Raw genomic sequence first — 144,179 nt, 5'->3', positions numbered from 1 at the left:
ACCGAAATATATATTTGTAGTTTCCCATCTAGAAAGCCTCCAGAAACTCCCACTGTCAAGGACAGAACAGAAATTGAGGTATTCCTCTGCCGCCTTAGCTTTGGATGCATGTGACTCCCAAAGAGGGAACACAGAGATCCTGAGACAGTCTCCTTCTTACAGATCTGATCCATTTTTCTTGCTGTCACAGCAGCCACAGACAGCTTGCTTGGACAGCATGGTGGGAGATGAGTCAGACCCCTCTATGCATCGGGAAGTTTCCTCATGTCGAACACTTCTGAAGATTGAATGATGCCGATAAAATAGTTTGTACCAGAGGACTTACCATTTTGTGACACAAAACTATGGAGATAGATAGCTTTCGAAGGAAAAAAATGTTTCTACCATAGTGCAGTGTGGATGGAATTGCTGTCAGCAATGTATCTACAATGTCAGACCCTCCTGCGTGTGAGATCTCAAGCCTGAATTCAAACTTGACCACTTAGTGAAGAAATATCTTGAATCAGAAATGCCTGAATCTTTTTCTTGACTGGAAAGTTCAGGACAATCTTTCCTTAGACACCTTCTGACAATTACTAAAGTAGAATCCTAATTTAGACAATCATAAAGAGTGTTAAAATTTTCCATGTTATTCATAGTATAAAATACAAATTCATCTAAAGCTTATATATAGTATGTTTGCTGTCTGCCTAATATTTATTCAAAACCCTTTTTCACTGCAGCTGGGAATGCTGTTTCTAACCGCCGAAGACGAGTGCAGAACACTGGGGATTTAGAACAATTGGCATTGTTATAGGTAACAGGGAGAGCTTTCATCCAAAACATACTACGTATCCCACAGATGCTGGTGTAGCTCCCAGTGCTGGTAGTGATAAATGATGTACAAAATGAGTGAAGGCTGAGACACAGCCACACATAGAAAAGGGAATCTACGAGGAATTCCTTGACAGCAAGAGACAACTGATTTTATGAAGAGAGCAGGTATGGCATTTATTTTTCCCTTGCACATCTGTCTTCCTACTGTCTAAACTTTGGGACTTGTTTTTGATTCCCTCAGGGTGCTCTGTTCCAAGACAGAGTCTTGGTCACGACAGCAGCAAACCCCTAATTTCCTCATGTCTAGGATGGGGTTATATAAGTATAGATGTAACGGTACTCTTGTAAAGGTGTCCTGCACTTTCGAGACAGTGCTGTCCACATTCAGAAGGTAGGCATGATAATCAGAAGGGATCTGCGGTTCGCTGTGCCTTACTGTTACTCGTAATAGCTAGCATATTCCTAGTTTTCCTCCTTTCATCTCTTCATGTATATTTTCCCCAGTTTCAAATTGTCTAAGTTGTCCTAAAGAGCATCTCCGTTGTTTGAAAGGGTGTGTGGGTTTCCCAGACTAACCTGTTTCATATATTGAACTGTGTAAAGAACATTTGCAAGTAATTGAAAACATGCATACACTTCACAGATGAATGCCTCAGTCATTATCTTTCAATTACGAATCTTGTCTCCCTCTGTTCTTCGATACCTGGTTTTGAAACCACCTTCAAACCCTGGCTGAGAAGCTCAGTAGTTTGTGTAAGATCTGGAAGATGAAGAACACTTTGAATTTTGGCTCTGAATTATGTCAGACCTTAATTATGGGGAAAAATAAATATTATAGTCTACATTGACTAAAGTATGGCAAACATTTAATGAGAATAAACATAATCGCTTCAGAAGCACCAGGGTGTAAATGCAGGAATCAAAAAGTTTGCAATACCTTGTACCAGGCTCTGATCTAGCCACAGCAAAAATAGGAAAGTTTCTAAGGGAAATCATAAACCTTTATCAACCCTGTTCTTAGGTTCTGAACGACACAGTGCCAAGTATTAAAGTGACACTCACTGACATTGATCCAGGAGTCACTGAGGGCATTTTAAACTCTTTTCAATACAGATTATCGTCGATCCACTATAAGTCAGAAGTGGTAGCCTTCAGCAAGCATGAGAATATACAGATTACAAAACCTTCAAAAATTGCTTGTATTAAAACTCTTACTATCAGTGTTCAAGTGTTTTTCTTTAAAAAAGTGCTTCTGTTTATACAATTGCTAACAACTATCTGGGAATTTTTTAATGAAAACTTTTTTTCTTGGGTGGGGGGAAGTTTTGCTGAAAGCAATACGAATAGATGGAGAAGTGTAAGTAAATTTGACTTAAACAGGAAGAAAAAAAAGACTTTTATATTATTAAAGTATTATGCTTTGACATTTTCAGATTTTAGTTACTTGTTCAAGTTTTAGTTATTTGATTGAAATGATCTTCCATTTCAGAATTTATTTAATTTTAGGGAAAAAAAAGATACAAATTTTAAAATTATGAATTGACTAGATAAAAAACATTCGAGATATTACCAACTCATGAATTCTTTTTGTGTTTAATTTTTATTTTTGTAGAATTCAGGATTCTTCTGGGCCAGGGGAAAAAAAAAAATATATATATTTTAAAATGCTTTACAGCTAAGAATAGAAAAGTGAATAAATTAATCAAGACTTTGCCTATTTATTTTCATAGACTTTCTTTATTTCTCAGTTCAACTTTATAATATAAACACATAAAATGTTACAAGTCATGTTATGCCTCCCATGATCATTATCATTATGTTTGGTTTAAAAGAAGATTAAGTAAGTACAAACTGATCAAAAATTAATTTGGCTGGTCACTGGAAGAACAATACCAATCATCAGAAGATACAGTTTATTCTTTTACCCCTATTCATTCTCCCAGAATTAGTACCAGAGCTTAGAATTATTCTATGGCCAAGACAGTCCTGCTCTGAGCAACAAAATCAATTAACCCAATTTATCATTGACCCGTTTGATCAATGAAAGGCGTGATATAACAGCAGACTATGGTACTCAATGATTCATGTATTTTTTGCTCAGTCCTGAGAAACTGGAAATAGGAGTATGATTCTTCTGTTCAATTTCTACCTATAATTATAGTCTTCTGTGCAAAATGTCACACTACTTTTATCATAATTGACACTTTTTGCACTTCTAATGCTTGTTGAGAGGAAGAAGAGGCTTAAGTATTTACCCCTTCACTCCTTTCCCTTCAGTAGCAGTAAGGGCGACTAACCAAGGAAAGGCTTCCGCATGGTAGACATCCTAGTCCAATTACCTCTCCTATCCTGGCCTGCTGCAAGAAGGGAAATGTAAGGAGTAAAAAATCCTCTTAGTTCTTTTCCCCTGGAAAGGATCATGAAGACAACTGGGAAGACTATTCAGTATCCTTCTCTGCTCTTTCTCTTCCCTACTGTGGAATCACATTTATATCCTCGCATCATGCAAAGCTTACAGGTTTGCAGAATTTTGTAAGTCTAGGATGCATTTAAATCTGTCTTTCCACAATGGTGGTACAAAGTCCATCTCACCACAGTAATTGTTTATGATGTCCTAAAGAGAATTAAGCAAAAAAAATGGTTGAAATCTTTATGGCGTCTGTGAATTGTGAAGTATTTCTATGCAGACAGCTGTGGGGTGGGGAGGGCTGTTTGCATGTTTTCCTACGGACTACGTTATGAAATTGCAAATCGCACAGAATAAGCAACAAAAAATTGTGATTCCCACTCTAATCATTGGTTTCCCATAGCCTGAATCCAGTGTTATTCCTCTCATGGCAGCAAACTGAGTTGCATTTTCCTTTACAAAAGTGGTTTTCTTCACACTACCTGCCTAGCTGTGGTTAGTCTTCAGTTGGATTACTCAATTTGTTTGCTTATGAGATATATACTAGCCACAACTATTCTTTCTTTGCTTCCTTTCAGGGATGTGAAGAAAGATCCACACTCCACTTTTTACCAATTTTTTAAAGTACAGGATGGCTCAGTTGCACTTCTGTAAAGCTTATCTATCTAGAAGCTTTAGTACATTACTGTACACAAAAACTGTACAATTGATCCTACAAGGTGTTGTGGTTTAAACCCAGAAGAAAATTAACTCTATCCCAGTCAAAACCAGGACAAAGGACATTTATGAATAACATATTCAACAACAGTGCACATAGTGGATATGACATAATCCCACTCTTCCTACAGAAGCAAAATATAGCCATCAGCAGAGTTCAATCTGATGCCTGTGTATAGAAATCTGAACCCTTTGTCTGTTTTCCTAGCAACAGATTGATGTGAGACACCAAAAGAAATGGAAGTCATTGCCTTTCCAGCCCATCAGGCCAACGATCCACAAATAAAGAAGCATTCATGCCAAGAATTAGAATAGATTGGAGATCTGTTTCTTTTGTCACCAGCGTACTTGAAAAATGGAGCCCATTATGGAAATCTGTGTATGGATTGGGCTTCTTGTTTTGTTTTGGTTTGCTTTTTTCCTAGTAATAAATTCTTTTTTTTTTTTTTAATGTTCATAATTGCAAACACAAAATTAATATACCAGTGCAGAATTAATATACCAGTGCAGGATAACCAAATGAGGTTAAACAAGAGGAAAACTCTCAAGTAAGATAAGACTGTCTTTCATAAAGTTCAACTGTGGTTGTCATTCTGCTATGCAGTAACAGATCCAGACCACAAAAGTCAATTCCTAGTAGGAGAAGTCAGTAAAGTGAAGCCTGTTATTTTCTTAGTGTAATTTGCTACATTTAAAAACGTACATGAGTATATCAGTGGTAGATAACAAGGAATACAGATAATTTCTTGTTGGGGATTTTGACTGAAGTATTAATGATAACTCCTTCAGAACTGAATTATATAAAAAATTACTCAAACAGAAAAAAACTTTTCAGACCTTTGCTACAAGTCCACCAAAACATTTTCAATGCAATATTGTCCTCCTTCTATTCTTGCACAACTATAACGCTGCTTGTGTGCTGCAAAAGAGAAATGACAAAAATGTTTATACAAACACAGTCTGTAGGCCTTTTGTGACAATATCTTTTCACATTTAAACAAATACCACCTGATCATTGACCTTTTATACAATGACAACAAATTTTAACTGATAATACTTGCTATATTTAACTCTGTTAACTTCTAGGAGTCAATTTAAGCTTACCGTAAAATCTCATTACTGTATGTGACTTTCTTTGTGAGAAGAAAGTTTGCATATTCCCCTTCCTCATCTGTATCTTATTCAGACCTTGCTGCTTCATTCTTAACTCACATAGACTGTGGAAGTAATGTGACAGATCCAACAAAAAGCACAGAAGACCCAAATGAATTTGACGTAATAGAAATAAGTACCTTTTCCAAGGAAGCTAGCAGGCCTAGCAAAATACCAAATTTCTTAAAATATCTCCTTTATTGACTTGGAATACATATTGCTTAGTCAATGAACAGTATTTTCATTGTGTTATATGAAGTAATATTTAGGGAATATTGGTTTTGTTTTATTTTTCTAAACAATTAATGTAAATATATGTGAATGTGTGTACATACGTGGCTTACTTCTAGAAATATTTTACTCATACTCACACAGAGCAGTACTGTTTGGACTTGTGATGTTGCAGGGGAAAGAAAGGGCCTGTGGGACCTCTCCCAGTTGTTTGATTCTTTTAAGTTTTCATATTTGAGTCAACAATTTTGTCTAAGCATCTGTCTTATTAGGCTATAAGCAAAACAAATATAATCAACATGGGATTTGCTTTTTCATAAAATTAATGTAGTTTCTGTCAGAAAATACAAAATCAAAATCATGACTAAAAAGTGAGATGTCAACTCTCTGAATATCTAGCACAGGTATAGACAAAATGATAATGAATAAAGCAATTTGCAGTGAGAACTATTCCTTTTGAGCTTATCCAGATTCACCAGAGTGCTCACTGCAACCCTTCCAGATTCCAGGTTTCAAAGGTGCTCTTGGTTTGTGTTGTCTCTGCTACATTGGCTGGACAAATTGTCTCATCATGATGTAGTCACATGCCACTTACTTACCAAATCCAGGGAATAGAATAGTCTTGAGGATACTTATATTTAACTATTTCAATAATGAAAAGAGCTTCTTTATACTCCCAATGTCCTCTCCTTTTAAGTCCCACATATAAAAAGAATAACCAAAAGTGGTGACAGATGGAGTCCAAACATTCATGATGTTATTATTAAAGCTGTTAAAATCCAACTACAATTTCTTGTGAGTAGACAATAGCTAACCAACTTGTTCTTTCTGTGTTTAAGTCTTTGAAAAATTTAATATTCCTTTTAAAAACTTAACACCAATGAACCACAGAATATCTGATTGAATGCAAGGAGTATTACAGAAAGAGGAAAAAGTGGAGGAAAAAAGCTGGAGTGTGTAGGATAAATTGTCAATACTGTTTTATATGTGTGAAACACAGTGATCTTTATGGCAAAACCAGCATCAAGCTGCAGTAAAATAATGTTGATGACATGGCTTGGCTGTTGTAGGACATTTATTATCTGATTCCAAAGACTGTTGTGGTAGACTCACTGGGATCTTCAAATTAATTACTCCTATTTCAGATAAAATTGAGAGAAAAAAAGGGTTAGGAAATAATAAAAATATTGCACAGAAGCAATAAGCAATTATGAGGCTGATGTTCAATTTTAAATTGTACAATGCATTTTAAGTGAATTGTATTCAGTAGATTTTATCATGCTTTGAATGTTTCCGAATGTTTCTGGGTGGCTTTTTATACTAAAGATAACCAATATTATTTCATATGTGTGTGTGTGTACATAAACATATATATACATAAGAATAAAATATGCTTTATGAACTTGAGCTGCTTACCATAAGTAGAAGTTAACAAACTGGACTGCCAACTGTAACTGGAAGATATGGTCAGATCAAAGGTATAAATACAGTGCTTAAGTTACTATACAACTTCTAAAATTGTGGAATAATTCCACAGTATAAAAATTATATTTCATACACTTTTTGGGAGAAGCTTTTATAGCAAAATAATGCATCAGTCTTGTAACCTTTTAATATTTAATATTTGATTTTTATAACTGTATGAAAAATAAAGTTTTGACATCACTGCTGTGATGTAAACGAAGCCAAAGCCAACATACTTCTACTACAAATTTTATTTGGGTTCCCTATCGTCACTATTTATTCCTCTTTAATTGCTGTTATCTTCATTCTTGAAGAAGATCCCAAGCTTTTGTGAATTTAGAAATCAGACTTTCACACCTGTCCCTAACCAGTTCATTGACTGAAGAAAGGATATGAATTCAAATTTGAAACTTAGAGAGAGCGCTTTTGCAGCCGGAGAGAGGAGTGAGAAGATGTAAGAAACTCTGCAGACACCAAGGTCAGTGCAGAAGGAGGGGGAGGAGTCCTCCCCCTGAGGATGAAGAAGCGGCAGAAACACCGTGAGATGAACTGACCGTAACCCCCATTCCCCGTCCCCCTGTGCCGCTGAGGGGGGGAAGGTTGAAGCTGGGAGTGAAGTTGAGCCCGGGAAGATGGGAGGGGTAGGGGTAGGTGTTTTAAGACTTTATTTTCTCATTCCTCTACTCTGTTTTGCTTAGTAATAAATTAGATGAATTCCCTCTCTAAGTTTGGTCTGTTTTGCTCGTGACAACAATTAGTGAGTGATCTCTCCCTGTCCTTATCTCGACCCACAAGCATTTCGTTATGCCTTTTCTCCCCTGTTTAGTGAAGGAGGGGAGTGAGAGAGCGGCTCTGGTGGGCACCTGGCCTCCAGCCAGGGTCAACCCACCACAGCCATGATGCCACAAAGTCAGTGTGCAGGCAAGGACTGGGTTGGAATTTCAAACACTTGCTTTTGGAAAAGCACCTCTGTGTCTCTGGGACAATCTAGAAGACTATGCCCATCTTTTTAGGTGATAATTTTGTGGAAGCCTGTATTGTAATGAAGATATGAAAGCAGGACGTGTAATTATTATTTGTCTACTTTTCACTAGATAGCTTGAACATCAGATAAATTACCTAAACCAGCAAGCTCAGTGATAGCTATACAGGCCTCACAAGCAGAAACAGGTAGCTGTTTCCCAGGAATCTCAATGCTGTCAAAACTAAACTGCTGCCAAGCCATAGAGTTTAAAGTTAATTCTGATATATCTGCGTGACCCATATCACAGTATAAGATACAAATAATCATGAGCTACTGTGGTTATTTCTACTAATAGTATACTGATGCTAATTCATAGCTTGCTTGACTCAGGCTTTTTTATAAAGGTAGAAAAAGAAATAGAGGAAACAGAACAACTATGATAGAAGAGAAATATTTGCTTCATTGAAAACTTTGCCCAAATTTTGAATAAGGGCCTAGTTTATTATAGAAATCAAAACAAACTGTGCTGAGGTTTTAATTTAGTGTCATTTTACTTATTTGTTATGCATTTTTCTTTTTTGTTTAGAATACAAAAACCTGAAATGCTAGTATATAAAATGAGTATGGATGTATATATCTATGTTTTGTAAGTGAAAGAAACAAAACACTTTCCATAGCTAATATTCCTAAGCTTCCCATTGCATAATTTCAGTTTCATAAAAGGGAGATTTTGTTTACTAAGTTTGCTTTGACATTTGAGTTCAGTTATTGCCATGGCAGAAGACAAGCCGATTAGGTCATTTGCATCATCTAAATGGAATTCTGAGTAATGTCATCATTCAGTGGGTCATTGAGAACAGAAAAGTGATTGTATCCCATCAAACCAGGCTTTATAATAGGGTAAATAATACTTGGAATGCATCATTAGTCTGTACAGATAAAAAGTCTGATTGGGTGATATTCAGATAAGGAATATGGACTTTGAATTTGAAAAGGATACTTAAGAGGGGAAAAAAAAGGAAGACATAAAGAAGGAGGAGGAGAAAACCACCTCTCAAGTGAATCCACGTTTACAGCCGAACTTATTCACACTAGGCTGATTTGAGATCACCTTTAAATATTCTGTGATACAGCCAGTAGGCATTATAGTTGGTTTAATCTGATGGAGACAGTGCATTTTGTACCTTTGGCATATGTTTGAAAATTTAAAAAAACCCACACAAACACAAAAAAACCCAATCCAACCCAAACCCAAATCCCTCAAGCACCCCGATTTTGCACAAACTCTGAGCAGTTTTCTCCTTATCTAATTGAATTCATTTCATAACTCCTACAGCTATAGAATATTCCACATACTAAGTATCTCACCAAGTAAATAACACACCTCAGCAGATGTTGACTATTATTTCTATAGTGGATTATATATTTTCTGATGTAGGAATGTTCAAGACATCCATATTTCAAGAGGAGCAACAGGGTTCACTATCCAAACCAGCTTTAAACAAAACAGTACAGAAATATTTAACTTTGCCTGCCTGAAACACTTAACATTCAATCAGCCCCAAATGGCTCAAGTTAGTCCAAACTGTAAAACGCACTTTCATTTAAAATGTATAGCAGCACTGGAGATGTGTTGAATCACTTGCGTATTAAGTTAGCCTTTGTCAGCAGAACATCGCAGGGATTTAAACGTGTGTTAACAAATTACCTTCATTCAGAACACCAACTTGACCTGAATCTCCTGAGTTATAAAATTCAGCATGATCAAAAAAACAAAGGAGAGTGACAGTCTAGGTTAGACTCTTTTGGAATTGTAATGTCCTCGCTTTCAGTACAAATGGCAAGAGTTTTAAGAAACTGGAGAATTTCTTTTATTGAATAGAATATGAAGTAATCCTGAGAATAATACTGTATCTAACCTCTATACTGTTAAGAACATATATTCACACATCTCTGTATATCTTGCCTTAGGCCAGTGTCAAAGAAGAGAGGGAGTTCAATCCTGTAAGGTACTGAGTACTCTGGCTGTGATCCAGCAAAGCACTCAACTGCGAGTTTAAATTTAAGTACATGGATCATGCCAGTAACTTCAATGGGATTATACTTAAAGGTAAACTAACCTTAAATGCTTTGCTGGATCACAGCCACAGTGCTCAGCACTGGGTGAATGCAAATCCAACCTGAGAGGAGCATTTTCCTCTCTATGTTTCCAGGGAGAGCTCACAAAATACATACAAAGTTCCTTTCAGGAAAGAGACTTCACGTGATAGCCAGACTGAATAGGCTCGGAAGGGTGGGATAATTTATAAATCTCAGGATGCTTGTGTTCAGCAAGCAAGCAAGCAAGCAAACAAACAGGCAATGCTCTTTGACTTTCCCAGGTTCAGATATTCATTTATTCATTTAACATAATGACCAAGTCAGGACAGGGGTATAGATAAAGCAGAAGAAACCAAGTGAAAGAGTAGAGACACAGGCAAACAGTGTTCCCTATTTTCCTTTGCCAAATTTCTCTCTTGATTTTAGCTGTGGCCTTTGTTACTTCTGTAATTGAAAAGAACAAGAAGTCTCTAAGTTTAAGAGTGTATGAATACCCTCACAGAATACATGTCAATTGAAAACAGACAATATGGTCTATATAATTAGACATAAGTGACATTCTTACGGGCCTGCTGCTGTTCCAGCTGAAAACAACAGGAAAGTGAGCTTAGGAAACAAAGTATATTTCAAAAAGCAAAAGCAAGGTTGTGCTTTTCAGCATTCTATATTAAGATTACTAACTTGGTATGCAAATTTTGAACTTTCCTTGGCTCCCACCATTGTAGAGATGACCTGATTAGAGCACTGAGCTTGCTGAAGGAAGACAGAGGAACCATACTTGCCGTTCAAAAAGTGAAGGAAACAAGAAGAGAAAGAACAAATCATGTGTACACTTCCATCACTCACCTGTTCTTGATGGACAGCAAATAAGGTTTTGCACCAATTTTTCTTCTCAATTATTTTTAGGCCAGGTGGCCAACTCATTGGGCAAATCTGCAAGCTTTTCTTCAAACAGTAGCTGTCACAACAACTACACACAGATGGTGAAAATTACTGTGCAACACTGTTTTACCAGGGCGACAATATGACTCAAGCAGGTAATAGTTGATACATCCTGGACATCTTGACTGCCAAAATGAAAAAGAAGTCACATTAAGCTTCCTGTAAAAAGAAAAAGAGAAAATGTCCCCTAAATAGCATACGAAAACCTAGGTCTGCCTCAGCAAAACTTGGCCACATGGGGCTTTCTCGAAGGCTTGAATCTTATTTAAAAATAATACTCAATACACACAATAGGGCTCCATATTTCAAGGGAAATAATTAAAGAAAGCATCGCACTTTCTAGCTAACAGCTCTCATTGAAGCAATGGGCAGCTCTGGCAAAAGTCTGCCACAGTGCACCCTGCAGTACGATCAAATCAAACTGATAAAGAATTCTATCAGAGGTTAGTGAACATGAGACACTTTTGAAATACAAAGTGCCCAAGCAGCTCAGCATGTGTATTTTTTTTTTCCCTAGGTTTATCTTATTCCCACAATTCAACTTCTCACCTTTTCATCATATCCATCAATCTCTTCCTTGTTGAGAAACAATTGTATCCTAGGAATCTCTTGAACTCATTTATACTCTTCCCTTTATTCTTATTTCCTTGAACCTTGTTCTATAGCTTTATTATCTTTTGTATGAGCCATGCTCCAATTTTCTATTTACTCCTAGATCCTTAATGCTATAAAATGTTCTTCAGATTCAAAATCTGTCACCAACATGTATCAGTTCCTTTAATAAACTGGAAACCTTGATTTTGATTCACCTCTTGAAATTTGAAGAACGTTCTGTAGTCATGCAGGTACATTTTATATTTTCATCAAATATTCATAACAATATTTTAAAGCAGGAATGTGTTTTCTCAACTATAACCCCATAGATCTACCTTCCAAACTGCATAATCAAGTCAGTTAAAACCATAAACAGTCAACTGCCTGATATCCAGTTCCCATTGTACACAGATTTTTATCTTTCAACTTATCAAGCAAATAGAAAAGAGGCTACTAGTTGTATGTAACATAGGAACTCATTACCTAGTCTTTTGAAATGCATTTGCAGAATAAACCATGCTCTAAATATACTAACAATTTAAAACAAACAAACAAACAAAAAACCCCCAAACTCAATATTGTTTGATTGAAAATTCCACTTCGCTCCAATATGTGCAGTATTTTATCTGCAGTTCTTTGATCCCTGTCTAACTCAGATCAAGAGATACTTACACTTTTCAAAGTCCTGTATCTCCTCCATAACTCGTGTAAGATGACTGCAGTAGTTGTAACAGCTCATTTCCTGGGAGGCAAATTTCCATCAGGAAATCCATCACCAGAAAATTTTTTGGGAACTTCATCAAAGAGAGCGAGAATTAAATGCATTTGGAAAGACAGTTCTATTCTGGGGTTAGACTTCGGTCTGGATTAAGGCATTTTGGTGAAGTTCTCTACTGATTTTTGACTATTGCAACGCCCTGCTGAGGCCCACAGCAGCTGGTACAGTTTAGGGTGATCTCAAGGTTAGTCCTTCATCCAAGCTCTTGATTGGTCTTCACAGTGATATTAACTCAAGTTTTCAACACGTAAGCAAACTCCTTTGCAAGTCACTGCAGAGTGTTCCCACTAGCAGCACACAGCAACTGAGCTCTTGATTTCAAACCCAGAATATCACATGGGCCAGCTAGCTCAAACTGAAGGCACTCACTAACTTTAGTGAGAAGTCTCCAGCGGTGAATAGGCATGAAGTTAAGATAAAAATGGACGTTAAAGCCTGAGTTCACACTTCAGTAGAAAAAGAGGCACTCAAATTTTTGTTTCCATTTATCTTTTAGAGTCATGAGGGAAATGAACAAAACAAATCTCACACAGAGAATGGATGCATGTTTAGGCAGAGAAAAGTAGATTTTTTTCTATTTTATTTGTATATTAATATGTTTGCTACATATCTAGATAGATGCTTCTATCTGTGTCAGTCTTGGGTTAGGTATCTGTTACTGTGAAAGCAAGGGGTCAGCAAACCCGTTCAACTTGCCATAACAACACAAAATTACTTGCTTCTCTTTTTTTTTTTTTTTTCCTCCCTACAGATATAGTTTATTGAATTAATTTACTGCACAGACAATGATTGAGATGTCTCAAGGTTGGGCAAGTTTGTACAGGGAGAAATGTGGAAGCAGCATGGAAGCAGCAGAGTTAGGAGAGTAGAATGTTGCTATCTCCCTTTTGAAGGTAGCAAGCTATAAAGTCCTCTCTGTTTCCTGTATCACTGCACCACTAGGATATGATAGTCTGGAAAGGATAACAGGGAAATTTGATGTGGCGGCGCCACATACCAATCTAACTTAAATTCTAACTTTATACATCTACCTTAAGTGCCTGAAAATGGAGCCTTGCCTCTAAATATGTTAATAGATTTCTCAGAGGTCGATTTAAGTTTCAGCAAAGAACCTTAGAATTTGCTAACCTCTAAATCAGATACCCAAAGTCAAATGAGGTTAATACATGAATATTCATTCTAGCACAGCCCTGAAGGCCCAGTGCAGAAACAGGGATCTTGAAGTTTCTCACAGGGACCATGTTTTGTAGTCTATGAGGAAGCTGAAGGGATTATTTTTGACCTTGCAGAACAGACAGCTGCAGAGGTAGGAGTCTCTTACAGAGAATACTACGCCAACAGCCAACATGCTTTTGCTGAGACATGAACTCTTTTGCTGCAAACAAAATGTAACGCGGCCGGCTGGCTATCTGTACTCTGTGATAGTATAGGATTTTAATGGAGCTTTGCTGACACAAAACTGGAATAATGCAGTACAAATCAGTCCTGCACTGAAAATAAGGGTCAACTTATACTAACACACTGTCTTATATTATTCTCTACCCTCTCGTAATGGAATAGGAAAAAGATTAGCTTTTCTGACCACTTCTTTGCATCAAGAAACCAAGTTCAACATGCTCTCTGTGTTGATACATAGGTCTTTTTCCTGCTAGGTTAAAACTATTTCTAAATCTACTAATTTATATGGATTTGTTTTCTTCCTTGTTAGGTGCATCACATTGTTCCAGACTACAATGACCTGGCATGTCTCTTCATTTTTGTTTTCACATAGTCCCCCTGCCTTTCATTAACATGCATATCTGCTAAGCTCATGACACTTTCTTTGACCTCAACTTGCTCTTCTCAAATCTCCTAACTTTTTTTTTCTTCTCTGCTTCAGTTGTGAAGCACCTCAAAACCACTTCTGTCTTCTTTCCCCTATAGCAAAAAGAGAACCTCTCCATTCCCTTCAGCTTTGTTGGTGCAGTTGCTGGGTAGAGCTACTTGAGTTGCCTCTCAGCAGGGCCCTTTAAATTTTGTTTTGTGTAGTCTTACATTTCCTTTTCTACAGGTTTCCCACTGTGCATTATGTGTCAGACCACAGTCTTTACTTTTTTTTTTTTTTTAAACGGTCTTTACACTCTTACCACTTCTTACACTTGCTGTCTAAGGCCCAGTAGCACTACTATCATAAATGTTACATCCTGCAATTTCATCTACGAAGACAAGTCATTCTGGTATATATTTTGATACCGCATAATCTGAGGGTACGGCTGCATTAGCTCCAATTTGGAAATAGACTGGCGTTCACACTACCTTTTAAGAAGTAAATAGCTGTATTTCTTTGTAAGTAAAAACTCAGATATTTATGGTTTGAGGGTACACAGCAGTTGATCTCTAGCTTGATCTAAAGCCTCCTGAATCAATGAAAAGACTTCCACTGGCAGCAGCTAGCTTTGTATCAGGTCCCTTGTGCAGTATCTGTCCTCCACGGATGACAGATGCCTTGTCCTGTGACTCTCTCAGCAAAGAAAAGGAAAGAGCATCTTACTTAACAGCTGATATACGATGCATCTCTGCACTTCAGCAGATGTAAATGTATTTATAAAAGCAAGAGTAAAATTACAGACCTTTACAATTAATTTATCACTGTTTACAGTTTCCAGTCCATAGCAAAAGAAATAACAATAAATATTTAGCAAAAGAAAGCGAATCTGCATTTAGAGCATTTTAATAAATGTTTAAAAGAAAATCAGCATAGATCACTTGGCTCTGACTAACACTTTTTTTATCTTCCATCTGTCTGTCTTTGATGGATGTTGTTCATGCTCTTTAGTTTACAGTAACAAGCAGGTTTTTAATTTCTCTATCTTCCTTCTCTCTAGTGCCAGGCTGTGATGGATGATGTGACAAAAAGATTCATCGGTAAATTCTAAATCCTGAATACAAAATAAATTAGTAATATAAGAAGCAGATTTGCATTCTCCTTTGACAGCTTGGCAACTGCATCTGCTGCTCTCTCATTTATCCCTTTTACTTGTTTAATCTTGATAATAATACTAACTCAGCATAGGGATATCTTGCATTTTTTAAAGTACATGAGCGTACAGTATTGTCCTAATATACTTTGTTTCATTATTTGAGCTGCGGTGTTTGGAGTTTGTATTGAAGCAGCAGGAGCTGAATGATAGGCAACAATCTCAGAATCAAGAACTGGATTTCAAACCAACAGTGTTCCGCTCTCTGAGCAGCATTTCTCAAACATTGTGATACCGATTTGCCAAGTACCATGTTGTTCCTAAAGACTAACCATTTGTAACATATGGATGATGTATAGCCAATCATTTTTCTTTGACTCTCCTGAAGGGCAACATTCACCTTAACAATTATTTTTCTAAAGTGTAGGGATGTCTGAGGTCCTAAGTGTTCTGCTGCAGTTAAATGGTTGGCTGGAATCCTTCTGGGGTCCTTCATGGAGAGAAAAGCCAAGGTTCCCTTGCTGACAAAGTGAAGAGCAAAAGAGGTGATGGGGAGCTGAGTAAAATTTTGATCTTTTCTTCCATTGTAGAGGTATTTTCTCGTGCATACAATTTCACCTTTAGAAAGGAATTTCATAGTTAGTTACTCTTCCATGAAAACTCTGTTAGGTGTGCGCGCACACGTGCACGCGCACACACATACACAGAGACTGTGATGCCTTCCTGAAGGAAGGAGCAACTATTCAGGAACTTAAAAACTGATACTTATGGAAGTCAGGCAGGACTAAAATAAATTTATATAACCAAAAAAAAGTAACTAGCTAAAAAATCAATAGTAAGAAGAAAGCTGGATGAATTTAAAATGTTCCTTCTTACATATACCATATTTTCAGTAATGATATCTCAGCATTGCAGTTATTCACTCTTGCTGAAAAGCTACTTTAAGGTCAATCTCAGTAGCAGCTCAGATTCTTTCCAAATAAAGGCTTATTTTTATGATGTGGAGGGCCTCTTCTGCAGTCCCTTTTACAGCTCTTTTCAAAGGTAAGACTGACGAGGTTAAAAAGAGATGACAAGGCATCCTTATTCTGTAATCAATTTCCAGCCACTGGATTAGACTTTGGTCACTTAATCTAACCTTTTGAATAGCAAAGGTGACAGATTTTCTTCCATAATTCTTATATCTATCTTAAGGCTTTACATTGTTACTTAGTATTGTAGTATGTAAGCATAGATAACATCTGGTGGAGTTATAACATTTCCTTTAGAAAGGTTCTTAGTTTTAATTTAAAGACTTGCAGAAACAGAATTCAACAGCACACCGATTATAGGATTTCAGTGTTTAATTACTGTCAACATAAAAAATTAGATTCTAATTTCTAGCATACATTTTCTTCTTCTGGCTAGTGGATTTTGTGATAAGCAGGAAAATATTGAAACTCCCTTAAACAAAACAAATCTAGCTGCATAATTTGTACTTTGAATGTCCAGAGATGAGAAGTGCCAGGAGGGCATATTCTGAAACATTGAATTCCATGCAACCCGAACATCCAAGAGGATGAAGCACCCAGTGATCAAAACTTCAGCTCACCCCCTGGTCCCCAGCAAACTAAACAAAACCAATACACCAACACGGTTTATGAGGTCAGATACAGGCTCTGAAGTTCCATTCATTTTTTTTTTACCTCTTGTATCACTGAATATTTCAGCAAATGTGGAAGCTCTTGTTGGCAAAGAGAAGCTGAAACAAATCTTTCATGGGCCAGGAACAAAGAGATCACCATGCCTGTATTCTTATCAGGCAATGGTGATGCCCTTGGGAGTCAGTGTGCTCTCAGAGGGATTATTACAATATCTGTCTCAGCAGGAATATAACATTTGTGGGTCTAGAACTTGAGCAGTGAAAAATTGTAAGAGACAGAATGGCAAAAGCACATTACAGGGGAAATAAGACAAAATGGGTAAAATATGCAAACACACAAAGAAAGCTTTGTAAAGGAAAGGAAAATGATTGATTTCATGCGTTTGGGAAATCATGGTCTTGCAGTAGAGAGGAAGTAGAATGCTACTCTGGCTTAATTATAGGACCAGGCATGACAAGAGAAAGGGTACAAGTACAGAAGATATTTGATTTTACAGAACCCTTGAAATGCGGAAGATACATAAGAGTATGCTCCCAGAACACTTCAGAGCAATGAGACCACTAAGGCAGGGAAGGGTGTTTTGTCATTTATTGTTTTTGTGTGATACTTCTCATGTAGCCTGACAGCAATTTCCTTTCAAGTATGAGCAAAGTGCCCATATGTGTAATATTCATACCTACCACAAATTCTTGAAATCTTTTAATGTAAAGCTAAAATAATTTCATCTTCAGCCAGAGCTGCTGGAGATGCCTGGGGAAGGCGAACCTAATTTCCAACACCTAGTCAGTCTGGGCATTTTGGTGCCAAAGGATTATCAGAGTCACTGGGGGAAGGTCATATCTTATGTACCTCAGGTAAGGACAGAGAATATCCATTTACAGCACCAGAAATATCACGACTTATGGGAGGCAAAGTCTATAAAAGCTCTTATAGCAGTCCTGCAGTGTTCAAGCAAGGATGCTCAATTAAATCTATGGCATATTTTGTTTTCCTTCCTGTGGCAAGTTTATCACATTCACAACTGATAATTTAGCCTAATTTGAGCAAATCTTTTAGATAAAATGCATTCAAATCAAATTTATGTTCTGCTTGTAAATATAATTAAAACATATATATTTATTTTTTCACCGTATGTATCATACAGGTGTAAAAAGGAACACCTACATGTATCTGTCCTTTTTCACTTTCCTTGGAATCTAATCTTTTTCCCTCTGAGATACACCACAGGCATGATTCCACAACTTTAAGGAGTGTTTCTCAGTCCATAAAGAGAATTAGCAAAGTTTTTGCCTTCCACTCTATATGTTCATCCCTGATAGTGTCTAATATGAATGAGGAAACTGGGACATCATATCTGAAAACATACTTAGATGTTCTATTTCAGTGGAAAATAGCCAATGTTCCATGTAATATTTGAAAAAAACCCACAACCTTTTTTTTTCATAGTAGTTCCAGAGGCTTAGCATGAACTATTGCTATAAATAGCAGCAGTCACTGAAAATGCTGTGGATTATATTATAAATGTGTTTGAATTACTGTACCAGTGCTATGTAAAAGGCAATATGAATATGCAAAAACCATGCTGGATAATTAAAAGCAGAGGGAAACTTGTGGGATACAAAACAAGTTACAATCACCAGTTCACCCATCCATTTCTGCCCCTTGAAGTTCAGATGTTCTCATTGGGGTGAAGCTAAATAAATACTAGAAATGGAGAAGAGAGAAAAAACAAGCAGCATGCTAAAAGGAAAACTTACAAAGGAAAACCTAATGTGCTATGGAAGTTTACTTTTTCCTTTCTTTAACTGAAAGATAAGGAAAAAGGGAAGGGAGAGTACACAAAACTCTCAAACTAAGCCTTACAGGTTGCTCCTAAAAATCTGGGGAGGTAAAACATACCTGCTTATTAAGACTAATCTCAAATCTGTGTTAGGAATACATTTTAGATATCTCGTCATGGTTTCAGTTTTTCTTTGTCACCAAACCAGGTAGGAAACAATTTAGCTGTCACATGCTGGGACACAGTTCATTGCTAACTGTTCCTTGTTTTTACAGATTTAGCCAATGAAATTGCATTGGGAAGAAAATAATATCTATGAAATATTATTATAAATATGATACCCTTATCTGCTAAAAACAGAACTATTTTGGGAGGCTGAAGTTGTCCCTTAAAGGGGAGGCTGTCACACTTCAGGATTTTCCAGGTTCATTGGAATAGGCAGATTAAAAAAAACCAAACAAACTAAAGCAACCCAAAGCAAGCAAACAACCCCACAACACCACAAAGCTTTGAAGAAAAGCTTTATTAGGTTCCTCTTGGATCTCATACCCAATCTTGAAAAAGTTTGCATTGCCCTCCTTTTCATCATTTGAAATTTTCACTTTACCATTAGCTGTGTAAAACATACATTGTGCACTACTTCTCCACTCCTGACACGGGAAATTCAAACAGGTAAATGAATTTGCAAAGGATCATGATGGAAAAGGATTCTCCTTTTCCTTGAGAAGTCTTAACACACTACACATAGCGAGTAGCCAGCTGGATCCCAGCGATATCCATCAGAAGTTTCCCTTGGAGCCGTGAATCCAGCCAGGCAGTGCACAGCTCCTGGAGTTAGGGAGCGGTGAAAGAAGGGCTATGTGACACAGGAAAGAGGCAGTTTCTATCAGGTATCACATTTTAATACCGAGTACCTGAGTCCTTGGCTAGTGCTTTAACAGCTGGGAAATCCCACTTTTCATGTTACTTTTCTTGGAGTGAGGAAAGTAAGTTTCTTTCAGTAACACCCCCTGGTCAGGTCTGAGAAATGTGAGCTGTGTGACTCAGCACAGCATCCATGTTTGTGTGTTGTCAGGTGAGAACTAAAATTTTAGGGAGGTTCTTCATGGCTCCCAAGACCTTCACTACATTCACCTGAAATCCAAAGGCTAAACCTTGTTTAAAAGTAGTATGCCCTTGAACAGAGAAAATTAATTTGTCCGTCTTGAAGAAGATACCATATTTTTATCCCATTTGGCAAATGCATGGTATGTTGATTATGTCAGGTCTCAGAATTCCAATTTTTCATACTGAGGTTTAGCTAAGTACTTAAAGACACTGGTAATCTGTCGGTTGCAGGCAAGAGAGAGCTTCATATAAATATCGAATTTAGTCAAGAAGGTTTGTGTTCTGGATGTCAATGAAGGGCACAAGGGGGAAAGGACGGAGTGGAACAGCGAGCTCGCGTGAATGACTTCAAGCCTCTGGGTGAGCTCAGGGCAGACCCTGTGCCTATGAAATCATTTTCTATTGTTAGCCTGCACAAAATGTTTGGCTGTAAGCCCATAGCGAAACTAGGCTGTTTTTGTGCCAGACTACTGTTGTGAGGACAGCGTATGATTGCTACTCTGCACACACAGAACAAAGAATTACAGATTTTTTTTTTTTCTTTCTCTGTGAAATTCAGTTTAATAACCATTATCGTAATTTTCTACAACAAATCAGTAGAAAAACCTCATGTTCAGGCAGGTGTGTTTCTCATGCACTACAGAAGGGAAACCTTGACTGTCTGTGTCCTGAGGGTGAGAGGAGAGTTATTCCTACCTTTGCAAAGGTGACCTGCCCCTGAACATCTGAGCTGAGATTTTCTGCCTTGGCTTTCTAGAAGCCTTTACCTTTACCTGCACAATAATCCTGGCTATCCACCCTAGTGAATAAGAAAAATGTTTCTGCATGTGAAGGCAGCTTTGATTTTCCCTAAGAGAACCAATGTACTCTGAGTTTATAATGGAAAGGAAAAAAAAGGAAAAACACTTTATGAACATATCTAGTAATAAACAATGAGAGTAATTATATACCTGGAAATGTCCTATGATCCCATGTCTCACTAAACTTTGCAGTACAGTGTTCTAGTAAGAATGAGGGAATGAGTAGGAGATTAAAGTAAAAGTTCATTTAAAATAATTTTATTTTAATAAATTAAATTATTTCCTTTCAAACCCTGCATTTTATCATTAGCATCTGAATGATTCACCTGTTGAACTGTATTCCTGCTTTACTGGTTGTAATAACTACACAGGGTGGTAATCTTAGTTTTGGATATTGATGGACAGGCCATTTTGGTTTAGGTCCAGGTTACACTTTCTGCTCACTGTCTTTGGATCTGAAGGTGCAAGGCTATAAAAATAAAGAGTAGAAAGTACTTTTCACAGGTCATTTGATTCAGCTTTTGAGAAAAAAATTATTGTGATATTGATCATGTCAGGATCTCTTCCTCCGCTCTAACCAGACCAGTTTAACATTAATTACAGAACATTTAAAAGGCAGCCCTTTAAAGAGGAACAGCTAGGAGGAAGGTTAGATGAAAAAACTTAATAAAGTGCTATCTTGGTTGACACAAATTTTGAACAGTAAAGTGTGTTATCAACCTTGACTATGATTCACATTCTGTCAGCGGATTCAGGAAGTGGTAGGTTTCTTTGTAGCAAAAGTAAAATGAATGTCATTTTGAATATGAAATAAATACGCAAAACAAATATCCTAAACCATCATTTCTCTAAGAAGGAAGTTGTCACTGTCAAAAGTCATGAAATGATTTATCGCAAAGGAGACCCTAGATAGTTTTGCTCTTCTCCTCAGGGCTCACTGTCATTAATTATTTGCAGGAATCTGTATATTCCAATAAAACAATAAAGATGAGGAATATTGACTGTGAAATAAATAGTTCCATTAAGTAAATGCCTCTAGGTAAAAATATGTTCTGTGAAATGTAGATCTCTTAAAGTCCTCTATACACTTGTGCTGCCACTGATCCTAAACTGAGGTTACATGAGTGCTTCCAAAGACGTAAGATATATGTTAATAAATTAACATAGTATATTCACTATGTTAAGATGTTTTTTCGTAGAATGAGCTGACCATTAGAGGACGTAGCACTGACTTATAGATATCATTTGAAATTAAGACTTTTGGTTATTATAAACAAGTTATGATACAACTTGTACTAAATAACATGTAAACTCCTCAACTTGGTAACTGTTTTACCTAGCTGAAGTGATAGCTCCCTTTTAAAATCCATTAATCTATTGGTGCTTGACAAATTCTGAGTAAACAATATTCACAGACTTTTGTTGATAATTCAGGTGGTTCATCATACTAATCCCACACATGGCAAGGGCCAAATGCAGACATATATCAGCTTGTAAATTATTCTTGGTAGCATGACCCTTTACATTGGATGAATAGATAGAGCATATTTGGGTAAATTCATTTTTTTTTCTCTGTATTTGCAAGTGTACGCTCAGCCTGACTTTTTCTGGCAAGTAAATATTAGATTATACTTAATGGTGGAAGTCTTAGTTTATCTTTACTGCTATTATTCTTGTGAGAAAAGAAGTGATGCAATCTCTGTTAACTAGGTTTCACATATCTGCTCTTGCAGTTTTATGGATTAAAACCAAAAATAGTGGTATAAAATGGCTGGATTTTCAGTAAAATTCCACCAGAATAGACTTGTATTCATCCTTCTAGAGATTATGCCCAGCTACACAAAAAATAAACAGAACAAAAAAGTAGTTGCAGTGATTCAACGTGTAGGTTATACAAGCAATCTCTTCATAATGAGGTCTTAATCTTAAAGGGGTGTTTGAAGTTTTTTGGATAACCAGTAATGAAGGATTGTTTTTTTTTTCCTAACAATCTAGATGATGGGGAAGCATTTACCAGTCTCCCAACAGCTTTTAAAAAATGCTGTTGATCTGTTTGATGACTGATGTCCTTCAGTATCAAGGGTTGTGTTAGAGAAAACAGCATCATGTCTGCTTGCAGATGATGTAATGAGAAAACACTGGCAGATAAGAGCTAATACATAGCAGGGTGAAAACTTTGCACCATGCGCCTGTGAACTAAGTCAGTAATACATGTTATTTTCATGAGATTGCTATTCTGGAAAATTAAAAATTGCACTTGAGGATAATAAATAAAGAAAAAAAAGCCATCAAAAACAAAAACAAAAGGAGCTGCTATTATTGATAGAGTTAGGACAGTTACCTCATGATTAGTGATGGATTAATTTTACAGTGTCACTGGAACTCAAGTTTTAGGTCCTTCAATCCTACTCAATCTGCAGTAAGTGCAGTTCTTCCCTAGCAAATCATGAACAAATGGCTCATCTCTGTTTAAAGGGTACCTGTGGTATTCTTAAAGATCTGTTTTCAAGCGCTTATTTTTTGTATTATAAATCTATTCAGGAGCCCTCTATAAGTGTATAGTAGTCAGTCAAACAATATATAGCTTTGGAGAAACAGTGCAATGGATTTGAAGACCATGTAACTCAGCACTACAAGTGAAAGTCATCATGTGCCGGCCACCAGCCCCATAGCAAGGTGTCAGAGACGCATCAGAATAGGCTCTCAGGATGAAGGTGAGTTTTATTCTTGAAGGGGATATTTTTACAAATGCTGAGTTAACAGAGAGCAGCATAATGTCTGTGATATTAAGATGATATTTCCTATAAATGGAGCAAGGACCTTGGTATTACGCATACAATTCTGCTCAACCTCATCAAGACCCATTTTTCCTGCTTGAATGAAAGATCACAGCAAGGTATATTTTGTAAAGAAAGCTTATACAATCAAAATGAAAATTGAATTCTTATAGAGGAGTGATTTTAACAATAAAAGCTATAAAAGTCCCCTGAAAGTGAGATTCAGTCCAATTTGACACAATAAATTGTTTTAGCGTTGAACAGAGTCCCACTAACAAGTATAAATTACATGTGTAAGACTGGGTTTGCCTGCAGCTAATGTACCTAGAAGATGTATTAACTGTGCAGCTCTCCTGTTTGCAGGCAGTAGAAAGAATTTGGTTCTATTTAAGTATAGGAGGAAATGGAGAAGAATCTGAAAACTAAAGCTTAAAAATGGCCAAATATTCAAAAATGTTTAATATCGGTAACTGACTTAATGTTCCAGATATAGTCTAAGGAGGCTACACCTTTATCTATAAGTAAAATACGTGTTATTATTTACTGAAATACAGAATAAAAGGCAATTACATTGGCCACAGATATTAAAATGCCAGACGGGAGAAGGGGAGGCGTGCTATGTATTCTGCAGCGTGCCTCCTTGGAACCATTAGTGCTTCATGCTGTAACAGGCTGAAAATGAAGTGCAAACTCATCAGTGTAATTATTTCTTCTCTTCCTTTTGTGGAGGCTGTGCTGAAGGATGGACATCTTTAACTTAATCACTGATTACATTTGTTGCTGTATGAATCTGTAAAACAAGTGTAGCAAATCTATTGCTACGCTGAGTCGTCAGGAGCCCCAGTTCCTGTTCTCAAATTTGTAGCTCTGTTGTACGAAAAACAGAAAACCCACTTTCCCCTGCTGGTGGTTTGAATTGCTCTAATTTGTTCTGGTAATGGCGCCAGATGTCACAGTATAAAAGGAAGCCCGACCCGGCAAAAAAGATTGCCATTCTGACCTTCTATTGAATTCTAGAGCTCTTGCCCTTTTTTGTCTTCTGAACAAACCCAGCACTCACAAACATGCTGAATGGAGTGGAAAAAGCAGCTTGATCACTCTTGTGAAAGAAGTTACAAGCAGAGCTGAGATGGCCGCTTGCCACTTTCCCTGTCAGGGTGACATCTGCCATCGTTTGCTGAGCTGCTTTTTTTTGGGGGGGGGGAGAGGGGGGATGAATCTTCACCCCAGCAGGGCTAGCCCTCTCCCCCTGTCCCTGCACCTTTGTTGCTGCTTCTTTTTTTTCCAGAAATGTTTTTATTTTTCCTTCGGTCTTTGGAGTCTATCTTTAGGAGAAATGAAAGCTATATCTTATGGGGCTTCTACTTCTACAGCAAGATCCTGAAATAATTTCTTTTCTCATACAATGAGCATTTAGTTTATCATATTTACCACTCCATTTGTCTTGGTAAAATGGTTTTACATCTGTTAAAATGCCCAGCAGAGTAAATCAAAGTGAATGCAGCCAGATGCCTGCTTGCATTGATAACAGTCTACTTTTATGATAAAGGCAGTCAACTTCCATGTGATTCATGCGCCTTAGCCTGTAAACCATACTTTTGGTTAACTGATCATCGCCGTGTTCAAGATAATCTGTGTGAAATTCTGTTTTCCTGTTTGCAGGAAGGTGTAACAAAGCTTGACAGTATTGATTTTGGATGCAAACAGGAGTGCATATGCATATGTACATGGGTGTGTATTTGTGTATGTCTATACATTTCCAAGGTCTTGGCACTTATTTTATTTCCATAACTCTCATTTATGTAAGCCTAAACATGTCCCTGCCACAAACCTGAATACAGAGCAGGATGTAGTTGTAGCTCCCACAAGCAGAGAAAAGGTCATTAAAGAAAAATAAAAGATTCAAAACCTTCATCTGCTTGGTGAGTGTTTAAGTACTCTTGGCAACCCAGCGAAAGCATAGATTTTGATCTGTTCTCCTAACTGGCTCAGATGCACTATTCAGCATCCTCCAGGGCAGAGACATGCTGCTTGGCAGAGGGCATAATCCCCAGTGCTGTATGAGGAAAAGAAGGAATAACCACTAGAGAGAAGAGCAAGTGACAGTCAAAGATATAATGTGCATTCACCCATAAGAACATTTTAGAACCAGACTATAGCCCTTGCTCACACTAATTCGTACTTGCTCAGAGAAACCCAACAAGCATGTACAGTGCTTTATGATTATATTCAGCAAGCAGAATTACATGGATAGGTATTTTGTTCAATATAAAGTGTTGAAGTGGGAAGCTTTATGCTGAAATAAAGTATTCTTCTTGTGCATCATGTTCAAAAGAGTAAAAAGCAAGACACACATTGGAGACTAAAGTTAAAGTGGGCTGAAAATATAAAAGATTTTAGAATCTTAACATCAGAACCTGTCTTGGGCATTAAAATATGGTTTAGCAGTGACTTGAGTTCTTCTGATCTGCCCCGTAGGATTTCCTGTAGGTAAACATGGGAGGTCGAAATTCTCTACTACAGAAGAAATATGGAGTTTATTTTATATATTTATATAATCATTATATCATTTTTATATCTTTATCTTTAAATTTTATATCTATATTTATAACTTTATATCTATCTTCATATCTTTAATCTTTATGTCTATATCACTGCATCATTTTAACACATTTTATCATCATTTTATCATCTTCATTAAGCTGGATCACTCATTTTGGGGTTGCTTTCAATTTACACGGAAGCAGCAATTAAATATTCACATCTTGAGTTGTTCTTTGGTTGCTGTTCTGGTTTTAAAATGGAATGCAGATAAAAATTATGTCAGTTACAGGGTTTCTAGTTTGGATCAAAACCACAACTGATAGATTAGACAATGAAGAAATTTGGGACAAAGCTAGTTATTCACTCATCTCCCTGACAATATTGGAGTTCAAAAAAACCCGCAGTCTACTGAAAACCAGAATAAAACAGTTTGGCTATTTCATCTTGTATCTGATGTGATCTTTAGTTAATTAGCAAAGCAAGTTACCTTTTCTTTGCAGAGGATTGCTGTGCATTGCTAAGCTATTTCTCTGTTTGACTTCTGCATTAGAGACATTTAAGTGCTGAATTCATTATTCTTTCATCAGAATCATTCTTATTTTTACAATTTAGAAAGTATGGTAGGCTGTACTTAAATGTGAAATATAGTTTTTAGCATGAGAACAAAGCTTCATAAAATTGCACATACCCCCCCCCCCACCCAAACTCAGCAAATATGACACTTGCTGGGCCAACAGTCCTTCTCCAAGGATTCATACTGTATGGAGATTTCTATCCAATTGTCCTCCCTTTTTTCTCCCCTCCATTCTCTTCTGTTTATCATCAATCCACCTCCGCTTTTTATTCTTTACAGCAGTAACTGACACCCACCAGCAACAGCAAGTCGAGGTCACTAAGGCAAGTGCCTGTGTCCTGCTAGAATTGATCATTGATCTGCGAGTATGACACATATGACAGAGCAAGGTCACTCAACTTCTTTCCCTCCATTTTTCATTTCTATGCAGGTAGTTACCACTTCAAGGTCCTTCCTCCCAGCCTGTCATGTTGTTTCTTATTATACTACTGCATGAAAAATAGAGCATACTCCAACCTTTCTAAGATATTATCTCCTAAGCATTGCTCTGCTAACAGTTCAGAAACACACTCTCTAGTACAAAATGTCACTGAGGTACACTATTTTAAAAATATGATTTTATCTAGTAACAAGTGCTACTATGGGAAAAAACTGCAAAGAAAGAAAGAAGCCAACTAATTAGGAATAAACTATTAAATCTTAATGAAAATATGTGGTAGAGGAGTCATATATCTGCGGGGATGACATAAATAATAATCCAATGTGAAATAAAAATTCACTCAAATTCCTATGATAGTAACTTTTGTTGATGTAAAGCACTTTAGGATATTCCATAAGTGCCACTAGGCTATTTATCTTTGAGCAAAAAAAAGCATTTGGGAGTTGTGCAAGGTCTTTTATTTAAAATGGATAAACCTGCATATTAAAAATAAGCCTCATGCTCTGGCATCAGTACTCCATTCTCAAAGATTTAATGTAAAAAGACAGGTATTTATGTGAATATGTGAAACAAACTTCCTGGCTTATACTTTTGTTTGGTTGACTTGACATAGTTATTTAAAATCAAGGATTCATAGAATGGTTTGGGATGGAAGGGACCTCAAAGATCATCTAGTTTCAACTCCTCTGCCATGGGAAGGGACACCCTCCACTAGACCACATTGCCCAAAGCCTCATCCAGCCTGGCCTTGAACACTTCCAGGGAAGGAGCCTCTGCAACTGCTCTGGGAAACCTCTTGCAGTGTCTCACCACCATCACAGTAAAGAATTTCTTCCTAACATCTAATCTAAATCGACCCTCCTTCAGCTTAAACCCATTACCCCTTGTCCTGTCACTACACTCCCTGATAAGCAGTCCCTCACCATCTTTCCTGTAGGCCCCCTTCAGGTACTGGAAGGCTGCAATAAGGTCTCCCCCAAAGCCTTCTCTTCTCCAGGCTGAACAACCCCAACTCTCTCAGCCTGTCCTCATAGGAGAGGTGCTCCAGCCCTCTCATCAGCTTCGTGGCCCTCCTCTGGACTCGCTCCAACAGCTCCATATCCTACTTGTACTGGGGCCCCCAGAGCTGGACGCAGTACTCCAGGTGGGGTCTCACAAGAGCGGAGTAGAGGGGCAGGATCACCTCCCTCGACCTGCTGGTCACCCCTCTTTTGATGCAGCCCAGGACACAGTTGGCTTTCTGGGCTGCAAGCACACACTACTGGCTCATATTGAGCTTCTCATCAATCAACACCCCCAAGTCCTTCTCCTCAGGGCTGCTTTCAATACATTCTCTGCCCAGCCTATAGTCGTGCTTGGGATTGCCCTGACCCATGTGCAGGACTTTGCACTTGGCTTTGTTGAACTTCATGCGGTTCGCAGGGGCCCACCTCTCAAACCTGTCAAGGTCCCTCTGGATGGCATCCCTTCCCTCCAGAGTATCGACCCCACCACACAGCTTGGAGTCGTCGACAAACTTGCTGAGGGTGCACTCGATCCCACTGTCCATGTCACCGACAAAGATGTTAAACAGTGCGGATCCCAGTACCAACCCCTGAGGAACGCCACTCATCACCGTTCTCCACTTGGACATTGAGCCGTTGACCACAACTCTTTGAGTGCGACTGTCCAGCCAATTCCTTATCCACCAAGTGGTCCATTCATCAAATCCATGTCTCTCCAATTTAGAGACACAAGGATGTTGCTCGAGACAATGTCAAATGCCTTGCACAAGTCCAGGTAGATGACGTCAGTCACTCTTTCCTTATCCACCGATGCTGTAACCCCATCATAGAAGACCATCAAATTTATCAGGCACCATTTGCCCTTAGTGAAGCCATGTTGTCACCAATCACCTCCTTATTTTCCATGTGCCTGAGCATAGTCTCCAGGAGGATCTGCTCCATGATCTTGCCAGGCACAGAGGTGAGACTGATCGGTCTATAGTTCTCTAGGTCTTTCTTTTTTCCCTTTTTAAAAATGGGGGTTATGTTTCCCCTTTTCCAGTCGGTGGGAACTTCGCTGGACTGCCAGGACTTCTAAAATATGATGGAGAGTGGCCTGGCCACTTCATCCGCCAGTTGCCTCAAGATACGTGGATGCATCTCATCAGGTCCCATGGACTTGTGCATCTTCTCCTACAGTGGGCGGTTCTGCATTCTCCCAGTCCCTGCCTTTGCCTTCTGTGACCTGGCCAGAGTGGCTCAAGCAATTGCCAGTGAAGTCTGAGGCAAAAAATCTGTTGAGTACCTCAGCCTCCTCCATATCCTGGGTAACCAGGTTGCCTGTTTCATTCCGGAGGGGACTCACATTTTCCCTGGTCTTCCTTTTATCACTGACATTTCTATAGAAGCTTCACCTTGTTGTCCTTGACATCCCTGGTCAGATTTAATTCTATATCTGGGCTTTGGCTTTCCTAGCCTGATCCCTGGCTGCTGGACAGTTTCTCTTTATTCCTCACAGGCTACTCGTCCTTGCTTCCACCCTCTGTAGGCTTCCGTTTCATGACTGAGTTTGTCCAAGAGCTCCTTGTTCATCCATACAGGCCTCCTGGTGTTTTTGCCTGACTTCCTCTTTGTTGGGATGTATTGCTCCTGAGCTTGGAGGAGGTGACCCTTAAATACTAGCCAGCTGTCTTGGGCCCCTCTTCCCTCCAGGGCTTTGTTCCATGGTACTCTACCAAGCAGGTCCCCGAAGAGGCTAAAGTCTGCTCCCCTGAAGTCCAGGGTAGTGAGCTTGCTGTGCTCCCTCCTTGCTGCCCTGAGGATGTTGAACTCCACTGTTTCATGGTCACTGCAGCCAAGGCTGCCCTTGAGCTTCACATCCCCTACCAGGCCCTCCTTGGTGGTGAGAACAAGGTCCAGCATGGCACCTCTCCTCATTGGCTCCTCTGTCACTTGGAGAAGGAAGTTATCATCGACACATTCCAGGAACTTCCTGGATTGCTTATGCCCTGCTGTGTTGCCCCTCCATCAGATATCAGGGTGGTTGAAGTCCCCCATAAGGACCAGGGCTTGTGAACGTGAACAGATTTAATTCTGTGTAGCAGTGAATGGCACATTCATTGAAAGGTTCCTAAAACTGTAATTTCTATCTGACCAGAGTCTGAAGCCTCAGAAACTTTTTTAAATTAATCCTAGTCCAGAAGTGAAATAACTTCTCTGAAGGAAGAAAAAATATTGATTGTTCTATTTCTCTGATTTTCAAAATAAAGTTTGGATGTAAACGTAAAAGTTGAGGTCAGCCCTTGCTAGACTGTATTCATGATCTAGAAAGGACAGAAAGCATTATGTTTTTACAGATCTTTAATCAACTCAGAATGGGGCCAGAGTTTCAAATCAGGTCCAGCTGCTGTAGTCTCTAGTGCAAATCAAAATCACTGTCCTTACTAGTTTTGATACCAGACTATCTGATGTTGATGAAAGCTTACGAAGGCATAAGAACCGGAACGGAAAAAAACATATTCTGAGGAGAATGAAATAAGATTTAGAAGATTTCAGAAAAGTCTAGAGAGATAAAGTTTAACAAAAAAGGGTACTTCCTTCCACATTTCATTCCATGGGTTTAAAAAGAAGATTTAAAAGATTTCAGAGAAGTCTAGGGAGATAAAGTTTAACAAAAAAAGGGTGCTTCCTTCCACATTTCGTTCCATGGGTTTAAAAACTACTGAAGACTGAAAATGTCTTCATCCATGCAGTATAAATCAATCTCTAAATGATGGATAATAGGTAGAAGGAGTGGCTAAGGACAATTATTATTTTGTTGAAAACTCACTTTTGGAAGAAATTGTTCTGGCAACCTTCTGATATTAAAAGACATGATCTTAAGATGACCTCATATCCCAGAACCCTAGAATCATAGGAAATAAAACTGGGATGGACCTTAAGACATCATTAGATTTTTCCTTTACCCAAAGGCAGAATGAGCTGAACTTAGGACATTGCTGACAGATGTTTGAATAGTCTGGTCTAAAAGCCAAATGTTATTACACAACTTCCCTCCTGCATCTGGACCTCCATCACCCTCAAACTTTTTCTTACTACATCACGTTGTAAACTCCTGTATGAATCACCCCATCTCAATGTCTATTATTTTATAATGAAGAAATAACACTTACCTATTCTCAGTTAGCTTCCCCCCAATATCTATCCTCATGCTCTCTTGCTTAGAATAATGTTCATTATTTTTCTGTCCTACCTATGATGATCACAGTGAATACATTACCCTATTACTTCATGTTTTTCTTTTCCTTTCTCCTATGTTCTTGACAGATTTCAGCATATAAAAAGAAGTCATACACTGTAATATACTGCCCTATCATGACTAAGCTGTTTTTTATTAAACACCACAGTAACTGGGTAGGTCTTTCAAAATATTCTGCCTGATGAGCTTTTCCTCAGTTCTGTGGAAAAGTTTTCCTATCTATGACATGATCTTATTGCCCGAGTGGTTCATCAACGTTCAGATGTAATGTTCTTTATCTATTTCTATCCATTTGCTTGAAATGTTACCCTTATTGTGATATTTTAATTTCCTTTAAAACAGCTTGCTTTTCCTCTACATTCAAGAGTCTGACTCCAATATTTGCTCTCAATCACATTTTGCCACACTGCCAACTTATATCTAAATCATTGCATTGTTTATCCCCAGGATTGTGTGAATGTCCAAACTTAATATTGATATTATTTAGTTGCGTGAAGCTCCCAGAACAGACAGCGAAATGCATCTTTGGTTTTTATTTAAAATTATTAAACTGTAACCAAAGTAAAGTAACACAGTTAAACTGGTTATGATAAACTGCAGATAGAAAGGTTCAGGCCTGTGAACATGTGCAGTTATAAGAAAGTAGATATATTTAAGTCACCAGGTTTCTCAGTCTTTCCTCTGGAGAAAAAAGGGTGTGGGGGGTAGGAAACATGGATATCTATAGCACATAGAAACAGTATGTACATATAAAGACCACCATATGTCCATGTTTCTCTTAATTACCATTAATTTCTGATAGTTCTGTCTCCAGATGATGATGTATCCAAGAATGTCAGAACAGACTTATAATTTGCCATGTTTGTCTCTAAATTTGTAAGCCTGCTCCAGAATCACTGTGGAAGTACTGCACCCCTGCCCTCCCCACAACACGCCTTGCGTTCCCTGCCAAAGACACAATCATTTTAACAGCAATGCCCACTGTAGCTGAATTACAAGGCTTACGAAATGACTAGACATGATGTGAACATTTCTGCTTAAGAGAAATTTAGTGAAAAGGTGAGTTTATAAAATCTGAAATGCTTTGAAGATATCAATATTTATTGTCATTGGAAGCTTACTGAAGGCCAGGGCCTATATTTCCTCTCCAAAGAGGCTTTCTCTATTATTTGCTGAGGTTCAGAGTAAGGACCCTTCGGATCATAATTTGCAGTCTGGAGGCAGGGCATATTGTGCCTGTTATACTGCTATTGATGTGATTTCTGTTTTCCCCTGTCCCTCTTTGAAATATCGGTGCATGACCATTTCCAACAGTGTGTAAAACAGAACTGGAAAAAGAATTAACGGGGAAAAGAAGTCAGAAATGTTTGAAGACACAGAAATATTTGAAGACTCATACAAGTAGATCAAAGAACAGAAAGAAATAATATTAATATTTTGCATTATACATACCTGCGTTAAAACAAAACAAAACAAAACACAGGAAAAAAAAGAAATCTGCTGTTCTTTGAGGAGCTAAATGGTAGTTCACTAATAAAAGATGAGATGGTAACTACCACATGCAGCTTTTGCACCATGTAAAGCAGAACTATACTTGGTTTGGGATGTTAGCACTAAGTCACCATTCATAGCAGTAATATAAATAATCACACACCTCATCAGTTTTTCCTCTGTAAGCATGAAATAAAATTGATGAAGCCCGAAGTGAATTATTTATCTCACAAGATGGTAATAGCAGGAGCATCAACAGTTATAGGAAAGGAAATAAAACTTTCTGTTGTCTTAATCATCTTGTGGCTAAACCCACAGCGACGTGTCCTGCTGCCTTGTGCCCCGCTCCCTGTCCCTGGGGAAGACAAACCATCACACCAGTGCCCCTGCGCTGTGGCAGAGACCTGCCCCTTCCCGCGGGGCTGCCTGCTCTGGAATGGCTCAGCCACCCCTCTGCAGGACATCTCCTCTTGCAGGAGGAGCAACCTGGGAGGCCGGAAGGGCCTCCCTCGAGCAGGAGGAGGGACCAGAAGCCATCCCCTCACCCTGAGGGATCGAGAGTTTGCTGGTAGATGCCTCTCTGTTACTTCAGAAGCAGGGAGCCATGCGTGAACACATGGGACTGGAAGGATTAAGGGTTTTTTTATCCAAAGTCTTGCTTTACCTCTGTGTTGGCAATTTAAGAGACTTTCAATTATCCTCATCAGAGTGTTCACCTATGCAGCTTCAATAAGTAAAATAACTGGGTGTAAGCGTGTTCTTTTCTGATGGATGTTGTGGTTAAGAGGACATGACAGTGAGCTGCAAGAGTCATTATCTATTAATTTTGCTGGTTTATTTTAGTAAGCAATTGATAGCTTTTCCAGAATGTCTTTTACATTTTCCGCTCATTAATTGAGTCCCATTTATACTCTTTCTTTTGCATTAAAAGATGTATTGCACTATTTAAAGTCTTAATTTAGCCCATATGTCAAAACTAGATCTAAATGAGCCACTTACAGCACTTTTGTATGAATTACATTATGTAAGTCTTTCCCTTCCTGTCTTTTTTATCCTTGCAGATTAAATTTCTTTATTAGAAGGTAGGAAAGGAACAAATAAAATATAGGTATAATAAGCAGCAATATTAAAACACAAACTTGGGACTACCAAGTCAAGATCAAGCTGTAGAAGATATTTTTAGTGCCTGAAAAAAATGGTCCAAAACCTTGCACAAATGTGCAAGTAAGTGAGGTTCTCTCATGTAAACTGGGAAAACTCCAATGCCTTTATTCCAATTTACATGGATATGTTTGGGTTTTTTTCCAAACAGTAGCCTATAGTTTTAAAACTGGTAATCCCAGGCCTTTTATTTATCTGTCTTCCTAATCTGTGTACTTAATTTATTGCTGCTATCATCAAAAAGAAGGTTCATACCTTCTCAAAATGTCTTCTTTGTAAACCGGCGGGGGGGAGCAGAAGAGGGGGGATCAAGGTAGACCATTATCAGAATTTCTTTCTCAAAGCTCATCTAGTCTTTCAGCTTCTGACAGTCCTTAACTCTAGGAAAAAAGTAAAAAAAAACCCCAAAACAAACCACCACCACCCCCCTCCCCGCCCCTCCCCCCCCACGCTTGGATCTACCCCAGAGTTACTGAGGCTAGGAGACATTCCGTCTTTAAATAGTTGGGGTTTTTTTCAGAAACTCTTCCGGAGGTTTTGTTTGTGTATTTGTTTTCTGGCAAGTAATTTCTTGCTGTTTCATATATTAGCTACCTACGATGTGAGCTAGATACTTTACTGGTTTAAATTTTCATATCTTTCCTTTAATGTCTCCATTGAATGGCCCATTGATTCCAAAACAGTACATTCACAACGGGGCACAGGAAAAGTCCTTCTTTTCCTTGGTCGGCTAGCAGCAGGCAGTGACATCTCCCATTGGGAGTAGTACCTTTGCACTGTTCAAATGCGCGTATAACTTAGATGCTGATATTGATGGTCACAATAATGATGTTTGTCATCTGCTCCACTGCAGATGCGAGAAGCTCTTTCCCACTTAGCACTACATAATAAGGTGTCACTCTCACGGTTCTTTATGCTTCTTTCTTTATTCAGAGAGTTTAGTGAACTTTATATCTACTTTCTCTTTTTATGAGCAAAGCATGACTTTGTTATATTATTTAAGGTATGTACTATGTTTTTAAGATCTCAATTAACATTAATCAAGACAGTTTTTTGCCCAATAACCTATGAATATTTTCAAAATAGGTTTCCTTTTGCTCCCACACTATTTTGTGCTAATATATTGCTTATTATAAGATACAATATTGCCAGTGGTTATAATAATGATCTTTAACATCTGTTCTTTGCAAATACCAACTGTTCCTTAATTTGGTGCCATATTTAAAAATAATTACCCACTTTCAGTCTTCCAATTTAATATCGAGTTATATTTCATATCATTGTATTTTACTAGGCAGCTGATTTTGTTTCTTTTATTATATAGCTGATTCTTAGCTTATAACATTACTATTTCTCTCACTCTGGATAAATTTGATGGAATGAATAGTACTTATTATCTGCTTCCATCAACAACTTTCTTTCAAGCCTGGCAAAAAAGAGACAAACAATCGTGACATATTAGCACATTATCCTGAGCAAGAATTTGGATGTACTGGAATTTGGAGATATCTGTACTCCATATCTAGTGGTGTTGCTGTTTCCCAGTAACTACTCTTCCATGCAGAGCTGAGTATTCTTTTTTTTCCTTTTTTTCTTTCCTTTTTTGTTTTCTTTTTTTTTTTTTCTTTAACTCCATTCACTACAACTCTCTGGGCTCAGCCATCCAGCTGGCTTTTTACCCAGCGAAGAGTGCACCTGTCTAAGCCATGAGCCGCCAGCTTCTCCAGGAGAATGCTGTGGGAGACAGTATCGAAGGCTTTACTGAAGTCCAGGTAAATATCATCCACAGCCTTTCCCTCATCCACTAGGCAGGTCACCAGGTCATAAAAGGAGATCAGGTTGGTCAAGCAGGACCTGTCTTTCATGAGCCTGTGCTAGCTGGGCCTGATCCCCTGGTTGTCCTGCACCTGGCTGGTGAGCACACTCAAGATGAACCGCCCCATAATCTTCCCTGGTACCGAGGTCAGGCTGACAGGCCTGTAGTTCCCTGGATCCTCCTTCCGGCCCTTCTTGTAGATGAGCATCACGTTAGCAAGCCTCCAGTCGTCTGGGACCTCCCCTGTTAACCAGGACTGTCAATAAATGATGGAGAGTGGCTTGGAAAGCTCCTCCGCCAGCTCCCTCAGCACTCTCGGGTGGATCCCATCTGGATCCCATCCCTATAGACTTGTGAGTGTCCGGGTGGCATAGCTGGTGATTAACTGCTTCCTCCTGGATTATGGGGGGGTTTATTCTGCTCTCTGTCCCTGTCTTCCAGCTCAGGGGGCTGAATGCCCTGGGGACAACTGGTCCAGCACCTCAATGTCCTTCTTGTAGTGAGGGGCCCAAAACTGAACACAGTACTTGAGGTGCAGCCTCACCAGTGTTGAGTACAGGGGACAATCACTTCGCTAGTCCTGCTAATTCTGAACCTAAATCTTGAATGTTAATGGTCAGATAGTAAATTTTGAGTTATCATTTCTTTACATATTAGAACTTTGCTGGATTTATTTGCTCAGATCCTAACTTACTCTCCATTTCTTCAAGAAATGGAGCCTAACCAGTCCTTGTGCCCAAGCAGAGTCTCTCACCACCCCCATAGTGACTATCATTACACATACTTTCAACTTACTCATTTTATGGAAAGGCTTCAGCTATTGGAAAGGCACAGGCCGATGTGCAGTATTACCAAAATTTGAAAAATCTGAGCTCTCTTCCAGACCTACCCTACTCTGAAGGAATCATTTTTTACCTTTCTTTGTCTTCAAGATAAGGTCAGAGAAACCTGAAACCACCTAAGGATTTGATCAGGCTCTTGATATGGATAGTTTACAAAAGGAAGTGGGAATCATGTTATCCCATAATCACTTACTACAGCATTTTTATAACTTCCTGGACCAGGTTAACATTGTGCACTGTTGAAGAGTGGTTCTAGCTAGACCTTGGCCTCAGCCAGTATGGCTATTCCAATGTTTCTGCAATGACTTCTGTAATGATACTGGATCTATTCCAATTTTCTGCTGAACATAATTTAAGTAACCTTCAAAGTCATGAACATAAACATTCTTAGAGGAAGCCATGGTCATGCACAAATATCTTTAAAAATGGTTGTAAGTGGTTATCTCTGTTAAGTTTATTACAATTTAGATAAAGAAGGCTGGAAATTACATTAAGTTATGAATAACATAGCTTGTAAGGCTATATAAGTGACCAATATGGTAGAAATGCAGTCAAATACAGTCAAAATGCATTCTATGTGTATAAAAGGCTTAGATAACTTTTATTTTTTCTTACAGACAAGGAAAGTAATTTGAATTAATCAAGAGCTGAATACAAAGTAAACAGATACACAATTTTTTACTTTTAAAAATATCCGTGAAAATCTAAATGTCTAGTTTTCATTTGTACTTATAGCTATACTTTGTTAATGGTAACACACAGAAGCTGAGATTTCAGAACTTTTTTTTTGCCTGTTTCTGATCTGCTGGAGTCACTGAGCAGAATATTCAAAATCTTATACAAACGTATGCTCTTGGAAAATCTCCAGCTCACAGATACTGGACAATTCAAAGAAGGCAAGTTCATTGCACTGGAAGTGCTCTGATCTGAACTTACAAACTTTTGCGAGCTTTATTTTTACTGTTGATAGAAAAATCCATTTTCTGATATTTACCTGATTATGCTTAAAATGAACAGATCAGATACAGATGATGAATTATTCTTTTAATTTATGAATATCAGATTTAACCTTTAAAAAGAGCAGCAGAAACTCTCATTTTTCATTGAAATATTTAGATTACATGTTTTTTTGGATGAAGGAACTTACTCTTTTCTCTGTATGTACAGTACCTAACACAATGAAAATGCTATTTGTTAGATTCTCCTAGACATTACTGCACATAATATGAAAAACTAATAATACTATTAACCTAGTGGGGTAGCACTTCAAAATAAATGTATTTCTTGAGCTGTGCTGTTAATTTTTATAGAATTACATTTCTAGTAGTTTGAAGGATTTATGAAACAAAATGAAGTGGTAAAGATGTAATATGAAAGGGTGAGTTGGTTTGTGACAATGTATTGGCCTTAGAAGCAAAAAGGGCAGAAAGTCAAATACAACGAAAAATGAAATGTCTTATCATTGACCTCTAGACAATGAATATTATTCCTTGTAATAGGAAATGTTAATTTTATTACTTACAAATTATGTTTTGAAAAACTCTACACTCCCTTTCTATATTCCTTAAGAACGATTGTAAAAATTTAGGTTGAAAAAAGTACTAAGCTATAATATGTAAATTCTTTGTTATGTAACATTAAAAACAGAAGATGAGAAAGCCTTACTATCTTGTTTGATGAATCTTAGGATATTATTCTGAATACTTTGTTTCTGCTTTTGTTAAAGATATAGTCTTTTTTAAATAGTCCTACTGGCATATAATACTTTACATACCCACTGTAGCTTGTCAGTCAGATAAATTAATTGAGAAAAATTTATCATCTGTGAAGTTTGTATCAGATATTCTTTGGGCATTTAGGGATAAAAATAATCTAACTTTCACTGGAAATATCATTACTAGACTACAAGCTGTGTTAAAGAAGAAATATTTGAATGTTAATGTTCCTACCATATAGGTTCCAGAAAGTTTTATGAACCAGGAGAAAATAACAAATTTTACTTCAATCAATTGACAGGATACATTATTTGCATACCATTTTTTGGAGAACTTAGTTTATTGCTTATAATAATCAGATTAAAAGTTACTAAATTAATGAAGCTTACTTTTTATCTTCTATTAATTGAACATGCAGAGTATATGCTCTGACCTGCAAAACTGAGACTATTAATACCTTCTTAAATTTTCCTCTTTAATCTCTGAAATGAGAAGGCAACATTCTGTTTTTCATTTAATATCTTAATTGTGTATGCCTGTGTGTATACTAAATAATTTTTTGCTTTGTTCAGAATGCTGAATAAAGTCATATAACTACTCCTAAACATTTACTTTTTTGCTTGAAAATCTCAAAAACTTCATGCTATAGGCAAATATTAACTCATCTGATGAACAAAGAATCTGAAATTCTGAAACACTGTGGTACATGCATACTTGTGTTACCAGTTTGGTGCATCCAAGTTGTAGAGTAGGTTGCTTGGATTCCTCTGAATTAATTACTCCCAAATCTTGTTATGAACAAGGGGCAACAAATACACATTATCTCCAAAATCAAGAATTTATTACTTTAGTTAAAGTCTCAAGAGTCTAATGAAATAGTTATTATTAACCTAATTACCATCTTAATAAGTTGCAGTTCAAAATATATACAATTAAACTTAATATGCTCAAATTTACTAGTATGCTCCTTTTTTCTTTAGTAAAGTACTGGTGAAGCACTTTGGTGAAGTACTGCTGGGTTCTGAGGTCAATAGCTTCAGTGTGGGTTAAGGGTAATTGTACACTGAAACTTCAGCATCCCTAGCCCTTCACTGGAAGGTGCTAAATGTTGATATGGTTAGCATAAAATCATAGAATCATGGAATCTTTAGACTGGAAAAGACCTGTAAGATCATCAAGTCCAACCGCTGACCCAACACCATGTCTACTAAACCATGTCCTGGATTGCCATGTCTACACCTTTTTTTGAACACCTCCAGGGACAGTGACTCCACCACCTCTCTGGGGAGCCTGTTTCAATGTCTGACCACCCTTTCAGTGAAGAAATTTTTCCTAATATCCAACCTAAACCTCCCCTGGAGCAATTTGAGGGGGTTTCCTCTTGTCCTATCACTTGTTGCTCGGAAGAAGAGACCAACACCCACCTCACCACAACCTCCTTTCAGGTAGTTGTAGGGAGCGATAAGGTCTGCCCCCAGCCTCCTCTTCTCCAGGCTAAACCACCCCAGTTCCCTCAGCTGCTTCTCATAAGATTCATGCTCCAGACCCTTCACCAGCTTTGTTGCCCTTCTCTGTACATGCTCCAGCACCTCAATGTCCTTCTTGTAGTGAGGGCCCCAAAACTGAACACAACACTCAAGGTGTGGCCTCACCAAAGCTGAGTTCAGGGGGACAATCACTTCCCTAGTCCTGCTGGCCACACTATTTCTGATGCAAGCCAGGATGCTGTTGGCCTTCTTGGCCACCTGGACACACTGCTGGCTCATGTTCAGCCAGCTGTCAAACAGCACCCCAGGTCCTTTTCCACTGGGCAGCTTTCCAGTCACTCTGCCCCAAGCCTGTAGCATGGGGTTGTTGTGACCCAAGTGCAGGACCCAGCACTTGGCCTTGTTAAACTTCATACAGTTGGCCTCAGCCAACTTCCCCCTCACTGCCTGAGGAGATATTTTTACATTTGTAATACCTTGCTGTTTCTTCATTGGTCTGCAGAACCACGTCACATCCGAATGTATCATATATGGTGTGTTTTACATGTTTACCCGGGTTATCAGGTTGCATTATTTTCATAAACAGTCGTGTCTCATCTCTGGTACCATCCCATGCCCATAACTTAAAGGCCTCTGCTTTTATCCTATGCCTTCTCTCCTCTATGCTGCATTTCACTCCAGGGTCATAGGCAGTTCATTCTACATCAGAAAGTTTCTATGAATATCAAGCAGCTACCAAAATGTATATAGCTATACACACAAACACATATGCATGTATATACGTAATTACACAATTTTACAAAGCTAAAAAAAGATAAAATAAAATCAGATAATTATTAATCTGATCACTGGATAATTATTTTTATGGTTAAACAAGCTACAAAAGATCTTCAGAGATGAGTCCAGACAAAGTCTCATAAGTCCTAGAGTATGTGTTGTTTTCTCAACAAAAAACCTGTAGCCCGTTACAAGCAATGATGTCATTCTACTAAACTAGAAGGCTGTGCTTGCTTTCTTGAAGGAGATGGTCCTAAAAACATGCTTGAGGTCAATTTTTAGGATCACAGACTGACTGATTAATTTTTTCCAAAGTCAGCCAATAGGTCATTGACAATAGAACTCTGATTAACTGATTGTATTTGTAGACTCCTGCATAGCAGATATTTTTCAATTAATATAGAACCATGTGGGGGACTATGCAGAAATTATTGTCTCCAAGTAAAGCCTGGAGCATACTTGTAAGACAGATTTTACAATGTCATATGCCAGTTGATTTTGTTTTCTGTAACATAGTTTAAACTGACGAACTGTAAATCATGAAATTGCTTCTTTCTTCATAACAAGTATAGTCCAGACTGATGATAGCAAAGATCTGAAGCAATATTTGGATTTAGGGATTTACTTCACTGGGAAACTATGATTCTACAGAAATGGTAAAACAGACGTACAAATGCTGGAAGAAACCAAGCTGGCAAGTCCATATAATGTAGCACAGAACTATATAGATATGGGTAAACTGTTTATAAAGTTAATCTCTGATATTCCTTTGCATACTAGTTTCAGTGATCTTCCATACTCCAACCAGGTAACCTCCATCACTATAGAATCCTCCACAGCATACAGGGGCCCAGCATACCAAGACATGTTTAGCTTGGTGGCACATACAGCACTCACCACTGAGATTAAGATGAGGGATAAGATAAAGAGCTATGCTTATCACTACTCCAAAGTCTGCCATTTTATTGCAAAATTTGATGACATACAATCACATAAGCTCAGAATTGTAACCAGGCAGATAAACACCTTTTGGTACCTTTGGTACCTTGTTACCTGTGAAAAAAACTACATATATATCAACTCTGGATCTTAGTTTCTAGACTTGCTAATTCAGATTTCCACTATATCATGCATCTTTGTACAGTTTTATGATGTAAACATTCAGATTTCAAATCTGCATTTGAATACCAACATGGCATTTCTGTTGAAGAGAAAGGAAGATTTAACCTTTACAGCTATCCTGGTTTCGGCTGGGATAGTTAATTTTCTTCCTAGCAGCTGGTATAGTGCCGTGTTTTGGATTTAGTATGAGAATAGTGTTGATAACACACTGATGTTTCAGTTGTTGCTAAGTAGTGCTTACACTAAGTCAAGGACTTTTCAGCTTCTCATGCCCTGCCAGTGAGGAGACTGGGAGCGTGCAAGAAGCTGGGAGGGGGCACAGCTGGGAGAGCTGACCCAAACTGGCCATAGGGATGTTCCCTACCATATGATGTCATGCTTAGTATATAACTGGAGGGGGGGAATTGGCCAAGCAGGGGATTGTTGCTCAGGAACAGGCTGGGCAGCAGTCAGTGGGTGGTAAAGAATTGCATTGTGCATCACCTGTTTGTAGTATAATAATAATAATAATAATAATAATAATTAGTATTTCTTCCTTCACTGTCCTATTAAATTGTCTTTATCTCAGTTCACAAGTTTTACTGTTTTTCCTCAATTCTCTCCCCCATCCCACTAGGGGGTGGGAGTGAGTGAATGGCTGTGTGGTGTTTAGCTGCCTGCTGGGTTAAACCACAATAGCTTATAAAATATTCACATATTAAAAAAAAAAAAACAACAAACCAAAACCAAAACAAACAAGACATGGAGAAACATTTTGCTTAATGGTCAAAATTGAGGCTGCAATTTAAGCATTATTTCAATTTGTCATATTGGAATTAAAACAACAGTAACACCAATAAATTAGAGTACTATACTAATGAAAGTTATGCCAGACTTTTTATCTTAAATAAACACTGAAAAATGTTGCATTTTTTTCCCTGTGAAATAAAGATCAAACATTTTAATTAGTTTAATAGCAATAATAATATGAATGCTGCTTTTAAGTTCTCTAAGGAGCAGTCAATTTTGAGACTGGGTCTATAATAAATGTTACCAGTGATCTTGAAAACACTGGGCAATTTGAATAAATAATATTATATTTCTTTTGCACTTCAGGAGGCAAGGTTTGGCCAAGGTCAAAAACAGAAAGCAGAGCTTCAGTGTTTTGTACCAAACATCAGAATTCAGTGCCTCTGTCGCATCCTTTCTATATTTAGCTTCCTGAATCCCTAAACCCTTTCTAAAGAGTACAGTCATCCAGTGGCAATGATAGTTCCCTCTCCTATCAGCCTCCTTCCCTGTGTGAAACCCCGCAGCCTTGAATTTTGCACAGGAGGTGGGATGGCTCCTGAAAGCAGTGGCCTGAGCACTGCACGAGCCGTTCTCCATCTGGCTGTGGGTGAGCTGGCCAGCACCCAAGGCAAAGCTGACCTTGCTCCTGGGCTACCCACATCTTCATCTGTCTGGGATCTTGCTGTGCTTCTCATAGGTTGCTCTCCCCTTTCTCTTGACTGCCAGAAAAAACTGGTCCTCCGTCTGGCTCTTGTCCAAGCTGATCCAGCCACAGTTTCTCCATCTGGTTTATTCTTGGAAAGATGAACTGGATGTTCTTAATTTAGAATAGTCAGTCTCTCCCTACCCTCTCTCCCCAGCCTACTTTCTGCATCTACAACATATTTAATTTTGCCTAGATTTCTTCGTAATCATGAGGAGGAGATCTATTTCCTCTCTTTCTCTCTCTCTGAATCTCTCTCTCTTCTTTTATGTTTAGCTGGCAAAAGTTTCCTAAATACTGTGAAATTGTCACTCACAAGATCATTTCTCCATCTTTACACAGCTTTTCTGTTTATTCTCTGCTGTTTTATAAAAACAATTCCCCCCCCCCCAAAAAAAAAGAGAACAGCTTAAAATCTTTATTTTATATTTTTACTGTACTTTCATTGTCCTTTTGATACACCACTATCAACTACACACATATATCCCTTCCTCTCTCTCTCTGGTGTGTAAATCCTTTAACGACACACATTCACAAAAATTAATTCCATATGAACATCTTACATCCTTGGTACCACATGGTAAAATGCATAAACAGATGATGGTTTTAAAAGAAAGAGTCTCTGTATTTTTAGTTTACTATAAAATATTTCAGTGTAACTAGGCTGATTTTTCTCCTCAGATTTTATCACACAAGGTCTTGTTTGTTGGTTGACTGTGCCTGTGACTCTTAGAGGTCAATGCGTTTCCATGCTGTTACTCATGTAGCATTCACGTCGGGGTCTTCGGCTGGTCTAATTGGCGTAGACTACACAGCAGTCAATGAAGCTAGATAAGTTTACATCTGCCTATCCTGCTCACAGATCAAACAGGAGCATTTTACAAGCAGCAGTTACTCAGTACTATCTTTCTGACCTGTCTTTGACATTTAAAGATAGGACAGACATAAGTTATACCAGCTATAAATCTGTATTAGGCAATGCTATGTTAACTCTTTAATAACAACTATGGTAACATTTTAAGGGGAAAAAAAAACAAACCAACACAACCCACAAAAATCCCAAAACATAAAATTTGATATTGTTTATGAACAATTCAGGATTCTGACGTTTAGCCCACACAAACTAACCTGGTGGTTGCTTTAGAGTTTCCGTTGGTTTTAGCGCAACTTCAAACAGTTTTTTAAACTGAACATGCTGTTACTACTTACAATTGTACACAGATATCAAATAGGAGAATCTCACTGTGGATATTATAGTGAGAAATACAGAAAAATAAATCACATTTTAAACTTGATTTCAGATATTTTACAGAAGGTAGAGTGAATTATTTCAGCTGAGGTTATTAATTTGGCCCTCTTTTGAGTAGGGTAAAATCCTTTAAACTCAGCTTTTTTGTTTTTCTTTTCAAAAATAATTACTTTATTTAACTAAATCAGCAATTCTTTCAGTCTGTGGTAGGTATTAATATGGTGCAAGCAATCACATACTATCTAGGTAGAAATTAAAGGAAATAAGTTAGGATTAGTCTCATTATAATGACAACTTAGGTTAAATTGTGCCCTGAATGCAACTGTAAACTCTATATTAAATTCTCTTGTGTCAAAAGTCTACCTCTGAACCTCAATACAAAATACAATTTGAAAAAACAAAACAAAACAAAACATTTTTTTCCTCAACTTTTTTTCCTTCTGAATTAGAACAACAAATAAAAAGAGAGGAATTCCTTAAAAAAAAAAAAAAAAAAAAAGGAGGATGGGAGGGGAATTGGTGTCAAACAAAGCAAGGTTCTTCTAATTTCATTTTTGTTGGCTGAAAGACTTAAAGTGTAACTGAAAAGCCTAAATTTTTCATTCTAGAAAAACAGAGAGCTAAAAAAATTTGCCGTACTGCTTTCCCCTATCCTGTATTTAGAAATCAAAAAAATGTAGAGATGAAGGGTCGTCCATGGAGCATAGAGTGAGGGCACCTTGTCCTATGTCATCTACTTAGCATCCATTAAGAAAAAGAAAATTTTGGCCTTCTGCTTTCCTCTCCCTCTTGGCAAGAGGGATGAGGTTTGGATCTTTTTCTTACCCAACAGGTCATCTTAAAGGCTTTTCTCTTTTCACAATGGTCTTCCAAGCTATCATTTAGACTTTGCTGGTGGGACATGGGCTGAAATGTTGACCTTATGAATTTCTTCAGACAGTAATCCTTCACTTTATTTTATTTTGCTCGATTTAATTTAATTTTTGGAAAGGAAATATCATGGGGATTAATTAAAAGAAAAGAAAAAGTAGACATTTCTGATATTAGAATATTTCATTTAGTTTTGTTGAACTAATCCAACAGGGTTATTTTTCTGCCACTGAAATTTGTGCGTAAATGTCTTTTCCCAATTAGGCTGATCTGGCCATGTAATCTCTATACCGGTTCTCGTACTAAGGTGTACACTAGTTTTTATACTGGGAGGTTATAATGCAGCAGAAAACTGGGCTGATCAGTCATAGCTATAGATTCAATCTTCATGAACTTGCATTTAATATTTCTAATATTTTTTCTACCACCATGCTTCTTTTTTTTTTCTACATGTAAATGAGTATACTAATACTTACTTCGCTACCTACCAGAGAGATAGAATAAACTTCTAACATTTGTAGCAGACTAATCATGTATGTGAAAAAGTATACACGGATTACATAGCTAACCAAATAGAAATAAATATTTGTCTTGTTATTCTTCAACATATTTTATAATAATGCACAACTGAATTCTGACTTGTGCTATATATGACCTGTATCTAATAGCAGCTGCTATCCCCTCTGAGGGAGACAGGTGGGAGAATATATACTAGTTACTTACAGAAAACAGCTGAATTCAGGCTCTTAGGATGTGATCATTAGCGTGACACCTTGGGCTAAAGACAGAGATGAGATGACATCCCCAATTTTGTTCAATCTATATCTAAACAGTGTGTAACAGCGAGAGAATATGGGAGCTCCATTCCTTCAGGGGATCAGCTTGAAGATTTTCCTGCTCTAAATTTGCTCTTATTGGTTGTATGGGAACATAAACAGGAAAAGATAATAAGGTGTCTGTGTATTATTTTCCAAACACCATGTATTCTATCATAATACTATTCACTGAGAAAAGGAAAGTGGAAAGTAAAGAAGGAAGGAATTGTCTTTGGAAAGGTCTGATTACAGTGTGATATTCAGATTATTTCAGTTAAGAAGGTTATGCATGATTTCCACAGATTTTTCACACATACTATTAAGTCCACACTTATTTTAAGAAATTATACTTTGTTGCAATTTATTAAACTTCTTTCCCCTAAAAAAAATAAAAAATAAAAGAGAGAGAGAGAAAAAAGAAAACCAAAAAGGATTTCATAACACAGAAAGCACAGAATCATGTGGGGGGAAAGAGCAAAAAAAACCAGAAGTTGATCATTAAATATTGAAACAAATAAGACGCAAAGAGATTTTGAAACTGATTCCAAATAATTCCAGGAAAAGAGTCTCACTAGTATTGCAGATTAATCCATGCATTTTTGTATTTACATTGCCTCATGTGTAGCTTCTACCTTCTGTTCCAGAAGCTACGATTTATAACATATTTTAGTGGGAAATTAATTTTAGTTGTAGTGGAATTATTAAAGAAGAGGGGAAAAAAGAAATACATTTATTCAACAAAATGCTTTTATTGAGCGTAGTATATTTATTCTGTATAGTGACAAGATATTGCTTAGGAATGCAAAAAAAATATTCCAAGTAACTGGCAAAAGGACAAGAGGAAATGGTCTCAAGTTGCACCAGGGGAGATTTAGATTAGATATTAGGAAAAATTTCTTCACCGAAAGAGTGGTCAGGCATTGGAACAGGCTGCCCAGGGAAGTGGTGGAGTCACCATCCCTGCAGGCGTTCAAAAAACGGGCAGACGTGGCACTTCAGGACATGGTTTAGTAGACATGGTGGTGTTGGGTCAACGGTTGGACTTGATCATCTTAAGAGGTCTTTTCCAAACTTAAGATTCTATGATTCTATGATTTCAGTCTATGCAGCCCTCCAAGCCCCAGTTCTCCTTCCTGTCTTGGTTCCAATTGGCTCCAATCAGAGCTGTGCCTCCTTAAGTGGTAAAAGGTAAGACTCATTTTGGGAAAAGCTGCATATCTGAATCCCCATAAAAAGTCCATCTAGAAATGCCAAAGATCCCAATAATAAATAATAATAAAAAAACCCCAACACAAATCCCCAAAATTCAGTATTGAGTCCCCAGAGATGAAGATATGAATGCTCTCACTGATCTTGTTCATACCCCACTGCTGCTATTTTCACAGTGCCTTCTCCAGCAGTGTTGTGCTGGTTTCTTACCTAGCCTGGAATAATTCTGCTTAGCTTGATGCAAATTCCAAATGCCTGTTCCAAGCACAAGAGCTATGATTTGGGTATAGGTGATTTGGGAGAATCATCCCCCTCGAAACTTTGAGTTCTGTCCCTCTCCCTCCCTGTTCCTCATTGTGTAAATTCAACTTACTCTGATATCAGATCAATGTTTGAATAACCTACCTTATTTTCTCCATGATATTTTTGCAAAGGTTACAAGCTATTCCTTGGAAGTTGGAAATACCATATATTAGACAAAAATAATCAAAGAATAAAACTTCACTCTTCTCATATTTCATGCCAATGATATTCAGAGACCAAATACAGAGATGAATACTTCCTCTTCCCCTCAGTTTTAGTTCACAGGAGCAATGTATTCCCATGCAAAACTGAGGACAGGATTTATCTAATAAGTCTTTACATATGTTACTTTTATGTAGCAGCTTGCCATAAGAGCCGGCAGACGTTTGACTAACTTCATTTAACTTTTTCCAAAATATGAAGCTTTCTAAACTGCTTTCTTTTTAAAATAATCACCTTTATTTGCAAATAAAACCATGGCTTCTTATTCTCTGCAAACTAATATTTATATATATAATTTATTCATTCATTTTTCACCTTCTAGAGACAAATATCTTCAAAGAAAAAAATCTAGTTTTGTTTTGGGCATAAAGTCTTTTTTGTCTTCCCTGTGTTTTATGACAGAAATCCCCTCTCAGATGGGTAGAACTGAAATCCTATCACTGAATTTCCTCTAAACCCCTGCCTTGGGTAAATGAAGCCCACAAACACAGCAGAATAATTAAACAACAAATAAATGAAATAAGAAACAAAATATGTCCTCTTTTTTGATCTTTTTTTTTACCTTGCTCGCTTTCTTTCTTTGTTTTGTTTGCTTCCCCTTTTGGTTTTCCAAGGTTTTTCAAGAAAAAATTTTGCCCTTGCCAAAGGAACTGTCTGTATTTTGAATTCTCATCATACTGGAAAATGACCCAAGAGAGTGAAATCTTCTGAGATCAGTCCAATTAGGCAAGTGTCAAAGATAAGGATACAATCTCATTCATCTCCTTGAATGAGAACTGACCCCTTTTTAATCTTTTTTTTTTTTTTTCTTAAACAGTGTTCTTTATTCTTCTAAAAAATAAACAGTGCTCCTAGGGTTTCCCATCTTTATTTTTTCTTTAGTTTCTGGAAAATGGAATAGAATTTCCTTAAAAAAAGCTAATTAACTCTACTGACTTCTTAGGACTCTCCTTCTTCAAGTCATTATATCATATACATATATATCCCCAAAATATGATTGGTCATTATATTTGAACAGAAATTTAACTTTAGAATAAATTAATAGATATCATATTACAATTGACTAATCAATAACCAAGTTTTAAATTGTACAGACATTTTAATTCCAATTTTATTATCATGTTCTTGCCCCCAAGCAAACAATTTAAGCTATAGCTTTTGGATGGATAAAATTCCTATTTTTAATCATAAAATATATCATGAAAAAGGAAAAGTTTTAACTGGAATTCTGAAGTTTCTCCCTCACTCTCCAGTGTCTATATGACTACTCATTTATTTATTTAGATTAAATAAAGTTCACTCAAGTCTTCCAAACATCCAGTAAGCTTTTGCTCATGCAATGAGTAGAGCTCCTCACGTGTTCCCTCAGAACTGGGTTTCCCATTCATGTTGATTGTGCTACTAATTCTGCTGCCAGCAAGCAACGGGTCTCCCTGTGGAGCGAGATGATGTTAAGCTTTTAGCACAACTTTCAGGGAAGCTGTGACAACAGTCAAGGTGACGGTTGCTGCTGAAAGCTACCATATCACTGAGATCCCTCTCTGCAGGAAGTAGCATGGACTGTGAGATCAAGAGCGAGCTAACAGGGTAACTGCGTTCCTTAACATGTGACAGTCCAGATTATTTCCTTTTGATGTTACTATACAAAAGCCTGCCTGTCATTAACAGGTGCCTAGGCAGAGAGAAGTGGAGACTGTTTATCACATGAGGAGAACACGGTACTGGGAATAAGTATGTGCTTTCTTTTCAGTTGAGAAATGTTTTCTCATAATTTTGTGAATTAGCCTTCTTATTTGGCTTCTTTTTTAAGGTGCAGACTACACAACTAATTTCTTTTTCTTTTTTTTTTTCCTTATTGCTGCATACTATCTGAACCTTGTGAAAAGTGTCTCCTATTCTGCCGAGTTCACCTCATCAGTTCATCAACAAACATTTCCAAGAAACTTCCAATTTTATTTGCTTCCAGCTGCTCATTTCTGTTCCCTTCACACAGCACAACTTAGATTAAATCCTGTGACAAGAATCAGCATTCTCAATAAATGATCATATCTTGTTTGCCAACTGTCAACAACGTTTTTGCCCTTTTCTTACACCTATGTCTAGTTATTTCTGACTTGGTGAATGAAACATCACCTCTTCTGTATTGCTAGAAGGCCAGTGTTGGTAAAAAAAGTTGTTTTTCCGGGTGGTAAATGGTATCATATCACTGAATTCCAGTTACACTTCTTCAGTTTCCATATATCTTAGGAGAACATCATTCTCCTCCTGCCAATTTTCTATTTTGCATCCGCTGTACTTCACCCTGTGCAGAGCTGATGTCAGACCATGAACCAAAAGCAGGATGCAGCCATTCTTACTAAACAGCAGCTCTCCCCAAACATTCCTATTATTTAAAACAAACAAACAAACAAGTATGATAAAAAGTGCAGAAGATAAGAAAATATAACCTTAGTTTATGTTGATACCCTCACTCAAATCTAACATCAAGTTTTAGACAAAGAAATGAGGTTTTGCCTAGCACAGGTAAAAATACTTGAGGTAAGAGCACCAGAAAGAAATTTTTGTCAGCATGTCTTTGATATCTAATTTCATAAATAATTAAACAACCATTAGTAAGAACACAGTGTTATCAAAGAATCTTAAGCTGTAGAATATTATCATGTTTGCTCTGATTTGAGAAAAAAAATATTAGGCATCTACTTCTTAAAGCTGAAAGTGTATACAATTTGATAAATTGTGTGTTCATTTCCAGTCTGATACAGAAACTGCATTATACTTACACTAAAGTAGTTAGGAGGAAATAATCCTCAAGAAGTTATTCTCAAAAGACTGAGAAGTAATTCTGAATAATCTCACAAAAATCCAGCTGCTCAGATAGAATACACAATGCTTTTCTATAGAGTATAAGGCTTTCTGACTGTGTCAAGATGGACATAATGGATGGACAGTTTTCCTGTGTTACTTCAAGCCCATTCATTTCAAGTTTTAAGATGTGTGGTATTAGGGAGTTCTGTGTTTATCTGGAACCAGCTGATTTGCCCCTGACGTCTAGACATAAATACAGTAAACAGTGATTCAGTGTTAGCCAAGGTACCAGACATCCCATATGTGTCAGTCAGAACTGTTCCTTTTGCAGACCACGTTCTGCTCTGCTGATGTTCTCTGACCTGGCAACACCATCTAGTTGTGTTTTCTTATAATATTACGTATATTGATGAATCACATTTCCTCATTTGTCATCTTTTGTGTTCTGGCCATGAGATTCCTGAGTGTCTGAGTAAGACCTGCAGGGCTGCTGAGAATTTATTTTCCTTCTTTTCCAGAAAAAAAAATGTTAAAAATACATGACAAAAGTACAGACAAGAGTTTTTCAATTTCCACGTAGGAACAGTTGCTAAATTTTCTTAGACTGGATGAGGAAAAAGAAAAGGAAAGAGGTAACTTTTCTTGAAATATCAAAATTTTCTGTTTAAAGGACACAATTTCAGGAGAAAAAAAAAAAAATCTGTCCACTGAAGGCATATTTATTCCTTAAGCTACTAATTTCATAGTGGTAAATCTAAAATTGTTTTAGAAGTTTTTGGAGGTTTTTTCTTGTTGTTGGTGGTGGGTTTTTTAGTTTTATTGCTAACGGGATACATTAAGTCTGACAAAATGTCATGTTTGTTGTTTTACCATTTAGGACTTCTCAGAAATCTTCTTGGCCTGCAGCTAATACTGATGCAGCACTGGGCTCTAAATTATCTCAACATAAATATGTCTTCCATAATAATTACAGAAGTGTTACTGTAATACACAGTTCTTGTTTATTCACAGAATATCCTTATTTCTTTTGGAGAGCACAAGGAATGCACCATGAATATTAGAATTATTGTTTAAAATTTCCTAAATTGACCTAAGGTAAAACTTAATTTCTAAGAAAAAAAAATATATATAACCTGTTGCAGTTATTCCACAAGATTTTGAGGGTATTTTTCTTCTTTTTTTTAAATTGAGGATTTTAATATTTTTATTATATTTCTCAGCTGACTATAAAAACCCAACACTAGCTAGTTGACAAAAATTAAATTTTGTAGACAGTTGCAAAAAAAAGGTAAAAGTTTTCGTGTCTCAAAATATGTAAGGACATAAACCAATACCTTGGATATGTGGTTTTTTCCCAGTGTGAAGGTTTTATGATTCTTGAAACTAAATTATTTGGGAGAAAAAAAAAAAAGGCTGGAGGGCAAAAACCAGACTGTAGAAACTGTTCTTTGGCTAACTTTTCTGACTACTCTAAATTGATCACTTGTTTCCCTGACTAATCTCTAAACAGAGGACTTATCCCTTTCACTTGCAAAATACTCTCACACAAAATGAATTACCTTCCCACTACCTTGGTTACTTGCCAGGGAGTACTTTATTTTTCCACTTGGAAAAAGAAAATCAGCTTGTATTTTGCTTGCTAGAGCCTTCTGCATTTTAATTCTGAACTCTGAATGAACATCAGAGAGGCCTTATGATGTTTTGCACAAAAGTGCCTGTGTTCATAGTTTTACTCAGGGCACCCAAAATAGCATGCAGTAAGCAGTGTCATACTGTGAGTTTTCAAAACTAAAAGCAGAAGTGACTTATACTGGCAGGAAGCTGTAACTCCTAAAGCTTTCCGAGGATCCGTGAAGTAAAAGAGAATTGCTTACTTCTCTGCATCAGATGTTTAATTCAGCTTTTGCAATATCCATTTCTTTAAACCTAGAAGGCCCTGAGGTTACACAGGTAAGATCTCTATCTTTTTTTCTTTATTATCTTCAAAATTCAAATTTAAAACATTGAGCTGGGTGTCTCCAGTGCAAAAACAGCAACAGGCAAAGACAAACCCAGAAGTCACTCAAAATCTCTAGAAGGAGAACTCTCCTTTTGTTGTTTCCTCAGAGTCCACCAACTAGCTTCTATAGCTGTGGAAATCTAACTTTCTAAGTTGGATTTCCCAGAGGAAATACTTACTACGTCTGTTTTGTGTTCAACTTGCACATTAAAATTTTCATGCTCTCAATCTGGTTTTGCAAGAACCCTTCCTCTGACAGACTGCTTGCAATTGCTTCATCTACACTCATGCAAATGATTGTCACTAAAATGTGCTTACAATTTCTGAGGGTGACATCAAGAAGAGCAAAAAGTCTCTTGTTTTACAGGGACTTTCAGAAATACTCCCTGGCTTGCTACTCTCCATTCTACTGTAGCAATAATAATATTTTTTATTACTTTTTTTTTTTTTCAAATTTTGTCTTAACTTCATGTTCCCATTTCTCTTTATAAACCCACACCTAACAACTGCAAAGTCTTTCAGACAACAAAAAAGGGATGCCTCTACTTTTGTTGGATCTCAAGTGTAAAATGGCAAATTCTTAATAAATGAGATGTTCAACGCGCGGTGCAGTATGTATACTAACAAAATATTTGCATTGCATGTTTCTTTTGTAAGGCTTCTATTAGGAAGTATAGCTACAATCTATTTTTTATGTTCATACTCTCTGATTTGACTGTAGTCAAGAAACAGCCAGTAGAATATAGCCCAGAGATATTTAATAACTGTTGATTAGTTGTTAAAATACTGAATGTCTGTCAGCTAATCCTTCCTACAAATTATTTTCATGTGAAACTGGTAGGAATTACATGGGGTTTTGATTATATAATTATTTTTTAATAGATTGTAATTTAGAATCTGTTGTGGTTGCAAAAGCACTCCAGATATAAACTATTTTTAATTTATACCAGGATAAATTTTCACTAAGGTGCAAAAATTGATCTGTGGACTCAGTTTTAGGAGTTATAATGATACATTTCAATGTTCAGCATTTTTCTGTTAGAAGTGTTAAACCAAGCACTTACATAACATGAATGTAGGGCTGTGTCTGGAGTTCAGACTTCCTGCATTTTTACAAACTAAAAAATGCATTTGTGTAAGAGCTAACAGACAATGAAAGTCCATTCTTGGAAATATTTTTAGGTAAAGGAGGGAGGAAGAAAGAGGGACTTGCCCACAAAATACTTTAAGAAAAGTAGCTTAAAATTGAGGAACAAAATTACAAATCTACTATGGAAAGCCGTGCATTTTTAGAACCAAAATGTAACTATTTTAACCTAATATTAGGTAATTTATGAAATTATAATGCACATTTTACACTCAGAACTGCTATAATGTAGAATATTTTTAAAATTAACTCAATACATTACCTCACTCTTTCAGAATGCTTTATAATTATCAACCTCAAGTAAATATCAGACAATATCGGCACCTTTTGATAATGAAATAAGAAAGCAATATGTGATATGCTATACAGGCAAATTTTAATGATGCCATGGTTTAAGCTACCTTTTGCTTTTCATCATTACCCTTTGTTTTATTTCTTTTGATACTTTATAACTCTTTGGGGTGAAATTTCCATTGTGTAGTCTTTGCATCCAATTCACTATAAATATACTTGGAAACTCCTTGTTTGTCTTAATCAGAAAGATTTGGCTGTTTCTTAAATCAGTTTAATTTAAAACAGGTAATTTTGCCAGCAGATCTAAAAATACAATAGATAATACTGAATTAAAATATTAGTTCTTTTGTAGATGAAAACCATTATTCTCGTTTTACTTTGCAAGTCACAGAAAATCTTGATTTCTACCACAGGCAGTAGAAATTATTCCACCACAGTCCCTTATTTTTTTTCTCTACTTCACGATGTTCCCAAGCCCTTCTGAGTCTGCATGATGCTAAAGAAAGAAAGGTTTAACAGAAAGTCTTCCTTATCCATCCTTTCAATCTTTGCAACCCAGCAAAATACTTGTTTCTGAAGATGAACGAATCAAGAGGCCAGAGGGTGTAGCCTCAGCTATTCTGAGTAGCGTGGGTGGTTTCATTCCAGACCCTGCTAAGTAGACAAGGTACATATCCATGACAGAGGAAGCTGCTGAGGATGGAGCAATGTCAACCAGAGCACATGAGACAGACCCGGGAACATAACCGTGTTTTGGATACACAGATCCAAGTCTCTTCTCCTCGGTTGTATTGCCTGTAGCATAAAAGGAATTGCAATTGCTGCTGCTAACAAGCCGCAACTGTTAACAACGTTTGCAAAAGGACATTACTCCCAGGTTTTCTATCAGGGACACAAACATAGCGAAGACCTTGTAAATGGAAGGTGATATTAAATTAGAATCCCTCATTCTCAGGCCACTGACCGAATTGTTAAATCAAACTCCCTTTGAGACAACAACATTAGAAATATTTGAATAAACAACATAAAGGATATTCAGTTGGGAAAAAAAAGAAAAAAAGAGAGAAGTAAAACCTCAGTAAAATACTTGGTGTCTGCAAATATAGTACTGGAACTAAAAATACGATAACACCTGAAATAAGATTACTAAGACTATCTTAAGGGAGAACTTTAAAGTTTATATATTTTGATGCAATGTTAAATTTGTGGAGGACAAACTCTTTTTGTGTTGGCATTATTTTATTTTATTTTTTTTTCCAACTTATGAGTGACAGTTGTTGCAACCTTAAAATTGCTATCTAAACATTAGAGGAAGTGTAAGCTGTCAACATTTTTCTGTTTTACTTTTTGTGTGGAATTATGACACATTGGAAGCCAAAACACATCCTAGTAGAGTAAATTATAAAATATAAATAACAAAAGAATAACTGAATTCATTGTGACTGAGCACTGTATGTACTTAGTCTGATTCAAATCTAGCCAAGATAAAATCTCTCTGCAGAATAAACTCTTTTTCAGTATTTTACAGATCTTTAAGATGGTCAGTGATAAATAACATGGGTAAAATAAAATAGCAATTTGAAGTTCTTGAAGTTCTATTTTGCTTGACAATTTTCTGTTTAAAACTGTTTTTACAACTATATTAAGCAATATTATGTATTGTTATTACATTAACAAGTATTTTAAATGCCCTACCCTCATTCTCATGCAGCATAAAGAAGGTTTGTAGATTTTCATTTTCAGCAGTCTGATGATGTAGCCAAAGTGATGAGTAGTCTTTAAATACAAAGATTTCAAAAGTTGAAAGGGATTTAAAGTGACAATGCTTACCAAAAGGTAAAGAGACTACGGTTACACGCTCCTTTCCCTGTAGAGAACCTTTTCAGAATGGTGAACAGGATATGTAGAACATGTGGGCAACAATCTACATGGCAACCTGCTAAATTTTTCCCTCCTGCGGTTCATAAGTCGAAGTAGGGTAATACCATCTGTCAAAACTGGTCGGAAAAAAACAGGATCAAAAGACTTTGCAAAGAAAACTGTGTTTATTTAGTGTCTCTTTAACAATTTGAAATTGTTAAATGCGATCTAGATATCCAAAATAGAATTTGTCACGAGACAGAACAAGGAGCTATGTCTTGTATTGCCTTTAAACAGATTGTGGTTTGTTGGATGTGGTCACAAGTGAACAGATCTCATCTCCCAGGAGTTTTACCCACAGTGACAAAACACGGGAGCCAAAACCCAAAAAGATATGAATCTTTCTTAAATCATTAATCTATGATTTCTGGATGATTGGAAGCACTCCGAAAATGTCAAGAAAACTGCCAACAAACTTCATAAATAAAGCTGAGAAAATCATAACACAGCAGCATGCCAAAATTCTCTACATGTTCTCTGCATATTTTTTCAGATTTACTGAAAACACTCATACAAGCATACATGCCCAGACACAAAACCATGCTCTGTGTTACATGTTGGCATGAGGAGCATGAATGTGCAAACTGCTACAGAAGCTCCCTAGTGCCCCGACGCATCTGCACGTATTTTTGGGAAGATGGACACAGACTAGGAATAGTCCTAACTTTGGTTGCTTTTTGACTTATGCATGACATTTGAGGTGATACGAAAGTGGATTTTTTTTCTCTAAATGGTGCAAATTCTTTCTCTCTTTCATCCCTCAAAGAACACAAAAAATAATCATTGTCCAAGGTTCCATGAGCTGTGACAATAGGTCCCACTCATGACGTCCTTCCCAGGCTCGTCAGCTTCCCATGGAGCCCACAGAAAACTTGAGGGAAAGAATGGAGAAGAGGGCATGTGCCAATGCAGCGCAAACTGTAACACCCCCATCTTTGCTAACAAATTGGAAAATAGTGCTAGTTTCAATTACTGCCCTGTTCATCTTCAAACAGCTGATCTCTCACTCTGTCTTTCTCCATGAGATGCAGATAGCCGTCAGAGAAGATTAAGGTCATAGCTGGTGCTCTTTTTATGTATCACTGTGATATATATTGGCTGGACCAAAATTTACCCTTAACAGTAATTCCCAATGGTAGATGAGCTAGAATGATTTATGCTACTTTATATCCCATGAGGTACCCCTGGAAAATAAAAAGACGTTTCCAGACAAATTAAGATGACAACTAGACTTACAGAATGAAAATGTGGTAAGTGTATTGGTTTTCCCCTAACATCAAATTTAACATATAAATTGAATTGGTTTCAAATGCCAGATCATTAGATAGCTGGCATACACGGCTATTTTCATAAAAGACTGACCCATGAAATGTATAAATAGCATTTGGAAATGTCATATAGAGATAAACTGTGCTGATTGCTCAGCTTTTCATATGCACGCTTTCAGGAGTGTGCAAATGTTATAAAATTAGACCCATTTTCTGGTGCCTTACATGTAATATTATTCTACTCAATTCTTTATCTCAGCTATTTTTCTATATGATCATCTTAAAAGATTTTTTTTTCCCACTGAAAGATTATGGGAAAACAGAGCCTAGACTCAAAGACTGTCACAGTTTAAGACCAATTTGACAGTGTGGAGACTAAATGGCCTCAGTTACCTGAACATTTTAATCACAGCTTTATGAAAATTTAACAAGTGACGTGACTCCCCTGACCTGCGGGGGAGGAGGTGGGAGATGGTGCCCTCCAGGAGGAAGATAAGGCAGGTCAGCAGAGCAGTCCCCACCAGGTGGTGCACGCTGGGATGGGGCTGTGGAGGTCCCTGGGGTCTCTCTGGTTCCCTCTTAGAGTCCTCCTACGTGTACCCAAATAGTTTCTCCCCTCACATACCCCTGAGGTCCCTGTTCCATGTACCTCTGAGGTCTGTCCCTGAGAAACCCCTACCCCATCAACTACTGGTTCCACAGGCAATATCTGATTGGGATTCCCCGTTTGAATCCCCTCAGCACCCCACACCAGCCCGTGGCTGTGGCTGCGGCTGCGGCTGCGGCTGTGGCTGTGGCTGTGGCCGTGGCTGTGGCCGTGGCCGTGGCTGTGGCCGTGGTTGTGGCCGGGCCCCTCTGGGTTTTTCTCCTCTGCTGGCGGCTCCTGCAGCCATGGGGAGGCCAATGGTGCCCGAGGTGCTCCGCTGTTCTGGTGACAGGGCTGCTCCCCTGCGCAGTGGGGCTCATCCTAGCACCGCCAGCCCCCGCCATGCACATACCGGCAGGTAGCAAATTTCTCAAGAGATACATCAGTAGGAGCGGGTAACAGAGAGCAGCACTGCAAGCTGCGTGTAACGGGAGCCTGAGCCCCCCTCAGGTGCTAACCCAAGGCCAGATCCTGAAGCGTCCTCTGCTCATGGGCAGAGCTAGTTAGTTCCACCAACAACATCCGAACGAGCCCTGCTCTTAGCAACCCAGCATTAACAAAGCAAAAAGTTCCTATTAGCCTGGGTCCTTATAACCAAACCTAAGAATTAAGTTACATTAAAAAAAAAAAAAAAGAAAAAAGTTTTTCTCAGTAGGTAATATTATTTCCTACAAATGAAACTATTTTCTCAGAAGAAAAGAAAATTTAAAGCAAGAACTTACCTCCAAATATAGTGTCTACAGGCATGGGTTTGTTGCATATATGAAGCATTCAAAGAAACTCTGAAATATGAATTTATAATCACATTTTCCAGATATATTGTAGAAACTGGAAATGTAAATAATTCAAAGATGTGAATAACTGGTTAGTTGTCATAAATCATGGATTTCTGCTTTTCTGTCCATTGGGGTTTTTGTTGTATGGTTTGTCTTTTGTTTTCTTTTTCTTTTTTTCTTTGATAGATAGCCTCTCCAGAATAATAGCTGATTTCCAAGTGGAGAAATACTGCTTAAGTCTAAGCTACTATAACCTGATTCAGTCCATTTTCTTTCAAGTGAAAACAAGGCAGCACAGCAAAAAGTGTTGCATCATAAAAATGATAGACTGTATTCCTGAGTATTACTAATCATAAATGTCAGAGAGACTAAAAAGTATACTATCTCAGTAGGATATCTGAAGATAAACTCTGCAGGAACAATTTCATTGGTCTTTTACACACAACAACTTTAGATTTCTAGGAATTTGTAATTGTTGTGTGTAGGCTTTCTTTTTTCAAGTCTGGGTGTGTTGGAGCAATGCTCACTATACCTAAACCAGGGAAGTGAGATGAGCCTACACGCTCACGTAGCAGAACCTGTTGGAGAATGATTTGATGTCAGAAAAAGACTGAAATTATATTCAGCTGTAATGCATGAAAAATGTGAGAGTTTTAATATATATGTGACAAAATCACAGAAAACTACAAAGTGAGGAAGTAAAGAAAACTCAGTTTTGCTTTGATGTTTTTTCACATCCAAAAGAAGCATGTTTCTTTTCTTCCTACATCCTGACCGAGTCTTTATGATTTACATTTGACAGTATGATACCATAGTAGTATGACATCATGATAATAATTGTATTGATCACAAAACATGGTAATCATATTGAGGAAAAGCATTCTGGTAATCAGATAGGTTAAGTAGGGATTCAAAATATGTGAGAAAAAGTTTCCTGAAGTTTGGTTTGGGTTTTTTTTTTTTTTTTTTTAAATGTACTGGAAAACATGAAGAATTATCAACTCTTTTTAAAAAGTGTTTATATTATAATTCCAAGTGACTTGTATCAAGAAGATAAATAGTGTGTTTTATAAGAATTTCAAACATTATTTTAAGCTATTTAATCTATGAAACATCTTTGTTCTGGTCTAATTTCCTTTACTGGAATCATCTATCTCTACCCAAAATGCAAAACATATCTAACAGAGGAACTGTGAGGTATATTCCTAAATGTAAATTATGACTAATGTATTTAACAAGATGTAACTTGATCTTCACTAATATTAATATGAACTCAGAAGTGAAAGAACTTACTCAAAAATAGAATATTTCTGTGGGGTTGGCAATAAGATTAAGAATGCTGTTCCTCTGACTTGTTTGTAGATGTCTTTGAGGTAATTTATTAGCTTAGGTTAATTGTCAAGATCATCTCTAGACAGAAAGAGGGTGATTTAGACTTCACGTTAGCTACCTTTCTTACAATGCAGTAAAACACAGACACCTTTCTCATTCCATTGACTATTGAGGGAGCCTGCATAGCCACATTACACTAGGTCTTTAACTTTCACGTGCTTAAATTAATCAGTGCAGTCTTAAGAAAACATGGGAGCCTCAGGCTTTGTATTATTAAAACCAAAAATGCTATCTATGCCATAAAGAATAATCATTCACAAGCACGGAGAAAAATTAGATAAACTCTTTAGGTTATTAACAGGCCTATAATATCTATGACTCCACAATAAACTTTGTAGTATTTCATCTTGTAGTCACAATTTTTTCAATAAAGAGGAACTTTATCCCATATTACGTTCTGTTCTTCTTGTAATAAAATTATTTTTTCTACCTCATTTAGCAGTTGTATTTAGCAGGCAATGATTCTAGGAGTAGAGTTAATTCACACAAATAGTACTAAAAAAGGTAATGTAATAAAATAGTAAAAAAGTAGGAAATAAAGCTAAAAAAAAAAAAAGGAAAATTAAACATTTTGAACATTGTAAGTTTGGCCAAGTCTCTGATATATCTTGTCAAAGTGACAGTGGGTACCTGTGGAGAAGCACTGGATGTTTTTTACTCAGCAGAAACTGTGAATAAGTTTGATTTAACTGAGGCAGAGAGGCTGCAAATTGATTCCTTGATTCATTTAGGACACAGTCAGAGGTAGCATATAGAAAACCCTAGAGAGAAGAGGACAGCATTATTGTTTCCTTCCTCAATAGGTGTACAAGGTTGGAACTCTGTCAAGCGGCGGCAAGTTCATCTGTGTAAAAGGCGATGTAAGGTATTTGCCCATCAGACGCATCGATTGCTTGATGCAAGGGAGAACCCTAGGTGACAGCCTCAGCAGCTGCTGATGGCTCGCTGCCGCCCGCGGCTGGGGGAAGGAGATAACGGGGGGATGCTGAGCCAGCCCAGCCCTGCTGCCAGTCGCACCACCGCGCTCAGTCGTGCAGGCTGCAGCTCCACTGCTGACAAATCACGGGAGGTTTATCAGTCACAGCTTGCTTGGTCTTGCCCCATATTGCTTCGCAAAGTTAACGGTTAGTTAAAAATGGGTTCAAATTAGTTCACAATTAGTTAAAAGTCAGTTAAAAAACCCCCAAATTTAAAGTTATGTATTCTCACATCCCTCTCTCAAGAGAGGAAATGAATTTAGAGAAAACAAACAACCCTTTCCAAGTTTTGAAAAACTAAAATGCTAAACTGTATGGTTTTCACATACAAAAAACCATATTTTAATTTTTAAACACAAATATTTTTATAAACAATGGCCATAAAATATCATGGAAACAATTTTTTTTGTTGTTTTTTAAAACAAGTTTCATTCAAGTATCTTGTACTGAAGTCATAATGACTTAAAGATTTTTAGAGAGCATACCTCAACAGTAATTGCTTTAGATCTTCAGGACTTCTCCATTAGGTAGCTAGCTATAATGATAGATGTTGGTAAGTTTGCATAAAGATGTGTATTTACCATATATTTTACCAGTATTTACCATATATTTTAAAAATAAACTACATATATAAAAAAGAAATCAATTTCATAGCATGTTCATTAAATCACATATGAGATCCTTAATTTGCAAATATAAGTTGGGGTTGGATTTTGATCATTTACAAGGCCACAACCTGGCTGTGCAGCAACAGTCCATGAGTGATCCTAATGGTGTGTTAAGAAGCCATCCTTTTTGGAGTTGGAAATTATTTTACACTTTGAACTTCTGAAATACTTCTAAAAATGCAGTAACTATATATATATTTAGCTTATGTTTAGTTTTCCAGTATTCATAATGCCCTCTAACTCTCCCATTTCTAAATCTGTAGTAAAGAAAACAAAACCAGTCATAATGTCTTTCTCTTCTAGCCTTCTTGTAGATTACAATTATAGCAGGGGAATCTTTTACCACATTTTGAGATTAATTTGCCATACAGAAAAACCTATAGAGTTCAGTTTACTCCATTAAATTCAACCCAGTCAAAGACCTCTTTCTGTAAAGAATGAGAAAGCTGGGAAGAATATTGGTTATCAGATGAGTAAAGTGATCAAGCTCCAAGTACTTTCTATTTTGCACTGGTTCTTGTATAGAGCCAATCTTTGTGATAGTTATGTATCAATTAGGAAATTGTGCTAAAATCTTATCAAAAGGAATTATCTTCAAATATTAATTTTCTTTCAGTTCTTTTCATCACTCTGCTTCCTACACAGAAAAAAGCCCCATTGTTTTGGGGATACTGTCTAAAGAGGAATGAGCATTTGAATTTTGATGTAGTGAGGTTGGAAGTAGTTCTCTGACATTATATTAAGAAGCTCAACAAACTGAGCACTATAAAACAAAGCCCTCTGACATGAAGAGATTAACATTAGCCTTGAAAAGGAACAGTACCATCTTTACTAAGGAGCTGTAGCCATAAACATGCTGTAAGCATCCCAGTGACTCTCCTACTTTATCAGGCATTTTCTCTCTTCAAACCTTTTCCTCTATTGTACTAGTAGAAAATAACCTGACAAAAAAAAAATAAAATTTGTTTTCATTTGTTGAATTCATAACACACAATTTCTCCATTCAAGCAACAAACAACAAGAGGGGCTGACCAGGAGCAGGGAAAGTGGCTGGTGTTAGAAGAGAGGGAAAAGGCAGCCTAAAGTCATGATGCTACTGAAAAAGCTTATGTTAAACTATAATCTAGAAACTATAAAGTATCCTTTAAGAAGATTGCTTAAGAGCAAGGTAGTCCTCTGAGGAGGTAAAAAGGGGACTTCTTACAATTCATTTACCATTTAGCACAAAACGAACTAAAATTTTATTACAGAACAATGTTCTACTGAGAGCTGGTGGAGGAAGTGCTCTTCAAGGTGAAGTGCTTTCACTGCAGAAGAATTACGTGGCCTGTGTACTGAATCAGTTGTTTCCACAAAGATAATGTTGTAAATCCAAATAGATTGAATTGCAAGAATCCTGATAATAGATCATATTTTGCTTTAAGACTGCCTTTTCGCAAAGCCTGCTTGTTCTCTATTTGATCCTAGTTGCAAATAATTTGGCATCCAGTTTGATATCAGTACTTGAAAAAAAATTCAAGTGGTATGATCCATGGATAAATATGCCCTCTTTTCCCATTTATATGAACCAACTGGCTTTGTGTGACATGATAATTTTTTTTTTTTCCTTCTGATTCTCTTTAACAGAGAAAGATATTCCCTTGATGCATTTCAGAGAATTTGATCAGCTTGGAATTTTTCAACATTGAAACAGCTCAGAGTTCAACCCTTTCCTCAAGGTAAAATATTTTTTTCAAGCAAATTGTAATTTTAAGCAGTATTACTGTTCTATTTTTTTATTATTATTTTAAATATTGCTTTGTGCATTCTGTGAAACTCACATGATATCAAGTAGAGAAAATGGCAAGACATCCCAAAGGGAAAATTCAGAACATCTAAAATCCCTTCTACTCCCTGTTTTGGCTGGCATGTTACCTCTTTACTGTTGAGGTTGTGTGTGAAGGTTTCATACATTTGTTTCCTCTAGCTTTACCTAATCCTTCTTGACACTTGCAACAATGAGTAGAGTCAACATATTAGATTTATTGGTTACTCTACAGAGTAAAGCTTATTTTCATGTTCTACTAAAAAAGCTTGAAACCCTTGTATTTATTTGTTAGGAAAATTATACTTTCTATCCAGTGAGGATTTTTTGTTTTGTTTTCACATTGCTATGCTAGAGCTTTTAGCATGGATAATAACTCTGGCCCCTTCCCAGAGAGGGGGATTTCTGTGCCATGCTTAAGATTTCACAGGACCATGCCAATACCCTGTCCCTGTTTCTACTCCTTTGTTACTACACAGCTGCGAGGGTGAAATAGTACAATAACATAATCAGCATTAGCGACGTACATTTCGAGTCATATTTCAGTTAAGGGCAAAGAGATCACAAAAGTAATTTGAAGGAAAATGAGAGGGAAAATGTACAGAATTTACTTTCCTGGCTGACAGTTGTTGGTAATAACAACAAGAGCTCAGGACTAAAATATTTTTAGTGCTCTTTTGTACATCCTTCTCTATAGCAAAACCATGAGACCAGGGAGTAATCCCAGTTTATCTCTATACAAATTTTCAGCCAGTTGTCTAAATACTTTAATCTTAGGGGTTTTTTAAACAAAGCAGTAGTGAAATTATGATGCACTACTGAATTAAGTTTCAACCCAAGATAATTGAGAACATATCCATATTTTGTAAATACCCTGCAAAGGAAAATACCCTTTCATTCATTACACTGGCATATGATGTCCTTTGTGAAAGTAGTTAAATTATTTCTGGGATTTAAGCACTGATTTTCAGAGTGGCTTTTTAAGTCTGAGTGTCCAGAGGACTGGTATTTTCTGTAAAATTAATGCTTATTGTTGAACTCTAAACGGGTTGTAGCATGCACAATACAAAGTTCATATGCTCTGCAACAGGGAAAAGGTTTTTTGAGGGAAAAAAACCTAACCAAAAACACCCCATAAAAACTAGTTTTATGTCAGAAGTCCTGATTCATAGGACATCTTCTAATAAAAAACATTTTCCATAAGAGACCTCTAAAAAGTCAAAATGTGCTGAACAGTAGTGAAGGTTGGAGAAGGGAGATGAGAGGAAACCTATCATTAAGGCAGCTGCCTATATTATCTCACAGCTCCTGAGAACTTCCTTGACAAAGTAAAACTTACCTAAAGTCACAAAAAACCTCCAAACCTTCTATTATTATATGGGACAACAAAAGAAATTTAAGATAGTGGCGTATCTAAATGTTCCATTTTCTTTCACTTTTGTTAACAATCTTTTTATTTCTCTGAATAGTTTTCCACATCCTGTTGCCTCTCATGCCATTTATCCACTATTTACAATTCCTGGCCAAGAATCTATAAAAGGACCCAAACCACCTGGAATGATAGAAAATAGTGCCATGACACAAAATGTAAATCTAGTGATAAAGTCTGATAGCATGATGAGCAGTGGAATTCTACCCAGGGAGAAATATAGGTGTCAGTTTGCTCTTTGAATTAAAAGTGCAGGGGAAACTCAGGTTCAAAATCCTGTTGAAAGCTGGCACTAGAATTAAAATGCAAGAAAAGAATGAAATAAAGCAACATAAAATACAATAAAGCTGTAGTGGCAATTCCCATCTGAGCTGTTCTTTTCACACTTGTAGGATTAAAATGAATAACTGATGTACTCAGGAATTTCATGAAAAAGAGCTACAAGATTCATTAATCTAGGGAATTAAATTATATAGAATTGGTTCTCTAAGACATTGAAGTTATAGGTAGATTTGATGATTAAAATGTCCCAAGTTATAGTAGATTCAATGATTAAAATGTCCCTATCCATTTACTAGTGCAAAGCTCCCAAAGAATGTTTATATTTATATTTACCAATGCTATTTAGGAAAGTTGCAGTGCAGCAGGCCTGGTTTACGATTTTAATCTGCCCAATTGCTAAATGTTCCATAAAGCAGACGGTGTGAGGAAGAGGGCAAAATTAAGCAGACAGAAAAAGAAATCTCTTATTGTTCTCAGAGTTAGAAGGTGATCTCAAATCAATTCAACATAAAAGATTTTCAGTTCATGAACAAGAAGCTGAGAAGCAGGGAATTGTCTGAACTAAGAAAATATGTAATTATTTTTTATTTCTTAATTTTGCCACATCCATCTTGATACCACCCAGCATAACGGTTGACTATGCTGCACTCTTATTTTAATCCAACAGAATGCAGTGCCCTTAAATAAATCACACTGCCCATGACCAAATGATGTGATTCATAACACATTCTTCCAGAGACTTTCTTGTTACCTGAGCAGTATCACTGCAAATTATATCTGTGGACTTGGAACTGACTCCAATCCCGTTGTTTTCACTAGACTGCAAAATTCAAAGTGTGCTGTCCTCTGTTATGTTAAATCCACATGGCTTTTATGGAGTTTAACAGCTCAGTTTGGAGAAATAAACTCTTAATAAATTAATAACATAACTCATAGACTCTCTTAATATGGAAAGCACTACTGTTACCATACCCTGGTTTCTTGTTCCTTTTCATTCCCCTTGACTTTTTGACTGGCTTACTATCCAACATACAACTACTTCTGAGATGGCATGGGGCAATCAAAGTCCATTTTTCACTAGCTAAGGAACCAACACCTATTTATTAAATATATATAAAATCTATTAACAGTGGATTTTATAGACCTAAATAATTTAAGACCATTACTGTCTGCAGGATATGAGTTCTGGCTTATATAAACTAGTGAATTAAGTCTTTGTCCATTCAGTTACTATGGCAACTTTATGGACTTCCCAGTTTCAGCTGGCTTGCGGTGAATTAAACAGTCAGAAGCTCTAACAGACTCCTGAAAGAAGGAGAATTATGTGGATGAAACTAGCTTTAAAGAAGTGACATATCTTCAGCAATTTCTTTTGTAATAACTTATTTTGGGGGCAAATTTAACCAATCTGATCTAGGGAATCATGGCATCTTTGAGAACTCGTGCATATTCATATGTTTATATGCATTTAAGTTATTCACTCTGCCGCATAGGAAGCAGAGAATGCTCTCAAGCCTGATGAAGGAAAGGAAATGTCTACAAAGCAGGCTTGCTGATGGCCAGGTCCAAGGCCAAAAAGTGTCTTGAAAAGGATCCACTCATTTCAATGGACTTTGAAGTGCTATTTCTTCACTACAAATTTTCATGAGCTACTGTGAAGGGATGAATTTCAAAAGAAGTACCCAAAGTCTTACACATCAATTTCAAAAATATGCCTATCTTCATGAAGAGGTCTCCTTTCTCCTATCCTCGGATTTTCTTAAAATATTACTTCCTAGAGGAAACTCCCCCACTCCTCTCATGAACATTTTGGCAGTGAGGGATGGGAAGTACAATCCATGCTTGTTTTTCCTGCTCTTCTCCATGAGCTGCTAGCTGAATTTACAGAGACATATAAAAGTTACCAATATAAATAGTAATAAAATTTACTGAAATGGTTGTGACAGAAATAGTCCTGGTCATATTTTGCCAAATAAACACCATAAGTCTCTAATTTTTATAGGTGAGTTTCCAGAGTCAAACATTGCTTTATAGTTATAACTATTAGTTATAGTTGCTTCTACGTAAGAAAATTAATACAGATAATGGTACAAAATTAGCTGTAGAAAGTCAATTTTATCGGTAATATGCTTTTAAGTTTCATTTAGTTTAGTGTTGGTTGATTTTGGGGGTTTTTTTTAGACTTTACCTAGTTACTTTGTTTCTTTATTCAGAAAATTTATTCAGGAAATTAATATTTCACCTTTACACATCCTTCTTTAAAAGAAACACAGAAATCCTGGAGCTGTTAGCTCTTCAAACGTGTGTCATCTGTGGATAAGTTTGCTGTTTGCAAAGGCCTTATATTTCCTCCTTAGTTCAACTCCTCAGCCTTCTCTCTCCTGCTTTTCAATACAGTTCTTCACAGATCTTGGAAATCTTCTCAGACTACTTCTGCCTTCCATAAACTCTGCTCCTTTTCTTGACTGCAGAACTTCTTTTGGTAGTACATGCTGTGCCACTTCATCATCAAGGTCTGATAACAATACTTCTATAATTTTCTTAATCCATTCTCTTACCTCCTTTGTTCTGGAGCAACTACTTTGACCCTGCAACGCACAGCGCTAATGTCACAGCACCAACACCAGCCTTTGGTGGTTTTAATATTCTTTTGAAACAGCTTGGAGAGTACTTAACAGAGCGCTCTGCTGCTTTCTTCCAGACATGGGGCTCTTGCATTGAATTTCTGCAACTCCTACAGATTTCCATTGAAAGGACACAAAACCATTCCAGAAGTAATATTTCTGAATAACTTCAATTGAGCTAAACTGGATATATCTATAGATTTTAGCTAAGTCTGACTTTTAAAGCTGAGGAGAAAATTGAAACATGCAAAGGACCTGCCTGCTGTTTGCACAGCCCTGCTCTACGGGAGTGTGCGCAGACCAGGAGGCAATTAATCCCGTGAATGTCTCCCGTGGACCGAAAGGCCCCTGGCCCAGCACTCTTGGTGCTGCTTTCCAGTGCAGGTCTGACTCCATGCCTAGCTTCTTTCTTTCCTAATCACTGCATGAAAATCAAGTCTTGCATTTTAAACACCAGGCTCTTCTAGTCCCTCGCTTCTTGTCACTTACCACTCATGATGATTCCTACTGTATTAAAGTCATCCTAGCCGGGATTTACTTTTAGTGTGAATTCCTACTATTTCTGCTTCTCTCCTCCACTTGCCTCTTGCCTTAAGAAGCTTCTTCGAGTGAAAGAAAAAGTAGGTGATGAAGTTTAAAAATGTTGAGTTTGATTGTGCATTTTAACACTCTAGTAATACATAAAGTACTGAGGATACTTGCTCAATTGGAGATAGAAAAGCTAAGGCTACAAAGTACTGTGTGCTCTTGAAATAGGCAAAATTACCCTCTGAATGACTCACAGGGACTCTGGCTCAACAATATAATACAGCACAATTTATTTTTTACAATAGGTTTCTATGAAATAGAATATCAAAAGAAATCTGTACAGAGAGGTCTGACTGAGCGATAACACTGAACACAGAAGAAACAGAGGTTCACACAGGTAACAAGGGGATAATGACACACAAAGATTAGAGACAGGTAAAAAACTTGGATAAAGATGCAATAAATTGTTATTGCAAATGAGTTACAGTGGTGGGGACAGAACTGACAGGTGAGTAGGTAGTTCATCAATCTTAGGTGCAAACAGATAAATAGTTTTTAAATGAAGAATGAGAAAAAAATGGGGAGGGACCCTCAATGACAGCTTCTCAGTGAGAAAAGAGAATTCAATGCAGGCTAGGAAGAGGAAGAATCATGCTGTAGTAAGATAAAAACTGGTTGGAAAAGGAAAGAAATGAATGAAAAGGTTTTAAAAATAACTGAAACCAAACAGAAAATGTGGAGAAATAAAATATTTTACCATCTTCAAAGAGAACTGGTATCTGGCTTTCTTCTATCAAGAGTATTAGTCCAGAAGATAAGTACTCTTATCAGCTAACAACAATTAGCTGAAACAATATCAGTTGAATTTTGGGGATTACTTTGAAGCCTTTGCCATATTGAATTTTTAATCAAATTTTCCACTGCTTTCACAACTTCCCACCCCAAATAATGTAATAGACTTGAAGAATGACCAGAATTTAAGGACCTGAGATAAAAGTGTGTTCAAAAGGCAGCATTTTACCAGAAGTATATGTGGTGTGAAGGCACCAAATAATAGCTAGGAACTTTTCAAAGGCTATTTCATACATAGATATAATACATTACAAAAACCACTCAACAACACAGTATGACCTGAACAGTCACTTTTAAAAAAGCAAGTTTCAACACAAATTCTAGTGGTGTTCCTGACTTTCTGATTAATGGATTTTTAGTCAAAAGGGAAATTATAATTAATAAGAATGTCCCAAGATATCTTACTTCAATTTAAGGTAAGGACTATGTTGAATGATAATGGCAGTATAAACAGTATTTTTCCCTCTCATTTTGCAGGAAGAGACATGTTGCATGCACCAAGTAGCAAGATGACAGGAGAAAGTAGAATTTTATTTTATGGATAAGCATGAAAGTAATTGACAAAATTTATACTCTGAAATATTATAGGAAGAAAAGGCAACTTGACTATGAAGAGTGTTAAGACCTAGGTCCCAGATACTGTGCAACTTACATTTTTCTTTTTCTTTTTTTTTTTTTTTTTTAACCTGAAAATGTTCTCTGATATTATGCTAGAATATAGGAATATTAGAGGGGTCTAAAGTAACTCATATCCTTTAAAAATAGCTTTAAAGTCAAGAATTTTTGGAGGATGCAATATCAATAACTAGAAATAGCCATTTCAATAGCTGTTTCAGTAGCTAGAAATGGGTTTAAGCTGAAGGACGGTCGATTTGGATTAGATGTCAGGAAGAAATTCTTTACTGTGAGGGTGGTGAGGCACTGGAACAGGTTGCCCAAAGAGGTTGTGGGTGCCCCATCCCTGGAAGTGTTTAAGACCAGGTTCGATGAGGCTTTGGGCAACGTGGTCTAGTGGAGGGTGTCCCTGCCCCTGGCAGGGGGGTTGGAACTAGATGATCTTTGAGGTCCCTTCCAACCCAAACCATTCTATGATTCTATGAAAAGGCATTCTATTTTTAGGATTTTTTTTATGGCTCTCATAAAATGTGATTCCATTTAAAAAAAAATTAAAATATGCACAATTTGGAAATCTGATGGTATTTGTTGGACTATAACTGGAATATTTTATTCCACATCTTGAAACAGAAAAGAAAATAAATTCTTTTTTGAAAATCTTTGACATGAAATTGATTATGCAACACCTTTTATTTGACCTGGGTTATGTAATGCTCTGTTCCTAACCTGTTCTGAATACCTCAGTGCTTGGAAGGTGTTTACAAAGTTTAATGGAATCAAATAAGAACCATGTTGGATTAATATATCTTTGGTATATGAAACAGATTAAAAAAAGGATACTAGCCTTTAATGTAATTGATATAATGAGCAAAGAAAGAGGATAAGTTAAGTTCCTGGTGGTGGAGCAGAACAGTGAAATATTAAAAAAAAAGGAATAAGGGATAGACAAGCTTCTGCTCATTCAGACCTAAGCAGAACTGGAATGGAAGTTACTGCATTGCAAGAGATAATGGAAGCTTCATCAGCTGAGAACTAGACTAAGAGAATAAAAAGGCACAAAACAATATTATATTTTTAGTAAGTTTGTCAATTAAGTCTTTTCAATCTCTACTTCTCACTATTCTGAAAACTACAAATACTCTTCAGTTTGTTGTGTCTATTAAAAAGTAGGCAAATTCTACCCTTTCCTGTCTGATATTATTTTTAGCCTTTCTGAGGGAGGTGCATTCTTTCAGCATTTTTCCAACTGACTTCCACTGTAGTGGCGCACAGAGTGCACGTATGTATGTATGCAAGAGATGTTGTCTGTTCATGAATTCAAATTGTATCTTTAAACTATATTATGTATCAGAGCAAATTTTCTAGCTTAGAATGAAAACTCTTAACGATGTTAAAAGTAATCATTCCCTGCTTTATTTACCGTGATGTGTTTTATCAATAAACAGAGCACAAAATGAGTTAATGAAAATAGAAAAAAATACATTTTTTCTTTCCTGACTTTTTTATATGAAGGTAAGGTTTCTTTAACTGCTTGTAAGGGACTTTTTTAATGATTATTTATTTACTTTACAAATGAGTCCTAGTAAGTTTCCTCAAATATAAGCATTTCAATCTTATTTCAGTCCAGTTTCTGATTGACATAGACTGGATGTTTTCATTTAAGGATGTTTCTGATTTATCTCATTTTATGTGGAAAATTGACTCTGAACTCAAAACCACCAGTTTAACAATAAATCAAATTATAGTAAAAAGCATCTGTTTAACTGAATTGTTGAAGCTTCTTTTTAACCTTGGACATTTTATGTTGGGAGGAATAAGTCTCCTCAAAAACCATGGGAAAGGTGATTTGATTGTGCTATTAATTTTAATGTATGCAAAGAATAATTATGAATGAAAGCAAAAAAAGTAACCTAAATCCTAAAGAGAGTTTTGGAGCATTTCGTGAAGTGCCTTCCTGAAAATCATTTGGCAAACAGATTCAAGTGTGAATCACAGAATGTGGTCCTTTACATCGTTATGCTGACAAGTGGTTCTTCAGTACTGAGTGGTATCCTGCAGAGCCGAAAATGTTCCAGTAGGACTTGCCCAGTGAATCAAACATCTTGTAATTGGATTTTCTACTTCTCTACAATAAACATCAAATGCCAGAAGGCAAGAATTTCTGTTTTTACTGTGTACATGTGTTAGTCTTTTTAATCAGCAAAATATTTATGCTAAAAGACATGGGTTTAGTCATAATTTTCTATACTGCAAACTATCTTAAAAATAAATAATAGTCATAGTTAAGGAAATCTACAATTAAAACTAAACATTTACATATTTTTAGTGTAGAGTGGAGTGTACCACAACTACTGGCGTAACTGAATCTTTTAGCATCTCAGCATCTGTTTACTAAATTGATTTTTTCACCAGAATAAAACTGCTGAAGCTATTGAATGACTGCAGAAAATGAACATAATTTTTCATAAAGTTAAGTCCTAAGGTAAGCATTTCAATTTTTCTTTAGCTAGGAAGCATCTGGACTGAAGTAGGATGTAGCTGTATGGCAGAATATTCTGTGAAAAGGAACTAAATATAATCATTAATTTACCAATGTTTAGACAAGAGACACAGAAATTCCTACTTAATTTTTCCTTTCTTTTTCTTCCTTACAAGAAAGTGAAATAGGAATATCTGTGTCTCTTGTCTATGAAACTGTTCACCAAATAACTTCTTCAGTTAACAACATGTGGAAAAGCTATACTTCCAAAATAAGAGAAGATGCCATACAAACCTGGGAGAAATTACCTCCAGGGAATCTGCCAGAGGTCCGTGTGTGTGTCAGTGTGACAATCTTGGTGATACCTCCTGGTTCTTTTGGGATTTCAGTAGACTCCAAAAGAAACCTTTAGTTTTTTTCTTTGTTGTTTTCTGATATTCCAGATCTAATTTTAATATTATCTTGGTTGCAGCTGAAAAACAGTAACACAAGCACTCACAGGGAAAGTTTACAGTAATATTGGATGGCCTTTGGCTCCACCCATACGCAGTGTTTGCCTTCTTAACCCGCATCCCAAAGGTCACCATTGCAGAATGAAAGCAGTCTGCCAGAGTCCTGCCCACCAGAAGTTTATCCTTCCCCATACACTCTCTTCTGTTGATGGCAATGGTGTAGGTAACTCTTTCTTTGTGGGTTGGGTCATCTTTACCAAACTCTTTCTAAAGGAGCTCAAAGGATTGCTTGAGAAGGCTTGGGTGTCCTTCAGCCTCAGGCGTGACTGAAGTGTTTGAGACTGCACTTCCATCTCTGTGTAATATGATTGATAACAGTGAGTGGAGTAATGATTTCATGTTTCAAAATCATGTGAATCTTTGTCCCTAGAGTCACAGCAGTGGCAGCAGTCACCTAAGGGAAGTCAAGCATAGGAATGCTGAACCAGGTCCAGGAATATTGAGCTGGTCCCATCTACATAGATCTTCAGCAAACTGCAGATCAGCAACCAATTGCTCAGTTCTAAAAATATTGATGGAACAGGGTTGAAAAAGGCAAGACACTGGCTATCATCTCATGTATGCTCACATCCATTAGGAAATAGGTATTATGCAGCCAGTTTTATATGACAAAGTTCAAACGGAATAGAATAGCACCAATAGTTACTGGCTTTACTTCAGAAAAAGGCTATTTCTCCTTGTTGGTTTACTCATGCCTTTTGGTGATTAATATAATTCCATTAAGGAAATGAAAATGACCAAAGATACTGTGGCCTGAGGTTGTAAAACATAGAATATGTCACCCCATCATCTATACTATCTCCTTTGGCTGGGCTGAACAGGAAACCACTCTACCACTTGTGTTTTTTAGTCTCTGCAGGAAATCTCATCCTTCACCTTTGATCCCTTTCCCCTCATTTAAAACAAATGTCTTATTTTTCCCTACAGATCCTAGAGGGGTTTAATGGAAGACGGGATTGGAAGAAATAAATATCATAATTTGATACTGTAAAGATGTTTTTAATCTCTAGTATGGATAGCTCTGGCTACTGCTTGTCATACTTTGAAGACAGGGTTTTGTCATCTGAAATGGCATCTGGGCTTTTTCTACAGCGTCACAGATATTCTAGTAAAATACTGGTGTCAGATAATATATGTTAATATACTACCTGGAAAGGTAATCAGTAAACCATTATAAAACAATGGGAATGACAGGATTTCTAGTCAGTCAGCTTGATTAAAATCCACAGACTTAAAGGCACCAACCAACTAACAAATTCTGTCTAACTGACAGATAATTACTCTGGCAATTCTATATAATAGTTTGCAGGCCTTCCCTAATGGTACAATAGCATATTTACAAAATTAAGAAAATAACGTACCAATTAGAATGAAGTGAAATTTGTATCACATTCATAACATCTAAGTAATTGGTGTCCATGTAAGTGAAGTGCTGGCTGACTAGGGGAGACACATGCAGCCGTACTGTGGTAATATGCACTACCAGTCAATAGAATTTGGTCAAATGTCACATCAAGACGTATATTAGAGAAGACACTTCTCAAGGTTAAGTAGTAGCTTTTAAAATAGCTAGTCGTGCAACAAACTAGAAAGACTATTGTTGATATAGCTCTAATTAACTGACTGAAGACATTTTTATATTTTAGATGTTAGCTCTGACAGCCACATTATAATTAAATTCAGCATACTTGTTAGATGTAGCAGTCCAAATTTATTAAAAGAAAAAAAAAAGTGTGTGAAAGACCAGAAACTCAAAAAAGATTAAATTAAAATATTTAGATTCAATACAAATAATAGCTAAAACTAAAACCAATATTAAATATTAAACTAATCATAAAGAAAAGAAATCAGGCATATAAACATAATCTGAGAGGCATTTTAGAAAGGGTGACCTGAGCTCCAGAAGGATTGGTATCAATATTAACAACTCACAAAACCAAAAATCAATCAATCACAGAATAGGTATGTGTGGCATACAACAACTGTGATATTCAGTAAAAAATGAAGTTCAAATAGCAAAATAGATTATTGTTAATTTTAGTCCTTTCTTCCCACTCTTGTTTTTTATCAACTCAGTTAAACATTACTGTTAAAATAGTGACTTCTCCTGTGCCAATCTACAATGGTAGCTATCAATGGAACCAGAGGGCAGATCCAGCATAGTTGGATCTAAATAAGCCATATTTATTCCTTAGGGGTTTAATATGCCTTTTTCTAGTGTCTCCAAATAAAATACTTAAAATACCTGAAGAATGGAAAACTTACATAAAAAAATATCTTGACATTGATTGCAAAAGACCAAATCACAGCTAAAAATCAATGAAAATGGTAATGAAGAGTTTCTAAAACATGAAACCTGTAAAAAATATTATCTACCTCTATGTGAAATTCAGCAACAGTAAGAAGCAGCAAGGATAAGATAAAGCCCACTACTTTGCACATTCTGGAAGATTTTATCATTGTTCTATACAGATATATATATTAAAAAAAAAAAAACAAAAAACACACAAAAACCCCCCCCAAAACAAACCAACCACAAAATATATGCATTAATTAAAATAGTTGATATATATATATGATTAATTCTTTGGGAATTATAGTGGTAACATAGCCTAGGTGTCTACCATATTGTGTGAAATCTAAACTGGTCAATGAAAATGAGTCCATATACTGTCTGTTCTGGAAGGAAAATAGAGCAGCAGCACTATAACGCACTAGGATTACCAGTAATCAGACATATAAAATGCAACTATAACAAATAGCCAGTAGACATAGTACAAATGAACAAATGTATAGTTGAAACTATGAAGGTTTTTTTCTAATACAGTAATCTGTAGGTGTTAGTTACAAATACCCTTTCTTCTTTATCCTGTTAAGTGAAAATTAAAGATAGTAACATACAAGGGAGACAAATTTCACTATAATCGTAATAACACCGATGCACAAAACAGAATTTGCAACTGAAACAACATCATGTTAGGCCTCTGCTTGAGATAAGAAATGTGTTTCAGTAGCTGCATATTAATGAATTAGATTGGCTTACATGAATTTTTCCAATTTGTTGTTGCTGTTGTTTCCTTGATGTTGTTAAAACAAGCAAAGACAACACCAAATTCCACAAAAGGAATGTCTTTCACTCTGGCTTTTTTTTGGTTCTGCTCAGTACTTTCAAGGACAGAGATTTATTTTTCTCAGGAGTCACTGCTTCAAAATCCTGCTGTAAAGCAGGACCAAATACATATACGAGATAGTCCTAATGGTCTGTATTTAAGGAGTACCTATCACGTCCCTTGTTACCATGTTCCAGTGTTTTGTTACCTCCTAATTAAAAGGCCTTATATCAAATTATGGGGGGGTTGGTAGAAAATTAAGCTGCTTTTTCCTTATTTTTCAGCTAACAGAACTGGAAGAGAATTTATCTTCACCTTCACTGTAATCTTTTGTTTGGGTGTTTTTAATGCTTTAGAAAATTGGGTTTTTTGTCTGCCCTGAGTCTTTTAATTTTTCTATCAACAAATATATAAATTCACTATATCCCACAGGCTGTATTTTTTAAACCTCTTATTCTTCCTATTATTCTTGCAAACCTAGGCAGTAACAGGTATTATTTTGTAATGTAATGACATGGTCATAATTTAAAATAAATTACTATTATTTAAAAAAAAAAAAAAAAAGAAAAGAAATTCAGAACCAGCACACCTAAAACTAATATCCAATCTCAAATGATGACAGGATGTCATTTGGTGATGGTTCTAGAACAAACCTAAAAAAGGACTCTGCAACTTTGTGCCAAGAAGGTAAATCTGTTCCTAGTCTACAGGAAACTCATGATTTTCATTGGATATAAAAAGAAGATACTGCTTTAAAAGCTGTAGCCTGCTTATTACAACTGCAATTGATATTCTCATTACTCTGTTCTAAGTATCAGTCTTTATCGTTGCAATCCAATGCAAGTGAGAGAGAGTGGAGATGTACTTCCTGAAGAATAGGACAGGAGCAGAACAATGGTCCTCATTTCTTTTGTTCCCTTGGGAAATTATTAATGATAGCTCATTTGCTCATCTCTGAAAATATATTTGTCTTTCTTTTTCAATGAGAGATTATTCTATTAAAAAATTATCTATTTGTGCATATTACTATAGCACCTAAAAGCTTTCTGCTTTTACTAATCCTCCCTTCTGCCACACATTATAATTATAACACAGAGTACAAGGTCATTTCATTTACAAAAACCTTACAAATTGAGTGTAAAACAAGTGACAGCTGACGGAAAGGCAAAGACAGAGGAGTACAAGGGAATAACAAGACAATACTAGTTACTGCGGTAGGCAGCTGTTTCAGCACAGAATCACCTTAAACACTGCAAATACTTTTTTTTCCTTTAAGTAGGTAACCATGAAATTTAGATTATTTATTTATTTATTTATTTATTTATTTAAGGAAAGACTAGAAATAGAGGAGGGAATAAGAAATTAGTTTCTGGAAATTTTACAAGAGCTACTTCTGAGAGTGAGTTACAGTCTGTGGAACAGAAAGAAGGTGATTGTTTCACAAGGGAACAATTGGATTTATAAAGAATGGCAACATGTGCTCGCCAGAGGCTGGAGGCAGTGTCTCAATGCCAAATGAGTAAGAAGAGGTTGGAAGCAAATATGCTTTGAAAGGTCCTAAAAGTAAAGGTAAATTGAGTATGTCTGATATAGCAGAGAAAAACAGAAATACATATAACTTTCAATTCCATTACATAGCTTTATGGTTTTTTTCAAAAATTTGCCTACCGTCTGTATTTTCAAGTTAACATCTTTTTATAAACATGACAGCATGCAACACGTCAAAATCTAAAAATGTGTATTCCCCCTTAATTTGTCCGAGACTTGATGCTTGAATCCATGTATCATAGGCTATTAACATAAATTAATAAAGAGGAGACACTGAAATGGACAAAAATATTAATTATGCTCTTTAAGCTGTTCATTGCTGATGGCTAACTGCTAAGTGCCTTGCTAAAGGTGGCCAACAGCAGACCAGCGCAGCCGCATTCTGTACCCTCACTATGTTGATGTGTATACACGTTGTCTGTCAGATGAGTTTTATAATGAGTGTCTGTTTGGCATTAACTCCGCGTGAAATACTTCCCCACAAGCCTAAAATACTTCGTTGAATAAGATGGGCAGTGTCAGAACAAGTGGCCAAAACAGCAGCTAACGGGTAGCCAGAAGCCTTTGCTACGGCCCAGACTGAACACCTGTCTCCTCATTTGAATTGTGACTGAAATAATTTTCTTTATGATTCCTCAGAAAGGTCTCTTTCTTTGACTATTCAGCTTTCGTTGTTTCAGTTGTCTGTCCTTTGCTATGTACTGCAATAAAATGAATGTTCATTTTCAAGATTAGTTTCTGTGCAAATTGCTGCTTAGCATTAAATACACCTGTTGTACAGAGCGAATCTCCAAGGCCTTTAGGCCTTTTAAGTCTCACTCAAGCTTTATTTGAGAGCCAAGTTGAGCTTTGTTGGCCTTGTCTTCCTTGTCACAAATTACTCTTGCAGCTTTCGGAAAACAAGCAATTTTCCACAGAAAAGTAAAACCAGAGAGTACCCAAGTCACATTCCTTCCATTCAAGTCTTGTCTTGCACTGTTAGAGCCTTACCGCTGAAAACCAGAAAATGTTAAGAAATTGGAACCTGCACTTTGACACCTACAGTCCTATATACCTTACTATTAGAACTCCTTTATTGTTTTCTCAGTAAATATACATACGCAGATTACATTTTAACAGAATAATGTTTAAGAGCATGTAAAGTTGCTGGAAGGAAATAAACAGTTGTCTATATGACCTGTCTGTCTTTTTAAGCAACTATGGCATTTCCCTTTGTCTAAGGATGGGTATTTATAACGTTATTGTTTAAACCATGATCTTAAAATACATAAATTCATATTTTACCCTAGACAGGTAAAAGGCTTATGGATTTTTCAGGCCTAAAGTAAATGCAGCCAAACATTTTTTCCATTGTGTTGTACAAACTGACTGGCATATGATAAATTCATAAACCAGACTGCTCCTGCATAGGAAATGTTATTCTTCAAGGCTAAAGTCTTGAAAAGGATTTTCAAAATTTTCCTTTTTGCCTCATAGAAGATGGCCATTCTTACCTGAGCATTGCACTTTATTTAAAATTCAGAGTTTCATTTATTGTACCAAAAATCACTGAAAAGTCAATAATGGCATATAGTTTGTGCAAAGCCTTCGTTTTCTGAAAGAATATTTTGTGTCAATGAAACTAGAAGCAGAAACCTACAGCTTTCAAGAAGCATTTGCCCTTTGTTTAATTGAAGGCAAGAATATCAGAGGTGGTAAAATCCGTTACGACAATGTCTATTGATCAGGAAGCAGAAAGGTTCACATTTTAGCTGCTTCTTCATGGCACCCTCCCACCTTCGGCATTTTTGCAGACATTTTGCTGAGTTGGGAAAGAGGGAAAGAAGCGGTTAAAAAAATATCTGCACGGCTCTGTTTCAGCTATCAGTCATCAGGGGCACTAAGGCTAGATGTTCACCCTTCAGGCAGTTCAGTGACTGCAGCTCAAAATGAGCCCTGTCTAAGCAGAAACATACAATTATTCCAATCAAATTATTCCTAGGCTACACAATACAATTACCCAGCTTAATTTGGAAGATGAATTAATTGAAGGATGATTTTCCTATTTTGCATAGAAAGTCCCTGTGTAGGATATTCATAAAGGAAAGTTGAACACTTTAATGACAGAGTCTCTAAGAGAATCTCTATTTTAATCAGAAACAGACTTTGTTTCAGGTCTTTCCTTTTAGGGAGAGGAGGAGGCTTTAACACTGTAAATCAGCTCTTGTATTAGCACAGAATCAGTATATAAGAGTGGAAAGACAGAAGTGATGCTTTGTCAAAATTTTTTCTCTTTCCTCCTTCTCCACAGATGAAAATTGATTGAAAGAAGAGTTCAGCATGAATTGCTCCGCATTGCTGTCTCTCACGCTGATGCTGGTACAACTTTGGCCTTGCTCTCAAAGCACGCAGAACCACAGCGCTCACAACACAGATCAGTCTTCCACAGCAGTTCGAAGAGTGAAGCGCGGCTGGGTATGGGAGCCACTTTTTGCAACCGAGGAACAGACTTCAATGGTTCCTGTGTATGTTGGACAGGTATGATAAGTAATGATTCAAGGACACCACAAGGTCAGATTGAACGTGCTGATTAGCAGCTTCCTACCTTGACTTGGAAGACCAAACATCTCCAATGAACTGGAAGTACCAGGAAAGGTAGAAAGAGGAGCACAAGGAGCTGTAATTAGGCAGCACAACATCTCTCCTTTCCTGTGACCTGACTTAGGGTCAGAGAACTCCAAGAGTTGGAGATCAGCATCAAGGACCTTCTTTCACCTAGGTCTGCTGTCAAGGAAACTCCACATTCACTCCGTTACTAAAACTAGTTCCATACACAGAAGACGAAGGAATCAAGCTGAAAAGTTCCTTTCTGTCTTCTGAATGAAAGTTAAGGACTCATTTATCAACATCTGGCAATTTGCTTGTGCTATTTTTGGCACTGCATCAAAGCAGCCATACTGAGTGCAGTGTAGTTTACAAACAGTATTTAGCATGATTTTCTATTACACTAAGTAGCAGCTGATTTACCCCTCATTAATTTTTAATGAAGCAGATTAATACTAAATCCTTTTACCACTGAGAAACTACAGGAATCTGCATGGTTCATTAGATTAACGTAGGTTTAGCACAACGAGCAATTATTTTTCACCCTCCTTTAAAAATGTGCTTTAAGATAATTGTCTTAATGAGACTTTATCTGCCCTTTTCTTCTCTCTCTGATTATTATTATTATATTTATTTATTTATTTATTTATTTTTCCACGCTAGACGTAATTGTAATCTTGAGATCTAGTTTTCTTTTCTTTAAGGCACTTTCTAGATGAATGAACCAAAATAAGTTTAACTGCTAATTAACTAGCACTAAAATTTAATTGGGCCCAAAGGGTGAAGTGCTCAAAATTCATTAATTACTTTTTCACAGCCCCTTCAGAGTAACTACTATGGAAGTGTGATATCTCACTTTTGAAAGAACAAGCGTAGACATACTCATTTTTTAATTATTATTACTTTTCCCATAGCTGGAAAACAGTTTCCTGTAAAAGAAAATTCATAAATATCATGTATTTTCATGTAGTTTTAGAAAAATTTCGTAATCTTGCCTTTCTATTTCTCACAGGTAAACTATGGGGAATTTTTATTGAAGATTATGGTTAATTTATTGCAGTCTAACTGTTGTCTGATCAGACATATTTACTGTGTCTTTTTATTGAGTAGAATATGCTCTGCTTTCAGTAAATGAAGTGACAGTCTATGATCAACACATGAATTTTTAGTAAATAAGGTCCTGAAGGAAACTGCATCAACGAAAATACAAAAGTAGACAGTCTTTGTTTTTAAATCACTATTCCATATCAACTTATTTTCTCAGGCAGATTCAGAGCTCAATCTTCAAATTTCATATAACATAGACTCATGAATCCTTTTCCATTATTATGTTTAAGAAAAAGAAATGTGTCCATTAGCACTGCAATGGCAGATATATGATGACAAGTACATAAATTCTTGGTCCCAGTTCTCATTTAACGGAGTAAGACCGTTTATTCTTTTGTGTATAGCTTAATAAAACATGCAAACTGATAACCTTCAGTATGCTTTCTCAGGAAATGTTACCTATAAGAGACCTCTCATTTAACATGGTCAAGGTCATGGAAATCTTTTGGGGATAAGGATTCTGAGTGAAGTGGTTCAACACAGGTTATGTGTTAGCAGCCAGTCCAAGGCATGCTTCCAGTCTCCAAGCGTTTGATGAACTCTGTGATCAAATCTGAACCCCATCTTAGGTTAAAGATCTAGATATTCATCACCTTTCCCGTGCCCTGGGGTTCATGACAAGGAAACCAAGATTTATGGATCAAAAAGAATCTGTGGTGCCCCTTAGCCAGATGCCAAATTTGGATGGTGTTAAAATGGGTTCGACCAGACCACTCATAAAGGGGTGAACCTGCCCCATGTTTTGCACACAATTACTTATGTTGAAAACCTTTGATTTTAAGTTGTTCGTATTTTAAATGGTCCTAAACCCCCTAGCCTTGAAAATTCTCTCTATTGTACTGGCAAGGGGGATTAACTCTGTATAATTTAGGGTTTAAATACTCTGACAGAACTCAGAGCAGGAACTCAAAACTGTTCCTCGTATCTCAGAGCAGTGTCCCAGTCACATTCTGAATTAACTATCCATTTGATGCATACAGACAGTTATGCATTATGAAAATCTTCAAAAGGCATGGGCATTGTTCCAAAGAAAAGAGAAAGTGATTTTTGGAACTTCAGAAGCTATTACAAAATACGTGCCCTTTGCACCCCACAGTTACTTCTTTCCCACTCTGTGGCCTCATATCCTACACTGAGCTGTATGGTCAATAAGAATGAAGCAAAACAATGAGCTTATTGAAGTCAACAGGTAGACATATTATTTGCATTTAAAACCTGCTGCTTTGTAAGAGAAACAGGTTCAATAATATTTTCTTTTTTTACATTGGATTTTTCAATGATTATCCAGGCTCTTAGAGATTTTGACATCTTTTGTTCTAAACCCAAAATAAAGAAAGAAAAAATTAGAGAATTACTGATACAAGAGAAATTGCTGTTCCCATAAAATTCAACTGTGGATCCTTGACATGCTAAGAAATTAAGTTATTGCTATTAAAAATGTACTGTTACATATCGTTAACATTAACAGAACTATTTTGTTGACGTGAACAAATGCATCTGGACCGCAATGGTCTCCAGGGCTCAGCTTCATCAGAGGAATCATCATCATAAAGTTCATTTTAGCAATACAACAGAGGATGCAGATCATCCTGGAAGGAAATGGAAAATGTCTATCAATTTATTTCAGAATAAATAATACAAGCTTATACCACAGAATGGCTTTTCATCCTTTTAATATTTCAACAGAAGTAGAACACCACTGTCTCTCCTATTTACACTTAGTATTGCTGAGTACAGAAAAATATATAAAACTTACAAAGTACACTTGTCATTCGCAGTAATAAAAAATTTAGATAATGTTTAATGACCTTTACACTGTTTTCAGCAGAAGTTTATGGGAGCTGATAAAGCAATGATCTAAAGTAGGTACTCACATTTGTTCCTTTTACTTCAAAGTGGCTGAAGCATCTTTTTTCAGGTTTACCATGCATTTATATGTCTGTTATATCAATACTTTAAAACTGAACCATGACTGGCTGAAAATGTGACAGTACCCTCTTTTAAACATTAGTATTCAAGAAGGTTCACTAGTGACAGGGTTCACTGTAGAATGAAAACAAACAAAGCCTAAAATGAATATTCCCAAACGTTATTCCTCCCAAAATGTGACTTATTTTTCTGTTTTGTACTTGCAGCTGAAATCAGATTTAGACAAGCAGGATGGCAACCTAAAATATATTTTGACTGGGGAGGGAGCTGGAAGCATTTTTATCATTGATGAAAATAATGGCAAAATTTACGTGACACAAAAGCTGGATCGAGAAAAGAAACCCTTCTACACTCTAAGAGCACAAGCAATTAACAGGAGCACTCAGCTTCCTGTTGAACCTGAATCAGAATTTATTATCAAGGTTCGAGATGTCAATGATCATGAACCACAATTCTTGGACGGACCTTATGTGGCCACTGTTCCAGAGATGTCCCCTGAAGGTACAACATGTTGTGAACCAAACTCTTTATTTCCTGATTTTTTTCTAGATAGCTATGTTGATATAAAATCTTAATAGCATATTTTATGGACTGTTTTTCAGTGAGAAGGAAGCAAACTATTTTACAAGCTTGGAAATTTGCAAAGTTATATACTTAAACTGAAGGTTGTGCATACTTCTACTTAACATCCTTGCCTTTAAATATTTAGGTACCTATATGTATCCAAGTCCTTTTATAGAATCCGGACACAGGCTTGGATTGACTATAAAGTGTTGTCTTTCCCATCAGTGATTCAGCCTGGAAATTGGTACTTGTTTAAAAATATAACATTACCATTTGAAATAGGTAAAGTACTACAGCCAGTTGACGCTGTAAAGGAGATTTGGGGGTGACAGATTTCACTACTTTTTCAATCAGTATAGCACCCTAGTCTCTAGAAAATTGTTCAGTGTATAATTATTGTTACAACCTGTCAGCTCTTCAGGCTTCCACCTATCTGAAAGAAAAGCAGCATGCATGTAAACTTTAAAGTCCTCTGACCTCAGTTACTTCTTTTACGGACATAAATATAACCTTGGTTGAACGGAAAAGTACTCAACAGCATCCTTCGGTTTACTCTGATTCTGCTTAATAATTAAGCAATATGTCTTTACTATACCCTATGATGTAGTATAAATTATATTGTACTGTAACTGGAAAATAATCACCTTCACATCACAGGCACTGACGGTTTCCCCCTCCCTAAAGACAGGGATAGTTTCCTTCCTGTAAGTAATCGGTTAAGAGGAGGACTGGTATGAAGCTGATGTGGGGCTGATGTGATGACCATCCTCACACCATGTAGGATGCCTTCCTATTTACACTGCCAAGCCTCTTTCCCATCAGTGAGCCTCTCTTTGTTTGGATTAGATGGTGTGTAGCGAAGGACTATCTTCTGATTCCCTAAGCACGTGGACTGTAATTTTCCTGTCAAGAGAACAACTGAACCCCTACACCTCTTCTATCCCACCTCCACATGATCTAACAGACTTGCAATAGGATCTGTCACGTATCTGGAAACTTAATACAACAAATATGAAGCACAGTTAACATCTGACAAATATAGGTATATGTATACATACATGTGTACATACACAAATACATACATAATGTGTATACATATACATTTAAATTCTTAAAAACCCCAAAGTATGAATGCAGCTGACATAAACAAGAATATTATAAATACTGCTGTTTCCAAATAACTATCTTCAAAATGAAAGGAAAAGTTCATTCTTTAAATCTTACAGAAAGAATCCAAGTAATCTTTTAAATCCCAAACCCTAGCTCTTTTGGCTATTTCTATTGCAAATAATATTGAAAAGAAATTCAAATATTGCGCTACTTAAAACTGTATGAATTAATGAGGTCATTAACTTAATAGCATTAGTGATCATAAAAGGTAATAAAAACTATGTTTCATTCAGCATTACCCATTCAACTTTTAGGGCTGATTCAGTGAATCTTTCACAGGCAGCTGTAAACTTTATCATCTTCTGCCAGCCTGGATAGCAGTTGCAAGAAAAGGATATTCATGCCTGAGGTTTAATCAAAAGTAGTGTTAGTATCCTAATTTCTGACAGGAAGGAGTAGCTCACCACCACTACCAGCAATAGCTACAAAAGACATCCATTTGATCAACTTATTTCATAGTCACCCTGCTTATACCACCTTCTACCAGGGAAATCTTTTTTGGGTTGTTTCTTTGCTGCCACTTTCTTCCATCCAGACTTATTTGTCTTAAGACTTCTGCACTTCAGCAATTAGTCAAATAACTTTTTCTAACATAACTTATTGCTTGTTCAGAGGGTACTTCTAACCTTTGCATCTTGCTCATCCACTCAAGTTTGGAGAAGACAGGTGCCTTGTCAAGGACCTTTGCATTTCTTGTTATGTGCTCACCGTAATAATGGTCATAGATCATTCTCTAGAATTATCTGGGTATTTTTATCTGATATTACACAGATTTAGGACTTTGACAATGCCCTTTTTTCTTTTTTTTTCTTTCTTTTTTTTTTCTTTCCTGTGGTAAAGTATTGTTTATGAGGCATTCGTATAAAAATGGCTTTAAAATAGCTGATAATTTAATGTAACACACAGATCTGTAACCATTCACAGAAGTATATCAAGAATTGACTTCTATTTTATTCCCTTGTCTTACTGAAGAGCTCCTGTATTAATGATGGCTATATGAAAAAAAAAAAAGGGGGGGGGGGAAATTAGGTAGGGTGGTCCTTATGGCAAAACCAACAATAGTAATTTTTTCCCATATACCTCTGTTTCTCACCTGAAACTATCAACAAGCAGTTCACAGAAGTTTCAAACTATATTGACTTGTGTTGGCTATATACTGACATCCTAAAAGTGAAAAGCTCAGCAGTCTTTATCGAATCTCTTGTGTCATCTACTAAATATTTAAATTCCTAAAGTACCATATCACTTCAACATAAGATTAATTAAACTGCAAAAAACTTAATTTACTTTGTGATATACCTGTAAGATTATTAAAAAAAAAAAAAAGATTCCAGTAAAATGTAGAAATATATAAAATGAAAAAAAAAATCAGAACTCAACCTCCCATTTGTCAGAATGGGTGAAAAATAAAACAAGATCCCTGTGTGCCTCCTCTGTTAAGACACAGACTACCTGAAATAATAAACCACAGATTTGCAATCATCCAGTGTATGATATGTAAATCTAAGTCAGTCCTATGGATCTGAAAATATTTTCTACACTGCTTCTTCTATGTTTGACCTCTCTAGCACTAATACCATAGCTATTTCAGAGATCATTCTTTCACCTACTTCTTCCATGTAGACCCTACTACACTACTGGCATACTAATGTGTATGTCTGGCACACAGAATGTAAGTGGAGTGGTGTATAAGAGTATATACCTTAACAGTGGTCAGATCCAACACATGAAACAGCTGAGCCGCACACCATGAGGACTCCTCTGGGCTCACTTACCCTGCTTCTGAAAGAGTAGGGATTGCCCTTCCGAGGTGAAACCTATATCCGTGTATGTACATCCTAAAACGTTAATCCTCACAAGGAAATTTCTAACCTGCGAGTAGATAGAAACAGTAACAACGAACTAAAATTTGCAGCATTTATACCGTCATGGTTCATTATATCAGTGCTTTTCTCCCAGTAAAATAGAACAACCTATTGCATAATAAGGGATGTAGACCAGAGTTAGTTTAAATGATACAGTGCAATAGAGAGACTTGGCCTTTGCTCTATTTCAGTGCTCTCCGGCAGCAGTTCACCTCACTGATGTTAGACCTGGGATCTCCTAGTAATTTCCTCACAGAAAGCACGCTCAGGAAGCGTGGTCAGTACTTGGGAAAGCAGTTCACCGTTAGTGAACATTTTGGAACTAAGAAAGCAAGGAGAGAATAATTCGCAGATGGCCACTTGCCTCAGAGAACCACAGGGAAAAAAAAAAAAGTAGGAAAACATAATTTTACCTAAAGTTAGGTACAAATATCTATATATATACACTAATGTGCCAACAAATTAGAATACATTTTACTTCTTTCTTAGCTCTCTTTTATCTTCTGTACTAAATTTTATTAGGATTTTATATGCAAGTGTCACAGTAAATGAAAAGCATGTCAGCAAATGGACTCTCTTCTGAGAACACAGGACTGTGGTTTTCCCTCAGGCATTTGGTACAATTTTACATTAAATGTCTTCCATATTGTCATTAAACTTGTACAAATGCAGAATATCTGATGGAATGGTTCAGAGTCAGATGCAATAATATATCAGTACTTAATGTTTCTGTAGATTTCAAGCTCTAGTTAGAAAAATGAATAACTATTTGCCATACAAGGGCCCTATAGTTTACCTAATGGGCTGCAATATATAAATGGTGCTACTATGTTTTGCCCAAGAAGGGTAAAACCAAGGCTGCAGAGATGCAAAGAAAGATTTTATACAGCAATCAGCAAAATGTAGTTTCCCTTAAATAAATCTAATAAAAAGAAAAAAAATGTGTAAGTATGTTTACTATCCAGCTTAAGACATTACTGTGTAAATAAATCATATATTTGGGGTTAAACTTTATATCAACATCACACAGTTTCCCATATTCAAAATGCGTGTTTTAAAGTCCACAGACATATTCATTTAATTTGTCTCTGCCATGATATCCATTTCACTCCATAAATGTTGTGAAACTGTATCATAGTTCAATTGTCAATCATGTTATGGCTGCAATGTCAAGAGGTTTTTTGTGGTTTTTTTGTTTTTTGTTTGCTTGTGTGTGGGTGGTTCTGTGCCAACTGATTGTTTTAAAAGATATTATTTGTATATCTGATCAATTATTCTTCTCCCAACCATGGAGTTACAAAAAAAATGGCTTTTTGGAGTTTTTGAGTATATAATGTTAACATTGTAATTTCTATCACTCAAATACAAATGCCTAGGTAAACATGATTCCATTCAGCAAATGGCTTGCTTTTTTTGCTGCTGGTTGAATGTATAAAGAAATACAGGCTTCGTAGCAGTGAACAATTAAAAACTGAAAATTTTTCTAAACCCAGGGTAACATTTTTTCTTCTGCTTACTACATAGTCTATATTTAATGTAGAGGTTCATATAGTGATCATGAAATCTTAGTCCTAAGAAAATGTGAGAAACCACAGTCCCCTGTTTACATGGTCACCTGCCACCCCAGTTTAGAAATAGTCTTCCTCCTGAGACTGCAGGAGATCTGTCAGGTCAGGTCCCTCTTTACCAGATGACTCATGCCTGCTCACCTTTCCATTTCCAGACTGTACCTGTTGGATTATCCATAGTTCTTGATCCTTTCCAAGCTAGCACTCCATGCTTTTTTCAGAGCAGCTGCATTCTAGTTATGTTAAATTGTCTTAGAGGATCAATGTCCTGCGTTGGTTAGAACAGTTTCCATAGGCCACAGCTCATATGAAATTAGCAGTTGTGTAGCTGAAGATTTCCTTTACCCTTCAGTCTTGAATACTGTTATTTCTGAAGCATATATCTGCCCTGATTAAATATTAAGCTGTCATTTTATCTTTAACGTTTTTCCAGAGCAATAGAGAGCAGTATATGTATGTATACAGCTATACATACACTTCATACACACCTAAATGTCAGAAGTTTGGTATTGTAGGTACGTTTTGAAGGACATATAACTCTAAAAGTTGGTGGTAATTAATATCATTTTAGTGTACCTCCATTCTTGGAGAAGATAACATGTATTATGGAATCACTTGGAGTGCTGCTGAATAAATTGAACGAAAATGCAAAAAATATTTTTTTAAATAATAAAAATATTTCATTCAGCATATCCTTATATGAGAAAGCCTTCTTCATTTCTATTTAAAAATAAAACTATTGAATTGCTAGAAAACTCAGAAATTAATGGTTTTGCTTTATTGGGGATAAATATTGGCTTTGAGTTTGTCATACAAAAGGTATTTCTGATCTAACTTCTTGCACTCCATCGTTTCTTCTTCTTTTCTCCTCCAGCATAACTATACAGCTATATTGGTAAGCAAGTGCAACCATGTGAACATATGCCAGAAAGTTTTAGAAAGTAGCTTGATTTCCTGCTGTTCCTCACAAGAAGTGATATTTGTATTCTTATGCAGAACCTAGGTGAGGAAAAAAGACAAAAATAATGATTACCTTACATAATGATGCTACTGTGAATATTTTCCTTTAAAAGGACAGTCATCACTGATGGTGCCGTGAGATTGCTGTCAATCTCGTATCTAGGATATAACCAGCTTCCAGTCAGAGATGAAGTCAAGCTCCGCAGATTGATTCTGCTGTGGTTTTGCACTGGGGATTCTGCTGTCACTCTTGCACTGGGACAGGCTCATTAAAGACTCAAGGATAAAAAATGTTATCAGAGCCTTGTTATACTTCTTGGCTGCTTTGCTTGCTAACAATTAATTTCTGTATCACCAGTGGGCCTACTGGTGATAAAGTGGCTGTGTTTTCTTATTCCCATGGGAAACTTCCATAAAATACTTTGAAGAATATACAAGGAAAGGAGAAAAAAAATTTCTGTACTCCATTCCCACATCAGAAATTAGGGAAAAAGATATAAGTGTAGTATTTTAAGCAACATAAATATAGTCCTGAAAAGCTATACACTTTTTTTTTTTAATTGAAAATTTGAATGCAACAAGCACAATTACTGAGGAAATATTTTCCCTTTTTAAATTTTAGAATGTGCCTTTGCTCCTGTAAATTTTCAGCACTGTTTGCTAATATAACTGGTATGTTAAAATGTTTTAAAATAGTTTATGTTTTGTAATTATGAGATAATTTATACAAGAAGAAAATAAGCATAATCTATTTTATTTTTTTCTTGAGGTACTTCGGTTACACGGGTAACAGCTACAGATGGTGATGATCCTTCTTATGGGAATAGTGCCCGTCTGCTTTACAGCCTCATTCAGGGACAGCCTTATTTCTCTGTGGAGCCAAAGACAGGTACTAAAAATGATCCTGTAAACTTGAAAACATTCATAAGCTAACATAAAATGGATGCAAGCAAAAATGTCTGCATTTCAACACAAAGGTCAACTGATACCCCCCTACACTTGTACACCTTTGTGTAGTTCCTAGTTCTAAAAAAAAAATCAATTCTTTCTTTCCCATAGGAAGCTGAAATTCTTTCTCTCTAGAGAATCAACAATATGTTTAGCAAATTATCTCACTTACTTAAAGAAAATATTTGGATTCTGAGTACGTCATCTAACAAATGGACCTAGGAACACTTCTGGGTTAACAGTTCTACAACTCATTATGTGACATTCCTGTCTCCATGTTGGAGAAACCACAGATGTGTGACGTCCCTCCAAAATCCTGATTTCTGGGGAAGAAAGATAGTTACACGTGGTCAAGGAGATGTATGGTGTGTTCTGCTCCTCAGAACTATAAGTATGCAGAATGGATCTGTCATACAGCATAGATGTTGCCATGAGTACAGTATTAGAAAAGTTGTGCTGTGCACAGTCTAGAATGTAAATTCATAACTGTGTCCAATGATGCATTTTATACCCATATTATATGGTCAGATGTTGGGAAAAAATGGGACTATTATATGTTACACTCTACTTTTCATTTTTAGGGGTCATCAGAATGGCTGCCCAAATGGATAGAGAAACAAAAGATCAGTATCTGGTCATCATCCAAGCCAAAGATATGGTTGGGCAACCAGGGGCATTTTCAGCAACAGCTACTGTTACCATCAACCTCTCCGACATTAATGACAATCCACCTAAATTTCAACAGCGTGAGTATAGGTTACTTAATAGGTGTTGAAGTCTTGAGCAAATTTAGATCTACTGTAGCTCTGTTAAGTTCATCGGTAGGTCTTTTCAGAACAGGTCTGTGCTTTGACTTCAGCATACAAATTTAAATAAAAATAAAATTTAAAAAAATCCCACACAAAAACTCAAAAGCAAAGAGGAAAAGAAAACCTACCATTACAAAATACTTCAGGCCTGCTGTTTTTATTGCTAGCCTTTGGGGACAAATGACTTACTAAACTATATTCTTTCCATATAGTTTGCTCCTCCTAAGCCTCAAATCTGGGCAACGGGATATTTTCAGTCACCTTCTTTCTTTTTCTCCTTTCTTCATTCTTTACAGACAGATACTGTAAACTTTTTGGCAAATGATGTGACCTTCTCTGTCCAGGGAGTTTCTAGCAGACATGGGAGCTGCTAGCTGAGCTGTCGGGAAGAAGTGAAATGCAGTTGGGAAGTGCTGCTCTGCACTATTTATTTTTTTTTTCACCCTTTTGGTTCTTCTTAGCTCTTTACATACTGCTAAAGTAAGGGGCTGAGAGAGGAGGACTTATGAGTGGAAAGGTTGTCATCCCTGCCCCTGAGATCCATCCATTAGTGGATTAGATCCATTGCTCTAATAAAAACTGGGGGCTTTCCCAAACTTTCTGGGAGCCTCAGGCCACCATAGCTACAGCAGCTGTTAACCATGGCAGATCACTAAATTGTGCCAGTATTTCTTTCTCTAGGACTCTACTATATGAGTGTCTCTGAAGAGGCTCCTGTGGGCACTACTGTAGGCAAAGTCCTTGCAGAAGACAACGACATAGGGGAGAACGCAGCCATGAACTATTTCGTTGAAGGAGATAGCTCAGATGTTTTTGACATCATTACTAACAATGAGACTCAAGAAGGAATTATCATCTTAAAAAAGGTGAGATATCTGAAATCTTCTAAAAATCACTAAGTACTGGAAAGAACTTCCTAAAACAAACTGGATGTTTAAAAAAGGCCTATTGCTTTGTTTTCTATAATTTTTCTTTATTCGGACTTTGTGATTTGATTGGGATATTAGGGGGATAAAAAAAACCCATGCTTTTCTTTCTGTTTACTTTTTTTTGACTCATTCATATTACTGCTGAATACAGTAGTGGCAGTCAAAGTATCTTAATGCTATTCCTAGCTGTGCAACAGAGTGTATCCCATTGTGAGAAAATGTTCTATCTCTTCTGTGCATCATCTGTAAAATCTTTATCAATAAATTGTACACAATATTTCTTCACTTCCAACACCTCCTGTTAAACTTAACTGAAGCCAGAATGTATTACAGTATTAGATAAGCAGTGGAGTTGTTATGACTTAGCTTTCAAAAGACACTAAATACACTCAAAAATATACCAGTTTATGAATTAAGATATTTAAGAGGCTTTGATACTGTGTGATTTATTTTGGAATCATCGGAATTTATTTGAGTCATCATCGGAAATGATGACAGAGTTTGATAGTCTAGTGAAATCCAGGAGCCTGAAGGATTGAAATCTGTATATTATTATTATTATTATTATTTCTATTTGGATTTATTGCAGTTCAGGAAGGTATTTAATTAGTATTTCTTCTGTTTTTTTTTTTAATTACAGAAGATAATGACTTTCTAAAATAGTAATGTAACTATGCATTTATTAAACACTCATTGTTACCTTCTGGAATTTATTTACTTTAGAGCCTAAGTTTTAACATACTCAACTTAACCCCTGCAGATTAACTGATTCGCATTGTTTATGTAAGAGTAAAGAACAGAGTTCACTAAAGTTACACCTATGTTGGACATACAAGTACTAACAGAAGAAGTTGTTTTTCTTAGGGCTGATATTCTATGGGAAGACTTCTTTTACAGTGTTGTTTAACTGTAACATTAAAGCCAGCTTGCATGAGAAAGCAAACAATGGCATAGCACAGTTTAATTTTAAAGTGCTTTTGCATAAAAAAAGAAATCTTAGAAGTAACTGCTTTTGAAGCATCCTCAAAAGAAAGGTAGCATTATTTTGTCTTTAATCTCACACCACCTATTGAACTGTATTTCATTCACATGTGAAGAAAGAAGTATTCCACATCTCATTTTCTTTCTTAACAGAGAGTGGATTATGAGAGCAAGAGGAGATATAGTATTCGAGCAAAAGTTGTAAACAGGTACATTGATGACCGTTTTCTGAAAGAAGAACCATTTGAAGACAAAACCATTGTCAAAATCAATGTGGAAGATGCTGATGAACCTCCAGTTTTCACCTTGGAGAATTATGTGATGGAGATTCCTGAAGGGGCTGAGAGTGGCTCACTGGTCGGCGTTGTAACTGCTAGAGATCCAGACAATGATGACTGTCCAGTCAGGTACCTAACTTAAAATGTGAACGGGCCTCAAATATAAATGTAGTTGGGATTTCCAAAGGCTATTTCTATTCCTTACCTTGGCTCATAATTACAGTTAATCATGCTTTCATTGTGATAACCTAGGTTATTCTAGGTGTCATAGTTTAACCCCAGTAGGCAGCTGAGGACCAGATAGCTCACTCCCCCACCCATTGGGGTGTGAAAACTTATGAGTTGAAATAAATACAGTCTAATAATAAAAAAGAAGAAACAAAGAAAGTAACAAAGGGGAAAAAAACCCAAACAAACAAAAAACCCCAAACACAAAAACCCACAACAAAACCCCAAGAAAAACAAGTGATGCAAAAAACCCCCAAACAATTGCTCACCACCAGCCAGCTGATACCCAGCCAGTTCCCAAGCAACAGCAGCCCATCTAGATTTTATCGATCAGCATGACATCATATGGTATGGGATATCCCTTTGGTCAGTTGGGGTCAGCTGTCCCAGCTGTGTCCCCTCCCAGCTCCTTGTGCACCCCCAGCCTACTCACTGGTGGGGTGGGGTGAGAAGCAGCAAAGGCCTTGGCTCTGTGTCAGCACTGCTCAGGGATAACCAAAACATCCCTGTGTTATCAACACTGTTTTCAGCACAAATTGAAGACACAGCCTCATCCAGGCTGTGAAGAGAATTAATTCTATCCCAGCCCAAACCAGTACAGTAGGTTAAATCCTGACCCCTAGCCCAAAATCTAAATAAATGAGGGGGTTTTGTGCATCTTTGCATCACTTTGAGATGGGGTAATATTTTAAACAGTGGCCTGGAAGGGGCTGTGCATAGCAGCAGAGGTAGGGTACCACAGCCAAACCTGTAAGCGCCTGGAGGTGTTCCAGTCTGTTCCAAATAACTTCTCAGGATATGGAGAGATGGACTTATTGCTGGGAGGGAGACACAGAGCAGCTCCACTGGCATCTGCTCAGCTCAGCATGACCAAAAATTTACCAATTTCCTACTTCTCCCCCAAATGCCCCACAGAGATATTATCTAAAAAGAGTCCCCCAGGCTTTTAATTTTGCAAAATAATTTTGCTGTCTCTTAAGGGAAAAAACAGGTAATTAATCTTTAACATGGCATTTATAATTATAACAGCTTCTTGAGTTACTTGATGTCACTATGTACTGTGCAATTTAGTCAAGCTAAGACACAGGGACAAACGGATGAGACACAAAATAATTTATGATGTGCAGATTCCTCATATGTATATATATTTCTATGTGTAGTAACAGCTTCAAAAATTTAGTAAATGCAAGGCCATTTGTTATAATTTTACATTCATTTCCTCTTATTTAGTAAGCTAGTCATAGGTTAAAATAAATAAGGATAAATAAAAATTTACATGTACTTTCCCTTCCCTCCCCCCAAAAATGACTTGTTTGGTGGCTATTTATTATGACTGTAACATCTCCTGCAAAACGTTTAAACATAGTGCATATCTATGACTTCTTAGTTTGAAATATTTTGATGGAACTTGCTATAAAGTGAATATGTCTGAATAGTTCCAAAACAGTGATGCATATATTCCATCACTGAGTTTCTTTAAAATAGAGTATGTCACTTCTAATGTAAAGTTATGTTTATTGGGCTGTGCCATGCGTATGAATCTAATTTTGAAACTATTGCTATCATAAATGTCAGCAGTTGCTTATAATATAGAAAACCAGCTGTATTGCCTTGGGGACCCCAGTTTTCAGACAAAGTAAAAGAAAGACATGTAACAAAATCGCCCTACAGGAATAATAAAAAATAACTAAAAATATCCAACATAGATTCTGTGAAAATTATCTGTCTAGATTCAGATTACCAAAAAAAAAAAAAACCCAAACCCAAAACCTAAAACCAAACAACACACCAATGTCAGAAAATCCTAAAAAAACTTCGGATACAAAGGTTGAGAAATACATTAAAAAAATATAAATGAAGAAATTGAATTGTAAATCCCTAAAACAGAGGTTTATAAATGTCAGATCTTTGGCTCAAATGGTAAGAACTTTCACTGACTGCGTTGTGCTGGTTCCTTGATTTATCCTCTTACTGATTTCTGAAACAGACGAAATGTAACTATAAATAACAAGTTAGAGAGTCATCCAACCGCTGGCGCATAATCTGCGCTGGAATCCTAAGTGCCAACAGGAGATAGAAAGACTTTGTCAAGCACAGTTAAAGGTACAATAAAAGAGGGGATAGTTGCACATGGGAATTCCATACTGCAGTGGTAAGAACCTTTCAATTCTTCAAACAGGTTTTATTTCCATGATATAGAATCCACTAGGAACTGTGACATATGGTCTTTCTTTTTTTTTTACATGTCATGAAAAATATTAGTAAATATCCTTTCCGTTTGAACCAATATCTTTGGTGTCTTTTTCAGTCCATCTCTGGCCTGTGACCAGTGGTTAGACTAACAATTTGAATGGTATGTATGTATGTATGTATGTGCGCATGTGGACATAGTGTCCGGAGCCTTTTCAATGAAGACACAGGAACACTGGACTCGTTTGTAATCATCTCCTGCCTTAGGATTTTGTATCCTGCTTAGGTGTCACCTCATTACAGATAGTTGCCTGTCTTTCTTTATAATGTCCATTCCCTTAGCATCAGAGCATGTCAGCAATGATAAAATAGATTTGCCAATATACCTCCACTTAGCTGTTAGTGTTATTCATTTCACAAGTGGCACTTTTGCTGTTTCTTTTCAACGAAGTCATTCACCTGCTGTGAGCCTGACTTAGAACTAAGAATGAATAATGCATTTCAGATTCAGTTCACATTAATATAGATCTGAGACATATTTAGTTTTATAAAAAGAAGAGCTTTGATCTTGGCAGCAGTGAATTTTAAATGTTTATAAGTGTACATTTTTCATGATTTCTGAGTTGTTGCAGCACGCATTTATATGTATATATGCATAGCTCTGTTTTCTCAACTTACAATAGCTTTCTATGTCCTTGCTTCTGATGGAACATTTCAGTATTAGGGAATCTCTTTACTTTTTTTGGTGCAGGTACTCTATTGTCCACGGCATGCATTTAAAGAGATTGTTCAGCATCAATGAACACAATGGAACAATCATTACAACTAAACCTCTGGACCGAGAGATAGCTTCTTGGCACAACATAACTGTTACAGCCACAGAAACAAGTGAGTAAGAAATTTAAGGAACGCTGTGTTTTATATACTGTGAACTGTAATTATCCTCTGAATATGCCTTCTTTTAAGTGGAGAATATGTGCTTCTTTCTCATTATATTACTGTTGCTTGCTACATTAAGGAGCATTATTAAAATGATTAGTTAAATAGAAGCAGAATGTATTTGAGCTCCAAGGTCTTGTGCTCTTTCATAAAAGATGACCTTATAAAAAAAGAAAGGAAATTGTAATAGGATCGAGACTGTAACGCTTTCAAGTTACACTGAAGCATATGAATTGCTCCTGCAGTGCAAGATCTTATGTTAAATTAGACCCTGGTTAATTTCACACCAGATTTTTGAATACTGTGAAATTAGCCGGGGTCTAATTTAACACCAGTCAGAAACCTGTGGCTCTAATTAATTGTGAATGTAAGGCCTAAATCAGCTAGACTTCTCTTCAGTGACAATTAAATCTGTGAAGCATCCCTTATATAGATTTCACCTGTCAGTTTTGTTTGAAAGTCAAATGCAAATTGCCTCTGTTCGTGCTTTTGATGATCTGGTTGCCCTAACTCTGGAACACTCTAGAAAATTAACAGCTACTGATTTATAAGACAGTTTAACAAGATTATTGGGATATTATTTAAAAATAATCACATCCATCCTCAGGAAGGAGAAAAAACATATGAAACTTCAATCTAATCGATAAATCAGACAGGTTTTGCCAAATACTTTTAGCATGATTTTTCAATCCTGAATCTCAGTTAAATGCTATTTATCGCTAAGACTACTTTAAACACGTATTCATAAATTGCACTGTTCCCAAAAGGGAACATTTCCTGTATATATGTAGAATATTACTGCTAGAAGTTTAATACAAGATAGTCAGTAGCCATTTTCATTGAAGTCTTTATTTTGTGTTTGGGAATTGATAGTATTACCTTCCTTTTCAGCTTCTCTGTGAGTTTTTAAGCATGAATGTATTCTACTTCTCATGTTGTTGGGCAGCTGGCAGGTGTTGGTAAAATTGATCTCTGGCATATTTTTGTCATGACTTGAATAGCACTATGGAAACACAGCAGGATGACTTTGGTCTGGACTTTTCTGTTTAGTTAAACAATAAAATAGGAACGAACCAAATGTTACAAATGAATAAGGGTCTCCTGCAGCAAAAGAAAGCGAGTCTTTCACAGTAATGAACGTTACTGTAGAGAAACCGAGCCCTCATTATCTTCATATTCTTATTCTTTATTTCTTTAATGATGATAAGGTCACTGTCTATAACATTACATTCAAAAGCATTGAAGTTATGTCACCTTGGTCTGGGTATACCTGAAATGATTTATATTATGAACTAGTAGCATTTTATTCCCTGAAATATAGTCATAACATACACTGTGTGTATGAGACATTTGGTGGATGACATTGTGGCTCCACTGAAGCCAAATCAAAATGCCATTAGAGTTCATCCACACAAGATGTTCATTGCAGCTGAGACATGTATTGAAACTGCATTACAACAGCAACCTCCCTAAGGGCCTATTGATGTCCTGGCATTCATACAGGACACAAGTCTTTTGCCTCCATTGAGATGACAGGGATCAGAGGTTAGTAAGAGGAGCTTGCCTCTGTTATTACAGACCTGTGGTGTGGATCATCCTATCCTCATGCCGTTGAGACAGCATATTTTAAAGGTACCCAGAACCAGATCTAATTCATTGGACCTTAAATGCAAACAGTCGGAACCTGCAATCTGTTGAGTCTTATTCCACTTTATGCCTAAAATGGTTCTAACTCAAGAGAAATGAGGTTCCTTTGATCAGTTTTCACTTGGTTGTAATCGCCTTTCACCTAGTACAAGGCTGAAGCATAAATAGCAGCATTCTAACCATGCAAGAAAGTAAGAAATCCTTAAGTTATCAGCTTTACTTAACACTGATTTACTGACAGATGATAATTGACTGACAATTAATTAATTTAGAAGAGGAATATCTGCTTCAGCTTTCTCTCTATTGAACTATAGATGACAGAAAAGATTCCCAATGGTAGCAATTGGCTTGAGCTTACTTTGATCCTCATTTCTCTATATGCACATTGGAAAAGTGCACTACCAGCAAACTTACCCACAAGAGCCAACAGTATTTTTTTCACTGGATCTTGCAGATGTCCTTTTATAATGGGTTCCAGACCTACTACATTACTACAGAACTTATAGCTCTTTGAGGGTTTCAGTCATGGCTCATATCGTTAATTCAGTATTTAATTGTCACCCCGCTTTGGTCATATATACACTTGTTGACAGGCTTCTAAGTTTTTATATTAGTCTTTAAAAAAAAATCCATATCTATTTCCTTTAGAAAGTAATTTGCTTTAACTTAAATTATAAACACCCCCCGTTATTACTGTTATTATTATTATTACTACAAGTTTCCTTTCGCCAGCTGATGACAATGTCAAGCTTTCATTAATCCACTGCAAGTATTAAGTTCTACTTTGTATCTAGAGATGGTCACTGCTTTTCTTTTCACACAGCTCCAAAATAAGCAAGTTATTAATTTTGGTCCCTAGTAATTAAAGCATCGACTTCATTCTTCACACTGATCCAAGATATTGCACTTGATATCCCATTCTCCCAGACCTTGTTTTTCAAGTTCTGATCTCTCTCATGGGGATTATGACAAAGAAATTTTCTGCTCATTGAAAGGTCTTTAGTCTAATGTGGGATATGAGTACAATAGCTGTATTAAAATTCTGACAACTATTTTTCCATGTAAGGGACAAAAGACAAAATAAGTGTTGCCTACCATCTTCCTCAATTGCAACCAAAGGAGTCACTCTGCTTCACCCAAAATCTTCATTAAATATTTACCAGACACTGATTCCAAGACTGGCTTTGTAATGTGTTGCTCCCTCCCAAAACAAAACACCTGTGATTTCAGAAAAATTAAAAACTTCCATACTGTTATCTTCCAACAGCAATGTGAGATATACTCTTCCTTGTCATTTAATCATATGCTGAGGGGAAAAACAAAACAAAACCAATAACCAAACAGTAAAAGAAACACAACAACCCAAACATTGCAAGGAAGTAGAAACAAGATTATTACCAAAAACAAATACAAAAAGAACTGTTATATGATGAAGGAAAACAGATGTGAATGGCAGCTCTAGGCTGGAAGGTGCTATCTAAATGTTTGTGGAAGCAAAGAGTAGGCTTTAAAGCCGATATAGTATCCATGAATCTTATGAACAAGCAAGTTAGGAATAGGTCAAGGTAGCTGAGTCCTTCCCATGTCACTTTTTATATGACTGAAGCCGCCAAATGTATTCCTTGCCTCCTAATAAGTGTTACGAAGTTTTCCTTTCAATGCCAATCCAGCCAAATCTCTGTCCTACACATCCAATTCTGACTACAGTAAAAGGGGTTAGGTAAGTCCTACATTCTCGATATTATTTCTAAAAGGGATATGTGCTACTTTTTATGCTTATTTAAAAAATAAGCTGAGCACTGTTTCATTGCCTATTGCATTATTATGGATGTTGGAATTCAACAAGAGAAATGTCATCCCACAAAGAAGTATTTTTGAGATGAGTCTGACAGATCATAAGCTTTGGTAAATTAGCACAGCTCTAATGATTTCACAGGAGGAACAGCAATGTGAAACTGCTGAGTATCTAGCCCTTTATCTCTGTGGTAGTTGCTTTTGCTGCCATTTCCTTTGGCAAAAAACTCAAAGCTATCAGCACAGATTCCATAAGAACCAAGAAAACAAATGTTTGCTTCAAGCAACTAGTGAATTATGCATTAAAACACCAAACCCGTACAGTTTGAAGTGAGGAAGAAAGGAGTATGTTTTGTTTTCCTCTTAAAGGCCCATTTGAATAATTTAAGAAAATGGCTTAAGGAATTCCGAACAGGTCAAAAGCAGTGAAACTAGCACCTGTCATGAGGCATATTTTAACTATAAGAATATTCTTGTGAGTGACATACTTCTGGTTTAGACAGAGCAGATTGAGATATTGATAGATATTTAGGTTGATATATATTTAGTATTCCCAGCATGTCTTAGATTATTTTATTCACTGGAAAAATGTCTTCATTATGGTCCTTACCCAACAACATGTCCAAGTTAATGTGAATGTTACCGTTGCAGTGATACTTCTTGTCTACTAGAGTCATAAATTAAATTAGGAGAAGGCAAAGCTTTGACAGGTTAGCGAGGATTTGATGTGCTGATAGATGAAGGACTTCTGGGAGGTATTCAGTATAGAATCATAGAATCATAGAATCATTTATGTTAGAAAAGACCTTTAAGATCATCAAGTCTGATCATTAACCTAACACTGTCAAGTCCACCACTAAACCATGTCCCTAACCACCACATCCATATGTCTTTTAAATACCTCCAGGGATGGTGACTCAACTACTTCCCTGGGCAGCCTGTTCCAATGATTGATTACCCTTTCCATGAAGAAATTTGTCCTAATATCCAGTCTAAACCTTCCCTGTCACAACCTGATGCCATTTCCTCTTGTCCTATTGCTTGTTACTTGGGAGAAGAGACCAACACCCACCTGGCTACAACCTCCTTTCAGGTAGTTGTAGAGAGTGATAAGGTCTCCCCTCAGCCTCCTTTTCTCCAGGCTAAACAACCCCAGTTCCCTCAGCCGCTCCTCATAACACCTGTTCTCTAGACCCTTCACCAGCTTCGTCGCCCTTCTCTGGACATGCTCCAGCACCTCAATGTCCTTCGTGTAGTGAGGGGCCCAAAACTGAACACAGCACTCGAGGTGCGGCCTCACCAGAGCTGAGTACGGGGGGACGATTGCTTCCCTGGTCCTGCTGGCCACACTGTTTCTGATACAAGCCAGGATGCTGTTGGCCTTGTTGTCTACCTGGGCACGTTGCTGGCTTATATTCACCTGGCTATTGTCCTTTTCCGACAAGCAGCTTTCCAGCCACTTTTCCCCAAGCCTGTAGTGTTGCATGGGGATGTTGTCACCCGAGGACCCGGCACTGAGCCTTGTTGAACCTCATACAATTGGCCTCATCCCATTGATCCAGCCTGTCCAGACCCTTCTGTAGAGCCTTCCTACCCTCAAGCAAATCATCACTCCTGCCCAGCTTGGTGTCATCTGTAAATTTACTGAGGGTGCACTTGATGCCCTCATCCAGATGATTGATAAAGACATTAAAGAGGACCTACCCCAATACTGAGCCCTGGGGACCACTTGTGACCAGCCACCAGCTGGATTTAACTCCATTCACCACAACTCTTTGGGCCCGGCCATCCAACCAGTTTTTTACTGGGTGAAGAGTATGGCTCCCCAAACCATGAGCAGCCAGTTTCTCGAGGAGAATCCTGTACCTGCAGATCTTCCTTTCCCTTGGTTTCAGGTGCCATATTTATAAACATTTATTACGTAAACAAATAGGTTTTTTCAGCCTAGTCTACACACAACTTTTGCACGATGAAACTAGTGTAGTTAGGTCTGGCTTTTCCTTGTCTGAGGTAGTTAAAGCAATATAATCTTGTGTAAATGCAGTAAAAAGTGCCTTATATTAGCAGAGTTTATTTTCCTTTTCACATGGGAATAAGCCATACTGATGTAGATTTTCTATCTAAAGCTACAGTAATAAAGTATACTTGTATAACAGAGTACAAAATGTCTAAGAAATAAACCTGTTGTGCAAATAATACTTGGAACAAAACTATAAGCTCAGTGTGGGAAATCGGTCAGCAGTAATGCTTAGGCGTGCCCAGGCAAAATCAGACTTCTTTGCAAATGTGTTTGGAGACCAGTGGATAGAACAGCACTGTTGTTCTGAATTCAGAGTCTCAGCTTTCTGTCTTGGCTAGGCTTGGGTATCCATGTCCACTGCAATTTCTTCATGTCTAGCAATGGCATAAATATTCTTAAAGTATGTGAATTTTGGTGAATTTTTCTCCCAAAGCTTCAAAATTTCAAAACACTAAAGAAGAAGAAGAGTAACAGAATTTCCTAAATGATTGTGACCAATCGTTGTGGTATGCATGATGTTAAGTGATGTAAGAAAGCGCAGCTGCATCCTCCAGGCACTCCGGCCCGGGACCCTCCTGCACTGCTGCTGGAAGCCGAGGCCTCTGCCCAGGCTCAGGGATGCGGCTGACGCTTTTCTGTTTGCAGGCTCAACCAGTATCAAAGCTGAGCACGTGTCCCAGGGACAGACACACACACAGACACAGAGGACACTAATACGGCCGTCACACAGACTGGCACAGACAGTGGGCTCACATGAACTGCAAGAACAGACAGCCTAGTCCTCTCCTCCTCTTCTGCTGAGAGGCAGAAGCTCACTGGTGCAGGCGCACACTCACACACCCCCCCACCACACACACACAGTCTCCAGGTGTTCACAAGCACACATGTACTCACGAGTCCCTTCAGTACCTGCACAGACCCTCTGTCCACCCAGCACCCCTGCCTGGATCCCAGGTCTTCTTATTCACTTCATGGGTCCCCGATGCACCAGCTGGCCAAGCTCAGTGCTTGCTGGTGAACATGCAGCACTCACACACTTGTCCCTCATGCACCCCACTTTCGCAAGTCTTCCCTGAGCGTACCAGCATGGAACCTCCTGAGCACCTGGTCTGGACCCAAGGACCCACGCACATCCCCCCAATTTGGGTAAGATACAGACACTCATCCCCTGTGCCCCCCAATCGCTCCAGTAGCTGGCACCATGGGCCAGGGGCACCCACACTCCTGTCTGACTCCAGTAGCCAGCACCAATTTTCACTCACACATATGCAGTCTCACCAGTAGCTGGGGCTTAGTCCCAGCAGCACACGTACGCATGCAGTGATCGAGAGTGAGATTATTCAGAGCACTAGCTAAGAAAAGATTTAATAAGATATAAAATGATAGGATTGACTGGTGATCAGGCACAGGGCTCAGCCAGACGAGTGTTTTACATGTGACTGGCCTCTTTTATACCTCTTTCTGTCTGACCCTACTTTGCTCCTCCCTGCGCCTCCACCATGGCTCTGTACAGCTCCACTGATTCCCACACCCTTCTGGGTCTGGGCTCCCTCTCGTTTACAGTCTTATCACTTGCAAAGTCCAGGTTGATCTACCTGGAATTGTTGCCCTGTGGTTTCTGCATAGCCCATCAATTATCATCAAGTTTGTTTCATGCCATTGTCTCGATGTTTGCTTTGTCAGGCCTGTGACTTGGTTTATATTGTTTCTGTTTTCCCTTTTTTCTCCCTCGGTTTCCCAATTGACAAGGTCCCTGATCTGATAACCTCACAGGAATAAACATTCTCACACTCTCAAGTGCTCCCATCAATTAGTGTGTCTTACCAGGTTTGGTTCTCATCACCCCCTCCCTTCTCATTTGTCCCTCAGGTTTGTCCCCTGTATGTTCTTGTTTATGGCTTCCTCCTTTTCTTATTAACTCTTGCTGCATTGAATAAGGTTCTTGACCAGATACCCTTAGAGGACCAGACACTCTCTTTTTTATATGTATAGAATATATTTGAACTCATTAAAAAGTTTTAGTATAAGATGTGTCTGTAGGTCTCAGTGACTATTTTCTTGTCTGCAGACAATTTTTTAATGTCTACATTACTTTAAAATATGTAGTATATTATTTATAACTTCTGATTTTTTTTGTTTTTTCAACCATTAGGAAATCCTGAAAAAATTACGGAAGCAAAAGTGTATATCCAAGTTCTCGATGTTAATGATCATGCACCGGAATTCCCTAAATATTATGAAACATTTGTTTGTGAAAATACGGTTTCTGGCCAGGTAAGTGTGAAAGTTCTGTTGATATATTTGTACTTTGAAAGTTAGATTTCAGAAGACTGATGTGAATTTTTCACCCTGTAAAATAAAATTGATACATCTTCTTGTCTGTGAACCATAACAGATAATAAAGAAATACAGACAGAAACTTGGAAAAAAACAAACAGCATAAAAGACAGATTTGATTCATGTTACATCAAAGAAGTTAAACTAGGCCTAGTATTTACAGCAACAGCATAACATAGTCCAGACAAACCAGACTTAGCCCAGGTTCAAACCAGATTCATTGTGTTCTTTGGTTAGAAATCATTTACTGTGAACTGAATTCAAACCTGGTCTTGTTCAGTGGAAATCTGAAGATCTTCAAGTCACAGCCCTCACAACACCTTCCCTAGCTGGCAGCTTGTGGGATTGTGGTATCCAGCATCCTTCCCTGGAGGATTTTTCATTTCTTACTCGCTCCCCAGGCGACTGGAATCACATCAGTCAGCTGCCCTAACCCCCCAGGTACACTGCTGACTCTCCATTTTCCTCTACAGATTTACAGGGGTTTTTTTAAGTGATCCAGTTCTACAGCCTAAGCCCTAAACTGTAATAAATGTGCAGCAAGACTACACGCAGGAGTCTAAAAGAAAACTGCAAAATGAAAACCAGAATATTCAAATTTAAAAAAAAAAAAAGGTACAAAATAAGCAAAAAAAAAAGCAACAGCAAAAAGCTATAGACAGAAAAATCTATATGTTTCTTCACCACTTTAAAGCATTCTTTGGACATAGAACAGATAGAACAGAGACCTTTGGGATATCTGTGATGGTTCCATTCAAACATTTTGCTATGTTTTGATTTCTGAATCACAGAGCCTTTCTTTTTTACACCAGCTTGGTTTACTTTGACCTTGATTAGTCTGCAGTTAAATAAAGCTTTCTTTTCAGCAAAAGCAATTTCTTTATAGTTTCTTGCATCCATTTACATATTTCTCAGTCAGCTATTGGTTTGTTTGTTCTGCATTTGGTAATTTTCCACTCTGCAAAGGCTATCTCTGGTTCAGAGGTAGCTGGAGCAAGCCATTTCTTTTGGTCTTCGGGTAACTCATTGACACATCAAGGTACAGTCATTACAGCAAATGCCATGTCATATTCCTTGTCTTCAAGACACCATGAATTAAATATGGAAGCTTATAAAATGGGTATTTATAATCCATGTTTTGGACTTCTCTATAGTATAAAGACCCAAGTGATTTATTTCCAAAAGTTTTTATTGTTCCATAGTTCCTTACTGGTAAATAACACCTGTATTCTAGCTCATTAATGGCTACTTTTCAATAACAAATTGAATATATATTTTAAGTATTTTGAGAATTACTGAAGAAAATGGCACTGTAAAGAATAGTAGTAGTAACAATAGTAATAAACTCTTTGAGCATAGGATACAGATTTATTCCTTTTTAACGTATTAATACCTGAATGAGGTATGACCAGGATATTTTTCCTGTTTTAGAGACAGGCAAAATGTTAATCTAGGTTTGGGGGTTTTTTAATTTACTTTTTGATTTCTTTCATTGTTACAGGTATTTGAGAGTCAAGGGCATCTTTAACTTAGCCTTTGGAGACCATGAGTGTGATGTTAAATAATCTTCTCATTAACAAATGATCTTAGGAAGAACCACAGGAAATTGCTACTGAAGTGCATAATTATCACAGTCAGAGTTTATGATATTTTATTCAATGTTTATGATTTAAAACAGAATTAATAGCTGATGTATCTCCTTCAGTGCTATTTTTTTTTTTTTTTTTTCTCTCAAAAAAAAGGTTATTTTCATCAGTAGGAAGCCAACAGGTTCAAAAATGCTTCTATAGATGGTCTGGTTGTCCACTGAATAACACGATTTGCATTTCAGAAGAATCAGTTAAAACAGCTGAAGGGCTTAATCAAGACATTACATACCTTTTTATCATAGCCATATTTCTGCAATCAGTTCCAAACAGCTCAGGAATCTGCTTATATGTTATGAGTTGAGATCAAAGCTTGTTTGGATATTCTATCACATTTGAATGTCTAAAGTAGCTATCTCTATCCATCTAGCTGGAAACAATATGCTGAGAGATATTCTCAGAGGTGTTCTGCACCTCTGGAATTCACTTGCTTCCCTCATCTCAGCTGAGTTGTGTCCGCTTTCATGGGATACTCCAAAACATATTTGCATCCCTCAGCATATAGTGTTTGGGGGAAAGGAAGGAAAAGCACTGCAAAGGGAAAGATAGTGTCAAAAAATACATATTCTTATCCAGATTACTTTTTTCTTGGGGTCTGCCTGGTTTACAATAAAAGCAATGTAGAGTCATGTGGCAAATAAGTTATTTTTACATAGCCTTAGCATATACTAGGCTATAATAAAGAATGCGAAACACCTAATAAATAAAACTGATTGTTGTCCTAATTATCCAAACTCAGAGGCAGTTAATGGTAGCTTCAATCTAGAGAAGAATGTTTGTTTTGAAGTTTTGGATTTTCTGAAAGATTATAAAAAAATTCTTTGTCTGCTTTATCTAGTATCAGATCAAATAGAACAATATTAATTAGATATCCAAACCCAGGATTCCATTTTAATTGGCATCTTTTGACTTTATAACTGTATGTAGCATGGTAAATGATGACCACAATGTGGTATTAATTCTTTATAGTTACCCTTTATGTATGTGTTTACAGTAACTACAACTGTTGAATTCTAGAGGCAATATTCTATAAAAATTATCAGGACACAAAGTGCACCAAATCTGTCCCAAAGGTATCACTAGATACATCCCAGCAAGAGTGGATTTGACCCAGAAAGCTTAATTCCCAAAGTCTTGATAGATTAACTCAGACTGAAACTGAAGCTTGAAAGTTTGAAGTAAGCTATATCAAATGTCTTACATCATAGGTAAGCAAGTGACCATCCAGAATGTGCCTATTTGCATGCATAGTAAGTTCAGTCCTTTTTGTGGATGTTTGTCTTTCTTCATATCATGCAGGAAACAGATTTCAGCTGAAGACAAGCTGCACTGGATACACCTATGTTCTGAATTCATGCTGTCTTCTCTAATGCATATGTATTCTGGAAATTCTGTGTTCCTGTAATTTGGGGATCACATAAGAAGTGACTTTGATGTTGCAGCTTGCTTAGTAATTTTTGTCAGGTCCAAAGAAGTGACTATGTATGCAGAGTACTTTGGGTTAGTGATAAGAAAAAAACCCAAATTTATTTACTCGGTACTTAGTATATAAAAAAATAATCATCGGTTTTGGTGAAAGTGAAGAGTATTCATTTGATATTACTTCTCTACATAATGAAATGTTAATAGTAGAAAAGAGGGGAAATCTTTAACCGCATTCTAGGGGTATATGATTAATGTTAAAAATGAGTGGTTTGCTAAAACAGATCCTTTCTAACAAATCAAAGCAGAGAAGTGAAGTGATGGGGTAGTAAGCCAGTGTTTATTATTTCACCTTGCTGTGTTCATTTACAAAAAGCATCTGAGCAGTAGTGATAAGAAAATAAAAAGTTAAAAAGAAAAAAGCAATGAGGACATCTCTTAAAGTATAAAAACATCATGAAACTGTGAAAGCACCATATATTCTAGCAGACTCTTACTCTAAGCTACACCTGCAGATGCACTGAGTGTAACTTGTGACATTTTGAAACAGTGGGCACAGTGGCCCATGGAAAATTCCTTTTTCTGTTTTATACGGACCATGATTCAACAACATTATCTCATAGAAGAATGGAACAGGTAGGAAGAATCTATCAGCATATACAAACAAACATAAAAAAGCACCTAAGTGTCATAGCATGAGCTTTATAATCGTTATTCTTTTTCTGACATGTACGCCATTTTATTTATAACTGAGCTGAAACATCTTACAGTAGATCCAGAGAAATCAGATCAATATTGTGCCAATTTGCTTTTTAAAAACCAAATAGAAGCAGTCAAAAGGAGAACCTTGGTCTTGAGGTAGAAGATCTACCTGGAAAATGCAGGTGGTGACTATAGTAATGAACTTTTTAATCTTTTACCTGCACTAAACTCAGATGGTCATCAAACAATATTAAGCAATGATAAAAATCCTACTACTTATAAGACCTCTGTCAATTTGAACAAAATCTGTACTCCCAAAACAGGTGGGTGATCAGATCTCTTACATCCTGTAAAACACAGCAGGGCTCCTATTGAAGGACGTTGGATTGAAAACAAAACAAACACTAAAGCAGAAAGAAAGAGGTGGCAAATCTGTTCCTACTTCCTTCCATCGGTCTAATTGGAATGCTATATTGCAAGACTATAATTGAGCATGGGAGCACACACAAAGGATTCCAAATTATAAGTACTCTAGCATCAAAATTAATGGTACTGATGGTTGTCCAGATGGACATTCAATGCCTTAAGCTGAACTTGGTAGAGAGAAAGCCCTTAGATGCAGAAAGGACTGTAATAGAGCAGCTCTCTTCTTCCTTCTGGACATCTCCAGAATTCCAGTTCAGTGAGACTACTTGGGGTTGAAGAAATAACTTTTCAATGAATTTTCATCAAGACTACCAGGTAGTCAACTACTCCATACTCCATAACTTGCTATTTGCAAGACGAACAATGGTCAGCTAGACATTCAGGCCAGAATAGTTTACAGAAATTCCCTCCTATACAAGATAATTTATCAATGAGAGATCAGAGCTGTTACCAATATCTTAGACTCACCAACTGCTTCTATTTCTTAGTTGAAAGTGCCCACTAATCAGATGGATGGGGAAGTTGAGTATAGCAGGCCATATCTTTTGGTGACCTTTTATCAAAGGAACCCCACAGATGCTGTTCCCATCTGTGATCTGAGACTGTTTGGAAAGAAACAGTAAATGAGGTCCACCCACCATGAACTTAAATCAGTTTTTCAAGAAAAACCAAGTGAATTAATCTCAGTTTTAAAGAAATGCACATTTTCAAATGGACTGCTGGATTATTAAAGCTTCTAGATTAATGAGACTTGAAATAAGAAATTTTACAGTAATTAAATTTCAGCCTTCTCAATACAACAACTGTTATAACCTTGCAGAAGCAACGCATCATTCGCTCTGTTTTCTTTGTTTACACAGTAAAATGCTGGGTTTTTTTAAACCTTGACTCACAAGCAATAAGTGCAGTTTTTCAGTCTGTGATGCCTGTTTCCCTCGTGAAAGGCTAGAATCTCCTAGGTTAGATGTACAAAAGCCTAGGAAACCAGAAAAATAGAAACAGTTTCTATCTCTCTGCATGATTATTCCTTTAGAGTCAGCAAAATCAGAGCTGCCTATTGCTCTCTGAATATTTTATAGACTCATCTGGGTTTTGCTGAATCTTAGTGGAAGTGATACAGTAAGAAATAAACAATAAGTGTTTACCCTGTTCTTATGTTCCATATATTTCTCAGCTTCTAGAGTGAATCCTTAAAGGCATGTGAATATGCTTAGCATAATCATAGGAGTCTTAGGTTTGTGTAGAAGAGCACAGTACAGATCAAACCAAGGGAAGGTGGGGATTTTTTAAGCTAGACACATAATCCTCAGAATTATGTTGATGGGATCAGATATAGATAAAATTTATATGGGCAAATACATCCTGTATGTAAACTAATGGAAGTTAATAATGAAATAACAAAACAGTATCTAATTTGAAACTGCAATAATTTTATGATTTTCGAGCATGATAGACTCCTACAAATAGACTTTCCAAAGACATTGCTAATACCTAGTTAAATAACTATTAATCAATATGAAAACTGGAAGTATAAAAATCACATGTATAATTAATGGAGGTTTTTTTGGTAGGTAGATAATTCTTCTCTGCCAAGTAACTAAACTAAAAAAAAAAAAAAAAAAAAAAAGATTAGATATGGCTAAGATATCTTTGTAGATTCCTGTAGTACTTTGCATATTCAGTCCAGCTTGATAGACCCTGACTTGTGTGGAGAGACGTACATCCATACAAAGCTTTTGCTCAGCTTCGGTCATGGAGATTTTACTAGCAAACCATCAGCAAAGGCCAGCATAGTCTTTTTTTAATTTTTTTCAGGTGTAATACAGAATATTATCATGAAAATGTGCCATAGTTCATGTTTTAGACTGTATATATAGTTTTGTTCTCTATTGCTGTTCACATTGAGCATATTCTGAGAACTTTATTCCCTTATAAAAATGAAGTCTATGATTTATTATCAGGTAATATTAGGCATCAGTTATTGCTCTTCACTGATTTCTTGACCTGCATGCCTATATCTGTATTTGCATCACCTTAACTATTTTGTTTGCTCTGAGGAAAGGGAAAAAAATTCCTCAAGAAGCTTCATCCTTTGTACGCTGTCACCAGGTATATCACTGAACAATCACTCCTCTCATTAGTGGCAATAAAAAACCCTCAACGGTCCTCATTTTTCCGTAGAGTGAAAATATATAGATTTGAAGTAAATTTCACATATAAAAAGGGCAGAGTGATAAGAATACAAAGCTTCTGTTGTATAAGTCACATTTTGCACTCTGCTGTGATGATTTCATCAAACTTAGCTTGCTTGAAAAGAAAAAGAATGTGTGCTGAAGTCTTAGATCTTTGACTGAAAAATAGTTTAATCGGGAAAGAGTTTTCAAAGGCACAGATGGAAGGCTGTAGTCACTTCCATTGACTTACTGCTTTGCTTTTAAAGCACTGCTTGCAGCATTCAGATGCTTTCTGATTTGGGGGAAGATGGGGCTTCAAGTGTCTTGGGTACAAATATCTACAAGGCATGAGATGACTGATAAAATAGAGACCAAGTTGAAATCAGATATTTTTCTGAAAGTTGGTGGGCTTGCATCAATTTAAATATTAATCATTAAATATTTACTGATAAAAGTAAAAAAATACAAGTTCTTTTTAAGGAGAAATATTGTTAATTATGTTAACTGCAGTGTGGTGGTTTATTTACAGACATGAAAGATATTCTTTTGAATGATAACTGTTATTTTTTTATTTTATCTTGCAACGACTATCTGGTTTGACATATTTGTAAATGAAGGCTATTCTGCTTTCTTGAGAAAAAGCAGCCAAGAAGTTCCATAATCAATCTGTTGTAATATCCAGAATCAACAATTCAGCACATGAACTTGTCACCATATCTCACTTACTGGAGCTACAATATATCAGTTGAGTGATATCAATGTTTGTGGGCTGGAAGGAAATGGGTTTTGTATAGAGGGATTTGTTCAAATGTAGAATGATATACTTTTCACCTTGAAAAAAAAGGACAAAACACTATATATATGATGACTTTTTCATTTATGAAAATTTCATTTACCCTTTGTCTTTTGATCTAGTAAATGTTTTACATTTTCTCAAGATTTCAATGCCTGCCTCTCTTAAACTGATGAAAACCAGAGTATTAGCAGAATATGAGTCTTGATGAGACTGTTTTGTGCATGGGAGGTGTATATTTGTGACTGCATAGCATGCACTCAATACATATTCACAGATCACTTCTCTAGCATCAACAGTTTAACATGTTTTAAAGGACAAGTAAATACTTTTATTCTTAAATAATTCTGTTTATCTGTGTTTCCAGCTAATTCAAAGCATCAGTGCAGTGGATCAAGATGACTCAGCAGAAGGTCATCATTTTTACTTCTCATTGGCTCAGGAGGCCACAAACGACTCAAGCTTTACTGTCAAAGATAATCAAGGTGGTGTCATTCATGAAGCTCTCTAAGACCTTTCTAAGATGTATGCTTCTAGTGATTCTCACCTCACCAATTTTAGAAAAATTTCCACTTAAATAGAAATTGTTGTTATAAGATATGAACATGTCATGAGGTGTATTTCAAAACATTAATTCAGTAATACTGAACAGTTTATTTATTTGACTTTTTCAGCCAAGTAACATAAATAGCAAAAGACAGTTTTATTTCAGGGAAAGAAAAAATGCTGAGATGAAAAATACACTGGTATTCCTTAAATTTTATTTTTCTTAATGTAAGATATGGTGGGAAATACCAACTTTCTTGTTAAAATTACCTATGTGTCTAAGAAACGAGATCACCAGAAAGAGATGATTGCTGTTAATACAAGTCTGTTACTTCATCATTTCAGTAAGACCAAAATTATAAACACTGATAAATATGAATATAATCTTATTTCCTAATATATTTTAAACTGCATACGCTGATTAATGATGACATTGTAAAATGTCTTGTATATGTATTTTAATGTTATTCAGAACTGATATTGAGTGAGACTCTTACAAAGAGTGGCATAGAGGGATATCAAGCAAAACCAGTCTGAGGTGAAAACATAAGTGCAATATCTGATGGAATTGCAGGGAGGATGGCTGCTTAGAGTCAGCCTGCTGAGACTACAAAGAACTTCTTCAGAATCAGCTAAAGCACACATTACTTTTGTTGACTTTGCTAATTATCTGAATGTTCTGGCTAGGTGAATAAATCAAAGGAAATAAGTTTTGGAGAGTTCAGACTGTGTTAAATGGCAAACTACTTCTCTCAATATCTCCAAAGTTAATGTATTAATATGTGTTTCAATTCCCAGCTTCATTAACCTCTCACTCAGTTCCAGGAAGAGATAACTTGTTACAATAAGGTCAAACTTTGTACAAGCCGCGAACTGTTCCTACCTTTGCTCATTCTGCGCAAAGTCCGAGCAGAGCCACGCACAAGGCAATACATCCAGTTCCTTTTGGCAGCTATTGATGGGGAGAAAACCAACCCACCTTTTACAACATGGTAGGGTCAGTCCTTAGTCTCTCCCTTTCTGCTGCATTTCGTAGAAATGGCCGGATGAATTGGGATAGTCCTAGGCAAAACCAAAAGTGAGTCTACAGACCTGAAGCATTTTATCTCAGAGTTATCTTCTGAATTACAAACAAAACCTAGAAGAACTTAAATGTGAGGGGGTTAACTCCAGTAGACTGTTTGGATAGATGTATGATACAGATAATGGTAGAAACACTCCTTTTTTTTTTTTTTTTTTTTTCTTCTGCGTACATGTATGCACACATGCAGTACTTCACCCTGCCATGATAAAAAATTCTGATGTAAATATTTATCGATGTTTCTTCTTTCCATTATACACAGATTTGGACATGGCTAATTTGTTTTGCAGCGGGCTAAATTTCAGATTTCAGTTAGTTGATATGAAGCAGAAGCTCAACTTATGCTGCTTACTGGGTTTTGTACAGAACTGCTTTCTAAACACTAATAGTTAAATGAAAAGCAAGGGGAGAGCCTCTAGCAACTTTTCCCTAATTTAGACAGTAGGAGCTCAGCGAGCTCTCGTTTTTGAGTCAGGGAAAGAAATAGAAGAACTACTTTAGTGGATTTTTTCCTTTCTTTCTCTTCTTTCCCTTGCCACTTGCTTTCTCTGTGTGCTGCCAGACACATTTTTGAAGCCTTTTGATTGGTAAACTGTCTATATTTCATCTGTGAACTGCTGGATTGGCAGCAGCTGGTTACATGGAACCATTTTAAGAACCAATTAGTTAGTCTGAGCAGGTGTCAGGTACTGAACACGGTGGGATTTTTTTTAGCTCTGAACATTAAAAACAGAGCTCCTAGGTCAAATTTTATTATTGCCCCTGGAATACATATGTCAAAAATAAATGCAATTATTCACGATTGACACAAAACCCCCACCACATGCCAATGTCTGGTTTTACTTCTTTAACTTTGTTAATATGTAGCTTTGCACAGTACCATTGTTTTTGAATAGGTCAGATTCCACTGGAGTTTTATTGTTGTTGTTAAAAAGTGATAAAAGCGTATCATGCATAATGATTTATCTTCTAGACAACACAGCTGGAATTTTCACAGCAAAAAGTGGCTTCAGGAGGCAAGAGCAGTTTTATTACTACTTGCCAATCTTAATTCTGGATAATGGAACCCCACCACTGACGAGCACAAACACTCTCACTATCACTGTCTGCGACTGTGACACCGAAGTTAACATCCTCTACTGTCGATATGGAGCTTTCATGTATGCCATGGGACTTAGCACTGAAGCCTTAATTGCTGTTTTGGCTTGCATACTAATACTCCTAGGTAAGTATGAGTAAGGAGAAATTACTTTGTTTCCTTTTACAGTAGGCTTGATTAAGTGACAAAGATGTTCCCTTGACTGGAAGCCTGGAAGTACTGTGCTATTGAGAAAAAATGCAATAAGGCAAATGTTTAAATGTTTCATTTCTTTTCTGTTTTCTCAACTAGAATTCCTCATACACCACCACCCCACCACCCCCCCACACACCAGTTTTCAGTAAAATTTGAATTCTGACACAATGTCCTAATAGTTGGTTTCGGTTGACTTGTAGTCCTACTTGTCTGTATTGGTCCAAAGTCTGTACTGAGCCCAGATAAAGCTGAAGACAGCATAACGCAAGGAAATTGGCTAGTATAAGAATATATTAGAAGGAGTAGTACCCTACTTATTCTGCCTTAGGTATGCCAAATGTACAGCTAAGATCAATACAAAATAATAAAAGAAAAAGAGAATTCGATACTCTCAGAAAGCAACTCCAGAAACAAACAGGAAATTTCTCTGTCAATTAATAAGGTTACATCTTCGGACCGCCTTTTCTCCAAATGTTGGGCATCTCCTTTTCCCCCTCATGGGACACCAAATTAACCTCCATTATATTTGATAGCTTGTGGATGAGAAAAGTGGTTCTGAGAGTGGTTTAAATGCATAGGAGTTGTGCTCGTACCTCCTCAAAGGGTCATGCACAGCTGGCACACGATGCTCAAAACCGCACCAGTCACCCATGGCTGGCTGTTCCTGCACTGCATGGGTCTGTGGCTGCTGCAAGACATGTTGGGGTGACAGCACCCAGGGAAACAACTTTTCACTTGGTGAAGCATGCAGCTATCGCTGCTACAATGCGTTTCCTTTTTTTTTTCAGCAAAAGGATATTCCTGCAGTGTTCGATGAGTGATTTGATGACACTGACACATTATAACAGCAGGCACACTGTACTAATCATTCCCCAAAGGCTAAATATCCATTGTGAAACTCCATACCTGTCTGAGTTAGTGAGGTTAAGGTATGGTAGCTTCTGAGGCCAGGAAGGAAAGCGAAGTGATAGAGTCGGGTAGGTTTGTTTTCCAAAGCAAAGTGACTGACATTACAGCTTGGTCACTGATGATGGTCATGGGCCTCAAGACCAAATTCAAGCTGTTGCCAACAAAGCAACAGGGAAAGAATTCAAAATCCCTGTTGTCAGTGTAATTATATGCCATATCCATATTATGCCTTATAGGAGTATATTTTATAAAGCGCCATATCTAAAAATGCTACCAAAAAATGATGGATTATGTTAGTAAAAATATTTTTCCGCTAATGAAACTACAAGCAAACAATTCCAAGGTAAGAAAATTAAGATAGAATCAGGATTTGACTAAGCAGTGTGATATCAAATCATCATTATAAATTGTGCAAACCTAGCATAAATTGTTTTTCAACAAAATTATAAAAGAAAAATAAAGAAAAATATAATCAGAATCAAAACAAGAAAACTGCAGCATAATATCTAGCTACACAAATACAATGTCCAGAAAGAAAGAACTAATAATAACAGAAATTGCATTGCCCTAAGAAACAAAAAATTTTACTGAAAATTATTCTCTCAATGTATTTGTTAATGAGAGCAAACCCAGTAGTAATATTTTTAAACTCCTATATTGCTGAGAGAAATACAGAAAAATTTTAAATAAACCCTTCCTTTTTTTTTTTTTTTTGCCAGATGAAGGATATCTAGGTAAAGAACATTCTTTTTTGTACCCTTATTATACAGTATGACCTCTACCAGTCTATAAATAACAGCCTACAAGACTAAGCATATCATCATTAACTACAAGAAAACTGAGGCTTGAGAATGAAGGCTTGCAGCTCTATTCCGATGCTGTAGTTTGATCTGCCCTAGTAGCAACAGAAGAGAAGAAAGACAAGTCCAGTAAAGCTAAGGGAATTATTTTGACTTTACATCAGTGAAAAAAGAAATTTAACAAGTTAAAAATCACCCATATTCTGCATTCTGTCCACAAGGTTATGGCTTATTTTCCTTAGCATAAGGAATAGAAACTGGCTCTAATTATTTCCTGTTGTACCTCTGACCTCCTGACTGAATCTCTTGGGGAGAACTTGTTGAAATTTCTCCTCAGATGGAACCCTATAGTTTAGTCCCACAGTTAAATGAGTTGTCCAGAAGCAGAATGTGTACCTGTTAATTATGAGTCAGCATCTTCATATGTCTTTGAGCTCTCAAAATTAGGTGACATGCAGGAAACTGCAGAAACAGAATGGCCTATAAAAAAATGCAGGTGTTTTTATTTATCCCTATGAAGACATTGAATAGATAGGGCAAGGATGAAAGCAATGGAAGGGTATCTCATAATTATTATGTCTAGATGTTCGTACTCTTGGCCAGACACTAGCCATTTCTTGACTCCATAGCCAAGTCTAAGGATGCGCTAGTTCCCCTACTTCGATCTCCTGGTTTCCAGCAGAGAAAACAGGAATGTACAATTGTATTTGTGGTTTCTAGACATGCCTGCCCTCCTGGAGTCACCTTATTTAAATCTGAGCTTTCCTTGTCCCAGGCAATCTTCAGTAGTGGCGCTGGAAAGCAGCCCACCTGACTCAAGTCCCTGTCTTAGACCTGGCAGTCAGTGTGAGCTTACAGGAAGACCAGTCTGCATTTCAAATTTTCTTTGTCGCAGGATATCTGAGCCTGGTCACTTTGTGTTAGGCACTTAAGGGAATGAGGATCAGGCAAACTGTGTCACTGCATTATCCAGGCCGTCAGTGGAATTATTCATCAAGGTCCTCATCAAGGTTTATTCCATCCAAGGCAATAAACCTTCGGTGTCCACTGGGCCTATGTATATCACAAAAGTCAAAGCAGGGATATCAATAAATACATTAATCAGAAGGAAAAATAAACTAATCTACCACGCTCTTTACAGACACACATATTTTAAATGCATTAAATACTTTTGTGATTATTTAAAATGAAATAATAAAAGGTTCGATACAGAATATGTTTGCCACTTATATCTGAAACATAAAGATTCATTTTTTTTTTCCATTTTCCTGTATCATCATGTGGACAATTAGAAGAGTTCACCATGCAAAGTGTTTGGAGAGTTGAAACTATCTGGGGTTTGTAAATATGTAATAACGTTGTAGAAATTCTTGTTTCCCATGCTTTCAAGTTTAGTGCTGGTATCTCCCAATGAAATGAGATAGTATACAGTAAATATGTAGAAATAAAGAACTACTTCATGTCCCTCATATCTCTAAGTGAGGTAAAATCCTGCCGTTGTTGGTAGCTGTATCATGTTATCTCCTGAGTAAAAAACTACAGTCCACAAACTACTTACTTATTAAATAGAACTGCAGTAAGATTTAGTTAAAAACTGAAATCATTAATCTCTGGGAAAGTCATAGACTATTTCAAAGGGATCATTCAGCTAAAAATGAAATTAGGCAGGATTAAAAAATAATCCTTTAAAATAAAATTTAAAAAGACTTTCACATATGAGAGAAACAAGCTGCTCTGATTCATAGGCCTTGGTAGTAAGTACTGCTACAACATCACACAAAATTTAGTGATAGTCTTCAAATTTCCAAACCAGCATAACCGAAATAATTGAACCACACCCCACATAGTCTATAGAACTGAATGATTTAACCAGCTGAGGAGGATATCTCACTCATTGCCTCATTTTTCATTTGATCTTTCTGGGACTTTGATCTGAGAGAGAGAGAGAGAGATTATGAATTTAAATTCTGAATATGAAATTGATATATTATGTGATAAACCAAAGCAGTTTCAAAAAGCATAACCTATGTTTCCATCAGTTTCAAACTCCTGTCTACCAAAAGAACTGCTCCATTTCATTCACCTATAAGTCCCTTTGTAGCCATTTTCTCACCACATACTATGCTCATCTCAAAACCATAAAATCCATAAAAATTACAGCTCTATAAATTTGTTAAGATAGCTTCGCTTTGCAATGGCATTGATATTAAGAAACGCTACCATTTCTTTCTTTCCAAGTACATTCAAAGTGTCTTGTTCTGTTTATTTTTTCCCTTGTGTTTGGTTTCGTTTTTGTTTGTTTGTTTGTTTGTTTGTTTTTGGTCAGTGTTCTTTCTGGCAATTGTAGCCATAAGGCAGCAGAGGAAGAAGTCTCCCTTTTCTGAGAAAATGGAAGAATTCAGAGAGAACATTGTCAGGTATGACGATGAAGGAGGTGGTGAGGAGGACACAGAAGCCTTTGATATTTCAGCACTGAGGACCCGCACTGTCATGCGAACGCAGAAACCTCGGAAGAAGGTCACCACAGAAATCCACAGCCTCTACAGGCAGTCTCTGCAGGTTGGCCCTGACAGCGCAATCTTCAGGCAATTCATTTCAGAAAAGCTTGAAGAAGCAAATACAGATCCTAGTGCTCCTCCATACGACTCACTTCAGACCTATGCATTTGAGGGCACCGGCTCTTTGGCAGGATCCCTCAGCTCTTTAGGTTCAAACGTGTCAGACGTGGATCAGAGTTATGACTACCTTGCAGACTGGGGACCTCACTTTAAACAGCTTGCAGGCATGTACGCTTCCCATAGAAGTGTGCGGGATTAGTTACTCTTTGGTTGTTTTGTTTTCCTAAATCTCGGCAACCAAAACCAACTGTGGATTTTTGAAAAGGAGATCATCCCACATTTAAGCATGAAAAATAAAAGCCCAAGGGTTTGTTTTTTGGGGTTTTGTTGTTGTGGTGGTGGTTTTGTGGTTTGTTTTGTTTTGTTTTTTTTTCTGGAAAGTGGATGTAGAGATCTTTTGAAAACTCACATCAGGCATGTCATGAGGTGAGGGGATGGAGACTCCTGTTTGAAAATGCTATGGCTATTTAGGTGCCTGAATGCAAACTGCTGCTTTGAATGTCTAGGCCCCCTTCTGGAGATTGAAAACCTGGGTTCTGCAAGTACAGAGTAGAAGCCATAAACAGATATTGTAAATAATCTGTCATCCATAAGCTTTAAACCGTTTCCAAAGTTAAGACAGACTTTTGTTGTTGCAGTTGAATATATTCATTAACCAAAGTTAAACATGCATATTTGTGTAATTCTTCATTATATAAATACACTTGTGTGAAAAAGTAGACCCTAGATATTCTAATACAATTGTCAAAAGTGCTCACAGAATCGTCTATTTATTGTTCTTAGGATGATAAAACTAAAACAAATGTCTTTTCCTATCAGTGTAAAAATAAAGACCTATTACAACATCAGCAAGTATTTGCTGCCATTTTAGATTTTAATGGAGCGATTGGAAAATGTATAAACCAATACTTTATTAGCAAATAAGATGATAGAAGAAAAGAAATCAGTTCAAGTTAGAATCAATATTTAACGTAAATACTGCAATCGACCACATTATATATTACTGTACTTAGAACAAAATGCTATCCAAATACAGGCATTTTTCCTTTTATTAAGAGTTTAAAGGATGACTGATTTACAAGCACAGATTTATTTTTTTATTATGGAATATAAAATTATCTGCAGTAGTCACTTTTATTATAACAATATTAAGAATCTTTAAAATGCTAAGCTGATGGTTATAAAACTTTATGTATAACATTAGATAATAAGATAATAAAATGCTTTAATGTTAATCCACTTCTAAAAATGATGCTGAATCATTCTGTGAGACTCTAGTCAGACTTCAAAATTAATTTCCCACTGTATTATTTCCAAACATTCCATAATGAATATAAAGTTGTCTCAGAATATTTTTTTACCCTTACTTATACTACTACCCAGCAGCAATTTTGGATCTGAGGGTCATCAAATGTGTTCAAAATGATCCGTCTGGAAAGAGCAACCTGCCTAGTTTTTATTCACCTCTCTTCCATTAGGTACTTATTTTACAGAAATTACATCATATAATCAACTCATACATTTCCACAGCTAAAAGCTAGCATCAGGATAAAGAAAATTATATAACATGTTTCTTCCCCCCATCCCGCCACCCTTTTTTTTTTAATAAGATTTGAGGTAAGCGCTACTGAATTACTGAGAGCAAGGCAGAGCTCATGCAAGGAAAAAATAATAATAAAAAAACCCCCAACAAACAAAAAAGGCATGTAACATACAAGCTCTGCAATGTTTGCTACAATTGCTGTTCACTGAAGAAAACCAAGGCATGTAGGCTTAGTGGAAAGGTGCCAGTGCAGAGTTTAAATTCCTGTCAGCTAAAAATAAAACATGTGGAGGAGTTTGAAAACCAGGAGAGAATTCCAGTGTGAGGTCTGGTAAGGGCAGAAACATTATTCATGATATTCATAGCTGGAAAAATACAGGGGGGTCATCCGACCAGGGGCAGATGAAGCAGCATCTGCTTCATAAGGAGAAACTGGTTCTTGCCGGTCTCGTGCCAGGACACCAGTATGAATGAGCAGCTACAAAACAGCTTTAAAAGATGCACAAGTATAAAACATTGTATTAATGACTCTAACATTTGTGTTCAACAGCTCTCAAACAGATGTGACAAAACTTTTATTTAAGATAATATTGTACATATTAGTAACTTACTTCATGGAGAGGAATAAAGAGAGAACAACTGTACGTGCACCAGTTGTCGGCGATGGTGAAAAGTGCATTTTTAGGATTAGGTCTATAGATTTATGCGGGTTATATCCTAAACAAATCCTTGTTCCACAGATGGTCCCAGTGACATTAATAGAATTCCTCGTGCTTTCAGGTTGTATTTAGTACAAAAAGGATAACAGTGTCTGATCCTTTCTCAATCCAGAGATTTTGTCCATTTATGTTGGGCAATAGCCTTGAACACTCAACAGTATTTGCACTTATATTGTAATTTCCTCTTTTTACTGTAAGGATCTTTAACAATAAATAATTTTTGTACCAAGTGCATACCACTGTCACGTAATTTTTGCAACCAATGTATGCCATCGTCAGTAACTTCTACGTGAAAGAAAACAACGGCCTACAATGGATCTTAAACGATCTTTGCCTGAAAAGGCATAAGACCGTGTTTGCACAGAGGAGAAAAGGAGTGGTTTGCTCCGAAGTAAGAAGTTATTCCTAGTTGTTACTGGGCCACATCTTATTATCCTGGTACTCAGTCTAAGTCAAACCTGTCAATTTATTTCCACGTGTGAGAAAAGAATGATGGAACTGACCTAGTAACTTCATGCTTCTTTTAATATACTGTAATTAATTTAGCTGAACAATGTCTGCAAAAAATAGAAGTGTCTGCTTATTTGAAGGAAGTAAACATTCTGAGGAAGCCAAAATTAAACACATAAGAGATATCACAATAATTAATAGTATGAAATTAATAAAGGATAAGTTATAAGCCAAAGTTCCTGATGATAAGATCTGTTAAACTGTGGAATGGTTTTCCCAAGAGAATCCTCCATTACCTTTATGTCTCAAAATTCATTAGTAGCTAGGATTAGCTATGCTATTGGCTGAAGTGAAGAGTGCAAGTATGGTACCAGAGGGTAAATATATATTCAGCTGTTCAAGACATGCCTGAAGGAAGATAAGGAAGATTTATTGACTGGAGAAAGGAAGTAGGATCATACACACTGCATTTCTGTATGAATGCTTTGAAGAGATGTTCCTGTATATTTCTTTTTCTGTAACATGGTAATGAGACAGGTTAAGAACTGGTGAAATAGCTGACAATAGGTTGGCTTCCTGTTTCAGTCCTCACTCGTAGGGATTCACAGTGCTGTGGTTTTGGTTTTATTATTTGAAAGCCAAGGAAATGAAGACTGCATATATTAATAAATGCTTAATATTTAGATGTTTGAAGTTAAAAACCAAAAGAACAAAAACATTTGATAGCACAATCAAGCTTCGGAATCATTGTTCTGACTGGAGAAGGGTATTTTGTTAATCGATTCACCGAAAATAAAATGTTTTCATTTGATTTTCATTTTGTATATCATGATGTATGGTTTTTATTATCATAACACTGCGAAGCAATCCTGCTTGCCACTGAGGATAATCTTAGCTTTTAATTCACATAATTTTCCTACTGCAATTTCTCACAGATACTGTCATTACACTTCTAGCTTTGCTTTCAAAATTTGCATTGGAAATGTGGTTGTTTTAACACTCATTCTTAACTGTATGGGGTAACCCTGTCAGATGAGAGTAAAATATTTTTTAAAAGACAGTGTGCATTTTATGCTTCAAAGTCAGATCTAATATATGCTCTCTGAGGAGTAGATGTTGAAGGAGATTATGTGATTTTACATTCTGGCAAAGAATACATTTTACCCTTGATCCAGAATATGAACAAAGCGAATAGAAGTTTTATAAAAAAAGCCCTCAGTAGCTATTAGTAAAGTCTGTAAGATTTCTCTACCAGAAAATTGGTAAACCTATATTTTATGAAGAAAAATAGAGTGGTTTACTGTTTATTAAAAAGTTGACACATTTTACAACAGTAATTTGGATGGTCTCAGAAAAAAATTTGGATTTATTCAGAAAAAAATTTTCTTCATACCTGGGTCTATATAAGCCTTATGTTTCATACACACAGTCCAAGGAACAGTAAGATTTAACTATAGTGCACAGAAGGATAAAACATACGTACAGAGAGACTGCTTAGTTCATTATGAAACACTTTACCTACAGCAAATAGATAATAGCAATAGTCAGAAATATGCATAAGACTCAAGAGGATATCTGCCAGCAAAGGCAGTTAGATATATGGCACTAAGAGCAAATATTAATAAATAGAATTAGAAATCATCACTACTTCACAAAACTCTCCAACAGCAGAAATCAGAACAGGATATCAATGGCTTTTAGTTCCCCGAACATCTTAATTCTGATTTAGGTAATGCTTTAATAATACTAAAGTTTATAACTTAAACAATATTCCACATATGAAGGTACAAATATGAATGTTTTGTAGAGAAACAATAACATCTGCATGCATATATCTGACCAAAGAAAACAACAAAAGTTATTGGATTAGAGCTTAAAAGGATGCAAACCTACCCACAAATATATGATGCCTCCCTTCTGATACTGTTATGAGTAAATTAATCTCTGTCATCATAAATTCCTCTGAAAAGAGACTTTATAAAGAGCATCTTGGACATCTGGAAGCTGGAGCTGGAAACAAGAATTTTTTATATGCTGATTCTGTATGTTGGACTTAAAATGTCAAAAATAGCCCCCATTATTAATAGTGAGGATACCTGAGATACAAGCAAGAACAGGATAGCCGTGAAGACTAGAGAATATAAAATGGATAAAAAATAAGAGCAACAATAAAGATCATCTATTCTGGAAACAGCTCTTTAAAAAAACCCCTGCTATTATGGTGGGCACTTATTCAGTGGAGTAATTAAACAGGACAAGGATATTCTAGCTGCTAAAATAACTATGAACTGCCAACAAGATTCAGCCCAGAAAAGCCAAAAAACCCCAAACAAATATGAACCAAAGCTGTACTAGACAATACAGTAGACAAAAGAAAATGCTGACCATGAAATTAGATTGAGATTTGATTACCTAGCTATTTAATTACTTGTTGGCTCATTCTTTTTTGTCAGACTCTGACCAGCCATACTAATATTGTTTCTGCAAGTCACACACTCATTTAAACAATAATTTAAACAGTAATCCAAAGGTAGTTCCAATATTAATTATTATTAAAGCATTTTCATAGGACAAAGTCTTGTTACTAATTTATTATTTATTCTATACATACAATCTCTTTTCAACAGTCTAATTCAATATGCACACATTTCATTATATATGCAGCGAACCTCACTTCTTTGGTTGGAAATGCCAATTTACTTACTTATAAATTCAAAATATCATTACAATGACTTTACAAATATTTTATGAGAATTCTTAAAGATTACAAGTCTTCATCCAGGTTTTTGTTGTCAAAGCAGCTTATTCTCACAAAAATATTACCCTGCTTTTGCCATCACTGAATATAAAAACATCCCAGTTAGCTTCTAAGAGCATTTGCATCCACTGCAGTTCATCTCACCCAACCTTAACCACCTAAAAATTAGTGTATGTTATTCAACTTCTTTCTGATTCTGTGTTGCCACTCCCTCAGACATCCCAGAAATTCAGGGCAGGCTAGACACTCTTCAGTACTGCAAAATGAGAGAGGCATCCTTTCTCATGGGACTGTCTTAGACTTGGTAGACCTTCCACAGCAAAGAACTCCTGCTAATACGCCTCCTTCGTGTCACTGAGAACTTTAACCTGCACATGAATCACCCTCAAAGCTTCATCTGCTTTCCCCAACCTGATAGGGGTATAAGGATTCCACTTTTTCTTCTTTTCTTCACGTACAGTCGGGTTTTAAAAACCTAATAAATACTTTTCTTTAACAATAGTTCCTGTCAGTCTTGAATGATTATTATTGCTTTATATTAATCTACTAGCAGCTAAAGGTTTCCAAGTCAGTTCCTTGTGGAGATAGCTATTCACAATCACAAATTTCAGAGAAAGACATGAAATCAAGGTCAAGGGAGGTCAAATGATTCATGTTGCTGGTCAGCTCCTGAGCTGGAAACAGGTTGTAGATCCTGAAATATTTAGTCCACTGCCAGGCTACTTGGACTACAATTAATTTTTTGCAGCTCTGCTTGTGCTTTCTTGGTGAATAATAAAGTCATTTAAAATAAACATGCTATGTTCACCTGAGTTGCTCTGTTCTAGTTTTGTAGGTCACTTTGAACAACTTTTTGCATGTGACCATTGTCAAACCAGATGAAAGTAATGTAACTGCTAGTCTCTTGTCTATGACACTTTTTCCCAATGTAAACTAGACCATAAGTGCATGAGTGGCTTTTTAAAAAAAAAAAAAAAGAAAGCAAATTAAGGGTACGGCTCAAGAAAACAAAGGAAACACTTTATCTTGCCTTCTCCCTGATATATAACTTATCTAGATCTACCTTTGCCTTCTTGTGCCTTAAAAGAAACAAACATAGGTCTCTCACAGTATTCCTTTTTCTATAGGAACTTCATAAATAACAGTCTATGTCCTGGTTTCAGCTGGGATAGAGTTAATTTTCTTTCTAGTAGCTGGTATAGTGCTGTGTTTTGGATTTAGGATGAGAATAACATTGATAACACACTGATGTTTTTAGTTGTTGCCAAGCAGTCAAGGAAATTTCTTGTCGTACTGCCCTGCCAACAAGAAGGTGGGAGGCACCCAAGAAGCTGGGAAGGGACACAGCCAAGACTGTTGGCTCAAATTGGCCAAAGTGATATTCCATATCATATGACATCATGCTCCATATATAACTGCTGGGGTGGGCTGGGAGGCAGTTCAGCTCGAGAACTAGCTGAGTATCAGCTTCAGTTGGTGAGCAATTGTGCTATGCATCATCTATTTTGTATATTCTATTATTATCATTATTGTTATTATTACTGTCTTCCTTTTCTGTCCTATTGAGCTACCTTTATCTCAACCCACAAGTTTTACCTTTTTTTTTTTTTTCTTTTTGATTCTCTCCCACATTCCACTGGGGAAGGAGGGGTGAGCAAACAGTGATTGTTTTGGCTGCCTGCTGGGTTAAACCATGACAGTCTATGACTAAGATACACAGTTAATTGTGGAAAAGCAAAATGAAACAAGATAAAAGAGAGTTGAAATGTTTAAGGAAATCACCATTGACATGTTACAACGCAGCCAAGTTGCAGAGTAGGTTGCTTGAACATCCACCAACTTGTTAGACACAATGTCTTGTTATAGAGAAAGTTATATTCAAAGGCAAGAAATTACCGTTGGTCTCATTAAAGTTATTATTAGTCCAGCTGTTAAAACTCATAGTTCAAATTATATACACTTAAAGTGATATATAATGAAACTTTTGCCTCTCTACTCTTTTTTTTTTTTCTGGTTTTATGCTCATACTCCTAAGGCTTCAATCTGGAGCAGGAGGAATGCTACCACAAGTCATCAGTATCATTAGTCATTTGCCAGAAAGAATGCAACACTGATGTTGATCATGTCTTACTACTTACTGCAACATTTGCTTAGGGGCATTTTTACATGTTTGCTAACATTCTTTACGCAATCTTTCTTCACTGGTCTACAAGTCTGAATATACTTTATATGGTCTGTTTTACATAGGCTGAATACTTCTTTGTTCTAAAGCTCATTTTACCCAGCTCCCAATATCATATCCCTTTGGTGATCATGAGTTAAGCATTGTTTGTACACCATGGCATCCTGTGCCAACAGTAGCATCCTGGGACAATAGTTTCAAGGTTTCTTATTGTTCTGTGCTTTTATTCTATGCTACATTTTATTCTAAGCTCATAGGTTCATTCTAGAGCAAATAACTCTTTAAAATAATTAAATACAAAAATACATAAATATATATAGTTATACCACACAATTATACAAAGCTAAGCAAAGCTAAAACAAATTAGATAACAGTCACTTGATCATTAGGTAATTTATTTTATGGTTAAACAAACTAAAACATATCTCCAGTCACACCAAGAAATGCTCAGAGAATAGCTGGCAGGTCCTGAGGCTTGTGTTATCCTGACACTAAGCCTCTTACAAACAGTGGCATTTCCATACTTACTAACTACAAGTCTACAATCCCTGGAAGGTTTTCAAAGGGAAATCACAACCAGAAACTAACAATTAACTGTCTCCTACAATTTCAAGTATTTCTGGAAGAGTAATCACCAATGAAAGGATAGGATAACCCTGACCTTTCTGTCAGTCTGAGTTACCAGAGGAAAAACAACCAACAATAGAACTAATATAATTTGTAAGCGTTTGCCAGAAATGTGTTTTCATCCTTGCTATTTCTTCAGGGTATGTTTGCAGTATGACATTCCTGACTGTTCACCACATGTTTTGGTTTGCAGATCCTTGCCCTCAGCTGAAAAGTTCCTCAGCCTTCTATTGTATAACTGTTCCTATGTGCTAGATGGTTCAGATTGACTAAAAAAATCCAACCAACCGACAACCTACAAACAGTCTGCAATACTTATTGTAAAAGGATTTGTAATATTCATTTTCCACTGCTAATGGAGAGTGATAGAGACAGTGAGGACCTGATGATTGAAGAGCAAATCTAAAAAAGATCCACAAAGCAAGTGCCTCTGCTATAAACTTGCAATATTTTGGAATAGCAGAAATCCAAAGAAGAATCTACTTGGCTGATGCTTTCTTGTTTGCTTTTTTTTGCTGTCCAGAAAAAGAACTTCATAATGCAAGTAATTTTGGGAGTAATCAAAATGCACCAAACAGCTGTTGTAGCAGACCACTCTGGAAGCCCACTTCATTCCTTGGGGATGAAGCAGATCTTTGCAGGCTGTTAGTAATGTTGATATCATGGATTAGGCCTGAGTAGCAGTGTAAATGGAAAGGAATAATACTTCCAGACATTCTGAAAATTGCATCCAGTTTGTACCACTTTTCTAATCTTCCTTTGCAATTTCCAGGACATAAATTAACTGTTCCTAAAATTCCTTGTAAAATTCACACTTTTTTGGTTTACTCCAAAGATTATACAGAACAATTTTAGCTTTCCAAGTTTCTCCTCCTTATTGATTTACTGGTTTGTAGGATTCTGACAGGTGTGCACATTTTGCTCTGAGCATTGTCTTGATGTTCCTTTTTGTGTGCTTTTTTTAAAAAAAAAAAAAAAAAAAAGAGAGAGAGAAAAAAAAAAACAGAACAGGAGGGAACCAAAAACTCTGCAAGCAGATAGAAACACCACTGTGGAATGCAGTTTGAAGTACAGTCAGAAATGGACCTTACCAGGAGTTTTACAACTTAATCTGCAATAAAAGAAGAACTTGGACCTTTATTTTTCCTTTGCAGGCCACAAAATACCCTTATAGATACCTAAGAACTTTCCTGCTATTGCAGAGACCTGAGACATCAGAGATGCTTTCCATCATCTTGTTCTTTTAGTGTGGCATGTTATAGATATTTTACTGTAGCTCTTAAGCTCGCAATAGTGTGCTGGGTAGCATTTTGTAATACATACTAAGGAGCTGATAATGGGAAAGATGTTTCTAAGGTAGATATAATCAGGATGGTTACCTACAGATGATCTGATCTCATATTCCTATTGTTTTTTATCATAATTATTTTTTTTATTTTAAATAATGTGACAGTTGAAATCTGACAGTTTAAAAATGTTTAAGAATGGGTATTCCTTGTCTACAGGAATTGTTTAAGGAAAAGATAATAAAATCTTTATGCCAGTTTGTACAGAAAAAAAAAAAAACAAAGAAGACAAAGTCCTATTGGTTCTCATAGTGGACTTCAAGCACCCCAACATCTGCTTGGAGAGCAACACAGTAGGGTGCTAGCAACCCAGAAGTTTCTGGCATGCCAGGTGACAGCTATTTGATGTACAAATCAGATGTGCTGATTACAGGAGGTACTCTAACTAAAGCAGAAAAAGATCAATATGGTTGGATGGGTGGACTACAATATGGGTGAGAAACTGGCTAGAGCACTGGGCTCAATGAGTCGTGGCCTACACTTCACCAGTGTCCAGTCTAGTGGTGTTCCTTAGGGGTTGTTACTGAGCTTAGTACTGCTTATTGTCTCCAACAATTCCCTGGGCAACGTTACAAGAGGTGTTCAAATACCACTAGTAAATTGGAAGATGTAGCAGCTGTTTGATCATGGAGTTTCACATGCTAATATGATGCTCACTATCATGTCTTTTGCTTAGCTAACTCAGAAAGGAAAGCAATGTGTTAGCCCATTTAACTTTAGGGATACTTTTCCTCAAATGTAATAGTTACATCCAGAAATATTCTGGCTAGGAGAAAGGAAAGGTACACAATAAGTAGTACAACCATCTGCTTATCTAGAAAGTTGTTAGTACACAGATGAGCTCAAAGTACAGGCTTTCCGTTTGTTTTTTTTATGATTTAAGAGGTGCAAAGAACTTTTTGTTGACACTGTAATATGCATATGTAGGTAGAGAAAGCATATAAACTCTGTTTTCTTAGATAAATAACATCATCCTAAAAACAATTCTTGCTTATTTCTTTGTTTGATCACAGTTAGAAGCAACAAAACATATGAGAGTTATGCGGCTTCCTGGGAATTTAGTATTCCCAGCCATTTTTCAGAAGTTGGCGTACCCTAAAAAAAGTTAAATTGAACCCATGTATACCTGAAGGGCTTTTTGTATTCCTACCTCCTTACTGCTGTCACTCATAGTAGCTGCTGAAAGGGAACCCCTACAGCCTGTACCTTAGAGAAGAATGTGAGAGGACAAGAAAGCAAACAAAAAGCATGCAACTCAACCCCCAAATTAGAAATTAAGTCTCAAGTAATCTTTGATAACAAAAAGTAAAAAAACCCCAAACAAACAAACAAAAAAAACCCAACAAAGAAAAATATTTTACAGATCTTGAAAAGCCATTAAAAGGTAAGCTTTACAGATGAATCTGAGATACAAACATCCATTTTCTTTCCTCTGTGATTGTTTTAAAATTACACTCTACCTCTGATCCATCCTCTGAGCTTTCAAAAGTACATATGTGACAACAGTGTAAATACAGAGAAACGTCATTTTCTGATAGAACAACTATTTTCTTCAATACTATCTACACTTCAGGTTTTTAAGTTAATCTTTGAGCAGGGACACATTCCAGGCAACAGTCCAGATCAATCTGATATTATAGCTTTCAAAATCTTCCTTCTTCTGGTCTCAGATGCCTTTTTTTACTGTGCATGCTTCCTCATCAAAAAAGCTAATTATCCAATTTGCAACACACATTCTAAATCCCTACCACCTGAAACTGATAGGCTGAAGCCCCAGTGCATTCTTAACCCTATCCTATGCAAAACAAGTAGCAATAAAAAAGTGCCTGCTGATTTTCTTAGAAGGTATTTTTCTTTTTACTGAGGTAGCATTCTCAGGTTGGGGCAATCAATCATCCATACAGTGAGAAACCATATTAGAAAAGTCCTTAAAATTATGTCATTGTGGGAATACTTATGGTGAGTTTTCTAATGTATGAAGCTATTTTCTGGTGGTAATGTTTCATGCAGGTTTGCTTAGACTAATGGATGGCGGGGGGGGGGGGATCACTAAACAGTTGTACTGCTAGAAATTCTGAGTGTCTGTAGAAGCACGTGGGCTCATTAAGACCATACTAATATGCTTTAACACAGAGCGGTTTTATAGCCTCTTGTACTATTGAAACAATTCTGAAAATGTTTGCCCAATACTTTTACATTAATGTTATTCTGTATTGCTGGAGTAACCTAAAAACTTTGTTAAGAACCTTATCAGTTGTCTGTTGGGTTCCTGTACCTCATTGCAAAAACTCTTGGGTTTTGAACCACTACATATTCATTGTTGCAGTATGCTATTTGCACTATTGATAGCTCTCATCTACTGAACTAGTTTTGCAAAGTTATTGAAACAATCCTAATGAACTATAGCTAGGTCTTCTGGCTTTATTTATTTATTTATTTTTCTGCTGATTGCAGAAAACAGTTTTTCATCTATTTAAGCAGTGATTTTTTTACTGCTTTACAAGAGACCTGAAGAGCCAGTGCTTACTGAGAATTACTGCACAAGCAGCTTCCACTAAGTAGGTGATTATATATATCCTTTCATGCTCCTATATTAACTTAAATGCTGATTATTGTGGTTCTCTTTCATTTTCTTTTTCCTTTTTTTTTTTTTAACTTAAAATGGTTCATATGGGTTCAAGTCTCAGCATGTAAAGCATAGATGTGCTACTGTAGGGTCTACTTCATATACCACAGAGCTTATTCAGTGGCAGCAGGATGGGAATTTTAATTCTAGGTTTTAATAAGTTTATGTCAGTTATCAGTTGAACACTTTGGGTAGAAATACACTATTCTTATATGAAATGGCTTTATTCTATATCCTCTTTTTTTTTTTCCAGCTTCTCATAAACCAATTCTGCAAATAATTCTTATTCTTTCTTAAAGGATTAATTTCAAAATAGACTCGCACAAGGCTTTCAATCTTTAATATTTCACAGTTATTTTCCTTTCCAAGTGATTTTTCTGTTGAATCACACATAACTGTTAATGCAGCATCCACTGTTAAACAAATCAGCATTGTTTGTAGCTTACCTATATGGGTGCAGCTGGGGGGAAAGAGGAGAAAAAAGGTAAATAACAGGGACCTAAATGTTACCAAAGGTCTTGTCACAGTTTTGGGCAATGATTGGCTTAAAGCCTGTTATTGACTTAGAAATAAGAACAATCATGCTCAGAAAATATCCACCTATACAGTTCTAAGGGTTGACTTTTGAATCTCAAGCTGACCAGCCATCACCCAACAGCAGCTTGTGGCATTGAGTCTGTAAAAGGTGACTGCTTTCTGGTTATGAGATATTGATTTTATTCTTTATTTTTATTACCATTCTGTATGTGATAGGCTCAAGTACTTGATGCTTTACAGTGATACTTTTCTTGAAACAGATATGGATCCATTGTAGAGCTCTTAAGGCCTACATAATCCAAGGTACTTCCACATAGTTGTGTTATTTTGTCTTGGAAATGCCCATCAATTCAGTTTGATTACAGGATCTCACATCCTCTTTTTTTCCTCATCTATCCCATTGTAAGGGCAATGTCTATCTGCCTCATGAGCTGCTTTTACCTCCAATTACTAAAAGTATAGTAATAGTAAAACCAGCTGTAAAACAAATTGTTTGGATATTGATCCACACCCTTCAACAGCTGAAAATTATTTACTTTATTGCATACACAGACAATAAGGGCTTCAGTGTAAGGGACCAGGAAGGCTTGATGAGTTCACCAAAAATGATAAGTGTAAAAATGATAATGCAAAGTAATACCCAGTGCAGCACAAAGAGTTATGTAGCATGTTCTGCTGCAGGAGATGTTACTGGGAAGGTGGCAACAGAAGTGTATGAGCCTGCACAGGAGATGTTCTGCTCCTGTCACCCTGGTTCATGTATGTACAGATAAACAGATAGCTGCAGAGTTTCATGTGAATATTCCCACCATCCCCAGAGCTGTGCGGATGCCAGCCAGTTGTAGATATAGAAACCATATTACCATTCAAGCACAGAAATAAACCCTTATGAGCAAGAAAGTATGCTAACCTTGTCCAAACCCAGCTCTGGTATGCAGCTCCAGAATCATAACTGGCTTACATGCGGCTGCCTCGACATATTCACTACACCTGCCTGCCTGCTCCTCTCTGCAGAGAGGTGCTCTAATATTAGCCTAGTCCTGACTTATTCTGTGAGGATTATTATACTATTAGAGGTTAAATTCAAAAGAGCAGCTTCTCAGGGGAACAGGGATTAGTATTTTGTGAGTTAGCTATTCTAACAGCATCCAATAACACTGCAAATTGCAAAAGTGGACCTTCCATTATAAATCACTTGTTTTTTCAAGTGGTGCTCTGTTTTCTAATTAATTGGTCATATAAGACTTAGGGTCGGAAATTGCTGAAAATTATGGGAGAGTAGTTGAGCACTTCAAACCAGCCATGAAAGAACAAAGGTTAAAGTCTGCCTTTGAGCAGTACTCATGTCAGGCTGACTATAGACTGAAAACATTCACTTTATGAAATAAACTTCGGCTATTTTTACCTCTACTCAGAACATGGAAAGCCAGATAATTTGCTGCAGTTGAGCAGATGCTTATTTTGTTTTGTCATTATTACTGTTATAAATAAAAAGAATGAAGAATAAGCAATCCTAGCCAATGGAGAAATGTTATTGCTGTAAATGAAGAGCTTTGAAATACTGCAGAAATTGAGAAATCCAACAAAGAGAAAGCATTACTTAAAAAGATCTTTAAGAAACAAAATAAAGGAAGGATTCTTATAATTAAAAAAAAAAAAAAAGTAAGAAAAAAGAGGAAGAATAAAGGGGTTATGGACTGAGTTTTCTTTGTTTCTCCACCACAGTGGGTCTCCTGCTGTTCGGGGGCTGCAGTGGTTTCTGTAGAAGAGCCAGAGGCCGGAGAAAGGGAACTGTAAATGAAATAACCAGCCTCCCCTTAAAGGAGGCAGAGCTTAGGAGCGGCACAAAGCACCCATTTCATCCTCCTCGTTGGTAACGAGGTCAGAGCTTACACAAATGCCTTGCTCTGAGGAGTGCCGTCCATAGGGAAGTCAGATGCACGGTCCTACAGCACTAGGGGGCACACGGCGGCAACTTGTTACCAGACTCATCCTATAAAGCAATAGACCTCATAAATTAGGGATACTGGTTTGTGGGGAGGGCAAGGAAGGAGAAACCCACTTTCTGCAGCATGGGGATAAGTTTCTACATCTGTGTTCTATATGAAAAACTTTGGTTGTGTTTTCTAGTACTACAGGACTGGTTTTGGACTATTTTTTAAATACAAAGAGTTAGATTTGGGTTTTTTGCATACAGTGTTTTGTGCACTGAGAAAGGCTAGAGAACAAAAGAAGAGATTCTTTAGCCTGGTGATATCAGGATGTCTGAACACTACGTGATTTTGTGAATAAACGTCACTGCCTACACGGTGGTTTGCCTGGCTGATAGTAAGTTAGGTTTCATGATTGATCTAAAAAAGCCAAAACCTATTGCTCAAAAAGTTAAACTGATAGACAGAAAGAACATGGTTCCAGACTGAGCTGCCCTAAAGCATGAAGAGCTTTGCCTGTACTGTCTAAGGTGAATAAAAAAATTCCCAAGTATTCCAAAATGCGACGTAAGGCAATTCTGATAGAGGCTCCTATGCAGTTGGCATCTTTTCCCTTTAACCTGTTTTACAAAATTGTACATGAAGGGTCCATTGAGTCCATCAGGTTGCTTGGCTGATATCCCAGGGCAGATAGCTGGCACCAAGTAGGAATGACAAATTCTCGTTGTTCAGTATGTGACAGGATTTTTATCACCAGCTATCACAGCTGATGGCACTCGCTCATTCAGTTTCATTGAAATGACTCTTCTTTTTATTCACGTTCTTCTTGGTAAAGGTTTCTGGGGTGGGATGTTTTACAGCTATAATATCAGCTCTCTCTATATATATAATATGTATATATCTTCCTAATGAAAATTTGAGACGATTGCATGACATTGATTTGAATTTGTCAGGTATGATGGGAATACAGAATGAGCCCAGAGAAGAGCAAGCCAGTCTTAGTTTATGTTAATGGTTGTTTTGATGTGTTTCTCTTCCACTCGTTCTAAGCTTTCAAGCTTTGGCTTCAATATTAACTTCCTCCTTTATTGCTGTCTTATAATTTCAATTGGCATTGCTTGTAAAAGACATTAATATTTTTGTTCTGTTATATATTAATTTCCATCTGTAGGAAACAGCTGTCAAAGTAGCATTTTCATTTTCTTTTTAAAAAGAGAATAAATACTTAGGTTTTGTTGTTTTTTTTTTTTTTTTAAGGACAAACCATTGAAAGCACAAACATTTCAAAATTTTAAACTACATAACTGAATCTTTTTGTATTTCTGCTGGGTTGTTTAAATGTTTTTTACGTGGGTGATTGATGACAGCCAGCATGGCTTCACTAAGGGCAAATTGTGCCTGACAAATTTGGTGGCCTTCTGTGATGGGGTTACAGCATCTGTGGATAAGGGAAGGGCAGCTGACGCCATCTACCTGGACTTGTGCAAGGCATTTGACATTGTCCCACATGACATCCTTGTCTCTAAATTGGAGAGACACGGATTCGATGGATGGACCACTCGGTGGATAAGGAATTGGCTGGATGGTCGCACTCAAAGAGTTGTGGTCAATGGCTCAATGTCCAGGTGGAGAACGGTGACGAGCGGCATTCCTCAGGGGTCGGTATTGGGACCAGCACTGTTCAACATCTTTGTCAGCAACATGGACAGTGGGATCAAGTGCACCCTCAGCAAGTTTGCTGACGGCACCGAGCTGTGTGGTGTGGTCGACACGCTGGAGGGAAGGGATGCCATCCAGAGGGACCTTGACAGGCTGGAGAGGTGGGCCCATGCATACTGCATGAAGTTCAACAAGGCTCAGTGCAAGGTCCTGCATGTAGGTTGGGGCAATGCCAAGCACAACTACAGGCTGAGCGGAGAATGTATTGAGAGCAGCCCTGAGGAAAAGGACTTGGGGGTGTTGGTTGATGAAAAGCTCAGCATGAGCCGGCAGTGTGCGCTTGCAGCCCAGAAAGCCAACCGTGTCCTGGGCTGCATCAAAACAGTGTGACCAGCAGCAGGTCAAGGGAAGTGATTCTACCCCTCTACTCTGCTCTTGTGAGACCCCACCTGGAGTACTGCGTCCAGCTCTGGGGACCACAACATAAGAAGGACATGGAGCTGTCGGAGCAAGTCCAGAGGAGGGCCATGAAGATGATTGGAGGGCAGGAGCACCTCTCCTATGAAGACAGACTGAGAGAGTTGGTTTTCTTTGGCCTGGAGAAGAGAAGGCTCTAGGGACACCTTATAGCAGCCTTCCAGTACCTGGAGGACACCTACAAGAAAGCTGGAGAGAGACTGTTTACAAGGACATGTAGTGACAGGACAATGCGTAATAGCTTTAAACTGAAAGAGGATAGATTTAGATTAGATATGAGGAAAAAATTCTTTACTGTGATGGTGGTGAGACACTGGAAGAGGTTTCCCAGAGAAGTTGTGGATGTCTCCTCCCTGGAAGTGTTCAAGGCCAGGTTGGATGGGGCTTTGGGCAACCTATTCTAGTGGAGGATGTCCCTCCTGATGGCAGGCAGGTTGGAACTAGATGATCTTTGAGGTCCCTTCCAACCCAAACCATTCTATGTCCCTATGATTTCTTTTCAGAAGAATGATTGCTACGTACAGCACTCCTTATAAGGTTCATATTATTTAGCCATTGATCTAGACTGCCATATCTAGTGTTGGTAGGGGGGAAAGCTTCTAGGTTCCCCCTCCAGCTCTCCACAAGCTACCTTTAAAGATCTGCATGAAATGCTGAAAACACTCTCATTCTGTTTCACAAAACAGATATTTGAAACTGATTGTCATACAGTGCTATACTTCCACAGAATCACAGAATGGTTGCAGTCAGAAGGGATCTCAGGAGGTCATCTGGTCCTATTCCCCTGCTCAAGCACAGACACCTGGAGCTGGTTGCCCAGGAACATGTCCAGATGGCTTTTGAATATTTCCACAACCTCCCTGAGTAACCTATGCCAGTGCTTGGTCACCCTCACAGGAAAAAGTGTTTCCTGATGTTCAGAGGGAACCTCCTGTGTTTCCATTTATGCCTGTTGCCTCTGGTCCTGTCACTGGGCATCACTGAACAGAGCCTAGCTCTGTCTCCTTTACACTCTCTATTCAGGTATTTGTACACATTGATAAGATCCCCCCTCCAAGCCTTCTCTTCTCCATGCTAAACAGTCCTAATTCTCTCAGCCTTTCCGTGCAGGAGAGATGCTCCAGTCCCTTCATTGTCTTAGTGGTGATTTGTTGGACTCTTTCTGGTATGTCCATGTCCCTTTCATACTGGGGAGCCAAGATCTGGACACAGCAGTCCAGGTGTGGCTGCACCAGAGCTGAGTGGAGGGGAAGGATCACCTCCCTCCACCTGCTAGCAATACTTTGCCCCATGCAGTCTAGGATACCATTAAGCTTTTTTTTGCTTCTAGGACACATTGCTTCCTCATGCTCAACTTGGTGTCCACAAGGACACCTGGGTCCTTTTCTGCAAAGTTGCATTCCAGCTGATCAGCCCCCAGAATATACACTGGTGCTGCCAGCACGACTCCTCAGCATATACTGGGGAGGTTGTTCCTACCCAGGTACAGGACTTTGCACTTCCCTGTGCTGAACTCCATGAGATTCCTGTCAGCTGTTTGCTCCAGCCTGTTGAGACTCCTCTGGATGGCAGTACAACCCTGTGGCATATCAGCCACTCCTCCCAGCTTTATGTCATCCACAAACTTGCTGAGGGTACACTCTGCCCCATCATCCACATCATTAATGAAGATGTTGAACAGGACTGGACCCAGTATAGACCCCTGGGGTACACTGCTAGTTACTGGCCTCCAGTGAGACTTTATGCCACTGATGACCACACTCTAGGCTCAGATGTTTATTCAATTTTCAATCCACTTCACTGTCTGCTCATCTAGCCCATACTTCATCAGCTTCTCTATGAGGATCTTACAGGAGACGGTCAAAAGCCTTCTTGAAGTCTTGGTATGCAACATCCACTGCTCTCCCTTCATCTTCCAAGCCAGTCATTTCATTGATTATCAGTCAGGTCAAGCATGATTTCCCCTTTGTGAATCCTTGATGACTACTCCCAAGCACCTTCTTGTCCTTCATGTGCCTGGAAATGGTTTCCAGGATTAGTTCTTACAGGATTTTACTTTTTGTATATGCTCTATGTTCTATTGTATTTAAATGCTAATCTGACAGTAAAATCTCATACAAGTCAACTTGCAAACCTCTAGAGGAGTACTAGTGATTTTGAGACAATCTTGATTGACTTTCCTATCTATAAAACAGGGTAAAAAATATTTTACTGCTTCATATGGAAGAGAATAAGTTTATTTTAAATTGTGTCCTGAATTAGAAGTATTCTGTAAAATCTTTTTTTCTGACACATCTAGGTAAGTGGAACAACTTTATTAGTCTTACATCAATTAATTTACTGTACAATTTGACCCCAGAATATGTTAAAATAGTGCATAATATAAAAAATTAGGTATATTTAAAATACACTTTTCTGTAGCTGCTAGATTGTATAAGTGTCATATTCCAAGCTTAACAAAATTCTGGAAAATTATCTGGGATTTCAAAGGAAGAAGATAATTAGCTCTAACTTGGCATTCATTGAAATGTCTTTCCACTCATTTCTAAAGGCACTGATTTCATAGACTAGCTTCCAAATTCATGTTGGCAATAAATTGTTAGCACCAAATTCTAAACATGAGAACCAAATAGTGACATCACTAATGTACAGAGAAGCTGGGCAATTTCCAGTAATTTATTTACAAATTTCAGATAATTAATTTGATGGATGGCTTGTCAGTGTTCACTATTCATATAAAATACTGGCTTCTATTAAAATTGTCTATTTTGGAGTGCTTCATTTTTTTGTCTATGCACCATCATAAATAACAAGGGCAGAGAGAGGTTTTTCTGGGAGGAGGTGGGTGGGTTTTGTTGTTTGGTTTTTTTTTTTTTCTCTTCTGGCTTCCAATAAATAACATCTGACACTTGCAAGGAGTAGTAGCTATTACTCTAAAGATATCTTCCCTGGCACCTCTAAAATTACTATGTAATGACTAATACTATAACTATTAGAGGAATAAACTGTTATATATTATTTCCTTTCCTTCCCTCCATTTTTTTTTTGTCAGTTTAAGCAGTTTTTAGATATGTATGTTATTTCTAAAGCAAAGGCAGCTTTTTTTTTTAATGCATCAACTTTAAAAGTAACATAGTTATTACAAAAACTATTATCATCTTCTGCTTGAATAGTAGTTGGCAAAACTGTCAGCTGCACATTTACTGCATGGTCTTTGGAATTTTTTGAAGTTAGAAAATACACAGCTTGAATTTCATATGCCTGGTGGCATATATGTATCTGGTGGCTAGAGGGGGTAAAACCAATAAAAAACCCTTCTGACTCAGAGACTGATGAAATCTAATACAGAAATCACAGATAAAAAATGAATGTGGAACTCAATGCCAACTTTGTTTTCAGTGTTTAGTGTCCGTATTACTCAGATCTTCATGAATGTCGGAAATGGCTTCTAATATCAATGAAAGAGGCTGTGCAACCCAAAACATGCTCTCTATACCATCACTGTAGCTATACAAGAACTAATTACACAAAATGTGAAAAGCCTACTTGTTTTCTCTCATTAATACATGTTCAGTAGTATGTTTACCTCTTCGGAGGATTTCTGCCCGCTACTTTTGCTTCTTTTATTCATTCTAAGGAATTCAGTTTAGGAAGGGAACACAGCTATCCAATAAAACTTTAATAACCACTACTGCTAACAACCTAGTAAAGTCAAAGAGATTATTTGATACACTTGTCTTTCACCTGTTTATCTTTTCTGAGTTACTACTGATTTTCTCCACTAGGTCAGACTTTTAAAACTTGAGGTTAGCTTGTGATGAAACTAAACTTAAATTTACATTTTTCTTTTCAACACATTCAGCATTTTTGTGTTAAAATTCTTGTGCTCTTTTTTTTTTTAATTTTATTGCCATGTTTTTGTAATACAGTTTAATTGAAAGAATATTTTCTCCCTTTTTTCTCCAACTTTGCCTTTTTTTCAGCCCTCATGTTTTGATTCTCTGGTTGTTGGTATTCACCTCAATCATTTGCAAGACTAGATGCAAGAATGAGAAAGATTTCCATAACTCACAGCTTAAATTACTTTTCTTTTTTGATATTGCTGTCATAGGTAGTCTATTTCTACCTTTCTATTTTCTATTTTTAAAATTGTGTTTATTCTGATGATGTGATATTTGCAGTTTAAAAAACCAGGAAGACTATTTATCTTCTTATTTACAGAATCAACCAATTGGCATCTACCATATTAAACTTGAACCATATACAAATAAACAAAAAAACCCACACACCAAAAAACAAAACCCCACCAAAACCGGAAAATTTGACTTTCAGCATGACTAATACACATGAGAACTCGGGGTTTCCAAACTGATAGAGAAATAAATGGTATACAATTAATATATATATATTTTTTTTAATAGAGGAGGTAAATACAGCTCAATATGTCATAGTTATGCAATATTTTCTGCTTTTCTATTACAATTAATTTTCATTGACTTTTTTCCCCCAGAGTTAGGCACAAGACAATTATTTGAAAATTGTTTTCATAGAAGCTGCTATCTAGTGTCCATTTTAGCAGCTCATCTATGATTGTATCCCAAAAAAGCACCCTGATACCAGTTTCACTGGTAACAAAAGCAAGCGAACAAGGACGACTCAAAAAACCAACTAACCAACCAAGCAAACAAACACTGAATTTATTTTAAAGTTTGCATATGCTTATGTTCTTGTTCTAGGAGGTAAAAGAATAAAAACTTAGAAAATCAGATGGATGTGATTTATTGGTAGGAACACTTAAATGTAAACCAAGTTTTTTTTTGAGTAGAAGGCTAGAGGCATAGTATTATTAAAGGAATTGTAATTCTTTGTTAGGCTCAAGAGACCAAGTCCCCAACTCCTTTGAATTTAGAATTTTAAAAAGTCTGGGGGGAAAAAAAAAAATAAAGAAATTAAAAGATTAGAAGGAATGTTAATCTAATGTTGTTCAATATTTTGCTACAGCTCAAGGAAGGCCCTGTGGTTGAAGCATTACTTCTAATGTTACATACCCTTTCTAGATTGTATTTTATTAATGTTTTCTTTTGTATCACAGTCTGAAGGGACATAAAGCTTTTATCTTTTATTTAAAATTAATGAGGAGCATATTACTTTACTAGGAAAGGACATCAGAAGAAAACCTTTTCCCTTAGAAAAGGAAACACAGGTTTGTAAGCAGATTTGATTTTCACTTCTGGATCTTCCTGGCTTGTTAGGTGACCTTCAACAAATTATTTAAAAGTGCTTGTGCTGAAGTTCTTGCATTTTTATGCTGTACTGATATTTGCAACGTAACCTCTGAGGTGCATTAAAATCTACATTCTGATAGAGAAAATTCACAATAATTAAATGTAATTTTTTAACTAATCAAAGGCTCTTGGCTACATATCTTCCATTCAGTTCAGATGTGTTGAAGCAATATCTTGTAGCTAAAAGACATTTTCATCTAGCTCAGAGCATCATAGCTCTGACAAAATAAAACCCTATCATATGAGATATCCACAAGACTGAAGTATCCATCCTATGAAAATTTACAAGCTAACCAGACTTTCTCTAAACTTATAAAGTAATTTTTGATACAGTAGCTGCAGATGTCTTTCTGCTATGGTACAAGGTGTTTGAGAACCCTCTGTACTCTCCTGCAGACATTGAGACCCTGGGACTGTATGCATGAAATGTAGGAGTCAGCTCACCAGTCTGTTCCGCTCACCACCTCTTCCCAAAGATAGTGTTCTTGCCTCCACAAACACTCTGAATTTCTCAGAACCATTAGGTGTTCACAAAAAGGTATGATAATTGAGCAAATAAACTGTTGATTTCTATCAAATAGAGCACTCAAAAAAAAAAAAAAATAGAAGAGCTCTAAACTAAGTATTTTGACTGATTTTTTTTTTTTTAAAGTACCCTATGCATTCAACTTGTCTATCTTCTAACTAGTTTGTAGAAGTCTCTTTCATCCTGAAACATGCAAATATAGGACAGTACATTTATTCAACTCAGCAACTCACTATGGTCTTCATCACAATAAAATTTGAAGCAACTAAATTTAAGGAAGATGAATTCTAAACTATATGATTAAGGTAGCCAATACATAATAATCATAGGATAACAAAGCAAATACACAGAGCAAAACAACCTGAATGGGGGTCATAAGAAAACTGCAACATGAATCATTGGTCACATTAGTGTCTTCCTGAAACTCCAGATAGGAAACAAACCAGTTAAAATGAAATTATGTTTGCAACAGTTCATTACCCCCCAAAAGATCAGGAAGAATGGTCTTTCCATATGATTTGCCTGTTAGAGTACTATAGTTACAGCTATAGGTATTCAATTTGGCACATACCACAAGAAAGCCCAAATTTTTCATTCACTCATTACAAGTTATCCAAATTATGTTTTATTTGTGTAGAATAGGAATTAATATCAAAGAAATGTAGGGATCATCCACATTCATCCTCTCAGATGATATGGAGGCATGACGTGTGTGAAATCAGATTTGATAATTTCAAAACAGACATACATTACAGTCCAGATGAAGCCTAGCACAAGAGATTCAGCATTCTCTTATGGCTTAACAGAACTCATATTCATTTACTTAATTTCATCATGAGTTTCCACTTCAAAGTTAATTACATGCTCCCAGTTTTCCTGAAGTGAAGGCCACAGCCCCTAATTACCACAAAGATTAGAGGAAAGATGCTCATTAACAAAGTCCATTGGTATCTGGGATGTCTGATGGCATTGTATTGAAGAAAAAAAAAATCCAGCATAGGTCAACATTCAACAGAGATTTATTCAAGGAATTCTGTATAATTTGATACCTGTTCATCAGTTCTGTTGGAAAATAATAATAACAGTAATAACAAGAAGACTTTAACTGTATTCTCTCTCCGCATAGTATTTTTTTTTACCCAATTAAATATGGTACATGCATATGTTCACTGAATGACCCCAAAATTATAAAAAACAGTCATGTAACTTCTCATTCAAAATGGTTTTGTTGTTCTTCTTTTTATCAAGCAGTCTAGTGTCAAATGTCTGAAAATTGTTGTTTTCTAGTCTATTGGCAAAAAATTATAGGTTTTTATTCTAACATATAAAGGGAAGAAAGTGCCGGAAACCAGTTTTCAAAATACTATAATCATCTTGGCTTATCACTGTTCTTATTAATCTAGATGCTCTTGTTATTTATTATTCTTTCTTTTCTGAGTTTATACTTCAAAAAAACCATTGCAATTTATTGCTCACAGAAAATTGATCTTCCAATTTTCTTTTCATGTTTATTTGTTTTATTTTTGTCTTCATTAAATACTAAGCCATGTTGACTCATCTGACTCCTCTAGGTTATTTTACCCATCTCTTTCTACCCAGCATGAAACTCAGCAGGGTTTACAAAATAAAGTGATTTCCAGGAGAGGCTTAATCTTTTTTTCTTGTTTGTGTTGTTTTGCATAGTTCCTGATTATGTAATTATTGTAGATACTTTTTCCCTTAGGATTTTCTTTCCATTTGCAAAGGGGAATATTGCTTAGAATCACTCTGAGAATATACCTGAGACAAGTCTGGGTCTTCAACATATGTTTAATTCAGCCATTTACTTACTTAAAGGCATATCTTACAAAGAGATATAGCCACTGCTCAAAAGCATCTACCTGAAAAGAATTACAAAACCAGCTGAACCACTCCTCCTCTACAGCCCTTGGACACAGGCAGATTGACGTACTCTTTCAAGACTGTGTTTATACTAAACGTGTTACAGTATGAGAAAATGGACAGCACGTTTTACGCATTAGGAATTCAGAGGAGATCAGTGACCTTTCTAATCCAAGGTATTTTATCCATTTATGATACACCTTTCTTTTCTTTGTGAAGACAGTAAGTTTATTCCATTGTTCAAGACACAAGGACACATGCTTCGTTGTGCTACTGGTAGTGTCTAGTGAAGACAACTGCGAACAGGCAAAGGCTTTCTTGAGTGACTCGAAAGACTGATGTTAGTAAGAATTCCACAAGAACAGAAATTCAGCAATGAATTTAGGGATGAAGCAAGAATTCTGAAGACATTATAGAGGTATTTTTCAAATGTGGAAAATCAGTGAAATGCTCAAGGATTTAAGACTTGCAAATGAAGATCACATCTTATGCTTTCAAAGTGATTTTTTTATTATTTTTTTTAATTGAAGACTTAATCTTCAGAATCCTTCTGAAATAATTTACTCTTCTGCACTCCTCATAAACCTGAGGAGTTCACCCGTGAACAGTATTAACCACTCAAGTGCATTTATATGCATTTTAAGTGTTTTTGCTTTATCATTGCAAATTAAATACTAGTTATTAAAAGAACTGTGGAAAGGCAAGTATCATCCTAGATTTATAATAGTATATGGTATTAAGGTACTCCCTCATACACACTTCGTTGCAGATTTCTACTAAAGAAATAGAGGAACTTTAGATCTCCATTTGAAGGGATGAGAAGCATTTGGAACCTCCCAGAAGAGCAATAAAAACATTATTATTATTGGGTTATATTAATATTTAAATTATATTTAGGGATTTTTTTTCCTTAAGAGACTTACATGAGGGAAAGCACTCAATCCTCCATTATAAAAACTCTAGGAAAAGTTATTAAAGAGAGGGGAAAGTGTGGTAGACAATTGTATAAAATGTACTGAAAAATTACATCATTTCTATGGCACTTTTTGAGCTTTTCAGATCTTTAGCAGAAAATATTATCCATATAATTTTACAGAATTTTCAATAGAAGATCAGAGC

The 144,179-nt window shown here is 36.8% G+C and overlaps 1 protein-coding gene across 3 annotated transcripts; it reads left to right on the top strand.

Moving 5' to 3' along the window:
- The first annotated feature begins 52,202 nt into the window (after positions 1 to 52,202).
- Positions 52,203 to 121,962, top strand: LOC129203336 (cadherin-19-like). Of its 3 annotated transcripts, XM_054817702.1 has the most exons (13): positions 52,203 to 52,336; positions 63,100 to 63,191; positions 79,547 to 79,773; positions 83,082 to 83,376; positions 89,772 to 89,891; positions 90,532 to 90,696; positions 91,441 to 91,625; positions 92,823 to 93,076; positions 96,117 to 96,253; positions 103,918 to 104,039; positions 111,633 to 111,750; positions 113,866 to 114,117; positions 118,222 to 121,962. In XM_054817702.1, exons 3-13 carry the CDS (start codon positions 79,576 to 79,578, stop codon positions 118,710 to 118,712), a joined length of 2,337 nt encoding a protein of 778 aa, XP_054673677.1. In that variant the 5' UTR covers positions 52,203 to 52,336; positions 63,100 to 63,191; positions 79,547 to 79,575; the 3' UTR covers positions 118,713 to 121,962. The 3 variants fall into 3 exon arrangements, with proteins under 3 accessions (XP_054673677.1, XP_054673678.1, XP_054673679.1); XM_054817703.1 differs by lacking the exons at positions 52,203 to 52,336; positions 63,100 to 63,191; positions 79,547 to 79,773; ... (4 more) ...; positions 92,823 to 93,076; positions 96,117 to 96,253 and adding an exon at positions 111,090 to 111,216 and having other exon boundaries at positions 103,949 to 104,039; XM_054817704.1 differs by lacking the exons at positions 52,203 to 52,336; positions 63,100 to 63,191; positions 79,547 to 79,773; ... (6 more) ...; positions 103,918 to 104,039; positions 111,633 to 111,750 and adding an exon at positions 112,363 to 112,803.
- The last annotated feature ends 22,217 nt before the right edge of the window (positions 121,963 to 144,179 follow it).

The sequence above is a fragment of the Grus americana genome, chromosome 2 (assembly GCF_028858705.1).
Source record: "Grus americana isolate bGruAme1 chromosome 2, bGruAme1.mat, whole genome shotgun sequence".
Lineage (NCBI taxonomy): Eukaryota > Metazoa > Chordata > Aves > Gruiformes > Gruidae > Grus > Grus americana.
This window is presented reverse-complemented; position numbering and strand designations above follow the sequence as displayed.

What these genes read in the sequence shown, in the direction of transcription:
- LOC129203336 (XM_054817702.1), top strand. Translation starts at nt 79,576, where the DNA reads ATGAATTGCTCCGCATTGCTGTCTCTCACGCTGATGCTGGTACAACTT. An exon ending in TCCAGAGATGTCCCCTGAAG is followed by an intron (nt 83,377 to 89,771) that starts GTACAACATGTT and finishes TTTTTTCTTGAG; the next exon opens with GTACTTCGGTTACACGGGTA. An exon ending in AAAATACGGTTTCTGGCCAG is followed by an intron (nt 104,040 to 111,632) that starts GTAAGTGTGAAA and finishes CTGTGTTTCCAG; the next exon opens with CTAATTCAAAGCATCAGTGC.